The 141,484-nt window shown below is 41.2% G+C and overlaps 8 protein-coding genes and 1 non-coding gene across 13 annotated transcripts in view; 3 read left to right on the top strand and 6 right to left on the bottom strand.

Annotated features, from left to right (window-relative positions):
• The window catches only part of aven (apoptosis and caspase activation inhibitor), a 59,276-nt gene extending 55,489 nt beyond the window's left edge, over positions 1-3,787 (top strand). The window contains exon 6 of the mRNA XM_088325661.1: positions 3,396-3,787. Within this exon, the coding sequence (XP_088181787.1) occupies positions 3,396-3,541 (146 nt within the window). The 3' untranslated portion in view covers positions 3,542-3,787. The remainder of the gene's footprint in view (positions 1-3,395) is intronic.
• Positions 3,788-10,220: 6,433 nt separating this feature from the next.
• scg5 (secretogranin V) lies at positions 10,221-19,552 on the bottom strand. The gene is made up of 6 exons (XM_088325329.1): positions 19,424-19,552; positions 17,108-17,348; positions 15,109-15,258; positions 14,908-15,020; positions 13,671-13,724; positions 10,221-10,568 (listed from the first exon to the last, which is right to left on the bottom strand). Exons 2-6 carry the CDS (start codon positions 17,319-17,321, stop codon positions 10,446-10,448), a joined length of 654 nt encoding a protein of 217 aa, XP_088181455.1. The 5' UTR covers positions 17,322-17,348; positions 19,424-19,552; the 3' UTR covers positions 10,221-10,445.
• Positions 19,553-21,320: 1,768 nt separating this feature from the next.
• Positions 21,321-26,103, bottom strand: actc1a (actin alpha cardiac muscle 1a). Its single transcript, XM_088325738.1, has 8 exons — positions 25,951-26,103; positions 23,269-23,421; positions 23,063-23,191; positions 22,797-22,992; positions 22,551-22,712; positions 21,928-22,119; positions 21,674-21,855; positions 21,321-21,591 (listed from the first exon to the last, which is right to left on the bottom strand). Exons 2-8 carry the CDS (start codon positions 23,395-23,397, stop codon positions 21,448-21,450), a joined length of 1,134 nt encoding a protein of 377 aa, XP_088181864.1. The 5' UTR covers positions 23,398-23,421; positions 25,951-26,103; the 3' UTR covers positions 21,321-21,447.
• Positions 26,104-34,569: 8,466 nt separating this feature from the next.
• mep1a.2 (meprin A, alpha (PABA peptide hydrolase), tandem duplicate 2) lies at positions 34,570-55,332 on the bottom strand. The gene is made up of 15 exons (XM_088324674.1): positions 55,249-55,332; positions 50,240-50,335; positions 50,146-50,170; positions 50,029-50,076; positions 48,880-48,917; positions 48,707-48,782; positions 46,367-46,484; positions 46,115-46,290; positions 45,823-46,044; positions 45,594-45,740; positions 45,305-45,520; positions 42,939-43,385; positions 37,419-37,586; positions 34,742-34,812; positions 34,570-34,664 (listed from the first exon to the last, which is right to left on the bottom strand). The coding sequence occupies exons 2-14, from the start codon at positions 50,300-50,302 to the stop codon at positions 34,745-34,747; spliced, it is 1,812 nt and encodes a 603-aa protein (XP_088180800.1). The 5' UTR covers positions 50,303-50,335; positions 55,249-55,332; the 3' UTR covers positions 34,570-34,664; positions 34,742-34,744.
• Positions 54,655-54,736, top strand: trnas-gcu (transfer RNA serine (anticodon GCU)). The gene has a single exon. It is a non-coding gene; the product is annotated as a tRNA-Ser (tRNA).
• A 1,249-nt stretch (positions 55,333-56,581) lies between the features above and the next one.
• On the bottom strand, positions 56,582-85,883 carry pum2 (pumilio RNA-binding family member 2). 5 transcript variants are annotated; one of them, XM_088324577.1, is made up of 23 exons: positions 85,750-85,883; positions 82,737-83,093; positions 80,231-80,299; positions 79,954-80,059; positions 79,691-79,878; positions 77,646-77,818; positions 77,281-77,584; positions 77,116-77,209; positions 76,346-76,453; positions 76,107-76,252; positions 74,244-74,367; positions 74,035-74,175; positions 72,000-72,305; positions 71,706-71,933; positions 69,161-69,428; positions 68,530-68,659; positions 68,331-68,465; positions 68,098-68,235; positions 66,362-66,487; positions 66,106-66,177; positions 63,449-63,570; positions 62,045-62,237; positions 56,582-58,903 (listed from the first exon to the last, which is right to left on the bottom strand). In XM_088324577.1, exons 2-23 carry the CDS (start codon positions 83,079-83,081, stop codon positions 58,772-58,774), a joined length of 3,648 nt encoding a protein of 1,215 aa, XP_088180703.1. In that variant the 5' UTR covers positions 83,082-83,093; positions 85,750-85,883; the 3' UTR covers positions 56,582-58,771. The 5 variants fall into 5 exon arrangements, with proteins under 5 accessions (XP_088180703.1, XP_088180705.1, XP_088180704.1 ...); XM_088324579.1 differs by having other exon boundaries at positions 68,337-68,465; XM_088324578.1 differs by having other exon boundaries at positions 72,000-72,302.
• Positions 85,884-90,602: 4,719 nt separating this feature from the next.
• On the top strand, positions 90,603-91,510 carry LOC148346403 (rho-related GTP-binding protein RhoB-like). The gene has a single exon (XM_088324582.1). The coding sequence runs from the start codon at positions 90,674-90,676 to the stop codon at positions 91,283-91,285; it is 612 nt and encodes a 203-aa protein (XP_088180708.1). The 5' UTR covers positions 90,603-90,673; the 3' UTR covers positions 91,286-91,510.
• Positions 91,511-99,845: 8,335 nt separating this feature from the next.
• Positions 99,846-116,713, bottom strand: LOC148346402 (apolipoprotein B-100-like). Its single transcript, XM_088324576.1, has 26 exons — positions 116,521-116,713; positions 116,411-116,455; positions 112,944-113,056; positions 112,722-112,867; positions 111,461-111,608; positions 110,411-110,563; positions 110,206-110,330; positions 110,050-110,135; positions 109,525-109,975; positions 109,338-109,455; positions 109,058-109,204; positions 108,754-108,965; positions 108,462-108,681; positions 108,203-108,376; positions 107,924-108,127; positions 107,678-107,845; positions 107,399-107,604; positions 107,143-107,310; positions 106,941-107,056; positions 106,668-106,869; positions 106,413-106,597; positions 106,169-106,344; positions 105,989-106,104; positions 105,587-105,912; positions 101,177-105,504; positions 99,846-101,008 (listed from the first exon to the last, which is right to left on the bottom strand). The coding sequence occupies exons 1-26, from the start codon at positions 116,573-116,575 to the stop codon at positions 99,938-99,940; spliced, it is 9,459 nt and encodes a 3,152-aa protein (XP_088180702.1). The 5' UTR covers positions 116,576-116,713; the 3' UTR covers positions 99,846-99,937.
• An 8,032-nt stretch (positions 116,714-124,745) lies between these two features.
• Positions 124,746-138,881, bottom strand: apobb.1 (apolipoprotein Bb, tandem duplicate 1). Its single transcript, XM_088325637.1, has 28 exons — positions 138,709-138,881; positions 138,340-138,372; positions 138,153-138,265; positions 137,852-137,997; positions 137,628-137,775; positions 137,397-137,549; positions 137,162-137,286; positions 137,007-137,092; positions 136,495-136,939; positions 136,296-136,410; positions 136,080-136,226; positions 135,798-136,009; positions 135,516-135,711; positions 135,268-135,444; positions 134,986-135,189; positions 134,742-134,909; positions 134,454-134,659; positions 134,197-134,379; positions 133,976-134,106; positions 133,689-133,896; positions 133,440-133,612; positions 133,173-133,333; positions 132,982-133,091; positions 132,523-132,896; positions 126,429-132,446; positions 126,235-126,346; positions 125,988-126,174; positions 124,746-125,907 (listed from the first exon to the last, which is right to left on the bottom strand). The coding sequence occupies exons 1-28, from the start codon at positions 138,761-138,763 to the stop codon at positions 124,927-124,929; spliced, it is 11,367 nt and encodes a 3,788-aa protein (XP_088181763.1). The 5' UTR covers positions 138,764-138,881; the 3' UTR covers positions 124,746-124,926.
• Positions 138,882-141,484: the final 2,603 nt, after the last annotated feature.

The raw sequence follows: 141,484 nt of genomic DNA, 5'->3' as shown, positions 1-141,484 counted from the left end.
CCTTCACAGGCACGGTTTGGGATGAAAGTTGGAATATTATTATTAACGCTTTGAAAACTCTCTCGGTGTACCGTCTTTCTTTGTAAATATGTGTAACCATGTATAATATGTATTTGCAACTGTATCTTTTTGTAATGTATTTATTTTAGAAACTTATTCTGATATGTTTTGCACGAGCAAATGAGAAAGAAGGGGCGGGGCAAACGCAAGCTGACGGGAAGTGGAGTAAAGGTGAGACATGTTTGTGGACGCGGCCGACAATAGTGGATATATATATTTTTCCCACCCTTACATTTGGAAATATACACTTTTTTCCTTGGATTACTTTCAACGGGCACCCGGACTCTGCAGGTCTGCATTAAATCTTAAGTACCGGTATCATTTTCTGTTCATTTTGCCGGCTGTGTTTTTTGGGCCGTATCGGGTATGGGTTTATTTCGTGTTTGTATTGCGTTTTTTCAATGTGGGCGCATGCGGCCAAAATACAGGTGCGGATTGTGTATGTACAAAATCGGTTTTCCTCCCAAAATGTGGTGGGTGCGGCTTATAATCAGGTGCACTCTATAGTCCGGAATGTACGGTACATTTAAACGGAAGCTCAACTTTGTTTTTATACAAGCCGCACCATAAAAATACACCTATTTTCTCACATTTAGATAAAAAAGAGGGGAAATGTCTAGTACAGGGGTCCCAAACTCAATCGAGTTGGTGGCAGCTGAATCTAGGGCAGGGATGTCAAACTCATTTTGACTCGGGGGGCCACACGATAGAACAAACATTCTGTCGGGGGCCGGACTAGTCGATTCAAGAGAAAGAAAAAGAGGGAGCGTAAGCAAAAAGCATCTTTATTCTTCCAATTTTTACCCAGCCTTTCTCAAAGAAATATAAATAGATGTTCAAAAGATTTTTTAAAGATGGAATTAGAGCCAAGGAAAAAGAAATAAGAAAAATAAGCACAAAAAAAAATGAAAATGGAGAAAAAGGAAGAAATGTCAAGGTTAAAATTAGAGATGAGGTTAAAGAAAAGAACACGCTCTGAGTCGGAAACTAGGTTTTTGATAGCCCTTCCATCGGAGGTGCGCACTTCCATAGTGAGAAATAGTGTGAGAGGGTGAAAGAAAAGGGAATGAAAGAAATCCAAAGTCAAATAGAAAGAGAGAAGGAGAAAGAGGGAGAAGGGAAGGGAAAAAGGAAGAGAGCGCAAAAGAAGAGACAGGAGTGAAGGAGAGAGGGCTAGACTGTGAGAGAAAGAAGGACTAAGAGAGAGAGCTAGAGAGAGAGAGAGAGAGAGAAAGGGGCAGAGGGAGAGAGATACACAACTACAGTGTCTTTGTGAGCGGCACCTGGCTTTGGTAACAAGGAGAGAGAAAGAACGAAATCCGAAGAGAAATAGAAAGAAAGAGAAGCAGGGAAGAGAAGGAGAGAAAGAGAGAAGGAGAAAACAAAAGAGAGAAAGAAAAATGAGAGAGAAAAGTAAAAAAGGAAGAGGGAGCAAAATAAGGTAAAAAGACACAGAGAGAAAGAGACAAAAAGGAACAAAGAAAGAGAAAAAGAGAGACAGGAGTGAAGAAGAGAGGAAAAGGAGGGAAGAGAGAGAGAAATAAAACTACATCGTCTTTGAGAGAGGCACCTGGCTTTGGCAGCTCGTTTTTCTCTTGCGCTTCCCTCAGCGTTGTCTCGCGGGCCGGATTCAATCCCTTAGCGGGCCTGATCCGGCCTGCGGGCCACCTGTTTGACACCCCTGGTTTAAGACATAACAGGGCATTAAATTCTGGATTACAAACTGCTACTTTTTTGGATACATTTCAAACACTGTGCGGCTGCTACTTCTTCTCTCTGGAAAAAGTAGGGTTTTACAAATACAGGCTAGAAGGATTCAAAATTCTTCTTAGCCATTATAAGCAGGATTCAGTTAAATGGCTTGGAGTGTCATGTGTAAAAACAAACTATTTTCGTCAGTACTATGAAACTCATCATTAGCTGCACCCCCGCTTATCCTCAGTAGGGTCGCGGGGGTGCTGGAGCCCATCCCAGCAATCATCGGGCAGTGGGCAGGGGACACCCTGAACTGTTTGCCAGCCAATCGCAGGGCACACAGGGACAGACAACTTGCTCGCTCATTCACACCTAGGGACAATTTGGACTGGCCAATCCACCTGAAATGCATGTCCTTGGAATGTGGGAGGAAACCGGAGTGCTCAGAGGAAACCCACGCAAGCACGGGGAGAACATGCAAACTCCCCACAGGAAGTCCGGTAGCTGGATTTGAACCCACGAAGGAGGTTCCCAAGACCTTAGAACTGTGCCGCACACGCGCTAACCACTGCGCCGCCGTGCTGCCCTACTATGAAACTAACGTTTGCAAATGATTTCAAGCTTGGTCTCTTGATAATTGTTTGGAATTTTAAGCATACATGATACCTCGGGTCATCAGCTTATTTTTGCTTCTTTAATCCCTACACGACCAAATATTATGTAAAATTGTGCACAAAATGACTTAAAGGAAAGGGGGGGGTAGAACAAAAAAGAAAAAAATACCAAAATGAAAAAGTAGTGAAAAGCTGAGAAAAAAACGAAACAAAAGGAGAGAAAAAAGGAGCTGGAAAAATTCAGAAAAAAAGCCAGAAGAAAAGAAAGAAGCAAATAAAGGGAAAAAAGGTGATGGAGAACAAAAAAGCAAGAAAAAAGTAATAGCTAGGAAAAAATAAACACAATGAGATTTTAAAAAAAAAGGAATTTTAAAAGAAGGAGAAAGGACTAGGAAAGAACATGCAAACTCTGCACAAGGAGGCTGCGGTATCTGGAATTGAACCTTGGACCTCCCCTCTGTGTGGCTGCGCGCTAACCACTGTTAGGAAATAAATCTGACTCCATTAACCAAACACTACCAACACTTTTGTAAAAAAACGGACAAGAGACCGGCATTTCCACACGGGGACGGATTGAATTTCTTAAATAATAAACTAAGTGAATTCCATCGAATTAGCCGAATTATTGTCGCTCGAGCTGTCTCGACTGTCCCTCCCGTTCTCCGATCTTCCTTCCGGCCCACGCCTTTTTCTCAAGCTGGCGTGTCAGCTCCTCCCATGGGCGTGCTAGGAAAAGCACCCACGTGGCCCCACCATCTCGCCTCGATGTCTGGACCCCCGTGCGATCATCAAATCAGTGCCTGGCGTCCTGCGTCCTGACCTTCTCCGTCAGAGTCCTGTTATCAACAGAACTAAACAAAACATTCGCGTGACCTGAAGCTCACTCAGTGAAAATCTTTATTGCACTCGATAAATGTAACTTGGATTCGATCGTACAAAATCTAAAATCCTTCACCACCCTGCATAGAGCAGATTTTTAACCTAACCTCCAGAAATCGAAACCTGAGGTATTTTCTCGTTCTGCAGAATGTGACTCAGCAACCGAAGTCTTTCAAGGAGAGCAGACGAAGGAGGCCAAAGAAACCCAAGCTGCACCTTCTGAACGTCCTCCCGTTAAGCAGGACCTCACCGAGGAGGACCTGGAAGACTGGTTGGACAGCATGATCTCCTGAACCTTCTCGAAGACCTACAACGCGGTAATAGAAGTTCCAAGCCAAAAAATGGTAACTAGGAGAAATACCCCCTGCATGCTTTCGGTTCATTGTTTGCTGAAAGCGCCGAATACACAAATCCAGGCTCAATGACATTTGCACGAGGGAAACCAAATTTGGTGCTGCTCCTCGTTGTCATGGTAACCCGTGGTTATACATTGTGGTAGAAACATGCACACTGTCTGAATAAATAGGCGCGTTTGGGAATGTGTTTGTGTATTTAAAATGGAAGCTCGTATGTCAATTCTGATCAACCACACGATTTCGGGACTAAGCCTAATCCGGGCGTCACTTTTCATCCTGTTGGATTTTAAATATTTACCAAATTGTTCGAATTAGTTATTTGACTCCATAAACCAAACACAACCTGCATTCTCCTAACAATGCACGCTCATTTCTTGATGGACTAATGAACAAGAGACCGGCATTTCCACACGGGGGCAGGTTTAATTTGCTTAAATTATTTCTTAAGTGAATTCCATCGAATTTAGCAAAATTATTGTCGAATTAGTCCAATTAGTCTTGTCGAGCCCCCTATCTTTTCGTCTCTGCTCCTGTCTGTCTGTCTCGTCTCTTCCGTGTTCCGTCCTTTTGACACGTCAGGGCATCGGCCCCTCCCCTTTGGGCGGGCTGACTCCTCCCCTGGGCGTGTCAGGAACTCCTCCCCTGGCCGACTCCTGACGTGGCTCCCACCCGGTCGCCACCTCCTCCTCGCCGGAAGACGCCGCCACGTTTAGAGGGCTCAAAACAAGAAAGCTTATCAGCTCAAAGCAATGCCAAGCGTTTATCAAAACAAGGCCTAATTCCCTCGTCAGCCTTCTGTAAAAATTCCCACTGCATTCGACAAAATTTAATTTGTATTATATTAAATTCCTTATAGTCAATTAAATCAAATAAAAAATCCTTCAGTATGATGAGTTACGTCTCCAAGATGCTCGTCTATTTTTGTTTTAATATATTTATTATATTAATTTGGGGATTTTTTTCCTTTATTCTTTTTTTCTATTTCATTTATTTTAATTGATTTGTTTTAAAAAACCACGAAAATAAATACTAATTTTCTTTATTAAAATATTCGGTTGCTTATTACTTTTTCTTTTTTGTATTTATATTCAATCAAGAAATATATTTGTTTTTTTTAATTTCTTAAACAATTTAGCTAAGTGAACTCCATCGAATATATGGCCGAATTAGTGTCGCTCGGGTCTCTGTCAAGCCTCCTCTCTCGATCTTCTGCCCACGATGTTTCCGCAAGCTGGCGTGCCGGCTCCTCCCGTGGGTGTAAAGTTGACTGTTTTGAGATATGTGCTTTTCTTAGAACTCGATCAACCTGTTTTTATGTTCCTAAATATAAAAACAATCTCTCTCTCACACACACTCACACACATATAGTCACGTTTCAAACAGTCTAATTTCATCTTTTATACGTTTCTCTAATATCCTTTTATTGTGAAGTTGCGCTCGTACGTGTGTTCCTTTTCCTGTTTATGTTTGAATTCAAAATAAAAGATTGAAACCAAAATAGGTGCTTTTACTTGAGTAATACTGCCACCAAAGAGTTTCTATAATATTTAGCTCTTACTGTGGGCTCCGCCCCCTCGTCTAGATGTCTGAAAAACTCCTAACAGCAGAGTGCTTATCAAAACAATGCCTGACGTCCTTCGTCAGAGTCCTGTTATCAAAATTCCCCAGCCAAAACATTCCGCATTTGGAACGGCGTGACCCGAAGCCCACTCAGTGAAAATCTTCATCGCACTCCATAAATGTAACTTGTATTTAATCGTATAAAATCCTTTATAGTAAAATGTATAAAATCCTTCAATCCCCGTTCACTTTGTTTCCAGATGAATAGAGTGAAGTCTATGTCAGATCGAAGAAGTTTCTTAGATAAAGTGGTTTTTAGCCTATCTGGTCCGGTATTGCTTCCGGAAACCATCTCTGTTTGAGAAGAAGTCCTACACCCAGGGTTCCCGCGGATCAGAGGTGGGTACTGTTTCTCTCGACCCACGTCTCTCCGTCAGCTAGTGTGCCAGCTCCTCCCATGGGCGTGCCAGGAAAGCCCCCTCGCCTGGATGTCTGGACCCCGAGCGTCTCTGCGTCACCAGGGCCCCTCTTGCGCCGGGAAGTGCTGATTATCATATCAGCCCTTGTCCCAGTTCCCGTTGTTTCTGTAAACATCATTCTTCACAAGGTTGCATTGACCTCACCCCAAAGCTCAGCCAGTGAATATCTTTTGCATTTAAATGTAATTTGTGTTTGATGGTACAAAATCCTTTATAGTCCAATGTATAAAATCCTTCAGTAGGCATCTGTCTGTCTCCGCTAAGGCACATTTATCATGATGGAGACCATGTTCAACCAACCAATCAAACATAGCTATTTTTCAATCAAATTCTGACCAAATGCCACTAGAGGGCAGTAGAGGCTTTACAGTAATCCCTCGGTTATCGCAGTTAAAATGAATCTAAAACTTGTATGTGCGCCTTATACTCGTGAAAATACGGTAACTTAAATAACTCAATTTGGAAAGACATAGCTTTTTTTTTTTTTTTTTTTCCTCTACCTTTCCTTTTCTCTTTTTTTTCTCTCTTTCTCTCTTTCTTGGTCTCTTGTCTTTATTTTCTCTATTTTTCCCTGTCTTTCTGTCTCTTTGCCTCTCTTTTGTCTTTTATCTTTATCCCTCAATTTACTTTTTCTCTCCTTGTTTCATTTTTTCCCTATGTCTTTATCTCTTTCTCTCTCTGGTCTTTCTGTTTTTCTCTCCTCCCTGCTCGGTCCCTCTTTCTCTCCTTTTCTCTCTCTCTCTCTCTCTCTCGATCTCTTTTGTTGTATCTTTGTTTCTGTCTTCCTTTTCACCCTCTCCCTTATTCTATCTTTCTTTTTCACTAGTTTTCGGTCACACTACAGAATGCAGCGGCATCTACTGGTCAAATATCACGCAGTGTCCCTTTAACACCAGGGCAGTGAAAGCAAACCACGCTGAGAGAAGCGCAAGAGAAAAATGATCTGCAGTTATAAAAATGTCCACTTCATGTCTCCCAGGCCAGGCCTTTTATAAAACAACTCAAGATGTATATCTTTCTCTCTCTCTCTCCATCTCTTTTTCCTCTTTCTCTGCTTTCTTTCGCTTTCTGTTGTTTTATTTCTCTTTTTCTCTACCTCTCATTTTCTCTCTTTTTTTTCTCTCTCTTTCTCTTGATCTCTTGTCTTCTTTTCTCTATTTTTCCCTGTCTTATTGTCTTTCGGTCTCTTTTTTATCTTTTATCTTTATCCCTCGATTTACTTTCTCTCTCCTTGTTTCATTTTCCCCCTCTGTCTTTCTCTCTTTCTCTCTCTCTTTTCTATCTTTCTCTCTTTTTCTCTTGGTCTCTTGTCTTTTTTTCTCTATTTTTTCCATGTCTTTCTGTCTCTTTGTCTCTCTTTTATCTTATATCTTTCCCCCTGAATTTACTTTCTCTCTCCTTGTCTCATTTTCCCTTCTGTCTTTCTCTCTTTTTCTCTTGATCTCTTGTCTTTTTTTCTCTATTTCCTGTCTTACTGTCTCTTTGCCTCTTTTATCTTCATCCCTCGGTTTACTTTCTCTCTCCTCGTCTTATTTCCCCCCCTCTGTCTTTCTCTCTGTCTTTTTCTGTCTTTCTCTCTTCCGTGCTCTGTCCCTCTCTCTCTCTTTTGTTATATCTTTCTTTCTGTCTCTGTTTTGATATCGGAAACAACTTGGAGCAAAGGGGTTGCATTCCTTTTAGCTCGCGGGGGGCGGCCTATGAGATGAAAAGGAAAGAGAGAGTGAACGAGCGAGCGAGAGAAAAAGACAGAGAGAAAAAGAGAGAGAAATACAGTGAGAGACAGGGCTAAATGGAGAGAAATACAGTGTGCAAGAGAAAGGGCAAAACACACTAAGAGAGAAAAAACGTGAAAGGGAGAGAAATACAGAGAGAGAGAGAGGGAAAGAGAGGGATAAAAGGCGAAAGGGAAGAAACGCAGACAGAGAGAAAATTGAAAGAAATACAGAGCGAGAGAGAAAAAAGGAGAGAAGTACAGAGAGAGTGAGGCAAAAGGAAAAAGGAAGTAAAATAGTGAGAGAGAGGAAGGGGCAAAAGAGAGAAATACAGAGAGAAATGGGTAGAGAAATACAGTGGGAGAAAGAAAGACAGACAGAAGAGAGAAAAAAACAAGTGAAGAAAAAGTGAGAGAAAAGAAAGCGAGAGAAAGAGAAGAGATGGAAAAAAGGCAGAGAAAGAGAAAAAGAAAGATAGAATAAGGGAAAGAGAGTGAGAAGGGAGACATAAAGAAAGATGCAACAAAAGAGAGAGAGAAAGACAGAAAGAGAAACGAAGAGAAAAAAATAAAGACATAGGGCAAGAAAGAGACAGGGAGAGAGAAAGTAATTAGAGGGATAAAGATAAAAGAGAGACAACGAGACTGAAAAACAGTAATACAGGGAAAGAAATAGAGACAAAAGACAAGAGACTAAGATAAAGAGAGAGAAAGACAGAAAAGAGTGAGAGAAAAGGAGAGGTAGAGAAAAAGAGAAACAAAACAACAGAAAGAGAAAGAGGAAAAAGAGATGGAGAGAGGGAGAAAGAAATACATCTCGAGTTGTTTTGTAAGGGGCCTGGCCTGGGCGACATCAAGTGGACATTTTTATAACCGCAGATTGTTTTTCTCTTGCGCTTCTCCCAGCGCGGTCGGCGGGCAGGACGGATTCCATCGGTTAACCGGCCCGCGGGCTGCATATTTCACACCCCACATTAGAGAAGCCGACTTCTTATGCAACCTATTTAAGAGGTGGGGAGAGAGACGGAGAGAAAGAACGGAATGGAGAAAGACGGAAAAAAAGAGAAAAGTAGGAGAGGAAGAGACAAAAGAGAGAGTGAAAGAGGGGAATTAAAAAAGTAAGAGAAAGAAAGAGGAAAAAGAGAGAAAGGGAGAGAAAGTGTTAGAGAAAGAGAGAAGAGTGAAAAAGCAAGAGAAAAAAAAGAAAGATGGAAATAGATGTCCATTTGTTTTGTGAGTGTATCTTGAGTTTGGCGACATCAAGTGGCCACTGATGGACACCACTGGCCAATCGTCTCCTGGTCCCCAGCTAAGCTCCTCCCTCCTATTCTGCAGCCACCAAAGAGGCTCACTCACTGGCATCACATTTCATGTCATCTTTACTCTCTCTTTCTATCCTTTTTTCTTTTTTCTCATTAATTCTCTCCTCTCTTTCCCTTTCTTTCTCTATCTTGTTCTCCCTTCATTTTAATTTTCTCTCTATTGTCTTTTTCTTTCTCGTTTTTTCCTTAATTTTCTCGCATTTTTTTCCTCTCTACTCCTCTGTCCTTGTCTCTTTTGCATTTTCTCGTTTTCTCTCACTTTTTGTCACGCACATTTTTTCCGTTTGCGTACATTTCTTTTTTTCTTTTAGTCTCCAGTTCTCTCTCTTTTCCCTTTCTCGTTATTTTTTTCTTTCTCACTATCTGTTTCTACTTTTTCTCTCGCTCTCTGTTATTCTCCCCTTTTTTGCTTTCTCTTTTTATTTTTCTCCTATTCTTTCTCTCATCCATTCCCTCGTTCCCCTTTTTCTCTCTCTTTCCCTCTTTTTCTTTCTCTCCTTTTCGCCTCTTTCTTTTTCTCTTTACTTCTTTCTCTGTTTTGTCTCTCCTTTTTCTTTTGCTCTGTTATTATCCCCTTTTTGCTTTATTTTTAGTTTTCTCTCTATTCCAATCCCTCTTTTTTTCCTTTTCTCTTTCGTTTTCTCTTTTCTTCTCTCTCACTTTTTGTCTCTACTTTTTCTTTTGCTCTCTATTATTCTCCCCTTTTTTGCTTTCTCTTTTTATTTTTCTCCTATTCTTTCCCTTATCCAATCCCTCTTTCCCCTTTCTCTCTCTTTACCTCTTTTTCTTTCTCTCATTTTCCCCTCTTTCTTTTTCTCCTTCTATCTTTCTTCTTCTTTTTCACTTTTTGTCTCTACTTTTTCTTTTGTTCTCTGTTACTCTCCCCTTTTTTGCTTTATTTTTATTTTGTCCCTTTCTTTCTCTCATTAAATCCCTTTTTCTTTCTCTCCTTTTCTCTTTCTTTTTCTCTCCTTTCTCACTTTTTATCTCTGCTTTTTCTTTTGCTCTGTTATTCTCCCCTTTTTTGCTTTCTCTTTTTATTTTTGTACTATTCTTTCCCTCATCTAATCCGTCTTTCCCCTTTTCTCTTTCTTTCCTTCTTTTTCTTTCTCTCCTTTTCTCCTTTCTTTTTCTCTTTCTATCTTTCTCTCTTTTTCTTTCTCACTTTTTGTCTCTACTTTTTCTTTTTTTCTCTGTTATTCTCCCCTTTCAGGCTTTATTCTTATTTTTCTCCTTTTCGTTCTCTCATCCAAACCCTCTTCTTCTTTCTCTCCTTTTCTCCTCTTTCTTCTTTCTCACTTTTTGTCTCTACTTTTTCTTTTGCTCTGTTATTCTCCTCTTTTTTGCTTCCCTTTTTATTTTTCTCCTATTCTGTCCCTCATTCTATTCCTCTTTCTCCTTTTGCTCTCCTCTCCTTTTTTCCTGTTCTTCTCTTTCTATCTTTCTCTTTTGGTCTTTCTTCTTTCCTTTCTGTCCTACTCAAACAATCTGAGATAAAGGTTCACTCTGCCCTGAAAGAATAAAGGCTACAATATCATACATAATACATGTTCAAAGATTGAATAATTTGGCGCATAATGTTCAATAATCATCGCTAATAAACTGAATCAAACAATAACAACCCGAACGGCTCTTTTCAGAGAGCCGAGCCGAAAGAGCCGGTTCTCTAACCGGGGCTGAAAATCCCGTCGGGCGACGATTCCAAGCATTAACAAACGGTCGTTTTTCAACATTTAATACGCAAGGTGTTTTCCTTTATTAGATGTAGGTCAGAAATGCGGACGGGTGGCTTGGGTGGTCGATGCCTCGCCGTCTTCCTCCGAGAAATCGGGAACGGATTTCTTGGCCACGACGTTTCCCAGCCGCTGGCCCATCAGGTACGGGTTCGAACTCTGGCCACGGAAAGAAAAAGAAAGATAAAAGAGAGAGTTAGAAAAAGAGAGGCAAAGAGATAATAAAGAGCGAGTGAGAGAGAAACGGAAAAACAAAGGAAGAGAAAAAGAGAAAATGAAAGAAAATCAAAGGAAGAAAAAGGCAAACAGAAAGAAAATAGAGAAAAAGAAATAAAGGAAGAGTAAAAGAAAGTTATAAAAAGAGAGAAAGAGCCAGATAAAGAAAGAAAATGGAGAGAGAAAAACGAGAAGAGAAAGATAAAAGATGACCAAGAAAAAACAAGAGAGAAAAAGAGAAATGACAATAAAATATCTTGGGGGTTGGACTAGATTAGACGGTTAAAGAGAGGGAGGAGAAAAGGAGAAGGACAGAAAGAAAAAAGAGAGGAAAAGAAAAACAAAAAACTATAGAAAGAAAGAAAAAGACAGAATAAAGGAAAGATTGAGAAAGAGCAAGACACAAGGAAAAGAAATACATCAAGAGAAAGAAAGTTAGAAATAAGACAGAGTAAGAGATGAAGTAAGAGAAAGCAAGAAATAAAAAACAAAGGAAGAGAGAAAGAGAAATGAGGGAGAAAGATAAAAGAGGGAGTTAAAAAAAAGAGAGGCAAAGAGAGCAAGTGAGAGAGAAACGGAAAAACAAAGGAAGAGAGAAAGAGAAAATGAAAGAAAATCAAAGGAAGAAAGACAAAGAGAATAGAGAAAAATAAAGAATAAATGAAGAGTGAAAGAGAAAGATAAACATGATAAAGAGAAAACGAGAGAGAAAAGGAGAACATTTAAAAAGCAATAGAGAGAAAGATAGAGAAAAAGGAAGAAAGAGAAGGACAGAAAAAGATGAAAGCTAAATGAAGAGAGAAAGAAATTTAGAAAGACACAGAGACAGAGAGAAAGAATAAAAAAGAGAGCGTGAGGGAAAGAGACAAACAAAGGAAGAGAAAAGAAGGATAGAAAGAAAAAGGATAGAAAGAAAAAGAAAGAAACAAATGAAGATTGAAAGCGTGTGAGAGAGAAACAGAAAAACAGAGAGAAAGAAAAAATTAAAGAAAATCTAAGGAAGAAAAAGGCAAACAGAAAGAAAATAAAGAAAAGGAAAGATGAATAAATGAAGAGAAAAAGAAAGTAAGAAAAGAGAGATGGATAAGGATAGAGAGAGGAAAAATGAGAATAGAAAAATAAAACAAAGAGAAAACAAGTGAGAAAAAGAGACAAAAATAAAAAGCAATAGAGAGAAAGAGAAGGACAGAAAAAAAGAAAGATAAATGAATGGTAAAGAAAGATGGAAAGAAAAAGAGAGACAAAAAGACAGAGAAAGAATAAAAAAGAGAGAGTGTGAGGGAAGGAGAAAAACAAAGTAAGCAGGAAGGAGAAGGATAGAAAGAAAAAGAAAGAGATACTAGATACAAATGAAGATGGAAAGTTAGAAAATGAGAGACAAAAAAGGGGAGAAAAAGAGAGAATGAGAGTAAAAGAATGAGGGATAAGAAATTCAAGAACTTACTAAGAAAAAACAAGCGAGAGAGAAAAAGAGACAAAGGCAAAAAGAGACGTATAGTGAGAGAGAGGAAAAGAGAAGAATGAAAGAGATGAAAAGGAATAAAGAGATAGCGAGAAAGAAAAGAAATAGAGAGCAATAGAGCGAGAAGGAGAAAGAGAGAGAGCGTGAGAAAAAAGAAGCATAAAATAACGGAAAAAATGGAGAAGGAGAAAAACAGCACGAGAGAGAGAGAGAGAGAGAGACTGTCAAAGGGGAGGAGTGAAAGAACTACAGTCAAACAGGCGGCCCGGGGGCCGGATCAAGCCCGCTAAGGGACCGATCCGGCCCGCGAGACAACACTCAGAGAAGCACAAGAGAAAAACAAGCCGCAGGTTGAAATATGTCAACTTGATGTTGCCAAAGCCAGATTCCCCTCTCAAAGACACTGTACTTGTATTTATTTCTTTCTCTCTCTTTTCCACTCCTTTTCTCCCACTCTGTCTCTTTCACTCTCTCTCTTTTTCTCTTCCTTTGTTGCTCTTTGTCTCTTTCTCTCTCTGTGTTTTTTAACCTCTGGTGCTCTAACTTCCTTTTTTCCTTTTCTCTTTCTCTCTTCATACCCTTCGCGCTTTCTTTTCTCTTTTCTCTCCTTCTGTCTTTCTATTTCTCTTTGGATTTCTTTCTTCCTCTCCCTTTCTTTTCCCCCTCTCTCACAACGTTTTATCTTTTATTTCTCACGCTCTCTCCCTCCCTCTCTTTTTCTTTCTTTGTCCCGCCTTCTCTCCTTTTCCCTCCCTCTTTCTCTTATTTCTTTTTCACTCTTTTTCTTTCTCTTTAATCGACTAGTCCGGCCCCTGACAGAATGTTCTATCGTGTGGCCCCCGAGTTAAAATGAGTTTGACACCCCTGCTCTAATTCTCTCTCTCTCTCTCTCTCTCTCTCTCTCTCTCTCTCTCTCTCTCTCTCTCTCTTCCTCCATTTTCTCTCACTCCCTCTATCTTTCTCTCTTTCACTCTCTCTGTCTCTTTTTCTCTTTCTTTGTTCCTTTTTATCTCTTTCTCTCTGTCTTTTTACCTTCTTTTGCTCTCTCTTCATTTTTTCCTTTACTCTCTTTCTCTCTCTCGCTTGCTTTCCCCTTGTGTCTTCCCCTTCTCTCTTTCTCTCCTTCTCTCCTCTTTTTCTCTCTTTTTTCTCTTTGCATTTCATTCTTTCTTTTTCTTTCCCCTTCTCTCACTATTTCTGTTTTTATCTCTTGTTTCTCACGCTTTCTCCCTCTCTCTCTCTTTCTTTCTTTCTCTTTTTTTGTCCCACCCTCTCTACCTTTCTCTCCCTATCTTTCTCTTATTTCTTTCTCTCTTTTTTTTTCTTTCTCTTTAATCTACTAGTCCGGCCCCCGACAGAATGTTTGTTCTATCGTGTGGCCCCCGAGTTAATATGACTTTGACACCCCTGAGTAAGAGGCACACACTTGGTGTCCATTTTAATTTTCCATTGGACTATTTTGACTACTGGAGAAGTTACGATGACCATGAATCAATCACACAAAACATGATTTTCAACATAAATAAATTCTCTTTGTCCATTGGTTACATTGTTACGATGCACATGAAAAACGGAGGACATACCCTTTTTCTGCGCTTGGGTCCGCCCTTGAGCTTCTGATACAAACGCTCTTTGTTCTGTAAAGACAGGACACAAACATCCAGATTGAATCCCAAGCATTTTGAAGGATTTCAAGCACCCGTACGAACCTTGTACCAGTCAACCACTAGTTGAAGTTCTACTCAGGACTGATAAGAATACAGTGGTACCTCTACTTAAGAATATTTCAGGTTATGAAGTACCAGAACATATAAAGGACCCAGAGTTCTACCTGGCGCTAGTGTGTATCCCAGCATGCTCTTCACGTCACCGTCACTGTCCAGAAACAATGGGGAGGAGGACGCGGTCTTCATTCAACCAGCCCAAATGAAAGACATTTTAGCGAAATTCCCTGAAGTCTCAGAATATGTAGAAAGGAATCACACAGGAGGGCGACACGGTGGATGGGTGGTTAGTGCTCAGCCCCACAGTGCAGAGGTTCAAGGTTCAAGTCCAGCTACCAGGGTAATTTGCCAATCCAAATTGTCCCTAGGTGTGAATGAGCGAGTTGTCTGTGCCTGTGTGCCCTGGAACTGGGTAGCAACCAGTTCAGGGTGTCCCTCAACCCACCGCTGCCTCTCAGTGCTGAGTTTGCATGTTCTCTTTCTGCTTGCGTGAGTGGTTTCCTCCCACATTCCAAAAACACGCATATCAGTTTAATTGGCCTAACTGAATTGTTCCTAGGTTTGAGCGAGTGAGTTGTCTGTCTCTGTCTGCCCTGTGTGCTGGCAACCAGTTCAGGGTGTCCCCTGCCCACTGCCCAAAAATAGCTGGGATGGGCTCCAGCACCCCCGCAACCCTACTGAGGATAAGCGGTGCAGATAATGAATGGATGGACGAATCGCACAGGAAAAGCGTTGCCACGTCAGACCATCACTAGGACTACTGTGCACGAAAGCAGACGTCATTGGATCAGTTTTTCAAAAAGGTAAATTGATATTTTTATTATTTCCTTTATTTATTTATTTTTTGTGCGGTCATCTCATTTTAGCATGTATTTGTTTTGTGTTCTGATGCTCTTTTATGAATTATATAAAAATAAATCATTCTTTTCCAGGGCTCGGAACGGATTAGACCATTTACATTCAAAAAGCGTCTCGGCTTATGAATTTTTCAGGTTACGAAGCCACTCTCGGAAGATCTTCTATTCATAAGTAGAGGTACCACTGTCCAACTTTTCAGGCTTTGAATGTATAAGTGAGCATATGGACTTGTACCGACCCACTTCATCAGGGCAGGGTACTCGTTGCCCGAAAGCAGTTTTTCCCCGCGCTTTTGGAACTCCCGGCTGAAGTCGGCCGTGTCCGGCACGTTTTCCAAGCACCCGTCGCTTTCTGCGAAACGGAACCTGGTCACAAAAAATGGCACCGGCACCTCGGTCCAGGCCCTCCCGGATCATCCCGGATCATCCCGGGACCCTACCGGTCTTTCCCCGAGGACAAGGATTGGGAGGATCCGGGTAACTGTGGTCCTTGCTTATGTCTTTAGGATCGTTGTCTCCCGCTAGCTCGGCCACGATGTTGGGAATGTTTCCGTAGGGACCCAGATGTTGCAACCCTTCGTGAGCGCCACCTAGAGGAGAGGAGTAAGCAATGCAGTACTGTAATCCCTTGTTTTTCGCGAGGGTTACATTCACTCACAGGGGCCAGACTAGTACGTTTAAGAGAAGGAAAGAAAGAAAGAAAGAAAGAGGATGTACAGGAGGAAGAAAGAAAGAAAGAAGGAAAGAAAGGATGTACGGAAGGAAGGATGAAGAGAAGAAAGAAAGAAGGAAAGAAAAAAAAAGAAAGGATGTATAGAAGGAAGAAGGAAAAAAAGAAAAAAGGAAAGAAAGGATGTACAGAAGGAAGGATGAAGAGAAGAAAGAAAGAAGGAAAGAAAAAAAGAAAGAAGGAAAGAAAAAAAGAAAGGATGTACAGAAGATAGAAAGAAGGAAAGAAAAAAAGAAGGGTAAAAAAGAAAGAAGGAAAGAAAAAAGAAAGAAAGGATGTACAGAAGAAAGGAAGAAGGATAGAAAGAAAGAAGGATAGAAGGAAAGAAAAGAGAAAGGAAGAAGGAAAGAAATATAGAAGGAAAGAAACAAAGAAAGAAGGATAGAAAGAAAGAAGGAAGGATAGAAAGAAAGAAGGAAAGAAAAAGAGAAAGGATGTACAGAAGGAAGGATGAACACAAGAAAGAAAGAAAGAAAGGAAGAAGGATAGAAAGAAGGAAAGAAAAGAGAAAGAAGGGAAGAATGAAAGAAATATAGAAGGAAAGAAACAAAGAAAGGATGAAATAAAAAGAAAGAAAGGAAGAAGGAAAAAAAGAAAGTAAAAAATAAAAAGAAAGAAAGGAAGAACAAAGAAAGAAAGAAGGAAAGAAAGAATGAATGAGAGTGGGAGAAAAAGTGACAAAAGAAGAGTGAGAGAGATAAAAAAGAGAGAACAGGAGCGTGTGTGTGTGTGTGTGTGAGAGATAGAGAGACAGAACCTGAGAAATAAGGGAAACAAGGGAAAAAGAATGAGAAAGAAGTGAAGAGAGAAAGGAAGTAAGAGAGGGGGATAGGTTAAACAAATGAACAAACAGGCAAAGACAGAATGAAAGGGAGAGAAAAGAAGTAAGCATGAGAAAGAGAGAAATAAAAGGATTGAGGAAAAGAGAGAAAGAAATAAAAATGATAAAGAGAGAAAGACAAAATAAGAGTGAGAAATTAAAAAAAGGGACAGAAAGAAAATGGGTGAGAAAAAAGCAAAAAAAAGAGAGAGAATGAAAGAATGGCGTGCCGACTCCTCCCATGGGCGTGCCAAGGAAGCCTCCCCTGGGCTTCACCATCTCGTAGAAGAGACCCGATATCTGGGGTACTCAAAACAATACCGAGCGTTTCTACGTCATCAGGGCCTTTCTTTCTTTTTCTGTCTCCCTAATTTTCTCTTTCTCTCTTCCTTTTGTTTTTTATTTCTCTCTTTCTCTTACTTTATCTTTTACTCTATCTTTTTATTTCTAACTTTCTTTCTCTTGATGTATTTCTTGTGTCTTGCTCTCTCTCGATCTTTCCTTTCTTCTGTCTTTTTGTCTTTTTCTTTCTTTCTATAGTTTTTTTCCCTTTTATTTTCTCTTTTCTTTTTCTGTCCTGATACAGAAAAGGGATTACTGATAACTATTCCGCCCAACACTTGTTTTATTTACTCCACACGCCAATTAAATACAATTAAATCTAGGTTATTAAGGCTCAGATGCAGCTGAGCCTCACTCTCCTTTCTGATTGGATAAGTGACCAGGGGCTCAGCCACGGAAACAGGAAGAATAATGTCAGATTAACTTGTCCCGACGTGGTTGGGAATCAAGGTCGCTGATAATATTGAGATAGAAAAGAGAAAGCATGTTCAGGTGAAGACTGATAAATGAGCTCTTATCATAACATGAGTTAAATAATAGAAATGACCTTGGATGCTCTGCGGCCCTACGATGTGGGCGGCCTGGTGAGCGGGATACTCCACCCGAGGGCGAGCGATACCCAGTTGCTCCATGACGCCGTGCAGGAGGCGCTGAATATCGCTCTCGGAAATCGGATCCAGTCCGTTCGGGCTGCGGGGCGAAAAGGCCTCCGTTGGCAGGCACGCTAGGAGCCCGAGCACGGCCCACCTCATGGCGGCCATTCTGCTGCAGTTAGACGGGAGGGGAAACTGAAAGGGAAGGAGGAAGACATCCTTACTTTAGACGAGCGGCTCTTCCGGCTCGTTAAAAGAAGAGTCGGCTCTTTAGACTCCCGAGCGGATTTTCTGTTTTTTCTGTTGCCTGTGTGAAATATGCAGCACGCGGGCCGGATAGGGGCCGCAGCGAGATGAAAAAGGAGCTGCGCTTCTAAAGCAACTGGAGCTCTCCTCTGTCTCATTTTTTCTCTCTCTCCTTTTTTCACCATTCTCTTCTTTCTTTTTTTTCCCTCTTTTCATTGTTCCCTCTCTCTCCTCTTTTTATCTCTCTTACTGTCTTTTTTCCTCACTTCCGTTCTTATGCTTTGTCTGTCTTTCTCTTTCTCTCCTTTTCTAAATCCCTCTCTTTGTTTTCTCTCTGACGATCTCCTTTGTCTCTTTAGCTCTTCCCTTTTTCTCTTTCTCTCTCTCTCTCTTTGTTCTCTCCCTTTTCTCATGTTTTTCTCTCCCTCCTTTTTATCTCCCTACTCATCTTTTTCTCCTTTGTTTCTCGCTCTTATTTTTTCTCTCTGTTTTCTCTCTTTTACTCTCTCTCTGTCTCTTTTTTCTTTCTCTTCTTTCTCCTTGTTTTTCTCCCTTTTTCCTGCTCCTCGCAAAGACAAAAGTGGAGAAAGGAAGTAGAAAAGAGGCAAGAAAAGAAGTGAAAGACTGAGGAAAATGAAATAGAAGAAGAAAAAGAAAAAAGAGAGGGGAAAGAAGATAGGAATAAACAGTAAAAGATTACTGGAAAAAAAGGATAAAAAAAGAAAAAAAGGCAAAGAAGTAAAAAGCAAGGGAAAAAACAAAGGAAAAAGGAAAACAAACAGAGGGCAAACAAAGATGGGGAAAAAAGTATTTGTCTCATTCTTTCTTTTTCCCCTCTTTTTCCCTTTCTCCCCCCATTTCCTCTCTACGTTTCTTTCTCCACTTCTGTCTTTCTCTTTCTTTCTCTCTCTCACCTCAGTCTCTTTCTTTCTTTCTCATTTTCCTCTCTCTGTCTCTCTTTTTCCTTTCTCTTTCGCTCTGTTTCTCTCTCTTTGTATCAGTCTTTTTCCCTCCCTGTTTTCTTTTTATTTCCTCTTTGACCTCTCTTTTCCTCTAATTTATCTTTTTCATTCTCTTTCTGTCTCTTTATCCCCCTCTCTCTTATCTTTCTCCTTTTCTCTTAATGTCTCTTTTCCCTCTTTTTCTGTTTCTCCCTTATCCGTTTCTCCCCACTTTGCTCTTTTTGCCTCTTATTCTCTTTGCTGTTCTTTCTAGCACTCTCTTTATTTTTTTCTTTTTCATTCTTTAACCTCGCTCGTTTTTATCCTCCTCTTTTTCTCTCAATCTTGCTCTCTTTTTCCCTCGTTTCCTGTCCGGTCATCTGTTTCTCCCTCACTTTTTTCTTTTTGTGTCTTTTTCTCTATGCTGTTCTTTCGAGCTCTATTGTTTCTCTTTCTTTCTTTCTTCTCTCTTATTCGCTCTCTCTCTTTGTGTTTTCTCTTTTTTTCTTTGCTAACTCTCTGTCTCTTTCATATTCTTTTTTTCCATTTCCGTCCCTTTTTTCTCCCTTCCTTTTTTTCCCTCCACTTCCTTCTTTCTTTCTCTATCTCTCGCTTTCTCTATTTTTTTCTTTCTCTATCCCGCTCCCCCTCTCTCTCCCTTTTCCTTCTCTCGCTTTCGTCTACAAGTCCGGCCCCAGTGAAACCGTTCGGGAGCCTCAGAAACGGCTCTTTTCAGTGAGCCGAGCCGGAAGAGCCGCTTCTCTAAAAAAGACGCGGAATTTCCATCACTACTAACGGGGGAAATAGAAAGATATTCTTTTTGCCCCATTCATACTTCAATATTTTGGTAGTATTTTATTTAGTTCGTTATTTAGTATAACTAAGGGTAATTAATAGAATTCCGTGGACTAAATATTATGTAAAGAAGCCGTAGGCCCGGAGTATGACATTATTAAGAGAAGCGCTACAATGAGAATCTGCTTTTGTTTACATCCGTATATAAACGATGTTTTTACGATTAAAATAAAATGTTACAGTTATTATATTCAATTTAGTTCAAATATGAAAGAGTGGTTTTCTTACCTTGTGTCGATAAAATAGACCTGCCTGCTTGTGTGCGAGCGTCACGGTAAAACGCTTCGATTTTTTTTGAGACTTTCAAAGTAAAAGTGCAAAATGCAGTTTAGCATATTAAACCCAGATTATTATCAAGATATAGATTGTTACTATATCATATTCTTTCTATTTAATGCATTAGGTTAAGATAAGTCATACTGCTTACGTTTTTTGCCGTAATACAATGGATTAATCGTTTATTTTGAAAATAAGTACGTCACTTCCGTTCAATACTGCGCATCTTTCCATCATGCGGAGGTTAGAAACGAGTTATTCTCTCTTCTGATTGGCTCATCCTATTTATGTTTTTCTCGAATGCGTAGTATTTATTAGGTTAAAAATACATAAATAAACTTATACCTGTCAAGCTCCAGGGCTCCATGCCCTTACAAAATACAAAATAATCTTACACCAAACGTATTTATTTATGTAGTTTAACATGTTATATTATACATGTGTTTTGTTATATCCTATATATTGTTAATTATTATTTTGTTGTGAGATACCGAGTTGCTCGACATGAATGAGGTTAATTATAAAAAAAATTCAAAAATGAAATAGCTTGGACGTTCACTGTAAAAAGAAAAAAAAATCACGCAAATATAATTAAGTAGAATAATACATTTTCTGATTCAAATTATGAATTCATTTTCTGCATTTAATTATTGTTGGTAATATACTGATTCAAGGGATAACCACAAACCTGTCTTTTTTTCATTTTCTCATTTTATACTTCCTTTTTTTCTTAACTTCTTTAGACAACATCATCATTCGAAATATAATGCATCAAAGCTAGTGAGCCGTTTGAGAGCCGGCTATCTTGAATGAGTTGAGCCGAAAAAGCCGGTTCTCTAAAAAGAGACGGACTTCCTTTCACGACACAACTACCACGGAATGATGCATGATGGGAAATCCCCAGGCAGCAGACGCATGCGCACAGTAGCATCAAACCGCTCGCTTCGTTTGCAACAAAAAACGATACCGAGATAGAGGCTACCGCGGCGAACTCGTTTGACTTGATGGATTTGCCGTTTCGTGATAGTCGGTGTATACCGGGTAGTACCCATCATTGACAAATTTGCGTTTTTCCGTACAGATTTCCTTCTACGTCGTACACGTCTTAAAATGCATAATAAACGTACTTTGTACGGCAAAAATGTACAGGTTGACAGGTATGTGTTTAATAGGTTAAAAAATACCTTAATAAACTTGTCTACACATAGTCTGGCTTGCTGTGAGTAAATAGGCGCCACGTTTTGTTCGTAAGGTTTATTACCGCTTCATAAAGGCATTTGCAATTATTAGTAAGGTACGTTAGCGTATTCTTAAAGTAGTTTTAGTAGGATTTTGGAAGTCACTCCATCGATACTACCCTGTATTTACTTGGATTGGATCGATACTGAAATCCCTAGTATCGTCCACCCCTAATTTAAAATGTCCAATCCCACCGTACGTATTAATCAGGGTTGGGTAGGGTTACTTTGACTGGATTACTTTCAATTACTTTTGGATTACTCCAATACCAAATATAATAATAAAAGACAAAAGAAACTCAATATGAATAAAATGACTCCTTTTTGTGCAGGCTGAGGGGTGTAACGGAATAAATGTTTGGATTTATTTTCATTTTGTTTCTGTCGCCTTTGATGTTAGTTTTGCCGGAGATCAAAGAGATCAAAGCCAAGAGGGAAGGCTTACCACGTGTTGTGAGTCATCATTTTATTCATATTTAGGTTTTTTTTGTCTTTTATTAGCATATTTGGTATTGGAGTCATCCAAAAGTAATTGAAAGTAATCCAGTTAAAGTAACCCTACCCAACCCTGATGACAATTCTTAAACTTGGAGGAATCACAGAAAAATGGGTTGTTTAAACACAAAGCAGCATTTTTTTATTAAAATGATTCATGTATATACAGCATCAGGCACAGAAGAAACTGACAAAAGGAAGGAAAAATTGCATTTTGGATTGCTTTGGCGCCCGTCAGAGCTTTTAGAAGCACTTCCTGTGAACGATGGAGGGGCCCGCCTCATCGTACTCCTGCTTGCTGATCCACATCTGCTGGAAGGTGGACAGGGAGGCCAGGATGGAGCCGCCGATCCAGACGGAATATTTCCTCTCAGGGGGCGCAATGATCTAAGAGTAGAACAGATTTTGGTGAAATAACCAAGACCCGAGTTGAAGTTTGATGTTGTCTTCACTGGTGGTTGTATCTCACCTTGATCTTCATGGTGCTGGGAGCCAGAGCTGTGATCTCCTTCTGCATACGGTCAGCGATACCAGGGTACATGGTAGTGCCACCAGATAGGACGTTGTTGGCGTAGAGATCTTTGCGTATATCGATGTCACACTTCATAATGCTGTTGTAGGCGGTTTCATGGATACCGGCAGACTCCATACCTAAGTAGAAGTATGGTGTTAAGGGTTTGGAGGCAGTACCAGGAAGCTGTTAGGAGGTTTCTCCAGCTTTACCAATGAAGGAAGGCTGGAAGAGGGTCTCGGGGCAACGGAATCGCTCGTTTCCGATGGTGATGACCTGACCGTCGGGAAGCTCGTAGCTCTTCTCCAGAGAGGAGGAAGATGCGGCAGTGGCCATTTCGTTCTCAAAGTCCAGAGCGACGTAGCACAACTTCTCCTTGATGTCACGCACGATTTCTCGCTCGGCTGAGGAAGAAATGGTTCGTTGGTTTCATGGTTTTGGATAATGTGGGGTCTAAATCGACCTCTGACACGTTGTGGGAGAGCTATTTACAAGTTGCTGACGCTAGAAAAATATACCAAGCGTTTTGACTTTTTACAACTGGCAGTTGGAGAGAGGGAGGGACCAGAAGAGGAGGAACTTACGTCAGTCTCCCTGGCCGCGCTCCTAACTCCCTCCCCCACTAAACTGTATTTATTTAGGTAGAACAAAGACAGAGAAAGAAAGAAACGCCCCTTTGGGCAGTACCAATATCTGAAACCCAAACGTGATACCATCTGGTTTAGAGATACACACTTTTGGGGAAGTCCCCTTAGCCCACCTTACAGACTACCTCACATCTCCTGGTTATGATTTAGTTTCAGGGTCTCCGCAGTCATTTTGAAGATTTTCCTACCTGTTGTGACAAAGGAGTAGCCACGCTCGGTGAGGATCTTCATCAGGTAGTCAGTCAGGTCACGACCGGCCAGATCCAAACGCATGATGGCATGGGGAAGAGCGTAACCCTCATAGATGGGAACGTTGTGGGTCACACCATCGCCAGAGTCCAGTACAATACCTGTTCACACAAAGCCGACTTCTGTCAGACTACATCTGGCAACCAAGTGAAGAACAGCGAGAGAAGTCTTGAAGGGAAACTGACCGGTGGTACGACCAGAAGCATACAAGGAGAGGACAGCCTGGATGGCCACATACATGGCGGGGACGTTGAAGGTCTCAAACATGATCTGGGTCATCTTTTCCCTGTTGGCTTTAGGGTTGAGGGGAGCCTCCGTCAGAAGTGTGGGGTGCTCTTCTGGGGCCACACGGAGCTCGTTGTAGAAGGTGTGGTGCCAGATCTGAGCAATCAAGAGTGTTTGTCAGACACAACATGGAACTGCGGCGCATGGTCCTACCAAAGATTCTCACCTTCTCCATATCGTCCCAGTTGGTAATGATGCCGTGCTCAATGGGGTACTTCAAGGTCAGGATACCTCTTTTGCTTTGGGCCTCATCCCCCACATAGCTGTCCTTCTGACCCATACCCACCATGACACCCTGAGAACAAAAGGCATTTCAGAACTTCTCGAAAGAATTCAGGATAAATGAAGTCGGATTTCAGGAGGGCGGCTAACCTGGTGACGGGGGCGTCCGACAATAGACGGAAAGACGGCACGAGGGGCGTCATCACCGGCAAACCCAGCCTTGACCAGGCCAGAACCGTTGTCGCACACAAGGGCGGTGGTTTCATCGTCGTCACACATTTTGGTCTGTTCTTAGTTGGCCTTCTGGAACACAAAAGGAAGGATCTTATCGGTGTGTAGTACATCAAAATGGGGTATGGCCGCATCCTCTCCTCAAAACTCTATTTGAGCGACAGAGCAATGTTCCCTCTCATTTTCCTGAGCGTTCACACAAAGTCGGTAAGCAACGCTTGAAACAACAGTGAGCAACAGCAATCCCAAGTGTGGCAACTAAGTCATTATCAAACATGTTCAAAACTTGACATCAAGTTACATTTTGCTGAGTTTCCGGCAATGCCAAATTATTTTTCTCTTTTGAATGAATTGACTCATGTACTATTGCAAAGGTTGTACGGCCTACAAACGTTGTTTGTTCTTACAATTCTTTCACAAGATTTCCATTTCTTTTTTTTCCTGGTATCTTTTGTGGCATCATACTAACATTTTGGGGGGCTTTTTTAGTCCGTTGCACGATACACAACTGTATTTAATTACATTTTTTAGGAGAAGTACAATGCTGGCAACAAGATTGACTTGATATAATTGGAAATTATTTGAGTGCAACACAAACTTTTTCTTCTTTTTCCCTGTTTTTTTCTATTGTTTTTTTAATTCCTTTAAAAAAATTCTCATTGTGTTTATTTTTCCTAGCTGTTACTCTTCTTTTTGTTCTCTATTTACTTTTTCCTTTGTTTCTTTCTTTTCTTTTTGTATGGCTTTTTTCTCTTCCTTATGTTTCTTTTTTTATCAGCTTTTCACTACTTTTTCATTTTGGTATTTCTTTCTTTTTAGTTCTATTCCCCCCTTCCTTTAAGTCATTTTGTGCCTAATTTTACATCATATTTGGTCATATAGGGATGAAAGAAGCAAAAACAACCTGAAGAGCCGTTTAGGACCCGAAAGTGCCGGTTACTTTTAGTGAGCCGAGCCGAAGAAGCCGGTTCTGGAAAAACTCTACTGACTTTACTCAACTTCGTTCTACTTCGACCTTGACTTCAAAATACCGCATTTAGAACACAACGTCGGGGGAACCCGTGTATTTTTACCTTCATGCGCTGTAACTTTGACTTAATTCGCTTCTTAATGAGCAATTTCGAGCCCTGATTTTTGTGAGCTGGCTAGATTTTCTTGTGCGCGGAAAAGCTCTGGGTAGTGCACACACGCAGTTTAGAGGGAACATTGCTACAGACCCTTGTCATCCCCCACATACTCTCTTTTGTATCTCAGTGATAAACCACAGAACAGCCGATCCAAACAAGTGGCCGGCAGTGTCTTGGTCTTTCTTCAGCAGTTGCCGTTCCACTGATAAAAAAAACCTCCCTTGTGCATTTGGGATTGAGAATTACGAGGAATTCATGTATCCATTTATTCCATGTATTCATTTTTCAACCAGAATGATAAAAGCTGTCGCATTTCACATGATCTTTTGGTAATCCTGATCATTTTCTCTCGACAGTTCTTCCATTGTTTTAGTCCACAAGTGTCAAACAGGCGGCCTGGGGGCCAGATCAGGCAAGACAACAGTGAGAGAAGCGCAAGAGGAAAATGAGCTGTTGTTTTAAATATTTCCACCGGATGTCACACAAATGTGGAAGTATTTCTCCATTTCTCTCTGACTCACTTCTTTATTCATTTATTTCTCCCTCTTTTTCTTTCTCCTGTTCACTCTCTTTTTCTCTTTTCTCTATTTCTCTCTCACTCTCTAACTCTTTCTTTTTCTCTGTCTTGCGCTCTTTCTATTTTCTCTATCTAATTTACACTTTAATTCTCTTTCTATTTTTCTCTCTTTCTCACCCTCTTTCCTTCCTTTTTTCGACCTCTTTCTCTCTCTCTCTCTCTCTCTCTCTCTCTCTCTCTCTCTCTCTCTCACCTCACTGTCTCTTTTCTCCTGCTGACTCTTTTTCTTTCTGTCGTTTCACTTCTCTTATTCTTTTTATCTTTCTCTTTTTTCACTTTCTTTTTCTCTGTCTTGCTCTCTTTCTATTTTCTCTCTCTAATTTACACTTTAATTCTCTTTCTATTTTTCTCTTTTTTTCTCACCCTCTTTCCTTCCCTTTTTCGACCTCTTTCTCCCTCTCTCTCTCTCTCTCTCTCACCTCACTTTGTCTCTTTTTCTCCTGCTGACTCTTTTTCTTTCTGTCGTTTCACTTCCCGTATTCTTTTTATCTTTCTTTTTTTTCACTTTCTTCTTCTCTCTATATTCATTTCCCCCCTTCTCCATTCATATCTCTATTCTGCTCTCTCTTTTTCTCTCACCTTTACTCTATCTCCCTTGTTCTCCTTATCTGTTTATCGCTCTTTCTTTCCCTCTCCCTCTTTCTCTCTCTTTTTCACCCTGTCTCTTTCTCTTAAACTTACTAGTCCGGCCCCCCGTGAGATTTTTTCATAGCATTTGTGGCCCTCAGCTAAAACCAGTTTGACACTCCTGTTTTAGTCTGATCTTTCAATAGTACCGCATCCCGTTCGTACTGTCCTGTACTCTTTCCCGAAGATACTCATCTTATAACACATCCTACGACTCTTCTTCAACCGAAGACTAACGAGTCAAAAAACGGAAACAGAAACCGGACTCACCGAGTTCGATGCAAGACTGGGGACTCCGCTGGGACAAAGGACCACGGAGCCAGGTCTTGTTTATATATGTCCCGCCACTCCGGGATTCGGGTGGGCGGACCCCTTGAGTTCACAGAAGTCCAAATATGTGCTGCTCTGGGAGACGAGGGAGTTAAGTGGATCCTGTGTCGAGAACGCCACCAAAACAGGGATGCGTTTCCTCAGAATGATAATATCGGAATACTATGCGGTCCTGGTGTTCGGATGTCTTATCATACTTCAACGTCTGTTTCTCTGCTAGGGTTAAGGTTAAGTGAGCTTCATCGCTTCCCTGCATATATACCGTATTTTCCGCACTATAAGGCGCACCGGGTTATAGGGCGCACCCCCCAAAAATAGTTTTTGGTCCTATATTTTCCATACATAAGGCGCACCGGATTATAAGGCGCTGCAATGGTAACGTGGACAAAACAGTCAGATAGTTCAGTCAAACGTATTACCCCCTTAACATCCTGAAAGCTTGCAAAGAAGCAAATACGTGTCTCAGACATGTACGGAAACAGTGTCTGTACGATGTCACCAAACAAACATTTCTTAGTTTCCATTTTATTTTTTGCTGGCAACTGTGTGGACAGCAAAGTAAGAATTTTATTGTGCATGGAAACGGGGTTCTTTACTGTGCATATGACAATAAACACTTTGAATTGAATTGAGTTTCAAAATAGACTCATCACAGAAACATCAAGATCGTTCTAAAACAAGATACCGGGAAAATATAAAGCCGCATAGCTCACCTAAGTTCTCTTGCAGCCATCACGTTCAATAATGATACGTAACCATGGTCTTCTTACGACCGTAAGTGGAGTAAATCCAGGAGAGTCAAATATTTACAAATACAGAATGGTAAAACATGTTTTCTCTATGCCGGAGTGCAACCCAACGTGTGATTCACATTCATCTTTTTCGACCAATTGCAGGCTTTGTTTTGCCGCTTTAGCCTATGCCAACCTGTAAATGATAAAAAGGATCCGCCCCCTTTACCTCCGAATAACTTGAGCCAATAGTGATCAATTCAAATGATGATTGACACATTGGCTGGGAAATGAAACGCCGGTATATTAATCCCAGCATACACCGCGGACGACTTCGCCTTCGGGGGAAACTCGAGTCGGCAGCTGCTTGCCTTAATTGCAAGACTTTGCGACTTAATATTGATCCATATATAAGGCGCACTGTATTATAAGGCGCATGGTCAGCTTTTGAAAAAAATCAAGGCTTTTAGGTGCGCCTTATAGTGCGGAAAATACGGTAATGTAAATCGTACAAAGTTTATATGCCCTCTTGTACATTCGACAGGGATCTCCCCTGTGCAGAGTCCAAAATATGTGTTTATATGACTAAGCTCTCAAGGAACTCTAGGACGAGGTGACAGAAGTAGGTGATGGTAACTCGAACCCCCGTCTGAGTAACAGTGGAGAAGTTGTCTCAGGGGGTTTGCCAGCAATGTTCCCTCTAAGCTGCGCCGTGCGCAATAGCGCACTGGCAGTGTCCGCACATTCTCAGCGCACAAGAAAATCTAGCCAGCGCAATGTTCCCTCTAAGCTGCGTGTGTGCGCAATTGCGCACTACCCAGAGCTTTTCGGGTAGCCAGCTCACAAAAATCAGGGCTCAAAATTGCTCATTAAGAAGCGAATTAAATCAAAGTTACGGTAAATGCGGTGTTTTGAAGTCAAGGTCGAAGTAGAACGAAGTTGAGTAAAGTCAGTAGAGTTTTTCCAGAACCGGCTTCTTCGGCTCGGCTCACTAAAAGGAACCGGCTCTTTCGGGTTCTAAACGGCTCTTCAGGTTGTTTATGCTTCTTTCATCCCTATATGAGCAAATATTGTGTAAAATTATGCACAAAATGACTTAAGGGAAGGCGGAATAGAACAAAAGAGAAAAAAAGACCAAAATGAAAAAGTAGTAAAAAGCTGAGAAAAAAGAAACAAAAGGAAGAAAAAAAAAAGAAGGAAAAATTCAGAAAAAAGCCAGAAAAAAGAAGAAAGAAACAAAGGAAAAAAAGTAAATAGAGAACACAAAGAAAAAAGTAACAGCTCGGAAAAAATAAACAATGAGATTTTTTTAAAGGAATTAAAGAAAAATGGAACAAACAGGTAAAAAGAAGAAACATTTTGTGTTGCATTCCAATAATTTCCAACTATACCAAGTCAATCTTGTTGCCAACATTGTTTTTCCACTAAAAAATGTGATTAAGTACAGTTGTGTATCGTGCAACCGACTAAATAAGCCCCCCAAAATGTTAGTATTATACGACAAAAGATACCAGGAAAAAAAAGAAATGGAAATTTTGTGAAAGAATTGTTGTAAAAACAAATTTTGGAATAATACATGAGTCAATTCATTCAAAAGAGAAAAATAATTTTGCATTGCCGGAAACTCAGCAAAATGTAACGTGATGTCAAGTGTTGGACATGTTTGATAATGATTTAGTTGCCACACTTGGGATTGCTGTTGCTCACTGTTGTTTCAAGCGTTGCTCACCGACTTTGTGTGAACGCTCAGACCCGTAAGGAAAATGACAGGGAACATTGTTTGGTTCCTGGCATGCGTAAGAGTTGAAAACCAAGGGAAAGGCAACCCCCCCTTTGACAGCTGAGATGCACCATTTGGAGAGAGCAACGGACCGGACCTCGAGCAGACGACAGATTTCCTAAGACGTCCATTGCGTCGGGCCTCCCTTCTCTGTTCTGATTGGCTCCCGTGTAGCCTTATAGGGATATAGAGCGTAACAGGTGCCCTCCACTAGGCTGTCTGGAGTCCGCTGAGCCCCTGGGCTCCATATTTGTAAATTTCTGCTCTGGTGCCGGTGGGGGGTGGCGGGGTGCTGCATAGCGGGAGTAATGAGAATGTAAATACCTCCCGGACCATCCGCTGTTCCATTTGGAGATATGTGTAATGCACCGTACATTTCGGAGTGACGCTGCTAATGTACTTGTTTACCTACATTGCTGAGCTATTTGAGGATCTTTACTACTTATTTCGAAGAACCGAGCAAATATTTCAAACAGGGGACTCAGATTTACAGCCTGGGGGCCAATGTTCCCTCTAATTTTCCTTACGGGTCTGAGCGTTCACACAAAGTCGGTGAGCAACGCTTGAAACAACAGTGAGCAACCGTAATCCCAAGTGTGGCAACTAAGTCATTATCAAACATGTCCAAAATTTGACATCGAGTTACATTTTGCTGAGTTTCCGGCAATGCAAAATTATTTTTTTCTTTTGAATGAATTGACTCACGTACTATTGCAAAGGTTGTACGGACTACAAACGTCGTTTGTTCTTACAATTCTTTCACAAGATATCCATTTCTTTTTTTTTCCTGACATTTTTTGTCGCATAATATTAACATCTTTGGGGGCTTATTGAGTCGGTTGCAAGATAGAGAACTGTACTTAATCACATTTTTTAGTGGAAAAACAATGTTGGCAACAAGATTCACTTGATAGAAATTATTTGAATGCAACACAAACTTTTTCTTCTTTTTTCCGTGTTTTTTTTAACTTTTTTTAATTCCTTTTAAAAAAATCTCATTGTGTTTATTTTTTCCGAGCTGTTACTTTTTTCCTACATTTCTTTCTTTTTTTTCTGGCTTTTTTTCTAAAATTTTCCTTTTTTTTTCTTCCTTTTGTGTCTTTTTTTTCTCAGCGTTTCACTACTTTTTCATTTTGGTATTTTTTTCCTTTTTTGTTCTATTCCCCCCTTCCTTTAAGTCATTTTGTGCATAATTTTACATAACAATTGGGTAATATAGGAATGAAAGAAGCAAAAACAACCCGAAGAGCCGTTTAGGACCCGAAAGAGCCGGTTTCTTTTAGTGAGCCGAGCCGAAGAAGCCGGTTCTCGACAAACTCTACTGACTTTACTCAACTTCGTTCTACTTCGACTCGACTTCAAAATACCGCATTTAGGACACAACGTCAGGGGAACCCGTGTATTTTTACCTTCATGCCTTGTAACTTTGACTTGATTCGCTTTTTAGTTAGCAATTTCGCACCCTGATTTTTGTGAGCCGGCTAGATTTTCTTGTGCGCTGCGAATATGCTTAGAGGGAACACTGCTGCGGGCCTATTGCCACCCTCATGATGATCGTTCGAGTTTAAAAACACAGTGTGCACGATTTGACCACTAGATGTCGCTGAATTCTATCGCGCAACCAAAAACGAGTGTTAAAAATCACAGGAAAAATACAAACCACAGAGACTCCACCTGAGCACGAAAGTACCACTTTTCTTCATTTTTCTCCCCAGATTTTTTTTCCGGGTTTTGGTTTGTCGAGTACCCGTAGCAGCAAGAAGACAAACAATGATCATCTTCTACTAGGTGAGGCTCATGTTATGTCCAATGAATACAAATTTCTTGAAAAAAACTGTTTGGATTTATTTTCATTTTGTTTCCGTCGCATTTTATGTTCGTTTTGCCGGAGATCAAAGAGATCAAAGCCAGGAGAGAAAGCTTACCACGTGTTGTGAGTCATCATTGTATTCATATTGAGTTTCTTTTGTCTTTTATTAGCATATTTGGTATTGGAGTCATCCGAAAGTAATTGAAAGTAATCCAGTTAAAGTAACCCTACCCAACCCTGCCCCTTTATCCGGATACAGACGGATCCGGAACGGCCGGTGGATTTCGAGGCAGGGTTCATCCTTAAAAGGAAATATAGGAAGCCTGACAGCCGAGCCCTACCTCCCATTGCAAAGGAACACACACTTTAACAGCTGTTTCGGAAAAAAAAACGGATCCTAAGATTCAGGTCTATCCACTACTTCAGGGGTGGGTAGTTATCCGGAATCAGGGGCCACATTGGGTGCAAATATTAGGCCGTAGGGCCAATCCTGGAGACATAACCCCATTTTTCTCCTTTTTGAATCAATATACATGTCGGCATCTTCATTTTATATTTTTTAAATGGATTAGTTTCATCAAATTGGTTTTAAAACATTTACACTTATAACAAATAACATATTTAGTCCCTGTTTTTGCTGTATTGTTGCAGTATTTCTTTAGTATTTTTAAAGTACTCCTGTAGTATGTTCTCTTCCTTTGTTGCTCTTTGTCTCTCTGTGTACTTTAACCTCTTTTTCTCTAACTTCCTTTTTTCCTTTTCTCTCTTTTCTCTTTCTCTCTTCAAATACTACGCAAAATCCATTACAGAAATAGCATAATACAAAATACTAATACATTAAAATGACGACAAATGTTACAAAAATACTACTACAGATATTACAACAGAAATACTACAAAAAGACTACTATCGAAATACTGCGAAATATAGTACAAAGATGCTACAATTGAAATACTTCAAACATTTTTCTAGACGAGAGAAATACTATGAAAAATCTATTACAGTACTACCATAATATAAAATACTACTACAGTAATATTACGACAAAAACTACAAAAATACTCAGACAGAAATATTACGACAGAAATACCAAATAAATACTACAATGTGAATATTTTGAAATACTTCTAAATAAATACTACTAAAATATTACTACAGTAATACCACAATAGAAAACTACTACTTTAGAAATATTACAATAAATACTAAGGTACTACTACAAAAAACTACTAAGAAAATACCACAAAAATACTAAAATGGTAATACTTCTAGAGAAATACTGCAAAGGTTCCATCACAGTAATACCATAATACAAATGGCCAATACAGTAAAACTACAACAAATACTACAAAAATACTGCGACTGAAATATTTCAACATAAATAATACAAAAAGACTACTTTGGAAATACTGCAAAAAATAGTACCGAAATACCACAAATACTACAACGGAAATACTTCTAGAGAAATACTACTAAAATTCCATGACACTAATACCATAATACAAAATACCAAAACAGTAAAACTGCAACAAATACTACAAAAATACTACTACAGAAATATTTCATCATAAATACTACAAAAATACTACTATGGAAATACTGCAAAAATAGAACAAAAACACTGTACACCAAAAATAGTACAGAAATACCACAAATACTACAACGGAATTACTTCAAAAATACTTCTAGGGAAATACTATTAAAATTCCATGACACTAATACCATAATACAAAATACCAAAACAGTAAAATTGCAACAAATACTACAAAAATACTACTACAGAAATATTTCAACATAAATACTACAAAAATACTACTATGGAAATACTGCAAAAATAGAACAAAAATACTGTACACCAAAAATAGTACAGAAATACCACCGATACTACAACGGAAATACTTCAAAAAATTCTTCTAGAGAAAAACTAACAAAAATTCCTTGACACTAATACCATAATAAAAAATATCAAAACAGTAAAATTGCAACCAATACTACAAAAATACGACGACAGAAATATTACAACAGAAGGTACTACAAAAAAACGACCATGAAAATACCGCAAACATACTGAAATGGAAATCCTTCTAGAGAAATACTACAAAAATTCTATTACAGTAATACCATATTACAAAATACTAATACAGTAATATGACGACAAGAAAAGAAGCTTGCTTGATTTCATCTATGTCCACAAAGTCACGGTTGCCCGTTGCCCTCACTTGGCCCCGCCCTTTTGGCACCAGCTGATTGGTTCCCCTACTGTTTAAACTCAGTGCTCTCATTCACTCCTTGTCGGTCCGTCAACGAACCTCTGCACTTGCAAGACTTGTATTTTGACTCTGTCCGGTATCCTGCTCGTGTATCCGGTATCTGGTATCGACCCCGCCTCTCTCGTCCTGTCCGGTATCTTGCTCCAATCTCCAGTATCCGGCATCAATCCCGCCTGTCTCGTCCTTTCCAGTATCTTGTTCCAGTTTCCAGTATCTGCTATCGATCCCATCTGTCTCGTCCTGTCCGGTAACTTTCTCCAGTATCCAGTATCGATCCCGTCGGTCCCATCCTGTCCGGTATCTTGCCTGTGTATCCAGTATCGATTGCGTCTGTCCTGCCCTGTCCAGTATCTTGCTCCAGTATCTGCTATCGATCCTGTCTGTCTCATCCTGTCCAGTATGTTTCTCCAGTATCTGGTATCGATCCTGTCCGTCCCATTCTGTCCAGTATCTTGCTCGTGTATCCAGTTTCCGTCTTGATTTCGTCTGTCCTGCCTTGTCCGGTATCTTGCTCCAGTATCCAGTATCCGGTATCAATACCGTCTGTCCAGTATCTTGCTTGTGTATCCGGTATCGATTCCGTCTGTCCTGCCCTGTCTGGTATCTTGCTCCATTTTCCGGTATCAATCCCGTCTGTCCCGTCCTGTATCTTGCTCCAGTATCTGGTATCAATCCTGTCTGTCACCTCCTGTCCGGTATCTTGCGCGTGAATCCAGTATCGGGTATCAATCCTGTCGGTCGCGTCCTGTCCAGTATCTTGCTCCAGTCTCCAGTATCCGGTATCAATCCTGTCTGTCCGGTATCTTACACACGTATCCGGTATCGATTCCGTCTGTCCTGCCTTGTCTGGTATCTTGCTCCAGTATCCCGCATCAATGCCGTCTGTCCCGTCCTGTCCGGTATCTTGCTCCAATATCCGGTATTGATCCTGTCTGTCCCGTCCTGTCCAGTATCTTGCTCGTGTATCCAGTATCGATCCCGTCTGTCCCGTCCTGTCCGGTATCTTGCTCCAGTATCCGGTATCAGGTATCTATATCGTTTGTTCCGTCCTGTCCGGTATCTGGTCTTGAATCCAGTATCTGGTATCGATCCCGTCTGTCCTGTCCGGTTTCGATCTCGTCTGCCTCTGGCTTCCTGTTTTCCCACGCCCGACTTCTCTGTCTCACTTCTTCCGCCCAGCGATTGCCGAATCACTGGTGTTCACCCGCATGACTTCCCCGTTCCCGTAAAATAACGCTTGTGTGAAAACATTACGCGTCTGGGTCCTCCTCCTGTTCGGGTTCTGACAAGTATTTAGGATTTGCTGTATTTATTTATCAATTACAAATGGATTTTCTAATGAATTCTCACTATGTATATATATTTTATTGGAGCTTTTTTGTGGAAAATCAGACACAGCCTCATCTTATCCAGACCCTAACTCTGGCGCCCCCTCTCTAAATTGAGTTTAAGACCCCTGCTTTTAACAATTTGGAAAGAAATGGATTGAACCATTTAATTCTATTTTATTAATTAAGCATTGTAATCACCAAATTTGAAAATACACTTTATTATCAGGAGACAAATGTTTTGTGTTTTATATCCATGGGTATTGAAAGATTTTATACATTTGACTATAACGGATATCAGAAAATTAACTACAAAGTAAGTACATGTACTCAGTTTGATGCAGTAGAGATTCACTGACTGTTTTTCTTTAAGGTACATTAGAAGGTTAGGCTGTCTGGAATGTATCAGACGAATTTTGATAACAGAATTCCTGTGAGAGCTGACGGGAGAAGGCCAGACGCACAAGGACGTCGGCATTGTTTTGAGCTGATAAGCTTTGCTGATATGAGTTTTCCTTTAGACATGGCGGCGCCTTTCGGCGAGGAGGTGGTGAAGCTGGCACCTGACCCGCCCCAGGGGAGGAGTCAGGAGTCAGATAACTAATTCGAATCATTTGGTAAACGATACATTTTGTAATATTTAATTTCTAACAGTATACATTGTTGTGCTTCGGCTATCATCAATTTTAACATTCTTGAGTTGATCATCTCAGAGAGGTCCGAGCGGTAGCTCACCTGTAAAAAAAGCAGATGTTTTAGTTTGTTTTTGTATACATTTGACAAAAATTAGGCAAAGGGTCGGGAATATTTACAGGTCATTTCCACTTCTTTAATTGGCCGGCAGGTTCGACCGGCACCTCAGACTTGATCAAATGCGTCAAATCTGCAAAAAGAAGAGAAAAGAACAAATATATTGCTTGATCGAATATAAATACAAAAAAGGAAAATATATTTTTAAAAAGAAAAAGTAATAACCAACCAAAGATTTTAGTAAAGAAAATTTGTATTTATTTTGTATGTTTTAAACAATTAAAATAAATGAAATAGAAAAAAAGAATAATGAAAAAAAAATCCCCAAATTAATATAATAAATATATTAAACCAAAAATAGACAAGCATCTTGGAGACGTAACCCATCATACTGAAGGATTTTTTTATTTGATTTAATTGACTATAAGGGAGTTAATATAATACAAATTAAATTTTGTTGAATGCAGTGGGGATTTTTTACAGAAGGCTGACGAGGGAATTAGGCCTTGTTTTGATAAACGCTTGGCATTGCTTTGAGCTGATAAGCTTTCTTGTTTTGAGCCCTCTAAACGTGGCGGCGTCTTCCGGCGAGGAGGAGGTGGCGACTGGTTGGGAGCCACGTCAGGAGTCGGCCAGGGGAGGAGTTCCTGGCACGCCCAGGGGAGAGGGCGATTCCCGGACGTTTCAAAAAGACGGAACACGGAAGAGACAAGACAGACAGACAGGAGCAGAGACAAAAAGTTGGGGGGCTCGACAAGACTAATTCGACAATAATTTGGTTAAATTCGATGGAATTCACTAAAGAAAACATTTAAGAAAATAAATCTGTCTCCAGGGCAGCACGGCGGCGCAGTGGTTAGCGCGTGTGCGGCACAGTTCTAAGGTCTTGGGAACCTCCTGTGTGGGTTCAAATCCAGCTACCGGCCTTCCTGTGCGGAGTTTGTATGTTCTCCCCGTGCTTGCGTGGGTTTCCTCCGGGCACTCCGGTTTCCTCCCACATTCCAAAGACATGCATTTCAAATTGTCCCTAGGTGTGAATGAGCGAGCGAGTTGTCTGTCCCTGTGTGCCCTGCGATTGGCTGGCAACCAGTTCGGGGTCTCCCCTGCCCACTGCCTGATGATGGCTGGGATGGGCTCCGGCACCCCCGCTACCCTACTGCGGATAAGCGGTGCAGCTAATGAGAGATGAGAGATGAAATCTGCCCCCGTGTGGAAAAGCCTGTCTCTTGTCAATATGTTTCCCTAAATTTAAGAAAACGAGCACGTATTGTTAGGAGAATAAAGTTTGTGTTTGGTTAATGGAGTCAGATAACTAATTTGAACAGTTTGGTAAACGCTAAATTTACAATATAGTTTTTTTCCCTAACAATGTATTTGATAATGTGCGTCATTTACTCAGGAGGTAAACCGCTCGTCTTGGGATCAAGAGGTCGCAGGTTCGATTCCCGGCTTCTCTGTGCTATATGTCGAAGTGTCCTTGGGCAAGACACTGAATCCCTCATGCCCCCAATAAGCAGTTACAGTAATCCCTCAGTTATCGCGGTTAATGGGGACCGACGCCACCCGCGAAAAGTGAAAATCCGCTTAGTAGCTGCGCCCCTTCAAAAAACGTATACAGTATAATATAATATTTCGCTTGTTAACACTACCGGTTGCATATTGGAAATAAAAACCGTGAAAATGTGATATTTGAAGAGTGTTTGTGAAGCGTTTTGGGAAACCACAGTTAAAAAAATGGTCTGCGTTCATTTTAATGAAAGTGAAAGAGCTACCTTCTGACAATAACAACATACTTTAGCTAGCGGCATCGAACGGCTTTTACAACAAATACACGAAACCGTACACAATTAGCCGTGTTGAGGTAGTGCAAACAACCGCTCGCTTTTGGTATAATCAAGTCAAACTTGAGATAAAATGTGACAGAAGAGAATATACTTACGTCGCGTCGTCAAATTCCTACATGATAAATTGAGCGCCACATAAGAAGGGGGTGAGGTGGGAGGAGTTGAAGGAGGGGGGTGAGCGAAGCGGTAACTCACCATGACTAAGCATGGTGTGTCAGAGATAGTCATTATTAAGACTCTTTGGTGGCTGTATTTACACAGATAAAATACATATATTGTTAAAAACGACATCATGATAGCAGCTAAAAGTACTCACACGAGGCTCCTTGTTGGTTGAAAGAGAAAGAGAGAGAGCCCAAAGGGCGGGCGTGGTTTATTATGCGTCAGTGAAAACAGTACACACATGAGCACGACTTCACAATAAAAGAATATAAGATTGATAAACGTACAAGAGATATAATTAGACTGATTATTGAAACATTGTTTTATGTGTGTGTGTGTGAGAAAGATTGTTTTTGTATTTAGGAATATAAAAACAAGTTATTTTCACTAGACTGAATTTACATCCAAAACGGCCACCTTGACAGGTGTCAGGGCCTCCCCCTCCCCTTCACAATAAGAGTGTCCAAACCGTGTCCTCAGTTGACATAAGCTCGCGTTCAATGGCGTCAAGTCAATAAATGCTTTTATTGAAAAGGTATATTTTTTTTGACCCGCGAAGCTCTGAACCCGCAAAAGTGGAACCGCGAACTAGCGAGGTTCCACTGTCGTTGCCTTGGATGGCTGACGCTAATATCGGTGTGTGAGTGTGTGTGTGAATGGGTTAGTGTGAAGCACATTGTAAAGCGCTTCGGGAGGTCAGTTTAGAAATGTGAATGGATGGGATCGACATCACCGTTGAAGTCGGCGAAAACGATGAGGTCGTCGTTTTTCAGGAAACTCCTCTTGCGGAGTTGCTTGTGAGAAATCAATGTGCTCCAGCCTTTTTCTTCACCCCGGTAGCAATTGCAGTCAGGATCCCAGACCGCACCGGATCCAGATGTGGGTTTGCTCCAGAGTCCATCTACGAAGAAGAAGTCGGAATAAAATGAAATGATCTGCATTTATATAGCGCTTTTCAAGTCAATGACTTCCCAATGCGCTTTACAATGTGCTCCACATTTCCCAATAGCGGCCCTGCAGCCATGTAAGGCACTAACCTGGGGGGTATTAGGGGTTCAGTGTCTTACCCAAGGACACTTCGACATGTAACACAGACGAGCCGGGATTCAAACTGGGATGCCTTGATCCCAAGACGAGCGCTCTACCTCCTGAGCTACTGCCGCCCCCAATTTGACCTATTATAGCGGGGGTGTCAAACTCAATTATACAGAGGGACAGAACTCAAACCACAACTTTAGTCGCGGGCCGAACAGGATAAATGTTTTAAAACAAAAAAAACAAATAAATAAATCTGAATTCAAAAAAGTCAGGACTAATATTCCAGAATAAACAAACATAAACATTAAATGCATTAAAAATCGTTGCACTCCCAGTGTTCTCGTTTGCCTGCGTCCCTGCATCCTAGACGCGTCATTTTTGCTGGGGACGCAACTTTTTCAACACCAAATTGTCATTTTTACCCGATTACTTTTTTTTTGTTAAACAAAGATTTACAGCACTCCAAACCTTTCGTCAGGCAGATCTTCCATTGTTGTTCTGGTCTCGCGCCGATCTCGGCAAACGAGATCTCGTTGCTTCGAGATGACGTCATTGTTTTGGTGATTGTCGAGCGAAAGAGAATTATGCTCCGAAAAAACAGTTGGTATTAGGTGCAAATCAACAAAAAATTGGTCATTTCTTCAGTCTCGGTGATAAGTCGAAACATAATACAGAAAGTGGTAACAACGGTAATAATTCCGGCACGAAAAAACGGCGGAGAAATTCTTCAGAAGACCGCGAAGGCAAGGAAAACACGTGTGTTGAAGCGAACGATTCGACGAAAGAAAATACACAAAAGAATACTAGCAAGAAAAGGACTTTTCTGCCAAAATGGACTCAATTATATTCCTGGTTACGCTATGAGGAGGATGATAATGGAGGCTACATGTTCTGTGATGCGTGTACCCAGCGTGACAAAAAAACTGGATTGCATAAATCATTTCGCAATACGAACTTTCAGAAAAGCACATTGGATCGGCACAACGACAATGAAAACCACAAATTAGCTATGGAAATTCCGTTGCTGCAATTGGACCTTGAGAAGGCATTACAACTGTGGCGGGACAGCAAACCACGAAGAATATATGAATGGCAAAATCTGAAGTGATTAAAACTGCATGAATATATAGACTAATATTTCCACAATATTATTTTGTATATACCGTAAATTCCGGACTATAGGCCGCTACTTTTTTCCCCAAACGTTCAACCCTGCGGCTTATTCAGTGATGCCGTCAATTTATGTCATTTTTCTAACGGCCGCCAGCAGGGCTCGAGTACAAGAGGTAAGATTTAGACCGGTGGAATATATGCGCCGAGGAAGACTGCAACTTCTTAGCTTGTGCACAAATTAAATTGGCGTAGACATATCCTCATCATGCAAATTGCAAAAAGAAAGGCACATGACGCAGCTTTCAAGCTAAACGCAATCGGGCAGTCCGATAAAGAAGGAAACAGAGCTACTGCACGTAAACTTTACTTAGCGAGCGTGTGGCTAGCGTGTTTTTGGGTAAGGGAGCGTGGGACGACGACGACACGACAAAGTTTCTCTCCCATATTGAAGGAAGACGACTTTGATGATGTCAGTCATAAGGAGGAAGATGAGGAAGGTTAACCGTGGGTTCTACATGTACGGAATGTTTTTCTTAACAGACCCGTTTACTGTGTTGCGAGCGTGTTGCTAGTAGCGTTTTGCTACCCTTCACAGCACGGTTTGGGATGAAAGTTATAATATTATTATTAAAGCTTTGAAAACTCTTTCGGTGTCTTTCTTTGTAAATATGTGTAACCGTGTATAATATGTATTTGCAACTGTATATTTTTGTCATGTATTTATTTTAGAGACTTATTCTGATATGTTTTCCACGGGGGAATCAAAAAGAAGGGGCCAATACAACAGAGGCTGACGGGAAGTGGAGTAAAGGTGAGACGTGTTTGTGGACGCAGCGAACAATAGTGGATATATATCTTTCCCACCCTTACCTTTGGAAATATACTTTTTTTTTTTCTTGGATTATTTTCAACGGGACCCGGACTCTGCAGGTCTGCATCAAACCTTAAGTACCGGTTTCATTTTGCCAGCTGTGGTTTTTGGACTGTGTACTTTATATTCAGTTATAATCGCGGGACTCAAAGTCGGGTTTGGGTTAATTTTGTGATTGTGTTACATGATTTAATGTGGGCGCATGCGGCTTATATACAGGTGCGGCTTGTGTAAGTTCAAAATCAGTTATCCTCTTAAAATGTGGTGGGTGCAGCTTAGAATCAGGTGCGCTCTATCGTCCGGAATTTACGGTATACAATATTGTTGTGAACTGAAAAATCTTGAAGTGATAACTGCGTTGTATTACCAATAAACTGTGATGATTAAAACTGAATGAATATATAGATTTATATTATATATTTGTCACCGATTTACAATTTCAACCTCGATAAGACTAAATTTTGGGGAGCCATAGATCTCTGTTAGGACCCATAGATTTTTGAGCATGCGAGTCCCCGGGACCCATCACTTTTCACAGGTCAAATGAACACTGCTCTCCATAAAACTATTTCCTGTCCAAACTATAAAAATGAAAATATGAAAAAACGGAAAATATAAATAAGAATTGTACTTTTCACTTTGGGAATTGACATTAGTGAAAAACATCTTCATATTCTTCTTTAACTCTTTCTGTATCTTTTCTCCGGATTCAAGGTTTTTCAGCTTACTCTAAAGCAATGGTCCCCAAACTACGGCCCGCGGGCCGCATACGACCCGCCTCCACATTTGGTCCGGCCCCCTGAACAATACCAGAAAGATTGATTTTTTTTCTTCATATATGTGTATTTGTATTTGATAATAAAGTTGGACTTTTGCAATAAAATGTTCCTTAGTTATGTACTATTTTCATTACTAACTATTAGTAACTATTTTATACGGCGCAACAAGGGTTGTTGACAAGTTAAAATGTTATATTTTGGGATTTTGGTGTTGTTTTGTAAAGCAGAAAAAGAGAAGTACCAGCATATCACCACTAGGTGACATAGTCTCACAGGTCAGAGAAGGGTGTTTGGGGCAAGTCTCACGGGACCTCACGTGATTTAGTGACTTGATTAATAAATCACTTTTAATGTCAACAAGTAAATGGTGTCGTGTGAGACTGACATTTACCATCTTTTTTGCAGGTGAGATGTTTATACTGGTAACACACTTACTGTGAGGAGGATAATATGTAAAAATATGTTTGTAAAGGTTGTTTGTGATGTCTGTAAAGTTTACAAAAAGTGAAATAGTACGAGTGAGTCGTCCGTTAGCATAAGCGACAGAGTGAGCTATGCTACGTTATGCGGGACTGGGTTAAGAGTACTGTGATGTTAATATGTATATTTGGTTACCATATAACACAAAGTGAGTTGTTTTGGAAGGTACAGTTATGGTGTTTTTCTTAAATGATTCTTGAAAAGTACCAATTGATGGCGATGCTATTTTGTATTTATATGTTAAAGGGGACCTCACGTGATTTAATGACTTGTTCAATAAATCACTCTTAATGTCAACAAGTAAATGGTGTCGTGTGAGACTGACATTTACCAACTATTTTGCAGGGAAAACAACAAGAACAAAAAAAACAAAAATATATAAAACAAATGAACCCAGAGTGGGTTATTTGGTAATTATTTATTTCATTAATAGTGTTATTTATTTTCTGACTTTTGTTATGTGAAGAATCCAGAAAGGGTTATTTGATTGTGGCTTTCTGGAAAACAATTCATTTTTACATTTAGGCACTCCTGCAATCATCACACTTTTTCTGCTACAAACTGACCCCGGCCCCTCATCAGAGAAGGGAAAGGTTATGTGGCCCTCTCAGGAAAACGTTTGGGGACTCCTGCTCTAAAGTTTTGTCTTGTAGTGCCGTTTTACATCAAATTCCTTAATTACAGCCACAAATAAGACACACGGGTTTACCGGCAATGCCGGTTAACATAATTTTCTCGGCCATTGTGGTATTTAGTATCCGAGTAGAATTCGAAAGTTATCAGGGTTTCATAGACCCGGGCCATTATAGTAGATGTATATAAAAGGATTTCGCGGGCCAGATATAATTGTACGGATGTGGCCCGCGGGCCGTGAGTTGGACACCTGTGTATTTTAGCCTCGCCTGATCCAAAACCCTAAGATGGACCTAAACCACAGTGCCAAACAGGCGGCCCGCGGGCCAAATCAGGCCCGCTAAGGGATTGAATCCGGCCCGCGAGACAACACTCAGAGAAGCGCAAGAGAAAAACAAGCTGCAGGTTGTAAATATGTCAACATGATGTTGTCGAAGCCAGGTGCCTCGAACAAAGACACTGTACTTGTATTTATTTATTTATTTATTTCTCTCTCTTTCTCTCTCTCACTTTTCTCTCTTCTCATGCTCTCTCTCTCTCTCTTCTCTCTTTTCTCTCTCTCTCTCTCTCTTTTTCTTTTCTCTCTCTCTCTCTCTCTCGTTTCTCTCACCTTTCTCTCTTTTCTCTCACTCTTCTCTCTGCTCTCTCTCTCTCTCTCTCTCTCTCTCTCTGTGTCTTTTTTACATCTCTCTCTCTCTTTTTTCTCTCTCTCTCTCTCTCTTTTCTCTCACTCTTCTCTCTCTTCTTTCACTCTTCTCTCTGCTCTCTCTCTCTCTCTCTGTATTTTTTCATCTCTCTCTCTCTTTTCTCTCTCTCTCTCTCTCTCTCTCACACTTTTCTCTCCTCTCTTTCTCACTTCTCTCTCTCTCACACTTTTCTCTCCTCTCTCTCTCTCTCTGTTCTCTCTCTCTCTCTCTTTCTTTTCTCTTTTCCCTCTCTCTTTTCTCTTTCTCCTACTCTTTCTCTCTCTCTTTTCTCTATCTCTCTCTCACTTTTCTCTCTTCTCTCTCTCTTTTTTTTATCTCTCTCTCACTTTTCTCTCTTCTCTCTCTCTCTCTCTCTCTCTCTCACTCTCTCTCTCTGTTCTCTCTCTCTCGCTCTCTTTTCTCTTTTCCCTCTCTCTTTTCTCTTTCTCTTACTCTTTCTCTCTCTCTTTTCTCATATTTCTCTATCTCTCTCTCTCTTTTTTCTCATATTTCTCTATCTCTTTTTCTTTCTCCTTAATCTACTAGTCCGGCCCCCGACAGAATGTTTGTTCTATCGTGTGGCCCCCGAGTTAAAACGAGTCTGACCCCCCTGACCTAAAAGGATCCAAACCCCTATAGTCCAGTGAGACCACCTGTGGTGAAACTTCTCGTAGAAGACATCCTCAGTTTAGCGTCAGGATCCTGGTCCATGGCAACCAACGTGACTTGCCGGTACTGCGCCGGCCACTGCACCACCGCGTCGTTCTCGCCGCTGCACAGGTGGAAGAACAGACCCACGTAGTCCCGGTAGGCTGGATCTTTCCCATTAGGGTAAACGCTGATCCCGAAGGCGTAGCCCTCCGCATTGTGAAAGCACAGACTTTTTATGGAACTGCCGGCCGGTGTTTTGGCCAGAAGTCCTGAAAACTGATGGAGTTGCCAGACGCCACCGGGGCAAACCGTTTCGCTGAGGGTGATGTCATCGATATAGATGGCACCGGAGGAGCTGGACGATCCTCTGATTCCTTGGAACATGTAGCGGAATTTTTGAGACATCTTCAGGGTGACGTGGCTTATTTTCCAGGCGTCGCTTCCGTCACCTGGCGGGCAAATAGAAAGAGGACGGGTTTCGAGATGGAACGGGACGTTTTGCATTACAGTAATCGAGACGGGAGGTAACAAACGCATCCGACTGAGACACCACAGGGCGAATTTTAGCAATGTTGCGAAGATGGAAGAAAGCTGTTCTAGTCATATTCTTCACGTGTGTTTGAAGGGACAGATCAGGGTCAGTATGACACAACACACTCTTCTGTTCAACAGCAGGGCCCGACAGCTTTCACTGGTTTACCCCTGCCGCATCATACGGGTGCCCAGCCCATCCTAAAGAACGGGTCCACAATCCCACTATCCTTTCACAACACCTCTCCACTCCTTTCTATCACCAACAAGAGCTCTAGCTTCCATTATATTGAGACCTCTTTCCTCCAGTCTACTCATAACACCATCCATCCACGTCAATCGCGGCCTTCCTCTTGGTCTCCTTCCATTGACTTCTGCTCTGTAGATCCTCTTCAACATTGGCTCCTCATCCATCCTCTCCATGGGTCCAAACCAACCAAGTACTCTCTTATCCACACGCTTGCTCAGTTCCACGACTACTCCAGTTCTGTCTCTCACAATTTCATTTCTCAATCTATCCAATCTTGTCACTCCTAACACTCCTCAAACACTTCATCTCAAAAACATTTAATTTCCTTCTTAAATCTGCGTTCAGGCTCCAAGTCTCTGCACCATACAACACAGTCGTCACAATCACACTCTCATACAGTCCCCTCTTAACATCCATACTCTTGTTGCTCATCACTCTCCTCAGAGCACCCAAAACTTTGCTTCCTTGATTCACTCACACTCCATTCCACCAACTGCAGCCACATCACAACCCAAGTACCTAAAGCTTTCAACTTCTTCCAGCACCTGTCCATGCAACCTGATTTCTAACGTCATGCCCACTCCATCACGTGAACACTTCATCAGCTTACTCTTCCCAACATTCACACATAACTTACGGCTATCACATACTCTTCCAAACTTCATGACCAACCTTCTCAATGTTTCCTCAGAATCAGCCACAAGCGCTGTGTCATCTGCAAACAACAACTGACTTACCTGCCACACCGTTCCACTGTTATCCATCATCTCTGCCAAATACTCTTGCATTCACCTCTCTCACCACACCATCCATGTACACATTAAACAGCCATGGTTCACATCACATAGCCCTGTCTCACAGCAGGCAACACAGGGAACCACTCACTTGTCTCACTCCCTACTCTTAGACATGCTCTGCTGTTCATATAAAAACTCTTCGATGCTTCCAACAACTTTCCACCAACTCCATACATTACCATCACTTGCCACAACATCTCTCTATCAACTCTGTCATATGCCTTTTCCAAACTGATATTATACTTGCAAATAATATCACCTAATGGAAGCGTGTAAATGCTGAAAAGAAGGGGGTCAAGTACTGAACCCTGCGGAACACCACAGGTAACACTACAGGGCTCAGATGTCATTTCACCATATTTAACACAGTGCGTCCTATCTGAAAGGTAGGATCTGAACCATAAGAGGACGGTTCCTGAGAGACCAATCCCTTTTTCCAATCGTTCTAGTAGGATATTTTGGTCCACAAGTGTCAAAGGCAGCTCTAAGGTCCAGCAGCAGCAAGAGTGATGAAGCGCCGGAGTCCATTGCCAGTAGAAGATCATTGGTTACCTTAACCAGGGCTGTCTCAGTAGAGTGGTTTAGGATTTAAGTGTAGAAGTTAGGTTGGGGATTAGTGTTGTTTCCAAATGACCGGATTCAGCCCAAAATTCTAACGTCCCAAACACGTCTAATGCTAAAATAGAAGAAGCAAAAGTACTGGAAAGAAAGAAGCACCGCCGTGTGGCACGGTGCAGTACTGCAGACTGTTACGATGCTATTGTTGCGATACGTTTTTAAAATGCAATACCTGTGATGGTGTGAATCTTCCTAACGCTGCGAACAGTCCCCGTGCCATCGTCCGTCCGGACCCAAATCACCAGTTTGTCCCCTGCTGCTTCCGTCATCTTGTAGAAGAACTGCAAACACTGTTCCCGTCTCTTGGGGTAGAGTATCCGAGACTCTAGCAGGGCACTGTTTGTCACATTTCCAGAAGAAGTGTCGAACCTCATGAAGTAACCCGAATCTTAAAACCAGGCAAAATAATTGTGAGGACGCTGAAAATTCCAACGGAGGTGAGAAAAGTTTTCGGTTTGTACCCCTGCACCGTCCCGCCAGTGTCTGATCGGTCTCCTCCGGAGTACTCAGGGTCTGGACCCAGTCTTCGTCGTCTTCCTTGTTCTGAATCATCCCACATATGTTGTTCAGTTCAAAAGAACACTGGTCCAATAGAGTGAGCGTGTTTGCTGTTCGAATCCCAAGCGTTAAAATCAGGCAACACTGTCTCGTGTCTCTTACCTGTCCCGGCGGTTCTGAACGGAAACTCACCACAGCTGTACATGTGGTTGAGCCTCGTGATGTCCACCGCGCTGAAGTCCAGACGCTGTCCGATGACGTCGTTAAAAAACGGAATGGAGGTGGTGATGGTGGGGATGGACTCATTCTTGTTAAAGGACAGGGGCCGGTAGTGCATGACGGACTCGTAATCGTACGGAGTGTTCAGGTCGGTGATGAAGTCGTCTTCGTACTTATTGAAATTGTGCTCCATTCCTGCGGCGGCACGATTTTGCGATTCAATTCGAGGTTTCAGAAACGCCACGCATCGGGCCAAACCCTGCACCTTCTTCGATCTGGTCCCACCAGATCTTGACGTAATCGTCTCTGTCGGAACGGGACTGCTCATGATAAAAGCCCAGAGCATGGAGGAGCTCGTGCTCTACGATGGCCTTGGTGTCACATCTGGCCCCGATGGACACGTTCTGTCCGGTTTTATCATCTCCGACATAGGACCAGCATCTGGATAGGGAACAGAGGAAGATCTACGATAAGAGTTTTACAGCCATGGCCAACATTGATAGAGTGTCAAGTTTACCCGGAGAGTTTGGTGAAGGAGATGTAGCTTTGCTCCCCTTCGTAGGGCTTAAAGTCCACACAGGATCGTAAACGGTATTCCTCAAAAGCCTGCAGTATGACCCCTTTTGCATTCAACTCTGCAATAGAAACCATTACTATTACAGTAGACATCCTGGATATGAACAGAAACCTATGGTAACTAGCCAAATGCCTTCCGAAATCCCGGTACCCCGAATAAAATAGAACATAGTGAAGGATTTTATACATTCGACTATGAAGGATTTTATACGATTAAATACAAGTTACATTTATTGAGTGCCATGAAGATTTTCACCGAGTAGGCTTAAGTTCAATGACAGGTCACGGTGTTCCAAATGCAGAATGTTTTGTCTAGTTGTGTTGATAACAGGACTATGACGGAGGACGGCAGGCATTGTTTTGATAAACGCTCTGCTGTTTTGAGTTTTTCCAGACATCGAGGCGAGGTGGTGGAGCCCACGTGGGGGCTTTCCTGGCACGCCCATGGGAGGAGCCGGCACACCAGCTTGCAGAAAAAACGCGGGCCGAGAAAAGAAGCAGGAGAACGAGAGAGGAGGCTTGACGGAGACTCGAGCGACACTCATTCGGCTAATTCGATGGAGTTCACTTAGTTAAATTGTTTAAGAAATCAAATCTGCCCCCGTGTGGAAATGCCGGTCTCTTGTTCAAGTGCGCATTGTTAGGAGAATGTAGGTTGTGTTTGGTTAACAGAGTCAGATAACTAATTCGAACAATTTTAATATTTAATTCCTAACAATTTAAAGGGAAAACGGCATTTTATTTACCTTCGGTGTAGAGTTAGCGGGTGGATGCAGAAAGAGTAGGAGACAATGAATTAGAATTAAAACCGATTTTAAAACGAAGATTATCATGCCCTTAGTCAAGTCATGTTTATTTGTCTAGCTCTTAATCACAAGGAGTCTCAAAGGGCTGCACAGACCACAGACTTTTGCAAACTACAGACTATTATGACACCATCCCCTGATCTAAAACCTACTTGAGGGCAAACGATACACAAATATTATCAACATAAAATATAGGTTATTCATATGCTATAGAGTAGAAGTGTGTTTTAAGCTTAGATTTAAAAATACCCCTTGTAAAAGATTGTTTACCACGTAGAAGGCGCATCAAACTATAAGGTGCATGAGATTAAAAAAGAAAATAAGAAACAAATTTCATAGAACATAGATATTAGGGAATCTGGTTTTGCAACTAAAATGAATCGATTCGTTCATAAGAGGTTTCCATATGTAGAAGTATTTTGTTGTACTTATGTATTTCAGAATGCATTTACTGTATTTCCGGCTCGCTAAGATTATAATGCGCACTTTTGAATCCCTAACAAATTTGGGGATTGTGGATGTGCCTTAAATATGGTTGTTAAATATGTTCTTTTTTACTTGTCTTGTTGACATTGTTCCACAGTATTTTCATTTTTGTTACATTGCTGCTTTTTTGTTCCTTTAGCAATAATCCCTATCACTGATTGGTTACAACCATGCAACTTAGCGAGGGTGGCGATTCCTGTTCCTTTTTTGTAATTCTTAATAATCGCAAGCTTCGTTTTCATGGTTATCATGTTTTTGCTTCTCCCTTTAGCATTCCTGAGAGCCTAAACACCCATCGCTAATAAATACAGTCTAAAGCAAGGAAAAAGGAAGTTAGAGCAAAATAAGTTAAAAAGACACAGAGAGAGAAAGAGACTAAGAGCAACAAAGGAAGAGAAAAAGAGAGACACGGAGAGTGAAAGAGACAGAGAGTGGGAGAAAAGGTGTGGAAAACAGAGAGAGAGAAAGAGAGAGAAAGAGAGAAAAAGAAAGAGAGACAGAGAGAGACAGAGAAAAAGAGAGAGAGACAGAGAGAGGGGGAGAGAGAGAGAGAAAGAAATAAAACTACAGTGTCTTTGTTCGAGGCACCTTTCTTTGGCAACATCAAGTTGACCTATTTCAACCTGCAGCTTGTTTTTCTCTTGCGCTTCTCTGAGTGTTGTCTCGCGGGCCGGATTCAATCCCTTAGCGGGCCTGAATTGGCCCGCGGGCTGCCTGTTTGACACCTGTGGTCTAAAGAATCGAGTACTTTATTGCCGTTCTGCTAAGTCGTGGTACACGAAACTTGAAATTGAATGAAGAGAAAGACAATTTGATGGGTAATTCAGCCAATAGCATATCGATTTTCAACGTCGGCCATTAGTAAACAGGCATCATAGAGAAATAGGTCGGTATACGCACAAACACCGTTCATTAAAAATATCGAACGGGGACGCCATCTCCTGGTGGTCTGGTGAACTGCTGTTTTTTTATCCATAAATCTGACCTACCTAATGAATCTGTCAAGATGTAAGCGATAGGGAAGGTCCATCTCCGTGTTTCATCGAGAATTGCGTTCCTGGTGCGCTGCAAGACACATGAAAGATTTTACGATTGTTTTTCCATCCCGTCTGTCCCGTCCTGTATCTTGCTCCAGTATCCGGTATCGGTACAAAGTACATACTTCTCCGGCGATGTCTCCCTCGAAAAGATCCTTCAAGTCTAAACGAATCACAGGTGGAAATCAAAGACGAAGATAGCCATCACAGACATGAATTTCAGACCAATGTTCCCTCTAAACTGCGTGTGTGCGCAAAAGCAGAGCTTTTCTGCGCACAAGAAAATCGAGCCAGCTCACAAAAATCAGGGCTCGAAATTACTCATTAAGAAGCGAATTAAGTCAAAGTTACAGTGCATGAAGGTAAAAATACACGGGTTCCCCTGACGCTGTGTTCTAAATGCGGTATTTTGAAGTCAAGGTCGAAGTAGAGCAAAGTTGAGTAAAGTCAGTAGAGTTTTTAGAGAACCGGCTTCTTCGGCTCGGCACACTAAAAGGAGCCGGCTCTTTCGGGTCCTAAAAGGCTCTTCAGGTTGTTTATGCTTCTTAAATCCCAACACGACCAAATATTATGTAAAATTATGCCCAAAATGACTTAAAGGAAGGGGGGAATAGAAAGAAAAAGAAAAAAATACCAAAATGAAAAAGTAGTGAAAAGCTGAGAGAAAAAAATGAAGCAAAAGGAGACAAAAAGAGGAGGAAAATTTCTGAAAAAAAGCCAGAAGAAAAGAAAGAAGCAAATAAAGGGAAAAAGGTAATAGAGAACAAAAAAGCAAGAAAAAAGTAACAGCTCGGAAAAAATAAACACAATGAGATTTTTTTTAAAAGGAATTTTTTAAAAAAGGAGAAAAAAGACAGGGAAAAAGAAGAAAAAAATTGTGTTTGCATTCAAATAATTTCCAATTATATCAAGTCAATCTTGTTGCCAACATTGTACTTCCACTCAAAAATGTGATTAAATACAGTTGTGTATCGTGCAACCGACTAAATAAGCCCCCAAAAATTTTAATATTATGCGACAAAAGATACCAGGAAAAAAATCTAAATCTTGTAAAAGAATTAGTTAATTCATTCAAAAGTGAAAAATAATTTTGCATTGCCGGAAACTCAGCAAAATGTAACTTAATGTCAAATTTTGGACATGTTTGATAATGACTTAGTTGCCACACTTGGGATTGCCGTTGCTCACTGTTTTTTCAAGCGTTGCTCACCGACTTTGTGTGAACGCTCAGACCCGTAAGGAAAATGACAGGGAACATTGCTCCAGACTGTTACCTTGATTGATCTCTGGGATGTCGTCCCTTCGCTCCCCGCCATCTACATCTAGAGGACAGACACAAACCTCTTTGAAAATCTCCAAGACTCACACTACTCATGCGAACCAGAACCGACCTGTCACCCACGGAGCTGCTCGCACCTAGCGACCCAATGAAAGTGTTAAAGTTTAACGCTGATGGTGTTCCTGACGGCTTTGCGACGGTTCTACCTCGAAAAGTGCCAAAATGAGGAGCAGCGAGATGGTCTTGGTCCAGCGTTCTCCTGCAGCCATCTTCTTATCTGCCCGATGTTGGTTTGAGTGACGCTAGCGTGACAGTGTCCATAAAGAAAGTCGTTAACGAGGAACTTTGTTCTTCAGATAACCGACACCGTACGTCTGTTAAATTCAGCTCAAAATGGCCGACTTGTTATCGAGGTGAATGTTTACTGGCACAGTTTGGAGTCGTCTTATCTGACGGCATCGCAAAAACGACCTTCGAAGCTTCCGACTGTTATCGACGATTATATCTTACTGAAGACTTTGATTGTATCATTAATGTTATGATTATTGGCAGCGGAAGAAAGGGCCCAAAACCTATCCCTAACCCCTTGATTTTAAACCCTAGCCCCTAAACTTGACCCTTTAACCACAACAGTAAACCCTGAACCGAACCTTAGCCATAACTCGTATCTCTAACTGGAAACCCTGAATTCTTAACCTTAACCCTAGCCTTAGCCCTATCTCTGTACCCAACCCTAGACCACAACTCTAAACACTGAACCCTAAACCTTCATCCCCAACCCTGGCCCTTAACCTACCTGTGAATTTTCAACCCTCGCCTGAGCCCTATCCCTATACCCAACCCTAGACCACAACTCTAAACACTGAACCCTAAACCTTAATCCCCAACCCTGGCCCTTAACCTACCTCTGAATTTTCAACCCTCGCCTGAGCCCTATCCCTATACCCAACCCTGGACCACAACTCTAAACACTGAACCCTAAACCATCATCCCCAACCCTGGCCCTTAACCCTACCCCCAAACTTTCAACCCTCGCCTGAGCCATAACCCCATCCCTACACCCAACCTTAGAGCACAACTGTAAACACTGAACCCTAAACCTTAATCCCCAACTCTGGCCCTTAACTTACCTATTTATCCCTACTCCCAATCTTTCAAACCTCGCCTGAGCCGTAACCCTATCCCTACACCCAACTCTAGACCAGGACTCTAAACACTGAACCCTAAACCTTCATCCCTAACCCTGGCCCTTAACCTACCCATTTAACCCTACCCCTAATCTTTCAACCCTCGCCTGATCCATAAGCTTATCCATAACCCTTAGGCCTAAACCACAACCCTAAACACTGAACCCTAAACCTTCCTCCCCAAGCCTGACCATTAACCTACCCCTCTAACCACACCCCTAAACTTTCAACCCTTGCCTGATCCATAACCTTATCCATAACCCCTAGTCCTAAACTACAACCCTAAACACTGAACCCTAAACCTTCATCCCCAACCCTGACCATTAACCTACCCCTCTAACCCCACCCCTAAACTTTCAACCCTCGCCTGATCCATAACCTTATCCATAACCCCTAGTCCTAAACTACAACTCTAAACACTGAACGGTAAACCTTCATCCCCAACCCTGACCCTTAATCTACCCCTTTAACCCCGCCTCTAAACTTTCAACCCTCGCCTGATCCATAACCTCATCCATAACTCCTAGTCCTAAACCACAACTCTAAAAACTGAACCTTAAACCTTCATCCCAACCCTGGCCCTTAACCCTACCCCTAACCTTTCAACCCTCGCCTGAGCCATAACCTTATCCCTATACCCAACCCTAGACCACAAACTCTAAACACTGAACGCTAAACCTTAATCCCCAACCAAGCCCTGAACCTACCCATTTAGCCCAACCCCTAAACTTTCAATCCTCGCCTGATCCATAACCTTATCCATTACCCTTAGGCCTAAACCACAACCCTAAACACTGAACCCTAAACCTTCATCCCCAACCCTGACCCTTAACCTACCCCTTTAACCCCACCCCTAAACTATCAATCCTCGCCTGATTCATAACCTTATCCATAAGTCCTAGTCCTAAACCACAACTGAACCCTAAACCTTCATCCCTAACCCTTAAGATATCCCTTTAACCCTACCCCTAAACTTTCAACCCTCGCCTGAGCCGTAACCCTATCCCTATACCCAACCCTAGACCACAACTCTAAATACTGAACCCTAAACCTTCTTCCCCAATCCTACCCCTAAACTTTCAACCCTTGCCTGATCCATAACCCCTAGTCCTAAACCACAACCCTAAACCCCTAAAATAAGGGTCAGACAAATATTATATTTCACAGGTCCGCAAACTTGGAGGTAGTTGTTCATTTAACAATTAAAAATATTACAAAAAATGGATTGCACCTTTTTGGCAGAATGAGACCCATGATGGACGGCAGAAGCACCCCAGCAGATAGCAGTTGAGTGAGCAGTTGAATTGAAACCAACATCGGTTTCTTTTTACGACGGTGATTTATTATTGCACGTTGGGCTGTGCCAACCGGCAAGGTTCTAGACCCAATTTAGATTTGTGGCAATCAGTTTTGACAAAGACAGAAGAAGTCAATGTTTATCTGCAAATCAAAGGGAGGGACCCGCAGCTCTCAAATCAACCCAGGATTTGCAGCGAGCGTGTTACCAAGGTTACATTAGATGTATTTTATGTTAAATAGGTACGAGTCACGTCAAATACACTCAATATTGCTAGTGCTAACGAGCTACGTTAGCGCCTTACCGTTGCCATTTCTTACTACGTAAACGAGCTGCTTTTAATGCGATTAGCCAGCGATTCAAAACAGTAATTTTCCGAATAGCACATGTATTTCTTATGTGCTCTACCCTATAGCTTATTACGCTGGAATGAACTCCCAAATTACAAAAGGATGAAATGAGAGACGAGCGTTTAGAGGAAAAAAAAACTCATTTCGCCAAAATTTTCAACACGCTCAAAAGTGATTTTAATACAAGGCGCAAACGCCACGTGCTTTACTTTTCTATAACATTCCCCAAATATTTAGAAACAATGTTGTTTTAGTAAGGGGAACATTTCACACCGTACATTTTCTACAAAACGAAGAACAGTACCAGCTACGAAGAACTGGTAAGCATCCAGACCTTTATGAGCTTTTAGATCATCACTGGTGTATGGGGATACTCCATTTACAATATAGTGGTACGGGCAGTGTGGACTGAAGTCAAGCAGACTTGAGGATGACGTGTGATTATGCCAGGAGGAAGACTGTATTGCTTGCTAGCTAGCATTGCTAATGCAATCCTCAGTTTTTCTTAATAGCACTGTTTGTGCTTTTTGACAAAGTGAGCTACCTCATCTAACAGCTGCACGATATTCGTTTGACTAGCATACATGTTAAGTTTCAGAAATGGGAAATCGGGAGATTTTTTTTTCTCGACGCGATTACTATTATTATTGTTATTATTATTTGAAAAGACAACAATAAAATTCGTTTTTCAATCTACTTCATTGTTATTTTATGTTTACATGTGATTATTACAATGTTTAATGATTCCAAATTTTCTGGTGTTCTTAAACATAGTCATGTGTAGCACTCTTATTCGTCCGTTGCTCTCGAAGCAATGAGATCACGTGGAGTTCCAGATTATGATTGCCGAGTCTCGATCAAAGCTTTTTCCGGTGCGGAACGGCGAAAAAGACGATGATAAAGACTATGGATAATGCGGCTAGATTTTAATCGGCAGAACTTTGTTCACATAAAAATTTCGGCGACCCCAAAAAAAAAAATTACATTTTTTGAACTCGGTAGATGTTGCTCTCAGATCGGTAGGCGGGAGAATCGTGGCCAAAGCGGGAGACTTAACAAGTGTGGACTAGTCATTGAATAGTATAACTTTTTGTTGTTGTCTGCTGTTTACTGATTTCGTCCACGGTTTACTGCCGTCCGTCATGGTGTCGTCACGTGGTTAGGTCTCGTGTGTGCGTGTGCGTGCGCGTGCAAAGGGTCAATAATTAACAAACGTGGTGAAATTTCTATGTCAAGGTACTGTGGCCACTGGATGGCGTTCACGTTCACTCGGAAATTAGCATTTATTCTATGTTTTTGTAATTGCTTTTTGTTAAGAATTGCATTAGTCCAAACCCAGTCGGTATGAATTAGCCAAACACTAATAGAAAACCATCAAGTTCAAGGGAACAGAAAGTGCTGAAGAAATACAAAGAAAAAGAAGTTTGACTAAGATTACGGACGCGTACCGGAAATGACGTCACGAAACAAAATTTCGGCGGAAATCAGTATATGAATTGTTAGTTAAGTTATGATAGTTTTATTTAATTAGTCCACTAAAGGAACGTTTTTTTGCCGATAGCAGTGTGATTTCATGTGTAAAGTAAAATATCGAACTATTGCAGTGAGAATAAAACTGTAAACAATCAAGTAAACGTGTAGGATGATATTTTCATCTCAAATATCTTATTTTGAAAATACTCCACAGAATGAACAATGCTAATGTAACCATATATGTCAATAAAATAAACCGTCTGCACGTGTTCTGCCTTTCTTTATAGTGTTTAAAACCCGCACTTATCTCAACGGACGAGGTGGCCGAGTGGTTAAGGCGATGGACTGCTAATCCATTGTGCTCTGCACGCGTGGGTTCGAATCCCATCCTCGTCGGATTCAATTTTGAATCTTACGTTATCTTGAGGTACTTGACCAAAACTATCTAGTTGATTTTCTTCCATGAACGCACTATCGCATTCTTTGGGACATATTGCAGTTTTTGTTTTGTATTTAGTTTATACCGTGTTTTACCGCATTTTTTGGCTGTGTTTCTGCATCCTATTGTCCTTACCTAGACCAGTGATTTACCTCTTTTCCCTATGCTAGATTTAGCTAATTTAGCAACTCTTTTTTCCCCTCATAAGTTTCTCAAGCTGAGACGTTCGTTAGCCATTTCTGCAGACAAGAGTAGGAACCTATTCCAGTAAGCCCACAGGATACACTCGAAGTAAAATAGCTGAATAGTGGGGGGGACAGAAACCTATAATAATCACCAAATGCGTTCCAAACCCCAGATACCCAAGACATAAACATTAAAATAAAAAATAGTAGGATACATTTATGTGTATTATTCATGTATAGATTTAAATAACATTAGAATTAGGAAAAAATGACATGACATTTACCTTCGTCGTGATGTGACTTGAGCTGGTTGAGTGGGGTAGCAGGTGGCTGCAGAGGGGATGGGTCCTAAAAACTTACCCTTGAAAAGATTGCTTTAATCGCCTCATTATTTCCGACTCATTTTCTTAATAATCTCCTTATTTTGGCAGGTAAAACATTTCTTTTTAAATGCCATAACATATTTTACTAGTAAAAACTCAAATTCAGGATTGTATTATTTAACTCATTAATTCCCGCTGACAGATCATTTTGCTTTTTCCTGTTTTTTTTTTTTTTTTGGGGGGGGGGGGAGTATGTAAAATTCTTGAACATTTTTAAAACTGCAAAAATTAAAATCCAAATTGCACAACTCAAATCGTGCAGATCACATTTAAATTTGATTCTTCAAATGAGTGAAACAACTAAAATCTTTGTGTTTAGAAATCTTTAATTTTATGAGTAGTTAAAAAATAATAATAATAATGATAGCTAAAATGAGTAAAATTATCTGCTATTGAGACAAGATCTGTTTCTGCAGGAATTAATGAGTTTAGAATGGGCCAGAGAGATTTCTCCCACCATAGTCCGCTGTGTGTCGTAAGAGGCGACTAAAATAGAGGGAGCGAGGGGACGGGGATCCTCTCCTCTATCTCTTCTCCCGAAGAGACAGCAAGGCAAAGAAAGGGGGCGGGAGCCCGAAAAGGTCCCGCAAACCTTATAGGGTCACTAAACGTGAGAGGATGTGGAAGTAAAGCGACTGAATGGAAGAAAGAGATCGGAAGAATGATGACTAAAAGGAAGGTTGATGTGTTAACCTTGAGTGAAACAAAGATGAAAGGAAAGGGTGAATTCCCTTTTTTCTTTTCTTTTTATTTTATTTGTTATTGTATGTGTTGGTCTCGCTGTCGGTAACCCCTCTTGAGGGATATGACCAAGGTAGAGACAGAGAGAGATAGAGATATATAGATAGATGGAGATAGAGATCTATATAGATATATATATATAGAGAGAAACATAGAGAGATATAGAGCGATAGATAGAGAGATACAGATGGAGATAGATAACTAGAGAAAGAGAGAGCAAGCTAGAGAGAGAGATAGCTGGAGAGACAGAGAGCGAGAGAGATATAGATAGAGAGAGATAGATGGAAATATAGAATATGCCTGAAATGTCGATAGGTTGTTGTGTGTCCTCTTCGTTTCCGTTGATATCTAGTTACTTCTCCCTTTAGCATCACCTCAAGCTTGGTATGACATCTTATTCCACAACCTAAAGGGAAATGGTCATAAGGGTGGGAGATTGCTGCATCCCGGGGGGGTCTAATGCATAACAGATCCAAATAGACGACAAAAGGCATTTCAAGTGTTAGAAGAACAATTTAATCATACAATAGTCACAATTCTGCCTCCCCCCCAAAAAATGAGTTTGTTTTCTTCATCTAAACAGCTGGAAAATGTACATAAGGCCACCAGAAAAATGTACACGACTTTTTGACAGTGTGAGAAAAAAAACTCATATGTTCATATTTATATAATTGACAATATTTTACAATGCATGTTTTTTTTTATTACAAGGTAGTCGCCGTTCCAAAATACAGCCTTTTTCTGTACAAAAATATCCGAGGGACGTAAAGGCAGCCTCTGATTTAGAAAGTTTCTTTTTTTAACGTTTTCTATCAACAGGTGTTACAGCAGCTCCATTCCAAAAGGAGGCTAGCCTTTTTTTCCCCCCGTGAAAACAAATTCCAGATTCCGAAGCCGTAAAAATCGTTTTTTTTTTTCCTCGTGTGATAACGCTCAAATAAAACTGTGTACATAATATTCAAAAAAGGGGGGGAGGAGTGATGAATTTACACACGAAGAAAATGCACACTCGGCCGCCCCCCTCCCCCCGGCTAAAAATGTCAAAGACGTCCCATTTACAGCATAAACACAAATGTACAACTGTACAAGAGGGAATAAAAGCGTCACTACCGGGTCGCGAGGCTCATCGGAACACCACTAGACTGTTTTGTTTGCTCGCGCTAATAATCGTAATAAATCTTACAATGACCGACTGCACATATACTACATGTATTCTACAAATCACTACAAAGAATTACAAGGACACGGTGTAAATAGTGTGACCCCCCCCAAACCCCCCTCCCACGCCCGAGTCGAAAAATACAAACGCGTTAAAATCCCCGTTTGCGGAAAATTACGAGCCCCGCCCTATGGACTATACCACCGGCGGGGGTGAGTTTGTCGCCCGTACTGGAAAGCAACGATCAACCATACGATAAGATGCGCTAAACTACTACTTTAGTTGTTGCGTGTTTTTAAAGAAAAAGACGATTAGTACAGAAAGTTAGCTCAGAGCAGTGTTCGGTGTAAAAGATGTAAAAAGAAGGAATAATAACAAATCAGTGCCTCAACCACGCCATCAAATCGAAACTCCGCGTTAGTACCGGTATCGGGAAATTCCGGAGCCCCTCCCCCTTCCACGAGAACCCAAAATATAATACATATTTGATATACCGGTCAGTTTAAAACGGGAATAGAGTCTCGTTTATTTCCAAAATTTCAGTTTTTCGGCATACGTAAGAAAAAAAATCAAATCCCCCTTATCAAAAAAAAAAAAGCAGTTTAAAGCGTGCCATCAGTGCCGTCACGGAATCCAAACTCAAGGTTGGAATCGGTCGAATTATCAGAAAATTCCGGAGCTTCTCCGAGCCGCCGAAAGACCCCGAAATATATTAGAATACATACTTGATTTTCTAGTCGTTTTAAAAAAATCAAAACGGGAATTGTGTCTCATTTTTTGACATTTGGGGAAAGAAAACAAAAGAGATGGGCATTGTGGGAGGTAATTCAGAAAAATCCTTAAAAGAATTAAAAATACCCTCCTTGAAAGATACTAGAAATCGCTGTTTAAAGCGTGCCATCAGTGCCACGACCACAAATCGAAACTTAAGTTTCGGTTTCCCTCTTGAGAAATTTCAGGGCCCTTTTACAAAAGTAAGTAAAGTAATGGAAAACCTTGAATAACATAATCATCAAAATAATATATATATATAAGATTTCCTGCTCTGTCGTAGGAAACTCTCGGAAATTCTTGGGAAAAGTGTCCGTTTCAGTTTTTAAGGATCATGAAAATAATTAAAATCCCGATCCTTGGAGAAAAAAATAAGATTTAAAAAAAAAAAAAAAAAAAAAAAAAAAAAGACATTTAAAGCGTAACATCAGTGCCTCAACCATTTTGTGAAATCGAAAATTCTCATATGGAGGAAATTATGGGGGAGCCTCTCAGAAAGAACTCCAAGACCCTGAATCATATTAATGAAAGATATATTCCATTTCCCGGTGGGTTTAAAAAGCAAATGGCGATTTCGTTTTTTTTTAAATAGGTTAGCAAATGTGTTGTTTTTTTTCTACAGGGAATTTACAAGGTAAAACAAAAATGTACAAATAGAAATTACCGGGCTTGTGCTTTTGGTAGTTTACCCCTCCAGGACACAAAGGTGCGAGAGAGAGAGGCTGCAAAGAACCTGGAGATCCGTGCCGTCGGCTACATGAGGCCGTTGGTGGGGCCCCCGATGGGCCCCAACTCGGAACCGCTCTTCATGTAGTACTTCTCCAGCTTGGCCAGGATGTGTTTGCCGTACGTGTACTTGCGCAAGGTGGCGATGTGGGGTCGAATCTGGGTTGGAGGAACACGTAATTATTATTTTTTTTCCCCCCCAAAAAAACGGGCCCGGTCGGTTTTTGCGCATACACTTCCTTGCAAAAGTATCGCCCCTCTAAGAACCTTCTGACATATTGCCATATTTCAGGTGCCAAACTAAAAATCTAATTTCAAAGACTCAACATGTAAGACACAATGTGATCATGGACCTCTTGGTTGCTTCTCTGATTAGTTTTCTCCTTCTTTTGGCCAAAAAATAAGGGGGATGGGACAGGTCTTGGTAGGTTTGCAGTGTTTTTATGTTTTTTTCCATGTTAATATTATTGCTCGGGCAGTGCTCCAGTCGATTTCTTGTATCCCATTCCTGCTTTAAGGTTGTCCACAACTTTATTCCATACCCGTTTGGTGTGTTCTTTGGTCTTCCTCATGCTGTCTTTTCTCCAGTGCTTTATTTCACACACCTCTGAGCCAATCACTTAGCAAGTAAATTTAAACTGAGACTGAATGACACACAACTACACTCTTGTCATCGTTAGTCATTTAGGTAGACATTGGATCATCTAGGTAATTTCTGGAGTCAGTTGGCAGAGCTGGGAGAAAATGGGATCAATATTGTTGCAAAACTTACCTTTCTTTTTTTTTCTAACATAAAATGTGGATATTATTTGGTTCCACTTCATGATTGTGTCCAAAATGTTGTTATTTTCTGTTTTTAAGCTTTAAGTCGAAAGCCTGAAACGCAGCAAAATAACAAGAAGTATTTGGGGGCCAATACTTTCGGTCAACGCTGTATTCCTGCAACGCGCCTCGACAACTGGCCTAGCTTTAGCGTTTAGCTAAAAATTTGCACACTTGCAAACATTAGCGGACAGCATTGCAAAAGCAAATCAAAAATTGTATAGTACTTTTCAGACAACGAAACGCAACTCTCGGGATCAAAACAGTCAATGTATGATAAAATGACATTCGACTAAGCACTAACATTTCTCCTGCGACGTTGCCCCTTTTATTTCCTGCACTTTATAAAAGTATACCTGCTCGGTAGCCTAGATGGTAGGGCGCCCGCTCAGGGACTGGGAGGTCGCTGGTTCAAGCCTCGGCCGAGTCATACCTAAGACTTAAACATTGGTACCTGTTGCCTCCCTGCTTGGCGTTCAGCATTAGGGGTTGGAATTGGGGGGTTTGGTCACCTAATGACTCCCAACACCTCAGTTGGGTTGAGCGAGGGGGCTGGGAATGCCCTCCTCTGAATCAATCTCCCAAAAAGAGTCAGAAATGACTCTAGCCACCTCCCACTAGGAATATATATATACTGGACTGTCTCAGAAAATTAGAATATTGTGATAAAGTTCTTTATTTTCTGTAATGCAATTAAAAAAACAAAAATGTCATACATTCTGGATTCATTACACATCAACTGAACTATTTCAAGCCTTTTATTATTTTAATATTGCTGAATTTGGCTTACAGCTTAAGAAAACTCAAAAATCATATCTCAAAATATTAGAATATCATGAAAAAGTATACAAGTAGGCTATTCAACTAATCACCTGAATCATCTAATTAACTCGAAACACCTTGCGAGGGTTTCCTGAGCCTTAAAAACACTCAGCTTGGTTCAGTAAACTAAATCACAATCTGATCTGACTGCTGTCCAGAGGACCATCATTGATACCCTCCATCAGGAGGGTAAGACACAAAAAGAAATTTCTCAAAGAGCAGGCTGTTCACAGAGTGCAGTTTCAAAGCATGCACAATGGAAGAAGCGTCTGACTTGGGCTATGGAGAAGAAGCATTGGACAGATGCAGAGTGGTCCAAAGTCCTCTTTTCAGACGAAAGCAAGTTTTGCATTTCATTTGGAAGTCAAGGCGCCAGAGTCTGGAGAAAGGCTGGAGAGGAGCAAAATCCAAGTTGCTTGAAATCCAGTGTGAAGTTCCCACAGTCAGCAATGGTTTGGGGAGCCATGTCAGCTGCTGCTGTTGGTCCACTGTGTTTCATCAAGTCCAGAGTAAATGCAACTGTGTACCAAGAGATTTTAGAGCACTACATGCTTCCATCTGCTGAAAAGCTCTATGGAGATGAGGATTTCATTTTCCAGCATGATCTGGCACCTGCCCACAGTGCCAAAACCACCAGTAACTGGTGCACTGACCATGGCATCATTGGCCTGCTAATTCCCCTGACCTGAACCCCATCGAGAATTTGTGGGGTATAGTTAAGAAGAAGATGAAAGACACCAGACCTACAAATGCAAATGAGCTGAAGGCCGCTATCGAAGCATCCTGGGCATCAATAACACCTCAGCAATGCCACAGGCTGATTGCCTCCATGCCACGCCGGATTGACGCAGTAATCCGTGCAAAAGGATTCCCAACCAAGTACTGAGTGCATCAATGGACATTTTCAAATGTTTGATTTAGTTTTGCTGTTATAAAATTATTTTTTTACTTGGTCTGAGGAAGTATTCTAATATTTTGAGATAGGATTTTTGAGTTTTTTTCAGCTGTAAGCCAAAATCAGCAATATTCAAATAATAAAAGGCTTGAAATAGTTCAGTTGATGTGTAATGAATCCAGAATGTATGACATTTTTGTTTTTTTAATTGCATTACAGAAAATAAAGAACTTTATCACAATATTCTAATTTTCTGAGACAGTCCAGTATATATATATATATATATATATATATATATATAAAGTATCCTACACATTTGCAGGTGTACAGCATTGTTACTCGACAAACACTTGTTTTAATGTCTTATATTCTAGAATATTCTGTTGTTTTGTGCACTATTTTTCCATTTTTTTCAAAACTTCAATATTTGAATAGAGGAGGATATTAAAAATGGCTTTAAAAAAATTGGATTCATATATTAATCCAAACAAATTATTGACCAATTCATGGATTAATAAAATAACAGTTCCTTGCCGCCCTACTTCAAAACCTGTACAAAACCTGGTACTAGGGGTGGTGGGCTGCAAAAATATCATCACACATTAAACCGGTCCATGGTTCAAAAAAAGTTGCCAACCACGGAGATAAATACTCGACTAAATTGATGATTTTCACAAGACAAATTAATCGAATGAATTCGATTAATTACAAAGCCCTCAATGCGGACTCAAAGGAACTACGAAAGATGTGGCCCCGCCCACCTTGAGCATGATGATCTTGCGCTGGGCAGGCTCGGCCATGTCGATCATCCGTTGCACGACGTAATTTGCGTACTGGTCCTTCATCATGGTGTAGAGGGCGCTGTGGGGGCCGTCCTTCTGACAGCACACCTCGTCGATCAGCAGGGCTCGCTCGGCGCGTGACGAGTGAATCACGCACTTCTCCACTACGTTGCTGAAGAAAAAAAAAAACATGCTTACTTGAGTTTTAAAGGAACCGTGAGTGAAAATTCCCCACATGGGGGAGCAGAAGCATACCGTCATAATTTCAAAATTTCGGCAACAGGACATAAAAGCTGGTGCTAATCCCCGCCGGCGACAACAAAAGACTGAACGCTAGCTGGATACATCCGCAGCGGTTGAAATAGCTGCAGTTTGTCCGAGCTCATTTTAGCAGCAGCAAATACTAAAAGGCTGATAAACGATTGAATTTGATGAGCTTTAGGACGCTGAATCAATGGACTCAGGGACACGAGTGGCTAGAGAAGGAAACGGGGGAGAAAAAAGATGCCAGAATCACAGGACGATGTCGGCTTTCATGGCCGGCTGTGCTCAATTCAAGATGAAGTAGCAGCTAACGATGACCACAGCAATGAGCTGCAAGCTATAGCCTGCAGCCAAATAGCTAACATGAGTGGCAAGAGAGGGAAACAGAGTGTGGGGGGAAAGGGGCAGATAACTGAATCACGGAACTCGACAATTCTAACTTACATGACCAGCGTGTGACACCGATAGATGTAGCGGCAGCTAACAAGAGCGGCTAGTGGCAAGCCGCAACCAGCAAGCAAGTGGCTAACATGAGTGGCTAAAGAAGGAAACAGAGGGGAAAACCACCATATGCCTGAATCATAAAACTCAGCAATGTTGTCATGCGTGACCAACCGTGCAAGTGACTGAAGTACGATGCAAGAGAAGCTAACAAAGGCTAACTTGGCAAGCTACAGCCTGCAGCCAAGTGGCTAACACAAGTTGCCACAGAAGTCAATAATAATAATAATAATTTCCTTTGTATTGTCATTCTTTGTAACAATGTACACAGAACGAAATGTCGATACACCTGACCCGTTGTAGCGAGTCGATGCAGCCGCAGCCAACAGAGGGCGCCGCCATTATAACAGAGGGGGAATAAAGGTGCCAGATTCCTGGATAACAGGATTCAATTACTCTCACATGTATTGCTCAGCCAAAAAAATCTTTATTTACACAGCTTACAATAACAAAAGCGGCTAGCTACGAGACATCGCCTACGACCAAGTGGCTAAGAGGAATGGCTAGAGAAGGAAACCGTGGTCTTTTTCACGAGGACTGAGAATATTCTGAATCTGATTTTGACACCACTGCTAGTGCTATATCACACACGCTGTGGCTTTAAGAGTAGGGTCTTACCTTGCAAATTTATGCTGACTCAACAAAAGGACTTTGCCGCGCACTTCCGCCACGATCTTGCTCTTGTCTTCGGGCCGACCGTGCTCCAAAACGTGCTGGATCACGTAGTTGCCGTACTGGTCCTGCGGGAGGGGGGCAAATCCAGGGGCCGATGAGAGATAGCCCCGGCACATTCACGACAGAGAAAATGGCGCGACACCGGTAAGATCATGCGTGGGGGGGAGACAAATGAGACACGCCCCCAAAAAGTTGACTATGATGTCATCACTGCGGAAGGTCGGATTAAATTGATGCCCCTAGCTTGCAAAAATCACTAGGGGTGTCGAACTTGAGACCCGTGGGCTGGATCAGGCCCGCGAGACGACGTAAGAGAAAAATGGGCTGCGGTTTTAAATATGTCCACTTGATGTCGCCAAAGCCAGGTACCAATCACTGATGCTGTGTTTCTTTCTTTTTCTTGTCTCTCTCTGTCTCCTACCACCTCTTTCTCTCCCTCTTATTTTTTCTCTTTCTCTCATCTTTTTCCTTTCTCTCTCTTTCCCTTATCTCTTACTTTCCCTCGATCTCTGTCTCTTTTTCTTATTCACTCTCTTTGTCAGTCTGTCCTTTTTCTCTCCATCCCTGTCTCTTGCTTTCTCTTCCTGTCTTTTATCTCTTTTTCAGTTCTCCCTTTTTCTTCACATCTTTCTCTCTTTCTCTGTTTCTATTGTGCCCTCTTCATCACTTTCTTTCCATCTTTTTTCGCACACAATCTCTCTCACTTGAATCTACCAGTCCAGACCTTGACAGAGTGTTTTTTCTACCATGTGGCTACCATGATTTTGACAACCCTGGGTTGGACGCTGCAATTGGCTCGTTGGAATTTGCTCTTAGATTTCCTGGGAGATTTTGCGATTACAGTAGACCCCCAGGATACACACTATGTTTTCACTTTGCGGTGGGAAACAAGATTTTTCTCCCAACACTCCTTTTCGTCACTGTACAAGGCTAAACTCCCTCCCACAATCCCCTTCTCTCTTCATTCCTTTCCAAATCTCATGTCCTTCATGAACCTGGTCAGCGATACAACACTTTTTTGTTTGCACCGTATTTAATAACTATGGGTCTCAAGACATAAATTGATGCTACTGGGACCACCATGGTATGAAGGAGGCACACGCATTGCTACCCTTGCTAAGTTGTAAGACCCTAACCCAAGCATGTCAAGCCGTCTCAATATAAATTTCCGAGTATGTCAAAAAAAGAAAGAAGTGAGTCTACTTCATTTCTATGAAAAGTTGGGATTTTTTTAAATACATTCAAAACAAATGCTCCCTTTGGCCGCTAGAGGGCAGTAAAGGATCTAGACTCAGCTTTAGTAGGCCTAGCCTAATTTTTCTGATGTATTTTAATCTTATTGCCTATACAAAGCTAAAGCTTTTTTTGTATTTCTTTTTTAGTAGTTTCAACCCAGTATGACAATTTAGGCAAAAATGCCATTTTTCCTTATCTCCCACTTGAGATTGGGTGGCGTAATGATGTTTTAGGTGTAAAACTCGTTTTAATCAATTGTTAAAATTAAGCAATTGAGGCATTCAATGCCAAACATGCATTTTTCTAACCCACTGTTTGTGATCAAATTTTAAAGGTCCCTGCCTGAAGCAATCAACAATTGGGTATATTGTTTACCATTTATAATCTTTTGTCTTCTCTCCCTCTGCATCCACCCACTACTCCACTGTACCAGCTCAAGTCATGTCACACAAAAAATAGAATTTTTATATATTCTTAACATGTTATATACACTCGTTTCATGTAAGAAGTACTTACTATACGGTATTACTAGGGTTATAGCGATCGAAGGGGAGTAGAAACCTTTATTTACTACTAAAGAACCAACCCAACTTACAGGTTTAAGTATTTGTTTAAAATATATAAATGTGCTTTACTTTAGACATTTTTATACAAATAATGTCTGTACTGTCAAAAAGTAATTTTAAAAACAATGTGTTTTATTACAAAACTTTATGAATAAAGGCACTGATCTACTTCACTTTACATAATACGTTGCTGCCATCAGGTAGCCATTATGGAAGACTGCATTTACCTTCCGCTTTCATCCTACACAAACCATATATTGATTCATTTCATGATCAAACATTATGAAAAAGCGCCAGGGAGCCACTAGGGAGCGCCAGAAACCCACATGAGGCTCCTGAACAGGTTTAGCAGGTGGAGAGTTCCAGCTTTCTAGCAATAGAAGGAATATTCCTCTGCAGAACACAATGTGCTATGAAACTACCCAAATCAGTGAACCAAGTTTGACCAAAGCACAAAATGTCACTGGATACTATTTTGTTATTGTTTTCATCCGGGATACCGGAGGCTCAAAGTCTAATTTTCTACCCCCGGTATACATATTTCACTGTAGAACAGCTTCATGTCGTATTTCGGGGGTCTACTGTCATTAAATTTGATCAAATGAAACATGTTAGGAAAAGGATATTTAAAAAGAGAAGAAGAAAAAGCCTTTGGAAATCCCTGTTGCCGATAGCAAGAAAGGAAAAGAAGGAGAAACACTGCAAATGATGGACTCCTAACAACTGGAAAGGAAAGAAAAAGGGATAGAAATCCTTGAGAGAGAGAGAGAGAGAGAGAGAGAGGCAAATTGTTCTGACCTTGAACAGTGCATCACGGGACACTGTATAATATGTTTTGGGGGTCATCTCCAATGATACGCCTTGATATTTCTGGATGGGATAGGTGAAGGAGAGGGAAGGGAGTGGGGATGTTTGAATATTTCACACGTCAAGATGTAATGAAGGCTAACAAAGCACACACACAATTTTTTTTTCTAGATTTTAAATGAAATGTTGGAGGCATGCTCAACAAATGATGAGACATGGGTTGTTTTTTTTCTGGACTTTCCCTTACCTGCCCCAGCTGCTCCGAGTGCTGATGCAGCTCTTCCAAAATTGGGAGAGTTTGCTCTTGGGTGCAGTGCTCCAGAATCCTTTGGATGACTCGACAGCCGTAAGGGTGCGTGGAGAGGACAAACACCTGCAAAACCAATAGATAAACTAAAAAAAAAAAAAAAAAAAAATACATACAGGAATCCTTTTTTTAAAAGAAAAAAAAACTTCAGTTTAAACCAAACCCCCACTAGGATTATTACTATAACAAAAATTGTTACAGATAATTATGCAAATATCTATTATCTAATTATATATATTATACAAAACACCTTGTGAATTATATTGTTTTTTGTTCAACTGCTACTGCTAAATGTTTTTGCACTTATTTTCATAGCAATATTGTAACAATGCCCTATTCTTCTTGATTGCATTATTATAACCAAGGCCTGTTTTTCCAAGCACTATGTTGTAATATATATATAATTTTTTCCCTATTTTTCATGATAGTCTTATCGTTTTTCTCCTGAAAGTCGTTCTATTGCATGCTTTACCCTGGAGTGCCATATCAGATCTTGTTGCATGCAATGTTTCACAACGTAGTTATCAATGAAAATAAAGACAATTCTATTCTATTCTATAATCAGTGTCTGAAATAACGCCTGCCCGGACGCCCGGGGCGTGCATCTTTTACATCAGGCGTACAAATTACTAAACGTCTACGCCCGGGTGGCCGACAACTTTTTCAAGGAAAAAAAAAGAAAAGATTATTTTTCAGATCAAACGTTTGCTTTATTCCGATTTTGAAATCTTCGTTTGGTTTGGACATTTCAGAATTTCTGTTCTTATGGCAATTTGCATAATCGGAAGCCAATCAGAAGCCTGCATCAAATAACTTTGTGCTTCCGGACTTTCCAAAGCGTTATAAGGTCTTGCATTTGCATATCATTTTCCAAAGTAGACGCAACAGAGAACACAAGAATATTGAATAAGGGGTAAGGAATCAAGCCAAAACCTCAGCCCCAGAAGAAAGATTCTAAAGAAGCTAACAAAATTTATGACACTACGAAACGTAAATTAAAATTTCAATTTCAGACACTGCTATAATTGAGCTTATTTCCTTATTAAACAAATAATCAACAAAACTTAATAAATTATGACATTTAATCAGAACCACTTTATTTTTTATGTTAGGAAAAGCTTGATCTTTAAAAATATACAAATTGAATGAAAACTGACAATAAAGAACCATTTTTTTTACCCCAATGCACCTAATAATGTATATTTTTATCAAATCAAAAATACAAATACTATTTTTAAAATGACAATTGAAATTTTCTTACATTTCATTTGACAAATAGTAAAAAATCTAGTATGTAAAAGAAAACCAATGAAAAATAAAATGCAAGAAATTTGTCATCAGTGTTTTCCATGATCTCCAAAAAATGTGAGAAAAAAAAAATAATCTAGGATAACAAAAGACTTTACATTTTTTACAATTTAAAAAACAAGGAAAAGTTAAAAAAAATCTGAAAAGGTAATGCCAACAAACTAAAAAAATATATATTAATATCGTCGAAAAATTGAAACAAATGTACATCTAGCAAAACAACAACAACAAAGTAAAATCCAAATTAGATTTAAAAAGAAAATACAATAACCATTTTTGGGGAATTGTTTACCTTTTTATAAAATGGTTCAAAACATTGCGAAAAATTTGCATTTTAACTAAAATCCAATAATATCTAGTCAACGTACCTGGCCTTGGAAGGCATCTATAATAAACTGCAAGGCTTGAGGCTGGACACACTCGATGCACTTCTGCACCACGTGGTTCCCGTTCTGATCCTTAACACACTTCAAAACGTGGCCGTCCAGCTCACGAACGATGTCGCTCTGAAATCCCCCCCCAAATAAAAAAACGTTTTGGCATCGACATCCTCCAAGAATTATGAAAGCATGCAGACTTTTTAAGAATAAATTTCACTTACAATTACCTGCTGGTCAGAAGAAATGGACTCCAAGGCTTTTTGAATAACCCGGCAACCGTACATCTGGAGAGCCAGAGGGAGGACGTGGCCACGGATGCGGGTTGCAAGAGCCAGCTTCTGGTCTGCGCTTCCAAACTGGAACATGGAAGCCACAATGTTAAAATGGGATCAGCGAGGAAAGTCAGGGGTCGCAACCCACCTCAAAAAACTTCTGGATGACGTAGTTCCCGAACACGTCCGTCATCAGCTGGTAGGCTGCCTGGAGGATCTCTCCGAAAACCATCTGTCTCTCGGCAGGGCTGGCCCTCTCCAGCTTCTGTTGGATGAATCTGGGAGGAGAGCATAATGACACTAAATAGAATAATTGTAATCGTACATACATATTCCTTGTGTGAGATAGAACGAGGATAAAAATAATTGACAGGGAATTGTATTTGCTCAAGAAAAAGTAACATATATACTTTTATCATCTCTTAATTTGGATTCCAAGGAGTTAGGGCACAAAATTTACAGAATAGTTTCATCTTTGTACAAACTAGGGGTTGGCGGGCAAAATTGTTGAATGAGCCATATTGAACCTAATAAAAAACATTTTATTTTATCCGCAACAAATTAAAAGCTTTACACAAACCTTATAAAGGAAGGCAACATGTACCGTATATAGTGTTTAAATTTATATTCAGTGAAAAATGTTTTTCTAAATCATAATTTATTCAATTCAATTTAGTCAATTTTATATTGTCTAATTTATGTCAAATATCCCACTGCTTTTCTACATCGAACAATCCCCGAAAACATCCCGAAATAACAACAAAAGTTCCTCCCCTAACCTGGATCCATGCTGGTCTTGAGAGAACTCCACCATGTGTCCGGGCAGATCTCGGAGTTGCAGGTTGGGGAAGCGGTTGTTCCGGAAGTCTTCTAGGAGACGGCTGCGGCCGGACGGCATCACGTCCGAGCGGCTGTAGCGGGGTCGGGACGGGGGGAAGAGCTGGCTGCTGGAATTGAACAGGCTGGACGTCCCGCCGGCGCTCCGGTACTTGGCCTCGGCGCCGGGCGCTGCAGAGATGAAGCGCCCGCTGCCATTTGTCAGGCCGCCTAGGATGACAAAAACAGGGTGTGTTGATCACAATTTTTACAACCAATGAGTGGAACAATACTGCCTCTTGATCCAAACCTGACCCCTCTCCAGGTCGAGTCAATAAACCTCTTGTTCAGTTCAGGCTCTTTATTAGCAGCTACATCAGTTCTCCAATTAATTCTCAGGCTAGCCTTGCTTATGCATCTTCTTAACTCTTCCAAATAACAATAATGTATAAGTAGAACAATAGTAACTATTGGTATGAACTCCCCACCTTTCCATGTCCTGTCAATATTTTTTTTTGCCTAGTTTAGCCACTTTATTAACAACTCTGTCCTCTGCAAATTGTCACTCTAGCATTGTGTGTATGGCTTAAGGACAACAAAAACGTTTAGGGGAACATTATTTCCTTTCGGTTCAAACACTCTCTGTGCTCGCAGTGGGCCGATCAAAAGCTGAAATTTGTCTGAAAGCTAAGGCAATTTACTTCTCAAATTCAGTCAGTTATTCTTAAAACAAATAAATACGGCACATTCTATCCAGGTAAGAGTTAGCATTACCATCCAGCCTCACTTTAGCAGTTAGCATCGCTGAGCCTAACACGAGAGGCTATTGCCGACTAACATTTGTAGGTTTGGTCGTTAGCATTAGCTAATTTTCCCTTCGACTCCTTTCGCAAATACAATAACATCCACAACATCCCGAGGGATATACAGAGACCACCGGATCTCCCTGGGTGATCTGCCTGCCGACAACGACGTAGCAAAAGTAATAGGCTGCCAGTCGGGTCTGGGCTAAGAAGGCGACCACACAGACCAGCGCTCCCAAGCATGTTCCTAACCAACGCCAGATCCATTGTCCACAAAATGAGTGAATTTGAGCTGCGGATCGCCACCAACAGCGTCCGGAATTGGAGTATTTTTGTCATCACGGAGTATTGTCTTTCCCGACGCCGCATTACAACTAGCAGGACGTACGCTTCACCGGCACGAATGAGACGGAGACTCCGGTAAAAACAGGGGTTTGGGACTATGCGCTACAATAACGGCCGAATCATTGACACACACTGCTCACTCAATAGAGTTTCTAGCGGTATCGCGTAGACGCTTCTATCTACCGAGAGAGCCAACTGTGGTCATTGTGCTTGCTGTTTAGGTTCCACCAGATGCTAACGTTCCACCGGATGCTAACGTTAGTACAGCGCTAAATGCCCTGCCCGCTGCTATCAATAAACAGCAGCTTTCACACCCCAACGGAGCTTTTATCGTCGCCCGCTACTTTAATCGGGCATGTTTATGGACTGTACTTCCCAAATCCATTCAATACGTGGACTGAGCAATTAGGGGGAAAAAAAACACTGGACCGTGTATACGGTAAGATCAAACATCCACTTGGATCCGCCCATCTCTGTCTGTCCCTCACCCCCTCATACCCCCCCCCCTCCGGAGGAAACAAAGCCTATACAACAAAGACAGTTAAAACATCTTCTTTGTTCCTTTATCTCTTTGTTTTCCTTATCCTCACTGTAAAATGTGGAACTGGAGTTGTCCAATTTCGTTGTCACACTATATCCCATGTTGTAACAATGACAAAAAAGGTATATTCTATTCTATACAAATAAACATGACTTGACTATTACAGAAGACAAAAAATATATAATTTGTGCAATGGAAATGTGAGCACAGAATTGAGTAAACGCTGAATTTCGGTCTTATTTAGAACATTATTTTCGCAATGCACCGGGAGGAAAAATAATTACTTGGCAGGACCTAGATATGGAGAAGTAAATCTTTGAGTGGTCTGGAGCCAAAATGGATATGGAGCGCCTCTGCTCAATGTTCCAATTGGAGGCTCTCAAGATTGCACAATCCAGTTCAAGAAATCTAAAGGCTTTACTGCTTCAACAGGTTAGTGTACACGTTTCTCTTCTTTTTCTTTTACTATGTGGCTATTTTAAAGCTGTTTCAAAGGGTCTGCTTCGTTGAGAGTAAGTGTGCTATTTTTTTGGACTACATAGTTCTTTTCAATGTAATGCGCTACATTATGGTGTCAGTAATCTGAAGGGTACAGTAATTACTTTTTAAATGAGGTAACTAGTAACTGCAACTAACTGCTCCAAGAGCTAGTTTAGCCTGGCCTTTTGGTTTGAATGCTCTCTTGGCTCGACGGGGGCCGTTCAAAACTGAAATTTGGTCGAAAATGAAGGCACCCCCCCCCCCAAAGTTTTAGTCGAAGGTGGCGTCTTTCCAAAACTGAGGCACCATTATGACGGGAGAAAAACGTGCTCCTCTCACCTAGATGAAGGCTAGAGGAGGACCCGTGGGAAGAAGGAAGAGAAGGTGGAGGGGTAAGAGGCGAGTGCCCTGGGGTCAGTCCGATGGGGCTTGGGGAGGACGAATAACCCAGGCTGTTATAGAAGGGCTGCCCGATGGGAGTTAAACTGCTGCTGCCGCGCTTGTAGAGGTCGGAACTTGTCAGTAAGGAGTCCCGGCGTGACACACTGCTACTCGTGGAGCTCGCCACTGAAAGAAGAAGGAAATGATTTTAAATTCTGAAATCAAACCCCACAGGTCGTCTTGTCTCCCGACCTGAAGATCCGAATCCCCCGAGAGCGGACGCCAATCCCACGCCGAGTGAGTTGCCGGTACCGCTGAAGCCCAGCGAGGAGCTATGCGGAGGGGGTGGAGCTGATGTGTGGGAAAAGAGCGAGCTGCTCTGGGAGGTGTTGGCGACTGAGCCTGAGCCGTAGAAGGAGCTGGAGGGCAGGCCGCTGTTCTGTGGAGGAGCCTGCTGCTGTTGTGGCTGCGGCTGCGGCTGAGGCATGGAGCGGTACATGCCGTTGGCCGGCGGACCTGACATGTTGTTGCCGGAACCCGATGCAGACACTGCAGCTGCTGGCCACAAGGGCAAGAAATGGTTAATTCAAAGGCTAGATTCCTCAGTAAGTTGAAAAAAACGACGTTATATGTTATTTATATCATGTCTTTTGTGATAATTATTTCATATACAAGGTACACTGGACTATAAGGCACATGGAAATATGATTAGAAGCCATTTGAGACTCTTTGTGATCAGATCTACAAATAAACATGACTTGACAAAATGTAAGTGAGTAAAGTATTTGTACAATAAATGACCAATCAGAACATATCACAATTTTGCAACATTGGATGCAACAGGAATCAATTCCATATCACAACAGGAAGCACGCCAGAGCCTTTCCACTTTTTCACTGAGGATGTAGCCTTCATTTGGTTTTATCTGATCATCATACCATTTTTAGTAGCGGTACAAAATACTTAGTCTTATATTTGGGCCAGGCCGCAGGAATATTGTCAGACATTAAACCGGTCCGTGGTACCACAGAAAAACAATCCTGGATCGCTGAAGTTTTAACAACACGCACAAGAATCGGGACTGAATGAAGAGAAAGGCATTGTGGAAAGTATTTTGGCCGTAGTAAAATATGAACGAATGCATGATCACACACATTTAAACCCTTTGTCACTTCCAATGCATCGTCTGAGCATAAAACAAAGCTAAACAAAAATGTATACCAATTTTTATTCAATGTGTGAATGAGATAAACCAAAATGCCATTTGTCAGATACGGCGCTCTGCCCGTTGCAATCAGGGTATTATTTCTGTTGCATCCACCATTTTATGCAATTGTGGACAACTACATTTTGTTCTGGTCAACTATAAATGTATCAAACAATTTATAATTGCACAAATATAGTAACCGCATTTCCAAATTTGTCCACATTTAAGGCACATTTGATTATAAGGCGCGTGTTCAAATTTCTGCCCAATTTGGGTTATTTGGTGAGCCCAACTTCTATTTTTGTCAGATGTGTTTTTCTTTTTTTAACCCACCAAGAATGAACGCCAGGGAATGGCTTTGGTCTTGCTCACAAAATGCTGTTCATAAAAATTAAACTATACTGTCAACACCCAAATATCATCACTTGGAAAAATATATATATCAGGGTTATTGTTACACAATTTTAAAAAAAGTCTGAACATGTTATGTAATTTTGATTTTTTTTTTTTAATTGTTATTTCTTATTGTATGCATTATTTTAAATTATTTTTATTGGCTTTATTTTTTCAATCATTTTTCTATTCATACATTTATAATTTTCAGTTTGATTTCTTTCATATGAGCTCTTTCTTTTATTTTACTTTTTTACACATGCGTTTCTTTAATTTTCATTCAATTCGTATTTTCTATTTATTTTAAAATTACTTTTGTAAAAATCCCAAGAACCCATCACTTGTGAGATATTTTGAGAACAGGTCCACGAGCACCTCAGCTGTCCTTAGGTGGCACACTGGCCATCTCCCGTCCTAAATAGTTTTAATTCAAATTCAAAGTGTTTATTGTCATGTGCACAGTAAAGAACCACCTTTCCCTGCACAATGAAATTCTTAATTTGATGTCCACACAGTTGCCAGCGTAAAAAACAGAAACTATAAACTACTGTATACACAAGTATACATAAAAGAATATTAAGGGGGCAAATTACAAGCCTGGACATGGCATACATGTGATCAGTTGTGAAACCTCTTCCAAGTAATGGATAGCACGCTGAATTGTCCATATACTGACACTGTACTTACCCGCCTGCGCTGCTGCAGGATTGATCAGGAGCGGAGTCTGGACTAAACGAACGGGTCCCCCGAGGCCAGTTCGGGCGCTGGGGCCCATTACCAGAGCGCCGGTCTGGTCGTAGTACGCGGCAGGGGCCAGCACTTGATAACCTGAGAAATGAAACGGGTTAGTCTAATAGCTGAAAAACGGTGCCGGGGTGGGTTGGACTAGCACCGACCGGGCATTCCCGCATATGCCAGTGCGGTATTGGCAGCGGCAGCAGCAGCCGCCAAAGATTCCTGCTGACTTTGTTGACCTTGGCCGGGCGTGAGAGGACGCTGGTTGTTTCCTGTGCGCATTACCTGGAGAAAGAAAGCTTAATCACTTTAAAAATACATGGAACAATATCATATTATACACATATACATAATATATTATATTCCCTTTTTAATAATAATTTTATTTTGCCCTCTGGTAGACGCTAGAGGTGCATCAAAGTTAAAACCAAAAGTATGAGAAACAGTTTCTTCCCAAGAGCCATTACAGGGTTCGTACACCTTTTACAAAATTCGAGCACTTTTAAAGACTTTCAAAGCCAAAATTCTAACTTTTCAAAGACCATTAAAAGGAAACAACCCAGTGTGAATGATGTATTTTGCAGAGCCACAAAATATATCTGCAATTTTTAATTTTGCGCGTGCAATTATCAAGACGGATTTTTAAATCTTGACTAAATCGCGAATATAGTTGTTTTGAGACTAATCCTTCCTCAGGAGATGTCTGGGTAAAAGGTCTGAGGTCATGAGATCAAACCTCATGTGGAGTTTGCATGTTCTCCCCGTGCTTGCGTGGGTTTCCTCCGGGCACTCCGGTTTCCTCCCACATTCCAATTGTCCCTAAGTGTGAATGAGCGAGCGAGTTGTCTGTCATTGTGTGCCCTACGACTGGCTGGCATCCAGTTCAGGGTGTCCCATTCCCACTGCCCGAGGATAGCTGGGATGGGCTCCAGCACCCCTGCGACCCTACTGAGGAAAAGCAGTGCAGATAATGAATGGATGGAGGAGCCACATTTTCATTTGCAGAAAGCGTTTCCTATGACAACTCACCACTGGGAAATCATTCCCTTAATTTTTTGCATGGCCCATAGTAAATTAATAAACATTTTATAGTGCCCTGCTCAGGTGTAGCATGCACCGGCTCTCTTGAAGCGACCCACAGGGTGTGAAGAAGCTTCATAGGACAATGCACTACAATCTAATGCCAGCTGCAGTAAATTACAAAGGAAGAAGAACTGAGATTAAAAAGTGAAGCCACCGAAGAGCACAGTTGGGCAACAATTTCAAACATTTACAAGCACTTCAACCAAAATTCAAGCACTTTTCAATCCTTGAAAACACAACAGAAAAATGTAAGCAATTTCCAGGCTTTCAAGCACCTGTGCGAACCCTGCATTACCACCTTGAACATCTAAGAAATCATAAGAACAATGTACTGTACAACTGCTGGCGAGAATATGCACAGATTCAGTATACATCATTAATAAATTATTTTTGTCAATCTCTTCTTACATTTTTTTATTTATGTTACTTTGCACTGAGAGGAGAAGCCCTCGGATTTTGTTGTATTATTGTATCATGAAAATTAAGGCAATACATTTGATGTGTATTTTATATTAGCATTTATTCTATTACTATAAACTTTATTTATTGAAAATTATCTTTTATTTTTAATTGAAACTTTTGAGGTAGGGCCGAGCAAAAAACAGGCATGAAAATGGGTCAGTACTTAAAAAGGTGAGAACGGTGAATCTGTGGATAACTCACAACTGTCCCAATTTCTCATTAAAAAGCGATATAAATTTTGGGTAAACTTTTTCTCAGTTTAAACTAAGCATTTAGGGTGAAAAACATTGTTTAATACATGTGGGAATAATTAAAATCATTTATTGACAACTACGAGCACAATACTAACAAAATTTTCTTCAATATTGTTTTCGCCATTCTCTATCATCCGTCTCTGCTACGAGAATAAAAAAAGTGTGATCATGAGGTAAAATGTTCACAAATACATTTGTTGGGGCAGCCTATTCTGGCGACATTACCTGAGGTTGGCCAGGTCCTGGTCCCTGATTGGATGCTTGTTGATTGGCAGAATGATTGGCAGTAGATGTGGCCTGTTGCTGGAAAAGGTTGGCTGGGTACACACCCCAAGGGACACCGTAGTACTGTGGTGGAACCACTGTGGGCCCTGTTGGGGGGCGGGATATTATATTCTCGTTTTTTTGGGGACAGAAAATAAAAAGGCGTGATCGATTTAAAGAGAAAGGGTGTGGGATATTACCTGCAAGAGTAGCTGCCGCTGCCAACCCTGCTGCGGTGTAGGGATCCGCTCCATGAGGTGCGGCATTAATGATGTAAGGGTTTGGCACAAATGCAGGGGCGAGGCCAGCTAAATTATGAGAAAATAAAATCAATAGTGAGATTCAAATTATTAGCAGAATACAGCACAGTAATCTAGTTTGTAGTTTCCACCACTGGATTAATCAATTACACAAGAACCTTGGTTGATGGCCTCCCCACCTTGAGTTTACTTTACGTGTGTAAAAAGATGTTTTTTGGTCCCTCTGTACCAGATTTTCCTCACCACACAACATCAACATTATTTTGCAGCCTCGCACGTCTCAAAGATGCCTGTCTGCTCCTTGTCGATGTCACACAAGATCCTGGTCTGCTATTGGTTTGTGTCAAGGCATCATGAAAATGCAGATATGCTATTGGCTCAACAACTCCCCCCAAAATGTTCCCTTCCTCTCGCTTCGTTTGGTTCAGGATCTTGTTGAACAAAGTTGAATTTCTTTAGCTATGAGTCTCAAAACTTGCAGTAATGTTAAAAGAAGAAGCAAAAACATGACAACCGCGGAAACAAAACTCGATTTAAAGAATACGAAAAAAAGCACGCAAATCACTACCCTCGCCAAGTTGCGTAGCTGTATCCCCTTCCATACGACAGTTTTAAAGTACGATCACCACCTCAGAACAGAATAATGTATACCGGGGTGTCTACTGTACTTGATTAAAACAACCCCCTCGGTAAAATCAGGTCAAACTTACCAAGGTGCTGCTGTTGAGCTGCTGCCAGGGCATACTGTTGCTGCTGGGCTGCAGTGAGCTGCTGAACGGTGAGTTGATTTGACCGCTGAAATAACTGGAGAGAAGACCAAAAGGGTTAAGAATCTGCTGCGGATGAACCTACGTTTTTTATTCTGTAACACGGACCTGCTGCTGTGAGTTATAGTCAAATAATCCCATCGGTGTACCGGAGGAGTCCACCTGAATCTGGTTGCCGGCATATTCAAACTGGAGGGATTCCACGCCGGCTTGTTGCTCCATGCCGCCCATGCCATGGGCTTCCTGGTTTTGAAAGTCCTCCACTGGGCCCTTGTTGTGGTTCTGCTGTTGAAGTGCGTGGGCGTGATGAGCGTGGATGTGGTGCTGGGCCATCATCTCCAACCCTGACTGATTGGGGCCCATCCTCTCCACAGCCTCTGTTGGAGAAGCCTGGCGGCTACCCGGAGTTGGACTGAAGCGCAAGCGAGTTCCGTTAGCATGTTATAAACCCATCAAAGATGTTGCAAACGTACTTGAAGTCTTTGCAATCTCTGTCCATGCCGTTTAATAAACCCCTTCCGTTGGCCATTGCGGGATCGCCGTCGTCCCCCACCTTCATCTCAGGACTTTTGTCTTCTTCAAAAGGAGAGACTTTCTCGGGGCCATCGTTTTTCTCTCGGCCGTCCTGGTCCGCATCACCTCCACCCTGTATTAGAAATACCACAAGTATCAGTATGAAAGATGGTCTGGGCTAAGGGTGAACCAAAAAAAAAAAAAATCACCCAGAGAAAACTTGGGGATTGGTTCTGAAAATAGCCAACCGGCGATACATTTCTAAGAAATTGTATAATGTGAAATGTTTACAGAAAGCGGTTTATATAATGTTATTATCCAGCTCCAGGATACAGCGGTCTACCTCCTTAAGACGTTCTTACCTTACTATTTGGAATTAGTTGTTTATTTGTCCCCTCTTAATGGCATTTTCCCCACTATACAACATCAACAACATTTTTGCATACCCAAAAAAATATTAAATCAAATGTTGCGGTGTTGGTGCATTTCTAGGGTTATACCTCTAAGATATAAATGCAGACCATTTACCATATAAGATACCTGTCTTCTATAAGTTGACATCATATAAAATGCTGGTATGATATAGATATAGATAGATAGATACTTTATTCATCCCCGCAGGGAAATTCACACTTCCAGCAGTATCCCTGCACTGGAGAACAAAAGAATACAATACAAATACCCAATGTGACGTGTTAATACCCAATGTAACGTGTTATATAGAGTATCTAGATCAGGGATCAGGAACCTTTTTGACCCAAAGAGCCATAAAAGCAAAAAATGTTTTAAAAAGAAATTAAGAGAGCCACATCATATACTTTCAGACAAAATTGGAAAAAAAATCTGCCAAACACGCTCTCTGGACAAAAGCTAATTACCGGTATTCTGCACATTTTATTTCACTGTGTGTCATTTGATGATTTAATCAAATGTATGCAATGATAATAATGCCAAATCCTGTGTCAATGTAAATATGCCATTTACAATTTGTATTCCACCTTCAGTTAAGAGTGTTGAGGCAATTTTTTCCATGAAATTTGTCCTTAATAACGGTTTCAAAACAATGTGCATGCAAAGTTCTTTTGTAAAAATGTCACAAATTACTGCAAAGGATAAGCATATGGTCATATTCACTTTCGGTGTAGTGTGCACTGAGCGAAAGAGAGAGAAGGAAGTGCCTTGCGCTGTGTGCAGGGATCCGCCCACCTGTACTGCTCACCCAATCAAAGTCGTTTGCCAGTGTTTTTATTTACCAGTTTAAATGGTTTCTTATTGAACTTCTGCATTAAGTTGCTTCGGCTTGATATGGACCAAAATCGGGATGAAATCACTTGACTTTGGAACGCCACAGAGAGATGTGCGATAGTTACATTTTATTTCGGAGCTATATGTACTCATGAAAAGAGCCATATATGGCTCCCGAGCCATAGGTTCCCTACCCCTGATCTAGATAGTGCTACACAGAATACACACTGCAATGAAAATACGGTAATATGCAATGTGGGGGGTGTGGTTTAATGTGGGCCTTTACTCCGTCGGATGGAGTTAAAGAGCCTCATGCCATGAGGAAAAAAAGATCTCCTCAGCCTGTGTCGCTGAAGCTGTGTATATTATTGGTTTGTGTCACTGCATCATGAAAATGCAGATAGACATTGAGGGAGGTAGTTCAGCCAATAGCATTTCTCTTCGCCTCGGCTGCATTATTTTTACTGCTTTTATTTGCTAAGGCTTGTGCTAAGGGATAAGTAAAAACATGACCAGGGAAACGAAGCTTTTGCAGCTTTCGTTCTCTCTGAGGTCGTATAAGATACCATATGAGTATGATACATCAGAATTCCCTATTTTTGGAATGCAGCGTGTGATTGTTTAGCTCCACTTCTAGAAACTTAAAAGTACTAACATAATAACAAAACATATATACTAGGTATACTATTTTTGCAGCTCATTTCATTTCTGGACACAGATTAATAAACATACAAGTAAAATTTGAAACACCCCAACTCACATAGCCGCCGTTCCTGTACCGAGAGTCCATTTTGTCGCCAGGAGACGAACTCAGGACGTACTCCACCATGCTGACGCCCAGGCCTCCGCCTTCCGAGCGAGGCGAGAGCACAGAATTAGCATCGCCGTTCCCGTGGAAACCCTGACCCGGGCGCTGCTGGACCATGATGGGCTGGGAGACTGAATGGTCTAAAAGAAATACGCTGACGTCAGAAATCTACTAAGCGAGTTATTAAAAACGGATCATGAATAGGAATGACTCACGTGAAGTAGCCCATGCATTGTCCCTCCACTCCTCTCCGAGGAGCATTCCTTTCCTTCCGTCCTTCGCAAGCTCGTCGGAATCCCAGAGCTTTTTTGCTGGCAAAAGCTTGAAATCAAAAGAAAAAATGGTAGATTAGAGAAGGTATTTGCACGGGGTGTAGAAATGAATACAAAATAAAATTCTATGTATTTTAGAGATCTTTGATAGTCTTAAGATGAATCATTTAGAGTATATCTTAATAATTAGAAAACATTATTCTATAATAAAAAAGCCTACCTCTCCCATTCCTCTGGACTCCAAAGCAAGAGCTTGAAAGTCATAGTTCATTTCATCCACGGCACGGACCTGAAGAAGAAATAAACATATGTGGTCAAGGGTGCAGGATTTTACTAGTTTTTAATACAGAGCAGCTCACCAACAATAGTTTAACAATCAATCGGTTAATTGATTAAAGATCGAAAAGTCTGACTTTTTTCTTTCTATCTATCTATCTATCTACAGGACTGTCTCAGAAAATTAGAATATTGTGATAAAGTTCTTTATTTTCTGTAATGCAATTAAAAAAACAAAAATGTCATACATTCTGGATTCATTACACATCAACTGAACTATTTCAAGCCTTTTATTATTTTAATATTGCTGAATTTGGCTTACAGCTTAAGAAAACTCAAAAATCCTATCTCAAAATATTAGAATATCATGAAAAAGTATACAAGTAGGCTATTCAACTAATCACCTGAATCATCTAATTAACTCGAAACACCTTGCGAGGGTTTCCTGAGCCTTAAAAACACTCAGCTTGGTTCAGTAAACTAAATCACAAGTATGGGGAAGACTGCTGATCTGACTGCTGTCCAGAGGACCATCATTGATACCCTCCATCAGGAGGGTAAGACACAAAAAGAAATTTCTCAAAGAGCAGGCTGTTCACAGAGTGCAGTTTCAAAGCATATCCACAAAAAGTCTGTTGGAAGGGAAAAATGTGGCCGGAAACGCTGCACAACCAAGAGAGATGACCGCAGCCTTAACAAAATTGTGAAGAAGAGCCGCTTCCAGAATTTGGGGGAGCTTCAAAGACAGTGGGCTGAAGCTGGAGTCCAGGTATCAAAAGCCACAGTTCACAGACGTGTCAGGGAAATGGGCTACAATAGCCGTATTCCCATGGTCAAGCCACTTCTGAACTCAAGACAACGGAAGAAGCGTCTGACTTGGGCTATGGAGAAGAAGCACTGGACAGTTGCAGAGTGGTCCAAAGTCCTCTTTTCAGACGAAAGCAAATTTTGCATTTAATTTGGAAGTCAAGGCGCCAGAGTCTGGAGAAAGGCTGGAGAGGAGCAAAATCCAGTTTGCTTGAAATCCAGTGTGAAGTTCCCACAGTCAGCAATGGTTTGGGGAGCCATGTCAGCTGCTGGTGTTGGTCCACTGTGTTTCATCAAGTCCAGAGTAAATGCAACTGTGTACCAAGAGATTTTAGAGCACTACATGCTTCCATCTGCTGAAAAGCTCTATGGAGATGAGAATTTCATTTTCCAGCATGATCTGGCACCTGCCCACAGTGCCAAAACCACCAGTAACTGGTGCACTGACCATGGCATCACTGTCCTTGATTGGCCTGCTAATTCCCCTGACCTGAACCCCATCGAGAATTTGTGGGATGTAGTTAAGAAGAAGATGAAAGACACCAGACCTACAAATGCAAATGAGCTGAAGGCCGCTATCAAAGCATCCTGGGCATCAATAACACCTCAGCAATGCCACAGGCTGATTGCCTCCATGCCACGCCGGATTGATGCAGTAATCCGTGCAAAAGGATTCCCAACCAAGTACTGAGTGCATCAATGGACATTTTCAAATGTATGATTTAGTTTTGCTGTTATAAAATTATTTTTTTACTTGGTCTGAGGAAGTATTCTAATATTTTGAGATAGGATTTTTGAGTTTTTTTTCAGCTGTAAGCCAAAATCAGCAATATTCAAATAATAAAAGGCTTGAAATAGTTCAGTTGATGTGTAATGAATCCAGAATGTATGACATTTTTGTTTTTTTAATTGCATTACAGAAAATAAAGAACTTTATCACAATATTCTAATTTTCTGAGACAGTCCTGTATTTATCTATCTATCCAGGTCATATCCCTCGAGATGGGTGACCGACAGCAAGACAAACACATACCCCCCCAAAAAAACACAACAACAACAACAACAACAAATAAAATAAAAAAAACAAAGAAAATTACAAAGGTTTTTTTTTTACATACGGAAATTATGTCCAAAAACTATTTTAACACAAAACTAGGATTTTTTTCTTTGTTATGTTTGCTGATCCTTTTTTTGATGATAAAAAAATGGAAATGGACATGTTTTCACATAATGTCCCAGCACTGTAATATAATGTACGTTTTAAAATGTACTAATGGGAAGTTATAACAAAAACAAAGTCATACAAATTAATAAAACTGACCAACAATAAACAAAAGCTGTTGGTATCTTTTTGCAGAGCCAAAGTGGAGAGCATACGGGAAGATGGCATCACGGTAGGGTATGCTGGGTTAACAAGTCATCAACACAGCCCCAAAAAATCATCGGCTACTCTCTGCCCTATCTGGAGGACCTTTCCGACCGCAGCAAAGCTGACAATATAATTCCGCTCACCCTGACCGCTGCCTCTTTTAAACCTTGTATTACTTGTTTATCCTGGAGTGCCACGTCTAATCCCGTTGTAAACGAAATGGCAATAGACAATTAATATTCAAGTAAAAAAAAAATCTGACATTTGACTGCACCTGATCAACATGATTTGGGTCCCCGGTGGGCCAGCGATGCTTGCCGGGTGCGCAACCCCCGAGCTGCTCCCCGGGCTGTCTCTGGAAGAAGTAACCGACTGTAGCGTCGTCTTGCGAGCGGCCGCTCAGCGGTGGCTGCGGAGTTCCCGGCGCTGGGTTTCCCGCCCTGTCCATGCCCTGTAAGTGGGGGGGCCCGGGAGCCTGGCCAGCCACTGCGGCCAGGGGCCCTCCGCTGTGGACCCGGACCACTCCAGCCTCAGGAGCACCGTTGGCATGCAGCATCCCAGCTCTCGTCTCCTGCCAGGCCACGTCATTCATACCTAGGATGCTGCATGGAATGCTCATTCCACGGGAAAGCTTACAGAGAACAGGGAGATAATATTCCTATTGTTTAATTATGCAGTACCATCTTAGAGGTTTTAGTCAAGTACAGTAGACCTCCGGGATAAATATTCCTACTGTTTAATTATCTAGATCCACTTAAATGTTTTAGTCAAGAAGTACAGTAGGCCACCGGGATACCTCGACCCTGCCTTACGACATCTGGCTTAATCTTGTGTGCTTCGTAAAAACGTTGCGGATCGGCAACACTGTACTGTATGGACTGTATTAATTAACCTTGGTCCCAAAACTTGGGATGTTAAAGGGGGAAGCAAAAACATGATAAACATGAACAAAAAAGGTTTGTGACTATCAGGAAGACAAAAAAGGCACAGAAATCACCACCCTCTTTAAGTTGAATTCCGTAACCAATTGACAGCCAGGACTATTATTCAAAATGAGGAGACGATTAAAGCAAGGCAATTTTCCGAGGGCATGTCAATCCTGACAAGTTTAAGTTGTAAGTAAGTTGTAAGTTGTTTTAGTTTTGATCTGCTATCTCCTTCCGACCATCTTCACCCACCCAGTTAACTCCCCCTGTACCGGCTCGAGTCGCATCACACTAAAGGTAAATAAAATGTCATCTTTGCCTTTACATATATATATATATATATATATATACATATATATATATATGTATGTATGTACAATGTTATTAATTCATGTACATACACAAATTATTTCGTATAAGTAGTACTTCCTATATACAATGTTGTTATTTGTTTTTATCAGGGATACTGGAGTTTGGAACACACTACGTAAGTTTCTGTCCATCGCCAACAGCACCTTACGACCCTTGCATCAAAATGGATTCACTCCCCTACCCGTTGTCATATTGCTTTATGTAGTCAATTAAAAACTGCAAAATTAAATCCTGTGATCTAATTATACAGCAAATACTTGTCATGCTGCGAATTTGTGGACAATTTTTTTGCAAAAAATGTTTATGAAATTTCTTCAAGCAGATACCGATTACCAGATCTTGAGCAGTTATCTGTACACAAACCACATAGTTAGGGATTCCATTTGCAAATCAAATTTTCTTGAGAATTAGCTTTTGATTCTAGAATTCTTTCCTGTAACATAACATAGTGTAACTGTCACTTTCCTGATTGTTTTCTGGGTCCTGGTTAGTAAATATAGCTTAAGCAAGGTATCAGTACAGATACCTGGAATTGCTACTCAAATTTTACTAGTAATAAATGCAATTTCTTTATATTAGAAAAAAGATTTTCCTTTTGAGTTTTTTTGTGTTCTTTGCACTGTTTTGAGAGACGTTTGATTTAATCAGACATACACCTTTACAGTTTTGTATCCACTTGCAGCTGACTGTGTCAACTGTTGTTTACAATTCGACATGCATTTACCTAATCGTTTTGATCAAACCTTCACACGGTCCTTTTGTAGAAAAATACAGCTTCTGATATCCAATTTCAAACGATAAATGTTTAATTTTGACTGACACTTTCGTGAGATCTACTACACGTAGCTTGCACTGTGTATTCTTTTGTTTTGCAATGGATGTTCTAGCATTCTGGGTACTTCGCCGTATCACACGGGAGGAAAATAATCATTTACCAGTTCAACCCTAACCGTTAAAACTAGTTAATTTGCAATCTCCCGACATTTTTCTTTGTTAAACAAAAACGATCATTCTTTGCAACAACACTTTGATCAGACCTAACATAAATGCTTCCATAACTCGCGCATACAATCGATCGGCTGGCAAAATATCAACAACTCTTATGATCTGAGTTGGTAAATATATAACAGAGAGGTTGGTTAGTAAAACCGATTGAGAAAAACATGTTAACGAACACAAAAGAACCAAACAAGCAGCGCTTGGTAGCATTCGTTGCTAGATTAGCATGTGAGCATACTAACCAACCGGGAGTGTACATATGTCCAAATTATTCCGATAACACATATAAAATAAAAAGCCTTCTTGGTGTTGTATTTGTTAAACAAAACAAACAGAAATGAATATAATGTTTGTTGCGTAAAAATGACGCCGGGGTAGTGCAAAAGGGAAGCTAACTAGCATGCTAACAGCGGCTTAGCTAAAAGGTTAACAACACCAAAAATTATTAATTTGAATCACCCTATAAGAAATTATGATAATTTCTATCCAAAAATAACACTTTACTCATCGTGTTTTATTTAATTCCGTGTTAAAATAGTTAGCTAATAGTGGAGCATGCTAACGTAAGCTAGCTAACGTTAGCATGGTCCCGGCCTGTTTATGATGCTTGTGTTTGCTTGACATCAACAGTTTGAAGAATCAACACTGTTTTTTTTTTACTCTTTGTGCGATTATTGTTACACAGAAGGTTTGGTGTTCAATATGCATAGTGGCGTGTTTTTGATATTTTGACATCAGGGGGGGAAATGGCGCATCGTATGCTATGCTAGCGCTAATGATTAACACGGTGCTGTGCGCTAGCAAAAAGCGAGCAAACATTCATCGGCTAAACAACATGGCATCCCTTCAACTTGCAAACACGGGGGGCCCTCCGCCGCTAAACAAAAGGGGGAAATGCTCGCACAACGACGGCAGCGGCGGCGTGGGAAATCCACACGCGGGAGCAGCTTTTTCTCCTGCCGCTTGAACAAAGGAGCTGAAAATACTTACGCGTTGTCGTGTGGAGAGAGGCTCCGGGATTGAGGCTCGCCGTAAACCAGATTTGATATTGTTTTGTTTCCTTGGAGAGAGCGATGATTTTTTTACAAGGCTTTGGTGGCCTGGAGTAGTAGGTGGCTGGTGTGGCTGCCCCCTACAGGTGAAAAATTGGAACTGCATCGTCTCGCACAGCGTAAAACAAAGGCTCCTCCCACAATGTGAATATAGGATTATTTTGTGATTTGCTGGTCAAATTGTAAATGGTCTGCGTTTATATAGTGCTTTTCAAGGCAATGAAGACCTCCCAAAGCGCTTTACTATGTGCTTCACACTTACCCATTCACACACACACTCACACACCAATAGGGAGTCAGCCATCCCCTGCTTATTGGGGGCATCCTGTGGTTTTCTGCTCAACTCTCTAAAATAATCACTTTTTTGATTCTGATTCACTTCTGCTTATTTGCTAAAAACCCCAAAAACCAAACAAAAGTATTTAATTGCTGTTAAAAGTGTCGATAAAAACTCATATTGTTGGGATATGATATAATGAAATTGTATGTTTAATTGCTGTTAAAAAAATTGTTAAAACGTCTCATCTCATCTCATTAGCTGCACCGCTTATCCTCAGTAGGGTCGTGGGGGTGCTGGAGCCCATCCCAGCAATCATCGGGCAGTGGGCAGGGGACACCCTGAACTGGTTGCCAGCCAATCGCAGGGCACACGGGGACAGACAACTCACTCGCTCATTCGCTCATTCGCACCTAGGGACAATTTGGACCAGCCAATTCGCCTGAAATGCACGCAAGCACTGGGAGAACATACAAACTCCGTACAGGAAGTCTGGAGCTGGATTTGAACCCACGCAGGATATTTTGATCCTGTTTAATTTCGTGTTCCAGTTTTGTTTCCGTCTGTTTTTGTCCTGTTTGTTATTTTCTCCAGTTTTTGTTCCCGTCAAGTTTCTCCTGTTTATTTTCGATAACCTGATTCGTTATCAATCCTGTCTGTCCGTCCTGTCCGGTATCATCTCATATGTCCGATATCAACTCGGGCAATTGGTATCGATCTCGTCGGTCTCTGTCTTTGTCTTTCTTCGCCAGACCGGCTGCCTAACGTGCATGACTCCCCATTTCCAGTCAAATAAAGGCTTGTGTGAGAACGTCACGCGATTGGGTCCTGATCCTGTTCTGGTTCTTGACACTGTTTTTTTTTTACAAAACGTCTGACACGCTTCCTTCGGTGGTTTTTTTCTTCTTTTTTTTTTCTCTAATACATTTAAAATACCAGTTTTTTCAGTGTTTCACGGAATTCCTTGCTAAACAGTTTAAATAAACGTGATATTTCAGTTTTTTTCCATTATTTTTCCAAAGGTTTCTATCGGCTCGTTCACGAAAGACCTAGCATACTTCACTCTGTTTTTGTAGAGTATTTAGTACTCGAATGCTTATTACCAGCTCAGTAGCCTAGATGGTAGTGTGCCCGCTTTGAGACTGGGAGGTCGCTGGTTCGCGCCTCGGCCGAGACATACCTTATTGGTATAATGGCGGCGCCCTCTGTTGGCTGCGGCTGCATCGACTCGCTACAACGGGTCAGGTTTATCGACTTTTCGTTCTGTGTACATTGTTACAAAGAATGACAATACGAAGGAAATTATTATTATTATTATTATTATATCGATAGTTTTTAATTGTTTATGTGATTTTTCAGGTGAAAATGCTCATTGTACCGTCTTGCCTAAAACAAAGCCCTAGTGAATCATTCTATTTTTGGGCGAGTCGTTTACAACCGACCCGACTTCCTTCCTCCAATTTAATCACATACCTGTCAACCTGTACGTTTTTGCTGTACATAGTACGTTTATTATGCATTTTAAGACGTGTACGACGTACAAGAAAATCCGTACGGAAAAAGGCAAATTTGTCAATGATGGGTACCATCCTGTATAGACCGACTATCACGAAACGGCAAATCCATCAAGTCAAACGAGTTCGCCGCGGTAGCCTCTATCTCGGTATTGTTTTTTTTCGTTGCAAACGAAGCGAGCGGTTTGATGCTACTGTGCGCATGTGTCTGCCGCCTGGGGGATTTCCCATCATGCATCATTCTGTGGTAGTTGTGTCGTGAAAGGAAGTCCGTCTCTTTTTAGAGAACCGGCTTTTTCGGCTCAACTCATTAAAGAGAGCCGTCTCTCAAACGGCTCTCTTGCTTTGATGCATTATATTACGAATTATTATGTTGTATAAAGAAGTTGAGAAAAAAAGGAAGCATAAAAGGAGAAAATGAAAAAAGACAGGGTTGTGGTTATCCCTTTAATCAGTATATTACCAACAATAATTTAATGCAGAAAATGAATTCATAATTTGAATAAGAAAATCTATTATTCTACTTAATTATATTTGCATGTATTTTTTTATTCTACAGCAGGGGTGTCAAACTCATTTTAACTCGGGGGGCCACACGATAGAACAAACATTCTGTCGGGGGCCGGAGATTAAAGAGAAAGTAAAAGAGAGATAAAGAAATAAGAGAAAGAGGGAGGGAAAAGGAGAGAAGGTAGGACAAAGAAAGAAAAAAGGGAGAGAGCGTGAGAAACAAAAGAGATAAAAAGTCGTGAGAGAGGGGTAAAAGAAAAGAAAGAAATCCAAAGAGAAATAGAAAGACAGAAGGAGAAAAAAGGGAAAAGAAAGTGCGAAGGGTAGGAAGAGAGAAAGAGAAAAGAGAGAAAAGGAAAAAACTAAGTTGGAGCAAAATAAGTTAAAAAGACACAGAGAGAGAAAGAGACAAAGAGCAACAAAGGAAGTGAAAAAGAGAGACACAGAGAGTGAAAGAGACGGACACAGAGAGCGGGAGAAAGGGGTGGAAAAGAGAGAGAGAGAGAAAGAAATACAAATACCGTGTCTTTGTTCGAGGCACCTGGCTTTGGCAACATCAAGTTGACATATTTCAACCTGCAGCTCGTTATTCTCCTGCGCTTCTCTGAGTGTTGTCTCGCGGGCTGGATTCAATCCCTTAGCGGGCCTGATCTGGCCCGCGGGCCGCCAGTTTGACACCTGTGTTCTACAGTGAACGTCCAAACAACTTAATTTTTAAACTTTTTTTAATAATAAACTTCATTCATGTCGAGCAACTCAGGATCTCGCACCAAAATGTTAATTAACAATATATATGATATAACGAAACACCAGGGTTGGGTAGGGTTACTTTAACTTGATTACTTTCAATGACTTTTGGATGACTCCAATACCAAATATGCTAATAGAAGACAAAAGAAACTAAATATGAATCAAATGATGACTCACAACACGTGGTAAGCTTTCTCTCCTGGCTTTGATCTCTTTGATCTCCGGCAAAACGAACATAAAATGCGACAGAAACAAAATGAAAATAAATCCAAACAGCTTGCCAACATCATTTTTGCCGTTCCGGGAAAGTCCATGTATGATTTTGTATAATAATACGAGAACCTTGAAATCACATCTTAGGCTAATGCAGGTTAGCCAAAATTGGGGTGATGTGATCGGACTTTTTTTGTCCTAGTTAAAAGTCTCGCTGCGGCATTTTGTACCAGCTGACGACTCTTGAGTCTGGTCATCGGAAGACCGGAGAGTAGTGCATTACAGTAATCGAGACGGTAGGTAACAAACGCGTGAATTATAATCTCTTTTTTGTTGTGAACTAATTACTTGAAGTACAGTAGGCTAGTTCTACTTGACCAGTTGTGTCAAGAGAGTTAGATTTAATTCATTAAACTTACTTTATATTGTTTTCTGCTGATTGTAATTTTAGTCATTTTATTCATATTTTGTTTCTTTTGTCTTTTATTAGCATATTTGGTATTGGAGTAATCAAAAGTAATTGAAAGTAATCCAGTTAAAGTAACTCTACCCAACCCTGCGAAACACATATGCAATGTATCATGTTCTCATCTCATCTCATCAGCTACACCGCTTATCCTCATTAGGGTCGCGGGGGGGCTGGAGCCCATCCCAGCCATCTCCGGGCAGTGGGCAGGGGACACCCTGAACTGGTTGCCAGCCAATCGCAGGGCACACAGGGACAGACAACTCATTCGCTCATTCACACCTAGGGACAATTTGGACCGGCCAATTCACCTGAAATGCATGTTTTTGGAACGTGGGAGGGAACCGGAGTGCCCGGAGGAAACCCACGCAAGCACGGGGAGAACATACAAACTCCGCACAGGAAGTCTGGAGCTGGATTTGAACCCACGACAGGTTCCCATGACATGAACTGTGCCGCATATGCGCTAAACACTTCGACGCCGTGCTGCCCATGGTAGGTAAAAAACGCGTGAATTATAATCTCTTTTTTGTTGTGAACTAATTACTTGAAGTACAGTAGGCTACTTCTACTTGACCAGTTGTGTCAGGTAGTGAGAGTTAGATTTAATTCATTAAACTTACTTTATATTGTTTTCTGCTGATTGTAATTTTTACTCATATTTAGTTTCTTTTGTCTTTTATTAGCATATTTGGAATTGGAGTAATCCAAAAGTAATTGAAAGTAATCCAGTTAAAGTAACTCTACCCAACCCTGTGAAACACATGTACAATGTATCATGTTAAATTACATGAATAAACAGGTTTGGTGTAAGATGATTTTGTATTTTGTAAGGGCATGGAGCCGTGGAGGTTGACAGTTATGCAATCAGAAGTTTATTTTCTTGATTTTCATATTTTAGGACACTGATTTTCTTTTCATATCGACACAATGTGCTCGAAAGGAGATTTCAGACAGCCCTCCCCGATTTTCAAGGGGAAACCCAACTCGGTCCAATCACCGGTTGCTTCACAAGCGGAAAGTTCCCCCTCCCTGTTTCCGATTGGGTTGCTATATTTAGGAAACCCTGCTCCGCTTTATAAAGCGATCTCGCTTAGTCGCCTAAAAAACGCAACGATCCGGTTCTTGGACCATGGGGAAGGAGACGCAAACGGCGGTGGACATCCGCAAAAAACTGGTGGTGGTGGGCGATGGCGCCTGCGGGAAAACGTGTCTCCTGATCGTCTTCAGCAAAGACGAATTCCCGGAGGTTTACGTCCCCACCGTGTTCGAAACCTACGTGGCGGACATCGAAGTGGATTCTAAACAGGTCCAACTGGCTTTATGGGACACCGCAGGACAGGAGGACTACGATCGCTTGCGTCCCTTGTCCTACCCGGACACTGACGTCATCCTCATGTGCTTTTCCGTGGACAGTCCGGACTCTTTGGAGAACATCCCGGAGAAGTGGGTCCCGGAAGTCAAGCATTTTTGTCCTAACGTCCCCGTCATCCTCGTGGCCAACAAGAAAGACCTGCGCAACGACGAGCACGTCCGGACCGAGCTCTCCAGACTCAAGCTGGACCCGGTGCGTCCGGAAGACGGACGCGCCATGGCGGCGCGCATCGGCGCGCACGATTATTTGGAGTGTTCGGCAAAAACCAAAGAGGGGATCTGGGAGGTTTTCGAGACGGCGGCGAGGGCGGCCCTGCAGAAACAAAAGTCCAAACGACCTGGTTTTCTAAAACGTTGCGTTTTGATGTGACTCCAGAGACTCGTCGAGGGTTTTTGGGTGTTTGGGCCGCGCCCAAATTCGACAAAGGAACTAACAACACAAAAAACAATCCTGGCACCCAAGGTTTCGGACTGAGACTGCTTCAGATCCTGGAACTGAATTTTATGGACGGAGGATCGAAAACCTCTTGATTTTAAGACTCACCACTACTCTTTGTTTCATTTATTTTTCAATGAAAACTGAGCTGGGGGAAAATACTCTGTTTTTTTTCATATTTAAAGGGGAAAAGGTGTATCTTGTACAAGTTCTCTAACATATAGCATTGTATGCTAACTGTTAGCTAAACATGTTGCCATTTTTCGTTCGGTTAGCATTAGAAAAGAGGTGCTAACCCGGCTTGAACTCATCTCATTAGCTGCACCGCTTATCCTCAGTAGGGTCACGGGGGTGCTGGAGCCCATCCCCCAGCAATCATCGGGCAGTGGGCAGGGGCCACCCTGAACTGGTTGCCAGCCAATCACAGGGCACACAGGGACAGACAACTCGCCCGCTCATTCACACCTAGGGACAATTTGGACCGGCCAATCCACCTGAAATGCATGTCTTTGGAATGTGGGAGGAAACCGGAGTGCCCGGAGGAAACCCACGCAAGCACGGGGAGAACATACAAACTCCGCCAAGGAAGTCTGGAGCTGGATTTGAACCCACGCAGGAGGTTCCCAAGACATGAGCTGTGCCGCACATGCGCTAACCACTGCCCCGCCGTGCTGCCCCCCGGCTTAAACTAATAGTGCCAAATCTTAAAGGTGCAATGCGGAGGTTTCTCACCGCAACAACTAGTGAGAGAATTTTCTCACTGCTGCCAACATAACTTTAGCCTCTGTGTCAAACTTTAAATGCACTGAAGAAAAGAATGTTATGCTAGCTGTTAAGTGAGCGTTTTTCTATTTTTGTGACCTCAAAGACGCCCAAGAAATACCGTCATTTTTAGGAATCACCCTGACCATGAAATCCGTTATTTCTGCAAATCTTAAAGGTACAACGCGTAGGTTTCTCACCGCTGCCACCTCTGGCCTGATCCGGAACTACAACCTCTGTCTGCAAATCTTAAAGTTGCATCATAGAGATTTCTCACCGCTGCCACCTCTGGCCTAATTCCCAACTGCGGCCCCCGAGTCGAGCATGCTTACGAATCTCCGAAAATCCGTGACTTGTGCTCTGAAAGGAAACATTATTTAATTTTTCTCACGAGTCTAAAATTGAATGAAAATAAATGCTTTTTATTTTGCCAATTAAAAAAAAAACACCATGATAATAAAGTGATATTCAACCTGGAACGAACATCTTTCCAGGTCCTTTAACAGTTAGCAATTTATGCTAACTATTAGCTAAACGTGTTATCTAGTTTAGCGCTGTAAAAGATGCCCAAGAAGTTTGGTTAGCGTTAGTAAAAATTCACTTACTTGGTATTACTGTGACAATACATATTTTATAAATCTTAAAGGTGCAGTGCGGAGGTTTCTTACTGCTGCCACCACAGTCAAAAGTCAAAGATCTCATCTTTTTTTTATTTTTATCCAACATTTATTTGGATAAAACTACAACTTAAAGAAGCTAATTATTTATCAAACTAGGTAACCTAAACGTGTTTTTTACAAAAGTCAAGCTTGAGTTTACATTTTGTGTTAAATCCGGGAAAGACTATCATTTTTGTGCTAGCTAGCTAGCTTGATACACGTTTTTAGCTAGCTAGCTAGCTTGATACACGTTTTTAGCTAGCTAGCTTGATACACGTTATTAGCTAGCTAGCTTGATACACGTTTTTAGCTAGCTAATTGTGCAATGTCCACTTTAATATTATTTTTTAGCAGCAATGCTAACTTCGATATTCTAATAATATGCTAAATTCACGTTGCACTACGTAGTGTTCGTTACACAGAAATCCCTTGTTTTTTCGGCGAATTTACACGCTCCTTTGTTTTATTTTGAAAACGGGATTTTATTTTGTCGGCAACAAAGCATGCTAAAACGATAAAACGTTTGGAGCAATTTTCTTTCCCTCAGGTACGTTTTTTGATTTTATTTCGAGACACGTTTCCAGCCGCGGAGTGACTTTGAATGTAACTTTGTAAACGAAAATAAAATTGTGTTTTGTTTTAAGAGCAACTTTTGCAAACGGCAATTACGTAAAAGTCGCATTCCTGCCCAGTTGCCGTTGCCCGGCTTTGTTTTCTGCTGACTTCCAGTCCAGGAATGCATTGTGCCGCACCTCCTGATTCTTCCCACACTACCACTTTTTTTTCGTGTCTGTAATTGTAAATGGATTCAAATTGAATCGTTTGTCTCGTTGGCATTTGTCCCTTTCCCTTTGTGTCGATTATGTGCCAAAATAAAGCCTTTTTATTTAAATATTTTTGTGATGAATGGGAAAGGGTTTAGGGCCTGTGTGTAGAACCTATTCTGACAAAATTATAAAACATACTCTCAAGGAGGCTGGACCTGTAGATTGAAAAAGAAAGCGAGAGGAAGAATGAGAGAGAGAAAGAGAAAAAGGAAGAGAAAGACTAAGAGAAAATGAGACACAAAGAGACAGAGAGAGAGAGAAATACATAGAGAGAATGAGAGGGAAAAAGAGAAGGAAACGAGAAAGAGATAGAAAAAGAGAGACATAGCAAAATAGTGAGCGAAAGAGCAAGAGGAAAAGACAGATGAGAAAGAAAGAGAGCCAAAAAATGGATGGAAAAAAAGACTGAGAAAAAGGGGGAGAAATAGCATGAGTAAGGAATAGAGAAAAAATGGAGGCACAGAGAAAGACAGAGAGATATAGAGACAGAGCAAAAAAGAAGAATCAAAAGATTGAGATAGAGAGAAAGAGCACGAGAGAAAGACAGAATGGGAAAGAAAGAAAGAAATAGAGAAAAGGATAAAATAAGAGAGACAAAGGGAGAGAAATAGCATGAGTAAGGAATAGAGAGAGAAAATTAGAGGGACAGAGAAAGACAGAGATATAGAGACAGAGCAAAAAAAGGAAGAAGCAAAAGATTGAGAAAGAGAGAAAGAGCAAGAGAGAAAGACAGAATGGGAAAAAGAGAAAGAAAGAGAAAAATAAAGAAAGTGAGAGAAATAGAATGAGTAAGGAATAGAGAAAAATTGGAGGCACAGAGAAAGACAGAGAGGTATAGAGACAGAGCAAAAAAAGAAGCAAAATATTGAGATGGAGAGAAAGAGCAAGAGAGAAAGACAGAATAGGAAAGAGAGAAAGAAAGAGAGAAAAGGATAAAAAAATAAAGACAAAGGGAGAGAAATGGCATGAGTAAGGAATAGAGAGGAAAAAAATAGAGGGACAGAGAAAGAAAGAGAGATATAGAGATATAAGGATATAGAGCAAAGAAAGAGAATGAGCAAAAGAGTGAGATAGAGAGAAAGAGCAAGAGAGACAGACAGAATGGGAAAGAAAGAAAAAAAGAAAGAGACAAAGGGAGAGAAATAGAAAGAGTAAGGAATAGAGGGAAAAAAATAGAGGGACAGAGAAAGACAGAGAGATATAGAGACAGAGCAAAAAAAGAGAGGAAGCAAAAGAGTGAGATAGAGAGAAAAACAAAGAGAGAAAGATAGAATGGGAAAGAGAGAAAACGATGGGAATAAGTAAGAAAAAGACCGAAGGAGACAAAGATAGAGAGACAAAGAGAGTGAGCAAGGAAGAGAGAGAAGAAAAAGAGAAGGACAAAGAAAGAGAGAGAAAACAACAGATAGAAATAGATACAGAGCGGAAAAAAAGACACAGTGAAAGAGTGAGAGAAAAAGAGTGAGAGAGAAAGACAGTGAGAAAGAGAAGTAAAGAGAGAAAGAGAGAAAAGAATGGACAAAAGTAAGAAAGCCCGTAAGAGACAAAGATATAGAGCACAGGTGTTAAACAGGCGGCCCACAGGCCAGATCAGACCCGCCAAGGGATTCAGTCCGGCCTGCGAGACAACCCTCAGAGAAGCGCAAGAGAAAAACAAGCTGCAGGTTGAAATATTTCCACTTGATGTTACCAAAGCCAGATTCCTCTCACAAAGACACTGTACTTGAATTTCTCTCTCTCTCTCTCTCTCTCTCTCTCTCTCTCTCTCTCTCTCTCTCTCTCTCTCTCTCTCTCTCTCTCTCTCTCTCTCTCTCTCTCTCTCTCTCTCTCTCTCTCTCTCTCTCTCTCTCTCTCTCTCTCTCTCTCTATCTCTTTATCTCTCGGTTGCTTTGTCTCTCTCTCTCTCTCTCTTTCTCTCTCTCTCGGTCGCTCTGTCTCTCTCTCTCTCTCTCTCTCTCTCTCTCTCTCGGTCGCTCTGTCTCTCTCTCTGTCTCTCTCTCTCTCTCTCTCTCTCGCTCTCTTTTCCACCCCGTTTTCTCCTGTTTTCTGTCTCTTTCACTCTCTGTCTCTCCTTTTCTCTTCCTTTGTTGCTCTTTGTCTATTTCTCTCTCCGTGTCTTTTAACCTCTTTTGCTTTAACTTTCTTTTTTCCTTTTCTCTCTTTTCTCTTTCTCTCTTCCTACCCTTCGCGCTTTCTTTTCTCTTTTCTCTCCTTCTGTCTTTCTATTTCTCTGTGGATTTCTTTCTCTCCCTCCCTTTCTTTTCCCCCTCTCTCACGACTTCTCTTTTTATCTCTTTCGTTTCTCACACTCTCTCCGTCTCTCTCTTTCTTTGTCCCGCCCTCTCTCCTTTTCACTCCCTCTTTCTCTTATTTCTTTATCTCTCTTTTTCTTTCTCTTTAATCTACTAGTCCGGCCCCTGATAGAATGTTTGTTCTATCGTGTGGCCCCCGAGTTCAAATGAGTTTGACACCCCTGATATAGAGCTAAAGAGAGCAAGTGAGAAAGAGAGAGAAAGAAATACAACTACAGTGTCTTTGCAAGTGGTACCTGGCTTTGGAGGCATCACGTGGATATATTTTGAACTGAATCTAATTTTTCTCTTGCGCTTCTCTCAGCGTTATTCTGGTTTGTCTTGCGCACATTTGTCCATTTTCACTTGGTTTGTGCTTAAATAAATCCCTATTTTTCACATATTTGTGTAATAACTTGGAAAGGTTTTAGGGTCTTTCTTACAAAACTTTTACTGACAAAATACATTATAGGTCTCGTTCGTCTCGTTTGCATTTGTCCGTTTCAACCGTTTTGTTCATTATGTGTTGACGTAAACCCTTTTTATTCACATGTTTGTGTAAAAAAATGGAAATGATTTAGGGCCTTTTTTTTAATAACATTTTTGACAACATTTTAAGAATACCTTGTTGGTATAATTGGTCTTGTTTGTCTCGTTGGATATGTCCGTTTCGACCATTATGATGATTATGTGCCCCAAAAAATATTTTTATTCCCATATTTGTGTAATAAATTGGTAAGGATTTAGGGCCTTTTTTACAGAACTTTTTCGGACAAAATACTTTATAGGTCTTGTTCGTCTCGTTTACATTTGTCCGTTTCAACCGCTGCGTTCATTATGTGCTAGTATAAAGCCTTTCATTTACATATTTTTGCAATAAATCGGAAAGGATTTAGGACCTTATTTTGCATAACTTTTTCAGACACAAAATGTAAAATACCTTGTTGGTCTTGTTTGTCTCGTTTGCATATGTCCATTTCAGACATTGTGTTGATCATGTGCCCCCAAAAACATTTTTATTCCCATATTTGTGTAACAAATTGGTAAGGATTTAGGGCCTTTTTTGCAGAACTTTTTCTGACTAAATGTTTAAAATACCTTGTTGGTCTTGTTTGTCTCGTTCGCATATATCCGATTCAACCATTGTGTTGATTATGTGACCCCCAAAATATTTTTATTCCCATATTTGTGTAATAAATTGGTAAGGCCTTTCTTGCAGAACTTTTTGCTGACAAAACACATTATAGGTCTTGTTCGTCTCTTTTGCATTGGTCCATTCCAACCATTGTGTTCATTATGTGCGAGTATGAAGCCTTTTCATTTACATATTTCTGCAATAAATTGGAAAGGATTTAGGGCCTTTTTTGCATTACCTTTTCCGACAAAAAAATTTAAAATACCTTGTTGGTTTTGTTTGTCTCGTTCGCATATATCCGTTTCGACCAATTTGTTGATTATGTGCCCCAAGAAATCTTTTTATTCCCGTATTTGTGTAATAAATTGGTAAGGATTTAGAGCCTTTTTTTGCAGAACTTTTTCGGACAAAATACTTCATAGGTCTTGTTCGTCTTGTTTGCATTTGTCCGTTTCAACCATTGCACTCATTATGTGCTAGTATAAAGCCTTTTCATTTGCATATATGGGAAATAAATTGGAAAGGATTTGGGGCCTTATTTTGCATAACTTTTTCAGACAAAAATATGTAAATACATTGTTGGTCTTGTTTGTCTCGTTCGCACATGTCGGTTCGACCATTGTGTTGATTATGTGCCCCCCAAAATATTTTTATTCCAATATTTGTGTAACAAATTGGTAAGGATTTAGGGCCTTTTTTGCAGAACTTTTTCAGACAAAAATTTTTAAAACACCTTGTTGGTCTTGTTTGTCTCGTTCGCACATGTCGGTTTCGACCATTGTGTTGATTATGTGCCCAAAAAAATATTTTTATCCCTATATTTGTGTAACAAATTGGTAAGGATCTAGGGCCTTTCTTGCAGAACTTTTTGCTGACAAAATACATTATAGGTCTCGTTCGTCTCGTTTGCATTGGTCCGTTTCAACCATTGTGTTCATTATGTGCTAGTATAAACCCTTTTTATTTGCATAATTGGAAAGTATTTAGGGCCTCTTTTGCTCAACACTTTCTGACAAAACAAAACATTATTGGTCTTGTTCTTTTTTTCACATTTTTCCTTTTTTGACAGTTGTGCCACATATGTTCCAGAATAAACCCATTTTTAAATTGAAATATTTGTGTAATAAATTGGAAAGGATTTGGTGGATTTTTAGTTTAGGTTTTTGCTGAACCTTTTCTGACAAAATGCAAAAAAAAATCTTAGTTGGTCTGATTAACTTTAAATTCATACATTTGTCTCGTTTTGTGAGCCAATTGAGTCAACACAAAATTAAGTGTATGTATTATATAAATCCAAACAAATTCTGGCTGAGGAATTAAAAAAATATCTAATATGCAATTTATTTAAATTGAGTTACTTTTATTAAAATGATCACATGAATTAGTGATCTATTACTTCGTAGTAAAATCATATGATACAAAAACATTGGCTAATGTTATCGAATATGGCCGACGTTGAAGGGTAAATAAATCATATCTTTTAACCTAAAAATAGACTTTCCATATGAAATTAAACCAAAGTGGCATTTTAGCATTGAAATCTTATGTCTCATTTCATCTCATCTCATTAGCTTCACCGCTTATCCTCAGTAGGGTCGCGGGGGTGCTGGAGCCCATCCCAGCAATCATCGGGCAGTGGGCAGGGGACACCCTGAACTGGTTGCCAGCCAATCGCAGGGCACACTGGGACAGACAACTCACTCGCTCATTCACACCTAGGGACAATTTGGACCGGCCAATCCACCTGAAATGCATGTCTTTGGAATGTGGGAGGAAACCGGAGTGACCGGAGGAAACCCACGCAAGCACGGGGAGAAAATACAAACTCTGCACAGGAAGTCCGGTAACTGGATTTGAACCAACACAGGAGGTTCCCAAGACCTTAGAACTGTGCCGCACACGCGCTAACCACTGCGCCGCCGTGCTGCCCCGAAATCTTATGTGTGATATTTAATTTTAGCAATGAGCTAATATGTGTTAACTGTGTTGAACATTGATTACGTTTTAAAACACTGCCCCTTAGTGGACGGAGGTATGTTTTCCTATACTTTTTTAATGACCTTTTCTTTTTTGGGGTTATTTTTACTACAATTGACTTCCTTTTTTGGGGTTTGTTTATTTATTGTGTTTTTTTTTTTTTACTAAAGCTAAAAAAATCTTTTGCAGGCCCATTCTATATTTTAAAAAAGAAATAGAATTGTGCATGGGAACTAAAAAAATGCTAGTTTAGCATATTGGTATACGGTAAAAGTCAAATGTCTAATATTTGATTTTAGGAATGAGCTAAATTGTGTTAGGTTAGGTTTTAAAACACTGCCCCTCGGAGGTATAATAGTGAAAACTCAATCACGGGCTCTCTGTATTTACAGTTATATCTATTAATTTTAAAATTTTGCTTACTGTTTATTTATTTCCACCTACAGATATGTTTTGAGTTTTTATTACAATTACTTTAGCTATATTCCTAGTTTTATTTAATTGTAATTACTATTTAGAAAACGTCTCACTCTGTTTTAACAAATATCAAAAAAAGTATTATTTTTAAAAAAAAAATGTTGTATTTGAACTTAAATAGGTTGGTTAGCATACTTTTATCTTATTTGTTGTTACAGTTGTCCTTAAATGTAAATGTGGACATGAATGCTAAAATAGTGGCTATTTTTTTTCAATATTAAAAAAAACACAAATTGTATGCAGTAAAAACTGTCTTTAATAAGGGAAACAGATTTTAAATAATATAATACAACATACAAACGACTGAGGCACTGGAGGGAGCAATGTGAAACGTGTAATAAGTGTGTAATAACACAAACAGCAGCGTGGATAGATGACATTTAATATACAGTTTGGTCTTTTATTTTTAGCTCAAAGATGACAGATGTAAAAATTTCACTCGGACTGGGCAATGGGAGTTAGTTGAACTGTGAAACAAAGGGAAAAGGAACATCCAGCTCCATTTGTCCGTCAGCAACTCTTACGAATTTGTCAAAATTTTGGCTTTTCCCTCCCAGGACACTTAGGACTTTGTTTTGAAAAGCGTTGACACGTTTCAACATCAGGTCAGTCGAGGACAAGATGTCCGCTTGAAGTTGTTCGAAGGGAATTTCAGCCACGATGTTCTGAAGCTTAGTTGCCGCGGTTTTAACGTATCCGCTAATGACACGGTGGACTTCCTCGATCTGTTTGGCGATGTTAGCAAGGGTGCGGGACTCTACGGCTTCCTGGTACAAGGCGGCCACCAGGGCGGGAATCTTTGTCACGTCTGGAGAGTTGTACAACTGGAAAGACTTCTTATTCAAAGCTGAAAGATCCTGGGCGGCATCTTCGAAAGCGTCACCTCCGAGTTTTCTTGCTGTTTCTATCACATGGTCGAAAATAGTCCATAGAACATCGAAGAAGTCATTCAGGAAGTCTTCGGCGCCAGGAATAACCTGAAAGGAATCGAAAGCTACGCTCGAAACGTAAAACCCAAGCATAAAGGCTTTCTCGCTTGCCTCCTCGCAGGTATCAGCAAGAAAAGTACTAAGTTCTTGATAGACTTCCTGGCCTGACAATCTTTGAGCATAGCCTGGGACTCGGAACTTGGTCTCTCTCAAGAATGTTCCGGCAGCTTCGAGAAAAGCCTCAACCTTTTGTCTGTATTTCTTAACCATACTGATGGATTGATCTTTAACAGATATCAAAACTTCGGAGGGAGAAACTGCTGCGTAGTTGTCAACAGCCGTGTTCAGCAACACTGTACCTTGTTCCCTCACCTGTTTCAGGGAGGTTTCAAGGTGTCTGGAATATCTTCTGATTTGATCAAACAACTCATCAGATTGACTAGCGATCATTTTGTCCATTGCAGGTATGACGTTCCTTTCCAGTCCCAGCATCATCTCACGTGGCATCTCAGTGTTCCAGGATGTCAGAATATTCAGCTTCTCAGAGTTAACTACAGACAACTTCATGGCCAAGATATCAACGTCTGTCTGAGGTTCCGTCTGCAGAAGAACAAATGATGAAAAAAGTTCAAAATGTGTCAGGTTTTCCTACGTTTCTTTCTACAGAGCCACAGTGGCGAGCCCGTTGTTAGCAATGTATACTATGTTGTTATCAAAGACAATAAAGACAATTCAATTCTATTGTAATAAATTGGGACTTGTACTTACAGGGTAGCGTCCATAGAGTCTTGCTCCTGCTTGTTCCAGGTCCTTGGCCTCCATCTGAACTCCAATACGACCAGCAGATGGCAAGGACACGTAGAAAACAAATTTTTTTCCCGTATTCTCCTGCTGAAGTTGCAAGATTTCAGAGGGAAGATTTATTTTCAGAGAATTGGTGGCTGAGGTGTCCACATTCTCGAAACTCAGGATGACGGTACTGTCATGGCTGCCTTCCAAAACTGCATGTTTTACCACAAGATCTGAGACCATCTTGAAACCACTGGCAATGTCCACAACGGAGTTTGCTTGTATTTTTCCTGTCAGAAACTCAAATGCTGATGACGAGGATGCATCGAATCTGACAATGTAACCGTCTTTGTTAAGGACACTGGTGTCGCTTTTGAGAGTGATTATTGGCACTTTCATTGAAAACTCGTGGGTCAGATCTCCCACCATCCTCGTGTTCTTCACGTATTTCATCTTGGAGCTCACATCAAAGTTCTGCTGAGATGTTGTGAGGAGATAACCCAGGCCAGCGTCTTCCCAGAGTGAGATGTCTACTTTTGGTGTCCTCGTTCCATAATATGGCACGGTCATTTCAGGAATTGTTATCGGTAGCTTTAAAATATCAAGGTTGGCCTCGCCATTAGTTTGAAGGATGACGTTCATTTCAGTTTCACTATTTTCCACTTTAAAGAAATGGGAATATTTGTTTGGGTTCATTCTGGCCAACCCAGTCCAGCTGGCCTGCTGGACTTCAGTGTTGAGCGTAAGAGACATGTCATTCTGAAACTCAATTTTTTCAGGCAACTGGAATGGAAGAAAGATCTTGGTGTTTCCTTTATTCTTGGTGTCAAAGGTGAGTTCTGTAGGTTTGATCAAGGCAAGGATGGAGCTTGAAAGAGTTCCCTCAATCAGCTGCGCGTTATGGGATGCGGTGAGATCGATCTGCATGTCCTCAACCCGGGCCTGGAACTTCAGGTCCAAAACGCTGTCCTTCATCACAGGCGTTTCAGTTTCAACTTTGGCGTCGATAATCGCGTGACGGAAAATGCAGATATCCGCAACCACGTTCTGTTTGGTTTTGAAACCTTTGCAGCCCGTCGCGCCAATGAAAGTTGCTTTAGCTGTGTGGAGATCCATCACCAAGTCAATGTCGCTGTTGTGAGTTGCCTCATCTGAGAAATCCTGGATGGCGTATTTAACGTTAGCCTCGGTGTTCATTTTCAACTTGGCGGAACCTGCTTCCAGTGCCAGGTTAGTCTTTTGAGCTGATGACAAGTGGGTGAAAATATTGAGCGGCGGCATGTTCAAGTCATGTTTATAGTTTGTATTTACAGTTGCGGAAAGTCCGTCTTCCATGGCAAAGAACATATTGTTGACGAGATCGGCAGTGTACAATTCTGTGGCGATTTTCGCAGTGGTGTCACAAGAACCCTGACCGGACTGGCCATAGAATGTCACTGTTCCCTTGTGGTCGACTTTAAAACTTGACTGATCGATCTTGACATACTCGGAGAGGGTGAGTCGGCTCATCTTGGGTATAGCCAAATGTGCGTTAGCATCCACGGTAAACTGGAGAACCTTCAAAGTAGACGTGGCCTGAGAATTCAAGTTCATTTTGAACTCTGGTGTGACTGACGTCGTTGTGGTGTTCTCCAAATCGGCAGTTGTCCTGAGTTTATAATGTGGCGAGTTTATCTTAAACTCTCCGTACAGCTTTCCGAAACAAGGGATCTTGCTCATGTCTGCCACTTTTTCTTTCAGTTCCAGCATCAATGTTTCATAATCGAAGGATTGTATTTTCTGAACCATTCTCACGACATAATTCTTCATATCGTCAATCATTTGCTTGAAGTCTAAAGAGTAAAGCTCGTTCAGAAGCTCCTGAACAGGGACTGAAACCTTTTTGATCAAAGGCTGTATGTCAATTGCCCGAAGTTGGTCAAATGTAGATCGTATTTTTTCTCTCACTTGATACTGCTTCATGATTTTGACCACTTCATCCATCAGTCCTCCAATAAGCTTGTCAACCTCGTATTTGGCCAGAATTTCTTCAATTCTTATGAAAATCAAAGTGAACCTCTCAGCAATTTCATGTTGTTTCATCCAACCCATGATGGCCCCCTTGACCGATTTTAGCCAGTTGATAATTTCTTCCATAGGCAGCTTGCTTGTCAGCTTAGTCAGGACTTTCTCAACAGAGTTGAGATGTTTTCTGACATCTTGGGCAAAGACGTTGAAGTCAAAGTTTTTGATGATCTCCTTCATTTCTGATACTTTCTTCTGAATTGTCCCACTGATCTCATACTTGGTGTCGATATTGTTGAGGAATTCAATGCCGTCGTTGGTCAACATCATCGCTGTGTTTTTAAAAGCTTCAAATATTGCAGGCAGGTGTTCAACAAAGGGGATCTGGATAAAATGGCTGTCGAGGTTCTTGTCGTACTTCACAAATCCAGACACGCTGCAGTCTGGGCTGGCTTCGTTAAAGAGGTTTGTGTTGATGGCACCTTTCACAAGGATAGCCATTCTTTCTGCTTTGTTGTAGGCTTCAAATTCCTGATCAAGAGCGTGGTCGTTTACCTTGGATTTCAACTTCAGGTGAACACTTTGCTCTTGAAGACTCATGGTGCCGCTGAGCTTGTTGTCGACGTTGGTATTGATAGTGGGCAAGCCTTCGATTTCGTGAGAGGTTGAACCTCTGTACTCAAATGAATGAGTGAGAAGCAAAGGCTCAGCTCTTAAAAGGAATTTGCTATACAGCTCACCACTCTGCTTTCCGTAAAAATACACTCCACCGTTTGAGTTGACCAAGGCGTCAACGGTGAGGGAAAAGGGCTCGGCAGCAGCGTTGATCTTGCTGTCGAAACGAAGGGACTGAGATTTGTAATCGGCGAGATTGTTGATTTTTACAGTCAGGCCTGCAACCTCAATATCTGTGGCATGTGTTATTTGAGATCCCAGTAGTTTGCCGTTGGTGTTGCACTTGGTAGACAGGATCATGTCCATGAACTTAACCTCATAAGTGTGCTTGAGTTCATCCTCTGACAAGACTCCTTTCAGTGTTCCGGTCAGCTCTACGTTATAAGGCTGCGCCTTGAACCGGGCATCGTTGTTGAAGTTTATTTCCATGATCTTCAGATTATTTTTCACCATAACGGAGGCTGTGAACTTCTCCATGGTAACTGTGATGTCATGCGTGTATGAGTTTCTTGTGTCAAGGAAATTGTCCGTCTTGGTGTGAACGGTTAAAGATTTCGACGTGAGGGAAAGGGAATTTGTATTGTCCGTCCTCATTTCGTTCAATGACCCGACAATTTTACTGGATAAGATCAGGCCATCTTCACTTACTCTGAAGTTCATGGTGTTTCTTGTGTTGAGTGCCAAGATGTCGCCGTTAAAGACGCCGTTCAGGTAGACCTCAGAACTGGCAAGTTTTCCTTCAACATTGAAGTCAACTTTGTTCCCTTGAACACCTCCCTTTGTGGTGAGGGACATGGTAGCACCGTTGGTATCGAGTCCACTATGGAATATGTTCTCAAAGGTCAGTTTGTTATGCTGAGCAGTTGTGGTACAGCTGGTGGTCAGACCATTGCTGTTCAGGGCCAAAGTAGCCTTGTGGGAGGCAAGACTCGAAAGCATGTTGACAGAGGCATCGGCGTTGAGCTCCAAGCCGGAGGGATTAAGAGAGCCAGTGAGCAGAGAGTATGCTCGGTTCACTGTATCTTCAGCTGTGTTTCCTATACGCAGGCTAGCTTGAGCTTCAGAGGCTGTGAACTCAACTTGATTTTGAAGTGTTTTCTGACCAGCTTTGGTCACAGCATTGGAGACAAGGCTCAGCTTCATGTCCCTGTAGTTAAATGTTGTTTTTGTCGAGTGCTTGATGATGTCACTGTTGAAGTTAGTGTTGGACTCAATGTTAAGGTTGTTGTTAGCATATGAGGCCTTTATCTTGTTTGTTGCTTTCAGAAGTTTCGAGTTTGCCCTCAGTATGCTCTCCATTCGGAGTTCCTTCTTCGCAAGGTCAGATGAGAAGGTGTTAAGGTAAGTGGTGCTAGCTGTTACAGCTCCAACCGCCACACTTCCATCAGCGTTGATGTCTCCTAATAGCTTAACTGAATCAAGTGTGAGTTGTTTGGTGATATCCAGAGATGTCCGCACGCCCAGTGGGGTAGCGGCATGGAGGTTGTATTTTCCCGATGACGTCAAATTGTTTGAGATACCTATGGTTTCCTCCACATTAAAGCCTGACTTCAAAAACTCGTGCTCAAATGAGCCATCCATCGTGAATTTCATTTTTTTGTCATTTGTGTCTGTCAGTTCGGTAGCCCCTAAAAAAATATGAAATGTCATTATTACAATGCAATTGTTTAATTGATGAATTTTGCTTGAATATTAAATTGATTAAATTACCTTCAGTGGTGAAAGACAGAAGATTGATGGGACTGGTAGCCCAGACCTTGAACTTGGCCAAATAGTTCGGAGAGTCTACGGTATTGTTACCCGCTGACATGGTTGTCTCCCAATTGTAGTAGTTGCTGTTCACCTTAGCAGAAGCTTCCACCATACCAATAAGCGGCAGAGTGATTTCCTGCTCAGTGGGCATGGTAAATTTGGGCATTTCCATCTCCAATGGCTTGGCAGAGAAAAAAAAGTTCTCGGATGATTTGCCTCCAAGTGGCAAAGGGATTCGAATGGTGATAGAATTCTTGTTAAACCGATATCGGAATTTGCTTTCCCTGTTGAGTGGATTAAAACAAACATTCATGAGAAGACGTCTTGCTTATGAAGGAATTACATTAGTGTTTTACTTACATGTTCATGAACAGGTTATCGGGCATGGAGGGTGTTTTGACTTCTGCCATATTGTTCATCAGAGTCTTCACATAGGGGACATCGGCTGAGATTTTGTTCAACCAGATGCTGCTGGCCTAAAGAAAATTTGTTGAACATTTAAGTGAGGATCAGGCAAAGGTCTAAAATAACCAAACTCACCTCTATTCCTTTTTTTACAACGTGACTGACTTTCATGTCTGTGTTGACGATGCGGTGGTCCATTGCATCCTCAAGGAACTGTCCCACCCAGGTTGTGAGGGCTTCAGTGTAGGGAACAAGGACTTTGGTTTCAGCATTCATGTCAGACATAAACTTGACCTCAGCCACATCCTTGCCTAGATTAAGTACAGAAAACACCCTCATAAACAAGTTCATCTCTGCATGTGTGTTTTTTCGGGCATACCATATTTGAGCGTGACGGCCTGAACCGAAGAAGTCTTTGGGAGATTCAGATCACTTTTGATCTCAAAAGTGAATTCTTGGCCTTTGGTGCCACTGTCAGTCACTGTAGCAGAAAAGGTGCCATCTGTTTTCAGGGCAGGGGCTGCCAGCTGAATTTGCAGCATACCTTCAGTCATGGCTTGAAGCCTTGAAAACACGTTTTAAAATGTAAGCTTGGTGCAATTAAGGTTCTCAGAGTGCATTTTGCGTTACTCACTGGGCGCGACCAGTTAGAGTGACCTGGGGCACATTCTTGTTAGAAATCTCAAGCGAGAGGGTTTTGCCTTTGGTGCTGCTATCAGTCAGGCCAATCTTCATTCCAACTTCGACATCAAGGTCGGGTATCTGTATTTGGCTGGTGAGGAGGTTCCTGTTCCGGTTGTAGTTTACGGTGGCGGTAGCTTCAGCATCCAGATCCCCTGCGGAGAGGAGACTGGTCAGAATAAATGAGGTTTACGGTTCTTATCTTTTTTAAAACTGTTGCTTTTACCTTCAGCCTTCAGAGTCATTTTGAGGGAATCGACCTCCTGATCCTTGTCGTCCTTGAGGAGTGTGTATGCAATAGTGGCTGTGTATGCTACCTTGGATTCAATGTCGACTCCAAACCTGAGGACAAAGATTGAATTTATTTGATGGACCCAACAGTAAATAAATACCTTTAAAAAAACAATATTATTCCATTTTCATCTCACAATGTTTCTCCAGCCAGAGGGAAGTAAGGCGTGTGGGTTCTACCACGGACATCAGCGCTAAGTCTTTCTGTGCAGTACTTAAATCCATAGAGGGAGCCGCAGTTCACGCTTCCCAGATTGTGTGGGATTAAGTACATCTTGCCATTGCCCACAATCATCACTTGATTGCTGTATGAAAAAAACAAGAGAGGTTTGAAGGACAAACAATTGAAAGACCAAACATACCTGTGATGAGTTTGTGGTGATCGGGTTTTACCTGACTCTCAAAAGTTTCATGTTGCCTTGTGCAGCCGGGATGGAGAGTTTGACCTGGTTTGACTCCATTGATAGCTTGGCATTGAGCACACTTTCGTGGTACAAGCTAGTGTGCATCTCGACAGAAGAGACACCAAACTCCGGGACGTGAACGCCCATCTGGGTCACAAACTCAACGCCGACGGATGGCTTGAATAACAGCTCGTTCTATGTTCAAATGGAGAAAATAGAATCACGATACAGACCATCACATGGTTGGAATACAAGTGAGAGAATATACCAATTTGGGGGAAATGTTGAGTCCTCCCTTAGCTCCAGGTGTGAAGATGCCAGATAGTGAAAAGGTCAGGGGCAAGCCAGTAGCAGTTGGAAGGACAAATTTGTTATCCATGAACATGTAATGGATAAATAGCTCATTGTCTGTGCCAGACAGCAGATTGGACACAACCTGATAAAAAAGAAAAGAAAATTACATTGAAATATTTTTACGTGCGTTAAATGTGATGAGATGATGATGATGAACAACCTTGCTTGGGATAATCTTGAAGAAGATCTCAGCATACATTTTAGCGTTATCCACAATGAACTTCAAATCGTTAGTCTTGATGTAGCCAAGCTCTGTTCCCAGAATCCTCAGGTAGGCCAGGGCCTCTGGAGATTCCTGATTCTGCAAATCTCTGACCAGCTTGTTGAAATTGCGAGCAATTTCCTGCATGAGATCTTCAGGAGCCTCGGGGGCAAATATTAGGGATCGTTAAATAGTGATGTTAAGACATGGAAAGGAAGCAATTTGAATTTCAAATACCTTATGTCCTTTTGGTGTTAAGGTAACAACCCACTTATCAAAAGCTTCTATCAGCTTGATTGGCATCTTATTGTCAGCCCAGTACAGAGTCTTGGACAATGTGTCAGGAAAGAACCCGTTCTTTCCAAATAAAGCTTCGATAGAGGGCTCTGATCCTTTACCTTCGAGTCCAAGCTATCAGCATCAAAAAGTTTCATAATACATTATTATTTTTAATTTGAATGACTTTGCCAAATTGTGACCTTCAATTTGTACACACCTCCCACATGTCAAGGTTGTAGCCAAAGATTTTCAGGGTCGATTCCAGCATGACTTCTCTGGGCATCTGGTTGCTCGGGTCAAAGATAACATTTCCCTGAATATTAGCTTGCATATTTTTAAGCTTCAAGCCGAGGTCGTAGTTGCGAGACTTTGTTGCGTAGTCGTTGTGTGTGTCCACTTCATCGACCTGAAGGGCGTCTGTAATCTTCATGCCAAGTCTGAGGCAAAAAAAATGATCTTAATTCGCAAAACTTATCCGGATGTTTATTTTTCTCCAGAATATATCTTACTTCTGGGTCACAGGGTCATCAGATGAGATGATGTTGTAGATGTGGGAGGACACAAAAGATTTCACCTGCTCGTTCTGCTCCTGTTTGAGGAGCTTCTTCACCATCTCAATGTCACTATTTTGGGGATTTCTCATTAAAATCAGGTAAGCTGCAAGGCGTTTTTGCACAGCACCCTTTGGATACTGGCAGACTCTCTGGAGATTAGAGCGAACCTGTATAGAGAATTCAGGTTAACCAGCACATTCGGTGCAATGGGCCGAGGAGGACGGCCGGTGCGGGCGTCGTGGTGAGAGGTGCCGTTTACCTCATCCGTCAAAGACATGCGTCTGAGAGCCTGGATGGCGGCGAGCTGGACAGCAAGGGTGGTTGCAGGCTGCCTCATGCATTTCGTCAGGGTGTTCTTAATGTTGGGGTCAGCACGTTCCATCACATCGCCAATGTTACCTACAACCTGGATTGGTGTGCAAAAGCTTTACATTAAAACACATCTGGTATATGATTCCTTAAATACTTCTAAAGGGTAAAGAGATTTCAAAACTCATAACCCTAAATGTAATCAGGATTTGAGGAATTTGATTACTCACCCTCAAAGTCAGGAAGGTCTGGTCTTTCTCCCCAGGGCAATCTGGGCCCAGAAGAGAAGCCAAAAAGTCGGAAACAGCAGTGATCTCTGGAGTGATTTTCCCCTCAGCCTGGTAGAGCCTAGTGACAAACTTTGGTGTTAGATGCAGGAATCAACCACTACTGATATTGCTGCTTATGTATGTATACCTCCTGGTTGCATGACTTAAGGCATACATAATGGGCTTGCTCTTTTTGCTCTCAGCAATGGCCAGGATTTCTCTGATCATAAGGGATGAGGGATTTGGCAAAAGGGCCAGGGCGTAGACTGCTGCGTCGACTTCTAAAGAAGATTTCTCGAAGGTGCTCAGAACTTTTACGATTGCACTGGTGCATTCTTGAGTACCGCACTGAACCAGAGCTTGCATTGTCAGGGAGTTGGACATATCCATCATCTCAAGTACCGCAGAGTGCAGGACATTAGCTTTCAGGCCTCGTAGCTCAGACACTAGTTTGTGGAAGAGCGAAGCGCGTTGGTTGCCTTTAGTGGTCTGCGACAGCATTTTCAGCTGCTGCAATGTGGTTGTCGCGGCATCTTTTGTTTGCACAGGTGACTTGTCTTCAACAAAGTCCATCGACAAGTGTCGGAGGAGGGTCGTATCTGTTTAGAAAACGTCTCGACGATCAGTCAACTGAAACTCACTGTAAAGATTCAATTCCAATCCAAACACGAACCGTAATCAAAGACTCTATCGTTGATCTTGTTGGTCTCCTTCAGAGTCACAGTTTGCTTCACCACAGAAGAAATTCCGTATTCGTTCCTTTAGAGGACACACAGTGATATTAATTCCGTAAAACAGCAGTAAGCCGATTTTGTGGGGTTCCACCTACTTGTGGGAGAGAGGCAGGAACAGGTGCTTCTCGGTACAAGTTCCGCTGGTCATATGCTTCTTTTGGTTGTCAAATTTGTAGTTGCAAGTCTGTTGGCTGCTGATCAACTTGGACAAAGGAGAGTGCTGAAAGCGGAGAGACTCGGTAGAGTAAGACACCACCAGGCGCTAGTTGGCGATAAGAAAGTAGCGTCAAGATTTTTTACAATTCCTGAGAGGAGAGCCAGGGGACTGGTGGTCTGTTTGTTGGCACTGAAGCCGTCACATTTGGAAAGATCCCGGCTGACGGTCACGTCCGTGGCAATGTCTCCTCTGGCGTTGACTGTGAAGTCGGTGTCGCAGACACCATACACAGTGGGCTGGAAAAAATATCAAAGTCATTCAATTCTTACCTAAGACATTCATTTATTTTTTTTCCACTCTTATCCTCCCAAGGGTCAGTGGTTCTGGATCCCATCCCTGCTGACAAACAGGCAGTGGACAGGGGACATGGGGGTACACGGAGTCAGACAACCTTTCACACACTCACTCAAACCCAGAGATAACTTGGATGTGCCAGTCAAACTCCCGTGCATGTGTTTTGGAAATGGGTTTGAAGTGCCCAAAGAAAAGCCCACACAGCGAGGCCAGTAGCTAGAATTAAACCTGGGACTTCTGAACTATGAGGCGGACGTGCTAACCAGTCATCCAACGAGCCACCATATAGCAATCTGCCCAGTCTAGAGGACATTGCAGGCTTGTGCTACCGCAGCAGAGCCTTCCTACTGCCTATCTATTCTATAAGTCTTTTTAATCGTACCTTTTGTAGTTAAAGTATTTTATTTGGAATAACACGTTTAATCTTCTTGTTAATAATGTACACAAAACAGTGTACAATATTTTGTTTTTTGATTTAGAAAGTCTGTTGAGTAGTTCTGTCCTTGTGACTCATAGCGTCCGAATGAGGTGAAATTAAAAAGTCTAAAAACTAATCCGGTCTTAGGAAGGGCAAGGGTGAACATGTTTTTTGGTTTCACAGCAATCTCCTCGAAACAGATTGCCAAATCAATACACCAGATTAAGGCCTGTTATATGAGCGAGTGATGCCCTGATCGAGATAGAGCTATCTAGGACTTTGTCCCGCTCTGTGACGTGGGAACACCGAGTGACCCTAGGACTGTTCCAGATGATATACTCATTGCGTAATGCGTCCTATGGTACGATGACTCTTCAGAACCGTGATCTGTTTTTGAAAGGCGAGCAGTTTGTTTTTTTACCATTCTGTTGTTTTTCTCTTGCTCCGCGACAGGAACGAGGAGCGAGGAGACAATTCCTCGCTTGATGTTCAAGATGTTGACCGGTTCGTCGTTTTCGGGGAAGAGTTTCACAATGGTGTGTTGTTCGACCATCACCTTCAGTGGGTTCCTGATGACATAATAATAATAATAGTTTTTAATTATATTATTGTATTTTCGGTCTGCAGAAATCAGTTTTAAGTGATAAAAAACTTTTAGCTTTATGTCTCGACTTCAGAAAAGACCTTTGGTTGTGAAGTAGTTCATAACAAATGACATATTTTGTTATGTAGCTCAGACACAGACCCATGCATTGAAAAAAAAAAAAATCAAACATTTTTTGTTAACAGATAATTTTGATATTTTTGTGATTATTTTTCTTCTTTAAAATTGTATCATTTCACGATTTTTTACATATTTATTATTATATGTTTATCTGATTTTATAAATAAAAGTACAGCGGCACGCATTAAGAAAAAAGTTGCAGGAAAAACATTTGTAAAATTAAAAAATATATATATATCAAATGGAATTATTTTTGCTTGAATTATTATCCTGTTTTTTTATTTTTAGAGATTTTTCTTGACATTTATTTTTCGTTTCAGGCATGTTGCAACAAGCATCATAAAAATAAAATCAAGCCCTATATTTCTCCCATTTTATTATTATTTTTTTAAGACGTTGAAAATAATAATAATAATAATAATAATAAAATGGGAAAAATGTGCATTACTATTTATGAAAAATGAATAATAAATCCCCAATTATTTTATCATTTTATTGTTTTTTGTTGGTGTTTGTTTTATATATATATATATATATATATATATATATATATATATATATATATATATATATATATACTTAAGTTTGGAGGGAAAAAAATCCTAAAATAAAAAAATACCAAGAAAGGAATGAGCCAAATTACCTTTCATTGGAAAAAGACATACATCACATAAAGAAATCAATTAATGGTAATTTATTTTCCTATTATATTAACATTATTCTTCTTTCTATTATATGTTTTAAAATGCGGAGCTCCAATCTATCAAAATTGACTAAAAATACAAAAAAAATAGCAAATTCATATTTGAAAAGTGAGCATTTTTTCATTCAATTGTATTGCCAATCAATATACTAATTACGGTAGTTGTTTTTCTGTTGATATATTTATTAAAAACCCAAAATTTAAATGAGCTTGTTTTTTTTTTTTAGTTTTTAAGCTGGGCAGGCATGGACTGACTTTTCCATGGCAGCTTTGAAGGCCTGATCTCCAGCAGCAGGACGGTACAGCACGTTCTTGTCCTCATCAACATCAAAGATCTCGCTCAGAGAACATTTTGGGGTACGGATGATGAAGCTGCAGGTCTGGGGCACTTCAAGCTCAACCTGTAGAGTCCACAAAACCCTTATTAGGTCACTTTTCTCATTTTTTTCAGGACTCTTTAAGGACCACCAGACGTACTTGACAGGAGACTTTGTGGCCACTCTTGTTGTCGGTGGCTCCAGGAACCCCGTTGAAGACCTCGGCTTCATAGTCATACGTGAAGCGTCGAAAGTGCCTAAACCTCTTGGCCACTGAGAGAGATCCAAAACAAGACCTGCATTTAATTTTGACTCTAAAACATTGACGTGAATCGAATAGAGATCGTTATAGGAGACGCCATACAAGAAAACCTTACAGACAACCCGAAAAATCATGGGCTGTTCTCTGCCCAGTCTAGATGTCATTGTTTAAGATTGTGACTAAAGTATGTTATAATGAACTAGGAATTTCTGTTTTTAGAAAGCTTTTAAATAACACGAATAAATTATAGTCCCGATTTTCCAGACCCTCTAAGCCAGGGGTGTCAAACTCATTTTAACTCTGGGGCCACACGATAGAACAGACATTCTGTTGGGGGGCGAGCTAGTAGATTAAAGAGAAAGAAAAAGAGACATAAAGAAATAAGAGAAAGAGGGAGGGAAAAGGAGAAAGGGCAGGACAAAGAAAGAAAAAGAGAGAGAAGGAGAAGGAGAGAGAGAGAGAGAGAGAGAGAGAGAGAGAGAGAGAGAGAGAGAGAGAGAGATACAAGTACAGTGTCTTTGTGAGAGGCACCTGGCTTTGGCCACATCAAGTTGACATATTACAAGCTGCAGCTTGTTTTTCTCTTGCGCTTCTCCGAGTGTTGTCTCGCGGGCCTGAATTGGCCCGCGGGCCACCTGTTTGACACCTGTGCTCCAAGCCTTTTTTAAACATAAGAGATCCCCACAGAGAGTCATCAACACAACTCGAAAAATCATCGGCTGCTCCCTGCCTAATCCAGAGGACAATACTGGTTAACGCTACTGCTGACCGAGACTGTTAAGTATGAAATAAACCCATGTTTTAAAAAAAACTTTTTTAACAACCCTTGCGTGAAAAAAATAAATAAAATTGTGTCTGGGTCTTTTTGTTGAATAAAACTCAAAATTTGGGTCATTCTGTGTTTTAAGAGTGTGCAGAGTCATCAATACTGCCCGAATACTGTAAATCATTGGCTTCTTTCTGCCCAATTCTACATAAATTATCTTGTAAATATTGCCTATTTATCCTGCTGTTCCTTTTTATTTTATTTTACCCAGACTGTTTAGTATCAAATTACGCATTTTTGTTGGGGAAGGGTGTATTACAAATAAAAATGCTCTTTTTAGCCAAAGTCTTTTGCACAAAAAAGATTACAAAATTATTTTGGGGGTAATTTCTGCAACATAACTCCGTCAAATCGACACAAATACAGGGGTGGTCCATTTTTGACCCAAACTGAGGATATCTTTTCTCTGAGTATGTAGAGTCATCAACACATCCCAGAAAATCACCGGCTGCTCACTACCCAGTCCAGAGGGTCATTTCTATGAATCAATTGATACTATTGTCCCGGGATCGATACTGCCGTGCCCTTTGAACTGGCACTATCCTAATTTTAGTGTGTTGGAAGATTGTACATACATTATAACCTACTATACAATTCTGGAGGTATTTCAGTTGTCTTGTGGACATTTTTATACAGTATTTACATTTTCACTACATTGCTGATTTGGGGGATTTTGACTCAACTGACCTGTTCTCAAACAGTTGTTGAAGAATGTTTTTATTTTTTTACACTGTGAAAGTTTTTTACAGTACATGATATTGTTTAAACAATTTGCACTTTCTGGCTTTTTTTCTTCTGCAAAGAATTGTCAAGTTGTCAGTGTTATATTTGTATTTTCGTTATATTGCCGCTTTTCTTGGTTTGACTCTCTTTTTTTCCCAAACAGTTATAATAGAAATACTATTTTTTTATACTGTTAAACTTGGCATCTTTGTTAAATTAATAAACGATAAAACATTTTCAGGGCCTAAAATAATTGTGCTGTGTTTATAGTCGTTTAAAAATAGCACAAGTATCGATCGACTTTTACCCTGTATTTACTCTGATCGGATCGATACCAAAATTTTAAGTATCGCACACCCCTAACAACTACTATCTATCTAATTTATCTATCTATCTATCTATCTATCTATCTATCTATCTATCTATCTATCTATCTATCTATCTATCTATCTATCTATCTATCTATCTATCTATCTATCTATCTATCTATCTATCTATCTATCTATCTATCTATCTATCTATCTATCTATCTATCTATCTATCTATCTATCTATCTATCTATCCATCTATCTGTCTATCTGTCTATCTATCCATCTATCTATCCTTCTATGTTCCCTGGTCATATCCCTCGAGAGGCGTGACCAACAGCAAGACAAACACATACAAAAAAAGAAAATACAAAAGGGACTCTTCTGTTCAACAGCCGAACCCGACAGCTCTTACTGGTTTACCCCTGCTGCATCATACGGGTGCCATGCCCATCCCTTAGAACGCATCCAAACATCCCACTACTTTTACATTTTACTATTCTTTTTTTTTCTTAATTTTTACGTATTTTATTGCACGTTTTATTTCGGATTACAAGCTCTTATTTGATTGTGAACAATGTACACAGCAATATAGAATAGAATAAAATGTATTGTGAAAAATATTTAGAAGTGTAATTAAAACTCCTTAAGGTGTCAAAAAAAAACAAGCAATATTAAACAATAATATGCATATAAAAAGAATCCCTTGTCATTATTGAGCATTTCCATCTAAGTATTTTTTAGAATTGAGAGTGATTATTGATATATTGATGTATAGCACAAGTATCAAACAGGTGGCCCGGGGCCAAATCAGGCCCGCTAAGGGATTGAATCCGGCCCGCAAGACAACACTCAGAGAAGTGCAAGAGAAAAATAAGCTGCAGGTTGTAAAATGTCAACTTGATGTTGCCAAAGCCAGGTGCCTCGAACAAAGACACTGTACTTGTATTTCTCTCTCTTTCTCTCTCTCTCTCTCTCTTTTCCACCCCTTTTCTCCCACTCCTTCTCTATCTCTTTCACTCTCGGTGTCTCTCTTTTTTCTTTGTTGCTCTTTGTCCCTCTGTGTCTTTTAACCTCTTTTGCTCTCACTTCCTATTTTCCTTTTCTCTCTTTTCTCTTTCTCTCTTCCTACCCTTCGCGCTTTCTTTTCTCTTTTCTCTCCTTCTGTCTTTCTATTTCTCTTTGGATTTCTTTCTTCCTCTCCCTTTCTTTTCCCCCTCTCTCACAACTCTTTTTCTTTTGTGTCTCACGCTCTCTCCTTCTTTCTCTTTATCTTTCTTTGTCCCGCCCTCTCTCCTTTCCCCCCCCTCTTGCTCTTATTTCTTTATCTCTCTTTTTCTTTCTCTTTAATCCACTAGTCCGGCCCCCGGCAGAATGTTTGTTCTATCTTGTGCCCCCCCCTGAGTTAAAATGAGTTTGACACCCCTGATAAATAGGGTAGAAACTGTTTTACCCAATCAATGACAACAAAAATAATTCAAATTAAAAAAAAAGAAGAAGAAACTTACAAAAGCAAGTCGGAGATTGTTCATCCACGCTTCCTACATCTTGCTCTAAAAAGAAAAACAGATTTACGCATTGAAAAATAAACAAGAAATATGGGAAGGAATGTACTCACGGGCTAGGGCGCACGTGCCCAGCAGCAAGAGCAGGCAAATCCCGGTACGTCCCATTTTGGGCTTGGCACCTCGGCAGCCTGGACAAAAATAGGGAGTCTTCTTCTTCGGGTGAAGACTAAACCCCGGCGCTTTATTACGAAGCTTTTATACGGCCGCCGTGGCTCGGGATGTGATTATAGGGACTGGCGAATGTGTTGCCCCGGTTCCAAAGTCTGAGCAGAACTTGTGGCAGGCCAAAGGTAAAATGATTCACGAACTAAGACATGATGTCAGCACTGGGTGGGGGCCCATCACTGGGATCCCGGTGAACATTTGAGGCAGGGGACCTCGACTGGTGGAACTTCAGGACCCGCCATCTCACCCTAAGAGCAGGCTGAAGACCCAAAATTTAAAAAGACTTATATTTTGAAAACAAAACTACCGGCAAAAAGCAGGACGACTTTGTGTCATAATGTTTTGTTCGATGTGCAATGAGCGCAAAAAGCTCTGAAACCGGCAGGGTTGGGTAGGGTTACTTTAACTTGATTACTTTCCATTACCTTTGGATGACTCCAATACCAAATATGCTAATAAAAGACAAAAGAAACTAAATATGAATCAAATGAGTAAATTTTGTGCAGGCTTGGGGAGTAACGGAATACACGGAACAGCAAAAATGATGTTGGCAAGCTGTTTGGATTTATTTTCATTTTGTTTCCGTCGCATTTAATGTTCGTTTTGCCGGAGATCAAAGAGATCAAAGCCAGGAGAGAAAGCTTACCACGTGTTGGGAGTCATCATTTGATTCATATTTAGTTTCTTTTGTCTTTTATTAGCATATTTGGTATTGGAGTCATCCAAAAGTAATTGAAAGTAATCTAGTTAAAGTAACCCTACCCAACCCTGGAAACCGGGGTGTCAAACATGCGTCCCGCAGGACAAATCGGGCCCGGCAACTGATTGAATCCGGTCCACGAGACATCGCTGAGAGAAGCAAACAAGAAAAACGAGCTGTAGTTTGAAATATCTCCACTTGATGTTACCAAAGCCAGGCGTCACTCACAAAGTGCCTGTAGCTTTATATTTTCTCCTTTTTTGTTTCTTTCTTTTGTCATTTATTTCCCTCTCTCTTTTTCTTTCTTTCTCTCACTGTTTTTCTTCTCTTTATCCCTCTTTTTCCTTCTGTCTTTTCCTCTCTTTCTCCCTTTCTCATTTCTAACTCTGTCTCTCTCTTTCCCCTCTTTCTCTGTCTCTCTCTCTCTCTCTCTCTCTCTCACTCTTTTCTTTCTATGTTTTCTCTGGGGTTTTTTCTCTCTCTCCTTTTTTCTTATTTTCTATTCCCTTTGTCCGTCTTTGTCCCTTTCTTGTTTTCATTCGCTCTCTCATTTTTTCTTTTCCCTTTTTCTTTCTCCCTTTCTTGTTTTCATTCTCTTTCTCTTGCTCTGTCACTCTCTCACGTTCACTCTCTTTCTTTTCTTTATTCTTTCTTTCCTTTTCTCTCTCTTTTTCTCCTTCACTATCCCTCTTTATGTTCCCCTTCCTTTGTTTCCCTCTCTTTGCCTATCCCTCCCTCCTCTTTTTTCTCTCTCTCTCTCTCTCTCTCTCTCTCTTTCTATATTTCTCTCTGTCTCTATTCCTTTCTATCTTTCTTTCTCTCTGTTTTTCTATCCTGCTCCTTTTCTTTCTTTCTTCCCCTCTTTCTTTCTTTCTCTTTAATTGACTAATCTGGCCCTGTGAGTGTTTTGTTATATCATGTTAACCCCAAGCTAAAATGAGTTTGACACCTTTGCTTTAAGTGTACTGAAATAATAAGTGCAAAATTGAACTGCACTTCCGTGGCCGTGATCCATTATCCCCAATTGCAAATTGCTGAGAGCCGGTGCTGAGAAATTTAAAGTTTGTCACGAAAGGCAGTTCTTCTTTTTTCCTCCTCTCTTTTCCTCTCTTTCCCCCCCTCTCTCTGTCTCTCTCTCTCTTGGTCTCTTTTTCTTTCTCTTTCTCTCACTCTTTTCTTTCGATGTTTTCTCTTTCTCTGTTTTTTTTCTCTCTCTCCTTTTTTCTTATTTCCTATTCCCTTTGTCTTTCTTTCTCCCTTTCTCGTTTTCATTCGCTCTCTCTTTTTCTTTTTTCTTTTCCCTTTGTCTTTCTTTCTCCCTTTCTTGTTTTCAAGTTCTCTCTCTTTTTTGCTGTCTCACTTTCACTCTCTTCCTTTTCTTTATTTTTCTTTAGAAAAAATAGTAAATTAAACACATAAAATCAGCCACTTTGGTCCTCACCTATAACACAGTGTGCCAGAGGACATCAGGTCTGCGTGGACCTTTGATATATTTAAAAAGAGGCTCGAGACCCACTTTTTTTAAACGGCTATTAATTATTCATTTATATTTACCGTACCTTTGATTTGATAAATTCTAATCTTTTACTGTATTATACTTTACTACAATTTGGTTCTGCAGTTGTCTTTTTTTTGTATTTTTATGTTTCCTCATCTGGGGGGCTCACACTGGTAAAGTGTGGTTCAATGGAGGAAAATCCTGAGGCCATCTGCTGCCATCCCTATCAGGGTGGATAAGCGTTCCCTCAGGTCCCTTTCCTCACATGGTTGGTATGTGCCTTGCCATAACTGTACTGTATTTCTATTACTATTTGTTTTCATTGTATTTAAACTCTTGAGTACGTCTGGGTATTGTGTGTTCTAGTAGGGATAGTGGAGAGGATTTTATTGTCTTTTTGTACACTGAAAATTTTCATACAGCACTTTGTTTTCTGCCTAAAAACTGGTTTACAAATAAATTTGATTTAATTTGATTAATGAATCAAGTGAAATTCAACACACAAAAACTGACTCAACATGTTAAACACAAAAATATACAAATGACATAGTTCAATTAAAATAAACACAAATAAATACACATGATAAAAATTGCTTCACATAATACACATTAATGTGCAAAAATAATACAAAAAAAGGGTTCCATTTTTTAAAAATCCACATAAAATTCAATTATTCGAGCGGCACCATTACATAATTTAGTTTGGAGCATTGCAATGTCACCATTTTTGTTTTTTTCCCCAACAAATAATGGTGAAAGCCTACAATTGACAAAATAACCCAATATCAGTTAGTTCAATAATAAATAATGAATGAATTAAAAAAATATATAAATATATAATATGTATTAAATTCTCCAAAATTAGCATCAGTGCTAGCAGAAAAACTCCGTTAAGTGAAGCAATGCTTTTGAGCATGTCAAGAGCAGAACGGAGACAGGACCCACTTGCGTTACGTCTCTCATTTTTATTGGAAGAAAGGAAAGAGTTGCACCCACAATCCGGTGATCGCTGGACGAGGGAAGCAGGTTGCTCTAAACGCGGAAGTGGTACTTCCGTGGCGAGCGATGGCGGTGTCGGGAACGGAAAAAACGGGTCAGTAGCCGGGACAGGAGGGCAAAAAACGTGGTCGGGATCGGAAACAAGTCGAAAGCCAGGAGAGTAGAGTAGACGTGGTCAGGATCAAAAAAACGGGTCGAAGCCGGGAAACAGGTAGGAGTCAGGGTCGAAAAAGCTTGCCTAGAGTACACTGAGGTTCGCAGACGGACTGACAACAGGTGACAGATTGACGTGAGTTTAAATAGTGACAGGTAGCCAATCAGAGTCTGAGGCAGTTGGCGCCAAAGGAGCGGGCATAGGTGCACCACATCGATAATCATGACCGAGCAAAATTATCTGAACAGGTTTTAATCATATAAAATAACAACAATAACTTTCTTTGTCATGGTTTCCATTGTTCTGACGTCTTTTGCTTTTGAGCAGTTTGAGATCCCACACCAGTTAATTCATCGAAATGAAATCCTGGCAGGCTTCCGCCGCAATCCCCCTGTTTGTTTGGGAATGTGCATTGTGCTACATTCCGAACGATCAATTAACGTTAACGATAGCCCTGATTGAGTTTTGTTTGTCTCCCAGGCGGTGAAAATAATGACCTGTCAAACCATCACCTCTCCCCTACTGAGAAAAGCCAGAAAAAGCTGTTTGTGCAGGCTTGACTGTCGTACTCAAGATAATCTAATCAGACTGGAGACAAGTCTCCGGTTGCGTAAGCGTACAATCGTTACTGTACATGATACGTCGTGTTGTTTATTGCAAACTGGGACGCAAGTTTAAAAACAAGTCGGCATCAGTGCCGTTGAATCTGCATTTTCGATTTACAGTGAAAGTATCGCCCCAACCCTTAAGAACTTTTTGTCATATTGAGATATTTCAGGTTTCAAACTTAAGGTGAGTATTTTCTTAGAATCGACAACATGTGAGACACAATCGTGATCTCATCTCATTAGCCGTACCGCTTATCCTCATTAGGGTCGCGGGGGGGCTGGGGCCCATCCCAGCCATCTCCGGGCAGTGGGCAGGGGACACCCTGAACTGGTTGCCAGCCAATCGCAGGGCACACAGGGACAGACAACTCATTCGCTCATTCACACCTAGGGACAATTTGGACCATCCAATTCACCTGAAATGCATGTTTTTGGAATGTGGGAGGAAACCGGAGTGCCCGGAGGAAACCCACGCAAGCACGGGGAGAACATACAAACTCCGCACAGGAAGTCTGGAGCTGGATTTGAACCCACGACAGGTTCCCATGACATGAACTGTGCCGCACAAGCGCTAACCACCGCGCCGCCGTGATGTTGAACTAAATCATTTAGAAATTTTACATTATAATTACAATGAGAAAACCAGAAAACCTCTTGTTCTCTAAGCTCAACCAACTGACACCAGAGGTTCCCTGATGACTTTTAAATGATCGACCGAAATGATTAATAATGACAAACAAGAATGCTCCTGTAAATTCAGTTTAAATCGCACTTGCTCTGTGATGGGCTCAGAGGTCTGTGGAATGAGACGCTGGAGAACACACAGCATTATAAAGACCAAAGAACACACCGGGCAGGTCCGAAACCAATGTTCTCTGTAATTTTCCACCGGGTCTGAGCGTTCACGCAAAGTCGGTGAGCAACGCTTGAAACAACAGTGAGCAACAGCAATCCCAAGCGTGGCAACTAAATCATTATCAAACATGTCCAACACTTGACATCACGTTACATTTTGCTGAATTTCCGGCAATGCAAAATTATTTTTGTCTTTTGAATGAATTGACCCATGTACGATTGCAAAGGTTGTACGGCCTACAAACGTCTTTCACAAGATATCCATTTCTTTTTTTTCCTGATATATTTTGTCGCATAATACTAACATTTTGGGGGGCTTATTTAGTCGGTTGCAAGATACAGAACTGTATTTAATCACATTTTTTAGTGAAAGTACAATGTTGGCAACAAGATTCACTTGATATAATTGGAAATTATTTAAATGCACACAAACTGTTTCTTCTTTTTTCCGTGTTTTTTTTCTACTTTTTTTTTAAATTCCTTTCAAAAAATCTCATTGTGCTTATTTTTCCTACCTGTTACTTTTTCTTTTTTCTCTTCCTTTTGTTTCTTTTTTTTCAGCTTTTCACTACTTTTTCATTTTGGTATTTTTTCTTTTTTGTTCTATTCCCCCCTTCCTTTAAGTCATTTTGTGCCTAATTTTACATCATATTTGGTCATATAGGGATGAAAGAAGCAAAAACAACCTGAAGAGCCGTTTAGGACCCGAAAGTGCCGGTTACTTTTAGTGAGCCGAGCCGAAAGAGCCGGGTCTCGAAAAACTGACTTTACTCAACTACGTTCTACTTGGACCTTGACTTCAAAATACCGCATTTAGAACACAACGTCAGGGGAACCTATGTATTTTTACCTTCATGCACTGTAACTTTGACTCAATTAGCTTCTTAATTAGCAATTTTGAGCCCTCATTTTTGTGCGCTGGCTAGATTTTCTTGTGCGCTAAAAATGTGCGGGCAGTGCGCGATTGCGCACGCACGCAGCTTAGGGCCCGGTCACACAGCCGTTTGCGGCTGAATCACGGCCAGAAATTTCTGCCTGTGAGGCGGACGCTATTGGACGCTTTGAGATCGCCATACAGACGAGATACAGCAGTGCTTAACACGCGGTCGGAAATTCACACGCGGTTGGTAGCGCGAAACAGTTTTGCGCCGCTCAATACTTTAGAGCACGGGTACACAGCCTTTCACGGGCGTATCGAGGCCGTATCGAGGCCGTGAAGCAGACGCTGTCGGGCGCTGTCTGACGCTTTGAGACCGCCATATAGACGAGATACAGCAGTGCTTTACTCGCGGTCGGAAATTCACACGCGGTTGGCCGCGCGAAAAAGTTTTGAGCTGCTCAAAAACTTTGAGCACGTGTTAACCGCCCTTTGAGACTCTTTGTGATTAAGGGCTGACTTGACTTGACTACTCTCGTTTCAAGATGCTCAAAACTTAGACATATCCAAGAACTTGTGGGAGCGAAAAGAAGATTTTTAAAAGCTTAACTAAAAGTGGGCCAATACTTTTGCAGGACCCAATTTTAATATATTTTATTATTAAGCACAATATAAAATGTTGAATAGGGCAGCACGGCGGCGCAGTGGTTAGCGCGTGTGCGGCACAGTTCTAAAGTCTTGGGAACCTCCTGTGTGGGTTCAAATCCAGCTACCGGACTTCCTGTGCGGAGTTTGTATGTTCTCCCCGTGCTTGCGTGGGTTTCCTCCGGGCACTCCGGTGTCCTCCCACATTCCAAAGACATGCATTTCAGGTTTGTCCCTAGGTGTGAATAAGCGAGCGAGTTGTCTGTCCCTGTGTGCCCTGCGATTGGCTAGCAACCAGTTCAGGGTGTCACCTGCCCACTGCCCGATGATTGCTGGGATGGGGTCCAGCACCCCCGCGACCCTACTGGGGATAAGCGGTGCAGCTAATGAGATGAGATGAGAAAATGTTGAATACATGTGGTTTCTTTCTGTTATTGTGTCTCACATGGTGTTGTTTGTTGTGAAGTTCTTGGATTGGCATTACTTTAGCAAGGCAGTGAAGGTACAGTGGCTTGCGAAACTATTTGCCCCCCTTGAACTTTGTGGCCTTTTGCCACATTTCAGACTTCAAACATAAAGATATAAAAATGTAATTTCTTGTGAAGAATCAAAAATAAGTGGGACACAATCATGAAGTGGAACACACTTTATTGGATATTTGAAACTTATTTAACAAATGAAAAATGAAAAAGTGGATTGGGGTCTGGACTTTGACTTGGCCATTCTAACACCTTGATATGTCTTTTGGTGAACCATTCCATTGTAGCTTTTGCTTTATGTTTTGGATCATTGTCTTGTTGGAAGACAAATCTCCATCCCAGTCTCAGGTCTTTTGCGGACTCCATCAGGTTGTCTTCCAGAATGGTCCTGTATTTGGCTCCATCCATCTTACCATACAATTTAACCATCTTCCCTGTCCCTGCTGAAGAAAAGCAGGCCCAAACCATGATGCTGCCACCACCACTGTGGGGATGGTGTGTTGAGGGTGATGAGCTGTGCTGCTTTTACGCCAAACATAACGTCTTGCATTGTAAAAGTTTGATTTTGGTCTCATCTGACCAGAGTACCTTCTTCCACGTGTTTGGTGTGTCTCCCAGGTGGCTTGTGGCAAACAAGCTACCTGGGAGGTCCGCAGGTTCGAGAGCGTTCTCTCTTCGGCCCCCTGTGCTGTAGAATGCTCTTACCGCTGAGATTCAATCTGCAAGTTTAGTGGAAGTGTTTACATCTAGGCTCAAGAAAAACTTATATTTAATAGCTTTTAAGTGATGTTGACCTCATACTCTCATCTTCTTGTCCCTGGGAGAGAAGGATGAGCCTTGTTGTACGGTTTGAGCATTTCGCTCTCAGTTCCAAAAAAGTTGGAGACAGCATTGCCTGTGCTCCCCCTCCTAAATTCGAGTATGACTATGTTGGGCTTGGTGACATATCACTTTCAAGAGTTTGCAACTTCTCAGCTAGCTTTTCTGTTGATGGTTTTGGGACGTATTAAGGTTGTAACTTTTAGATAGAGATAAAGTCTTGTCTTGTCATTAACCCATTTAATATCTGTTATGTTGTGAAACATTGTTTTAAAGTTCAAGCATTCAGTCCCATAGGATGGAAATTTGGTACTACATATGCTTTATTTGTGTGATTTGAATTCTTTCTCAAGGATATTATGAGAGTGGTTTTCTAAAATTGTACTAGGAGAAGGTGGAGGAGATTCATGAGTTCTCAATTATACCACAATACCGAGTCATAGACAAAGTGGACCAAAAAAAATCAGAGATTCATGGTTCGTTAAATGTACTTTATTCACAATTAGCATTTATTGCAAGAGTATGTAAAGTTAGATATTTATTACAGAGCTCATTCAAGACTGTAACACACATGATGTCATAAATATAGCTGGCAAGCTAATACTCCTTCCAAACAGGTGGGAGTGTTTTGCGTTGATTTAGACCTCGGTTGGTTCTTCAATGTTGGAAAGTGAAAGGGAGGTCAAGCTCGAACATTCCGTTTGTGACTTTGACCAGATCGTCTTGCGGCAGGTGCTCAGAAAGGGCGGCGTTGACTCTATCCACCGCCTGGATGAGCACATCAAAGACGGAATCGAATGCTTTGTTAAACTGCTCTATGTCGAGGTTAGAGATCTTGTCAGCGACAAACTTTATAGCTTTGATAATACTGTGATATATGTCATTGATGCGGAGGAACGCATCGTCTAAATAGTCGGACTTGATCGAATCGACAAACTGTTGAGATTTGTCAACAATAGCCGTCAAGGTCTCGCTGATTTTCACCAGAACCGTGTCGAAGCTCTCCATATTCTTTACAAAGGCCACCAGCCCATTGAGGTTTTCCTTGGCATATGTTTTCACCTTCTTAGAGAGCTCACCTACGGTAACAACATCACCAACTGGCATAGAGATCTTTACTGTGCCGAATTTCTCCAAAAATGTGTTATATAAGATCTCCAGGTTCTGATAAATAATCTGGATGGTGTTTTCCAGGGTAGTGGCAATGCTCGTGGTCATCTTCTTCAGGACCTCAGGGAGGGTGGTTAGTTCGTCAGATCCGGGCAGCTTGAAGTTGGTCTCCCTCAGGAACTTGACGATAGCGTCCAGGACTTGCTGGATGCTCTTCTGGTACTGGACAACAGTGTTTCTAAAGAAAACTGACAGCTGGCTCAACTGAATGTCGTAGTTGATGACGGCATTGTAGACTTCGCCGATGCGGTTGATGACAACATTCTTCAATGTCTCCACGTTGCTCAAGATTTGATACTTGCGGAGAAACTCTGTTAATGCAGAGACGATGGAGGGGAGTCGCAGCTTGAGTTCAGAGAGCAGAATTTTGGGTGTCTCTGTGTTGTAGATAATCTGGAGGTTCATCTGATCCTCATCCTTAGTTGAGGATTTAATGACCAAGATATCAACATCGTCTTCTGGAGCAGACTTTCAGGAAGAACACAAAAAAAATCCATCACAAATCAGTAGTCATCAAATCTGCAAAAGGGTCTGGTTGCTTCACTTACAGGATAACGACCGTAGACCCTGGCGCTCATTTGAGATGGGACCCGGCCGTTCATCTGCAAACCCAGAAAGCCGATAGATGGAGCAGATAGTGAAGCACTAAGAACATCTTTGCGGGCAGCGTAGCGAAGGTTGACATCTGTGAAAGTTTGGCTGGTGATGTCCATGTTAAGGGTCTGGCGAGACACACTGAAAAAGAGGAAAAACTTTAAACATTAATCCTGTGACTGTGAGAGAGAAACATCTTACCTTGTGGCTTGGTCAATGACATGGTTTGCATCAATGTTGAGGTCGGCATGTTTTAGAGCGAGCTTGTTGTTTACGTTCAAAGCTGCATTCTCCAAGTTTACTGTTGAATAAGCTATAGGACAAATTTATTTTAGTACTCTAAAACGATGCAGTAGAATACAGACAATGATGCTAAAGGGATATCGTCAACTCACCATCTAAGTCATAATCCAAGATGACAAAGGTGGAGGTGGCAGAGGATTTAACCGTGCCCTTGAAAACGGGAGCGGTTGCATCCAGGACAATGTCAAAATCGGATGCATACACCGGGCTGATAAATTTGCCGTTTGAGGAGATCTTCTGCTTCGCGAGCGTCACATCGGCCACAGTTTTTTCTAGGATGGTGAGATCACCCACGTCACTCGGCTGGGTCAGATTAATCTCCATATCGGCGATCAGGGAAGGAGTCGATGAGATATCGATGCTAGCCTGTGCAAAATGTTTGCCGTTGGTGTTAAAATCGAACAGGTTGAGCTCGTTGTTACTTGTGTGCTTCAGCATAGTGTACACTTGACTCAGGGATGCTTGCAAAGACAAACTGTCGCTCAAATCAAAGTTGATGACTTTATCTGTGCCGTGGTTGAACTTGACATCGGCAATGACCTTGGAAGTGGAGCGCAGGCCATTATTCAAAAAGAGGTTAGCTTCAGTGTCCAGGAGTCCCAGTACGATGTAGTCATCCAGCACTGTGCCGTCCAGGTTAGCCTTGGCTGACGCCTCGACAGAAATGTCTTCACTGGTTCCCTCCAGCTTCAGAGTGTATTCATTGCTAGCTTTTCCAGCAGCCTTGACGACAGGAATGTTGAAATCGGCCTTGATGTTCACAGTTGAGTGAGCCTTGGCTTTGGATTTGGTGTCCGCCTTCAGATTCTGGTTTAGTTCCAAGCTCAATACGGGCAGAGTCATTCGTCCAACGGTGGACACGGAGGTGACTGCTTCCAGAGTCTCGGTGCTCACACTGAACGAGCTGTCGTGAGTGCCTTCAAGGTGGCGGTTTTCCAAGGATAAGGAGTTGGCCAACTTGATTCCTCTTTTGGTGGTCAGACTGGTAGTGCCGTCGAGTTTGGCTTTCAAGCTCTCAAACACAGAGGCAGATGTGGCACCCAGACGGAAAACCAGATCATCTGATGTGTACAGCCCAGTGTTGGCGTTCACGTTGATGATAGGGGACTTAAAAGACAGTTCTGTAATCAGATCGCCCAAGCGTGGGATCTCAATCTTGCTCATGATGACAGCGATGGGGGCACCTAAGTTTTTCTTGTAAACAATCTTGACATCAAGATCAATGTTTTGTTCGGTAGAAACAATGATGCGCTCCAATCCCGTCAGCTCGTACAGGTTCACGTCACGGATTTCCGGCGTACGGATGTCAATGAACGGAATTTTAAAACCTGGGATGTTGATGGGGTTTTTTAGAAAGTCAACGTTGACATTACTATCCATTCCAACCATCACGCCAGCCTCATTCATGTTGTTGTCAACAGTGAAATTGAAGGCCATAACAGCCTGATTGAGACGAGCGTTATACATTGCGTTCATCTTCTGGCTACTGGGTGTCAGACCGGCAGAGTAATCATTCTGCAAATCCAACTTATAGCTTGGAGCCCCAGGAATTGTGACCCTGCCATTTAATTTGTTTTGGATATCAGCAAACAACTCAAAAGGATGGGCATCAATTGTAATTCTGTTGGAAATGAGTCCTGCAACCGACCCTGTCAATTCAGTGTCATGGTTTACTTTAAGATCAGCCTTCATCTCCTTAAAGTTGATTTCTCCAGAGGCAGTGGCCACACTGTTCTTAAAAATAGGGGCCTTTATCTCATTGACAATGTTGAACTTGGACAGCATAGGGCTAGTTTCGGCTGTAACCTGCTGTGTCAATTTCACTGGTTTGGATTCCGTGTTGCCAGAGAAAGTAAGCGTGACTTGGCTCGGACTGAATGACAAATACAGGTTGCTGATGTGGTTGCCCTCGTGAGCAACAGACTTCCCGTTGTTGTCGACAGTCAAGGTAAGGGTTAAGCCGTCTTGGCGGATGATTGCTTTCTGGTTCATCAAGGCATCACTTTTGAAATTAATGGCTGGATGGTCGACTGTGTGTTTGTAGTTTGTCTCGAAAGAAGAAGCCATTCCCTCTTCAATTGCAATAAAAGCAAGGTTGGTGACATCAGCGTTGTAAATTGGAGTAGTAACCTTCACTCCGGTCTTTGCTTGGGCCTGGCCAGAGAAACCATAGAGAGAGAGAGAGGCATGGTGGTCAACCACAAGAGCGAGATGATTAATCTTGAGGGTTTCTGCCAGCACAACTCGGCTCATTTTAGGAAGAGCAACCTGGGCGGTTGAGTCAACTTTGTAGTTCAGGATTTCAAAGCTGGGTGATTTGCCCTGAGAAGTAATGATGGCTTTGAACTGGGGTGTGTTTATTTTCTCAGTGGAGTTTTGGAGCTCAGCAGATGTCTTGACGGTGTAGATGGGGCTGATGAATCGGATTTCACCGGAGAGTTTTCCAAAGCAAGGGACCACAATATCACTGGGGATAATCGGAAGTGAGAGTTCAGGAACTGATAGTGACTTGACGAGTTTATCCATAGGGAAGTGTGGAATGGCCGGGAAGGAGATTTCAGGAAGAGTTATTTCTGAAAAGTCTATTTCGGGCATGGAAGGTAAGAAGTTTAGCGTGAGGTCACCAAAGAAAGCATCAATGTTGATAATTTTGAGATTGAAATTCAAAATGAAATCAATGACTTCGGTGATTTTCTGCTTGATGTCATCATAGGAAATTGTGGTAGCTTTGATAGTGTGGAATCCCAGAATTGTAAACTCCGGGATATCCAGCTGTGAGGGGATGTCACCCATCCTGATGTTTTTCATGTTGAAACTCATGGATGGAACCACAAGGTCTGTGAGGGGAACTGTGAAAGATGGAGTATTCACCTCAAAATTCATCAGTTCTTTTGTCAGTGCATTAAAGATTTGACGAATTTCACTGAAGATCTTTTGTTCAGGGAAAATTGCCTTCATATAATTAATCACCCTTCTGCCAATATGAGTGGCATAATCCATAACTTCCCTGTAGAAATTGCCGACAAATTTCAAGCATGAGGCAATCTCTTCCTGGATGTCCATCTTTGCTATTTCCTCTTTAACGTAATCAAAGAATGCCTTAATATTTTCAAATATAGCTTGGTCCATCAGCTCTTTCACAGATGTAATCATTTCTGCGACTCTGACTTCTCTCAGACGATCCATATAGTCTTTAACAGAAGTGTAGACAAATTTGGAGAATTCTTTGGCTGCTTCAAGTCTCTCAGGAATTTCCAAACCATCAATGAGATAGTTAATGGAAGCAGTGCAGTCAGTAATGAGTCCATTAAGATAATCCACAAAGGCGTTATAATCCATCGAGGTCATCTTCTGCAAAACCGACTCAATAAAGGACTTCAGTTGTTGAATCATATCCTTGAATTGAGTGGATTTCATGTAGTCGAAAACTGCATCTAAGGACTGATAGAATCTGGTAAGAATTTCTGAATTCCTGACAATCCTTTCGATGTTCTTGAGAGTATCATCAATGCTTAATTTTTTAATGACTTCCTCTAGTTTCTCCACAATCACTTGGACCTTTTTGTCAGCTTCATACTTGACAATAAAGTTCCATAGCGCGGCAGATATTTTGTTGATTTTCTCCACAATATTGAGATCTCGAATAGTTTCCTGGATGTACTCGGTTACCGCAATGAATGTATCAATTGTGATATCTGCAAACAACCAGTTGATGAAACTGTTGATGTCAAAATCTTTGATGATCTTCTTCAGTTCAGCAGAAAGGTTGCCAATGTTGAAATTTTCAACCCAGATTTTCGTGTCTTCCAGGAGTTCGTTCAGGTTTTCAATGATACTGTAACGTTTTTCCATGTCAAGCAGAATTTCCAAACTTGTGTCTCTCAATTGTTCCAGGTCAACCTGCTTGATCAAAGTGGTACCGGTATCAATGAGATAATAGATCCATTCCTTGATGTTATATTTATCGTTGATGACATTAATCATGTCTGCTATATTTGTCATGATTGTTTCAGTGAGTTTGCCATCAACAATAGTCTTCTCCATCAAAGCTACAAACTCTTGAGGGTAATAAAGGACATCATAGACTATTTCTTCAAAATTAAGCTTCAGGTATTTAAATGCCGCGTCTACCTCCTCCATGGAAATGATATTATCAGGGGTGAGTTCACTTAAAAACTCCTTCATCTTCATTACTCTTCCTTCAACTTCCATGGCAGAAATAAACTCTCTGACACTCCGAGGAAGCGACTCAAGTTTTTCTAAGATCTCGGCATTTTTGATGAAGTCCCTAACAATTTCTGAAACATCGACAATAAATTCCTTGATGCTTTCCACGAAGAACGGTACATTTTCCAGAAGAGGGAACTGAATGATGTGACAGTTTGTGTTCTTGTCATACTTTAAGAAACCAGAGAATCCAAACTCCTGATTTTCTGAGGTTTCGGTGTTGATGAGGTTTGTTAGGATATTAGCAGAAACGCCCATGCCAGTTCCTTCGGCAGTGTTGTAAACACTCAAGTCTTGGTTGAAGGCCTGGTTGTTGATTTTTGACTTCAGACTCACAGCGGCATTTTGTTCATTGGTGTTAAGAACAACATCCATCTTGTTGTCCATAGTGGTTTCCAGGGAATGTCCACTGTCCAGCTTCTGGGTCACTGAGGCTCTGCATTCATGTGAGCTAGCAAAAGCTAAGGGCTGGGCTCTGGCGAGGAACTTGCCATAGAGCTGTGCGCTGTGCTTTCCGTACAGGGTTAAGTCTCCATCAGCGTTGAAGATGGCATCTACGTTAAAGTCAAAAGGAACGAAGCTGGAACGCAATGTATGGTCAAAGCGCACAAGCTGTGAGTTAAAGCGAGCATCGTTGGTGTACTTGGCAGCGAGACCGATGACCTCAAGCTCAGAGTTGTGGCTCATGTAAGTTCCGAAAATATTTCCGGTGGTGCTGCACTTGGCGTTGGCAGTCATGTCAGCATAGTTAATCTGATATAAGTGCTTGATCTCTTCCTTATCGTAGGTAGTTTTCAGGCTCCCAGTCAGGTCGATTTTGTAAGACCCAGCGTTCAATTGAGCATCATTGATGATGTTGGTAGAGAGAAGCTTCAGGTTGTTGTAGACTTTGGCAGAGGCCGTGTAGGGGGTCAGGTCAATGGCTATGTCATGTTTGTAAGAACCATACTCACTGGCCTGGGCTTTAGTCTTGGAGTTCAAGGTGAGACCAGAAAGTGTTACGGTCAGATCATTGCCGTTGTCAAAGTTAAAGTCCAACACTGTGGCCTTGTTATTAATGGAGAGAGTTGCTTTGGTTTTGTCTAGCCCAGCATTAAATGTGTTTTCCAGATACAAGGGACTCTGAAGAGTGTTGGTTCCACTCGTTGTCAAACCATCCTTGTTTAGTTTTAAAGTGGCTTTGTGCACGGCGTTGTTCTTCATAAGGTTAACAAATGCATCGCTGCTCACAGTGAGCCCGGTAACATCAAGAGAGGACGTTAGCAGAGAGTAGATTTGATCAGCAGAGCGAACTCCGTTCGTTTCCAATCTCAGAGCAATTTTTCCTGCCCCGGCGGTGGCTTCGGCCTTGTTATGGATTCTCATACCAAGAGCAAGAGCACCTGAATCGCACTTCAGTGACAGGTTGTTGTCTTTGAATGAAAGCTCAGCAATATGGGTCAAGGTGTCGTCAAGGGCGTTGGTGTTGGAAACAACCATCAAGTCACCATCAGCGAGAGTCGCCGTGATTCTGTTTTTGGCCTGGACAAAATTGGAATCAAAATCAACCAAAGAATCAATCTTTGCGTTTGGTTCGAATGGGATGAAAAAGAAATTCTGAGTTGAAACGGTCTTGGCATAGAGGGGCCCAGCAACGAACGTTCCCTTAACATTGCTGTCAACAGATATTTTCTCAGCATTGATTCCAGCCAGAGAGTTGTAATTGATGTCCATGTTGAGGCTAAATGGTGTTGTAGCTTCCATCTTGCCTTGCGATTGCATGTTAATTTTGTCAGTGATTGTTAAATCTTCAGAAAAATTGATGCTGGCATCAATGAACTTGTGGGCCAAAGAACCTTTCAGTTGAGCCTTCAGTGAATCAGTGGTGGCCAACATTCCAGAGCCTAAAAAAACAAAAGCAAACACATTATTGCAGCGTTACATTATTCTTAATCCTTAAAAAGTGCACTTTAGAAATACCTTCAATTTTGCCGGATAGGATTTCAAATGGTGAAGTTCCTTTGATATCAAACTTGGCAGAGTAACTCGGAGCTTCTACAACATCTTTGCCGGCTGCTATTGAGGCCTCAATGTCGTAGAGGTTGCTTTTCATCTCTGTTGAGATTTCAGCTTTGCCGAAAAGCGGAATATTTAACGTGAGGCTCTTCGGGAAGAAAAGTTCCGGGAGGGGAATCTCCATGGATGTGATCTCCACCCCGATCTCTGGCAGAGACACGTGAGGTGTTGTTAAAGCTGGTGGGAAGTTGAGTTCCTTGGTGGATTTTCCCCCAAGAGGGAGTGGGACAGAGATTGTAAAGTGGTCTTTGTTGAAGTAGTACGCTGCTTTTGTTTCACTGTTAAAATGATCAAAACGTTTACCGTTAATGTTTTTAAAAAGACCCCAGTAAAAACAAAATAATTTTCCATTTTCAAACGTACGTCTTAAGGAACACGTTTTCAGGCAGAGAAATCTCAGGCATATCTGGAACTCTGACGTTCTGAAGGTAAGGTATCTCAGCACCATACTTCTCCATGTAGTTGTTTGCAGCCTGATAACAAGAGGTGGTTTACTTATGACACCAGTATGAGCATATTAATATATTCTCATGTATCATTAGAATCTTATTTACCTCTCCGAGTTTCTTGAAGATCTGCGCAACCTTCATGTCAGTCTGTCCCACCTCGGTGTCAAGAAGTTGCTGCGTGTAGGTCTCAAAAATGTCAGCATATGGTCCAAAGTTGACATCACTGTTCATGTTGGATTTGACCTCAACTGCAACCTTGTCTTCATCTGGAAAATGGAGCATGGATGAAACTTTTGAATTCACGCAGGTATGTTTCTGTAGCAGTATTACTAACGGTTGTTATATGATGGTAGGAAAAAAGATATATAATACCGTATTTGAAAGCAATCTCCTGCTTGGACAAAGCATCCATGACCTTCACGTCACTTTTCAGCTTCAATTCCAATTCGTCTTCTCGCTCAATTTCTGCTGTGACTGAGGCATCTAAATTCAGTGTAGGGGCCAGAAGCTGAATTTGAAGCATGCCCTTCTTCATCAGTTCAAGACTGAAAGACATGAAATTCAAGAATCTAAAACACGACTTAAGATATCTGTTACTCCACAAGAAGCTTGATTCCTTACTTGGCCCGACCGACAAGTGAAAGCTGGGGGATGTTTTTATTCAGGAGATCCAAATAGATGGAATGTATTCCTTTGCCTTTGGTGTTTCTGTCAACACCGAGCCTTAATCCTGCTTCCACATCGTAGTCAGGAATCTGGGCATCAGCTGTGACCATGTTTTGCTCTCTGTGGTAATTCAGGAGAGCTCTGGCCTCCACGGGCTCTGAACCTGTCATTGTCCGACCAATTACCATAATGCTTTTCCAAAAGTACTTCAGTAACATATAATTATATTTATTATGATGTACCTTCAGCTCTCAGAACCAAATTCACAGAGTCCACCTTATTCTGGAGATCATCACCCTCCAATAGCACCTCGTAGGAAAGAGTGGCAGTGTACTCAAAGATTTCGCCAGTGGGATGAACCTCCAATGCAAATCTAATCAAATTCATGTAATCATTTATTGAGATATCTTTTTGTGTAAAGCAGTATTTGAAAAAAATATATAAACAATCAGTGTTTTCTTACATGCTGTCACCGGTGAAGGGGAAGTAGGGGGCTGTCTCCTGAGAGAAAGCGTCAATGTACTGAAGAGTAGCGCAGGTTTTCAGGCCGGCAAAGAACGGGGTGCATTCATCATAATTAACTTTGTTTGTCACAACAGGGCTGATTGGCACCACTTTAAGGTCATACACTGCCACTAGGGTGTTTCTAGAATTTAAAAAAAGAAAGCATTCGATCAAATCTTCCTACCTTGGTTGGTAGAATTTGTTTATTAGGCTTACGCAATTTTGATGAGCTTGGTCGGGCTCGTTGGAGCAGGGATGGTCAGCTTGATGTTGTCCCGTGTCATTGAGATCTTGGCCTGAAGGCTGCTTTCGTGGAAAATGTTGGTTCGCACCTCTAATCCAGAGTTGAGATATTCAGGGATGTATGTGCCAACTTTGGTCGCAAACTCAAAGCCAGCAGAGGGCATGAAAGCAACTTGGCTCTATTGGAGAATGGTGGGGAGCAGAGTTAGAATACAGGCCTTACAAAACATTGGCGTGGTCAACATACACAAAAGAAATCACCTTGTCACGGGCAATCTCTAGTCCGCCTTTGACCCCAGGGGTAAAGGTGCCAGACAGTGTTACTCTGAGTGGCAAACCAGTGACAGTCGGCAGGGAGAAGTCATTGTCCATGAAGATGTAGTGGGCAAAAATGCTGTTGTCAGTCCGTGTCATCAATGACTTCAAGATCTGTGAAAAGACAAGTCAGATATAAATCATGTTATTTTTGGTGGTAAACTTCTCAAGTCACATTTTCGTTGCTTACATCAGTGGGAAACATCTTGAACATGCTCTCCATCATCAAGGCAGCAGAGTATGCCATGTCTCCCAAATCACTGGTCTTCAGATATCCCAACTCATTTCCAAACAACCTCAGATACATCATCGCCTCTGGGGATTTTGTGCCCTCCAGTTTTTTCATGAGCAAGTTGAAATTCTGCCCGACTTCTTTTATGAGGTTCTCAGACACCTAAACATAGATTTGTAAGTTATGTATTACGTTGTTTGGTCCAACCAAACCAAAGTCCTTTTCAGTGCAGTGCAATACCGTTCTCTTGAAATTGGCATTCTTCAAACTAGGGAGGAAGCGTTCGACAATCTCCCTGACTGCAACCATGTTATCCGCAACAAAGTAAATGGTCTTCAAGGTGGTGTCTGGGAAGAATCCATTGTCACCAAACAGGGCTTCGACTGTGGGCTCAAATCCTTTACCCTCAATACCAATCTGTAATTAAGCCACCAGTAAATTCCGTGCATGATCTGACTGTTTCTTCTCTGATTATTCAGAAAACGTACCTCCATCATGTCAATGTCAAAGCCAAATGCCTGGAGAGTCATTTCCAACATGGCTTCTTTGGGCAGGTAGCTGGTTCCCTCAAAGATCATGTTTCCCTCCACAGATCCCATCCGGTAGTTCCGGGAGAACTTGGTGGGGCTCATGATGGGTCCAATCTCATTGTCCTGGATTGCATTACGAATCTTCTCTCTGAGTCTTGGTCAGAAAACAAATAATTGTATTTGGTGGTCCTCTGACAAAGACAAAACAAGTCAACGAATAAACAACATCCTTTAACTTACTCTTCAGTTTTGGGCTCACTTGAAGACAAAACATTGGTCATGTGGGACACCACAAAGCTCTTAAATTGGGTGTTTGTCTCAGTGGGCAACGCGTTGACCAAACGCACCAATTCACTTGGCAGCGGGTTTTTCATCAGCACAAGGTATGAAGCAATTCTTTTTTGAAGGGGACTAGCACCGTCTAGAAGCACCTCAATGAGAAGATCTTTTCCCTGTGAAAAAACAATTGATTTAATTAGCAGACACTATGAATTAATGAATCCATACGTGAACATCACTTGCCTCATTAGAGATGGGAGTCAGCCGGTAAACCTGGATGGCAGCTTGCTGCACGGCCAGGGATGCTTCTGGTTGGTTCATACACTGGAGGACTGAAGCTCTGAGTGCAGGACTAGCCGGAACAATGGCAGGAGCCATGTTTCCAATAACCTAAACAAACAAGATATAAATGACCTTTGTTGTTTGCAGTAAAGGAAAACAAGTACAACAGATACTCACCCTCAAAGTCAAAAAAGCGTTTTCCTGGTCACCGGAGCAGTCACCCAAGTGTCCTGCCAAGAACTCAGCTACAGAGCGAATCTCAGGGATTATTTTCCCCTCTGTTTTGTAAAACCTGCATTGAAGCAATGTAAGTTGAAACTATTGAAATGACTTTGGATGTTAGAGTCCTATTTAGAATCAGGGTAGCGTAATTCACCTCTTGACGACATTGCTCAGACCATACATGATGGGCTTGCTGGGCTTGTACTTGACCATTTCAAGCATGTCATTGATTAGCAGGGCAGAAGGATTGGAGACAAGCCCAAACGCAAAAACGGCGGCATCAACTTCAATTGCAGTGGTCTGGAAGCCCCTAAGAATCTGCATGATGGCACTGCTGCACTCTGGAGTTCCGCACTGGGCCAGAACTTGGTAGGTCAGGACACGGGACACAACGAGAGCTTCTGGGATGGCACCGTTCAGGTTATCTCTATTAAGTCCGCGGGCCATGGATACGATCTGACGAAAGAGCAGTGCCCTCTTCTCGCCCTCATCCTCGGAGACAGTGGCTAATTGATACAGCAGATCCAGAAATATGTCTCTATCCTGGATGTATAACTTGTGCTCAACAGTGTCCATATGAAGACCGATGGCCTTATCACCTGTGGCACAGAAGTGATAATCAGTGGTTTTGCAGAGGGGGTGGGAATTTAAAAAATATCAATTTACCATGATCAAACACTCTGTCGTTGGAAGTAGAAACCTCTACCAGGGTCAGTTCTGTCTTTCCGATAGTTGTGACTCCATATTCGCCCCTAAAATTCGATGGAGGAGCATTAGGAACTGGACCAAAGCAGAAATTATGATGTCAAATTCTGATTTACTTGTGGGAGAATGGGATCAAGAGGTGCTTCTCCATGCAGGAGCCATAGGTCATGTGTTTCTTCTCATTGTCAAACTTGTAGTTGCAGTTCTGTGAACTTCTGATCAGCTTAGAAAGTGGGTATTGCTAAAAACCAAAATTAGAATAATTTGCCTTGTGCTGACATTCAGAATAAGATCTTATGGTTCCTTCAATTTTCAATAGAAGTTTCTTTATCTGTTCTGTGGTCGTCTTACCATGCCAGAGATGAGTGCCAAGGGGCTGGTATGATCCCTTACTGGGACAAATTTGTCACAGGTGGAAAGATCCCTTTCCAGGTTGATGTCGGTTGCAATGTCCTCTCTAGCGTTGACGGTGTAGTAAGTCTTGCACATGCCATGGATCGTGGGCTAAAGTGCAAGAGGACTCGGTTTAGAATAGACGGCCTTACTCATACAGTTAAGAAAAATGTGACTTTGTTTTTGTACCATAAATTTGGTCTTGTCCTGTTCCATCAGAGGCACAGCCAGGGCTGAGATGATACCTTTCTTGATGTTCAGGGTGGTTGTTGTCTCACCTTCCTCAGGGTACAGTTTCACATCATAGGCGCCTTCAACGACTACTTTCAGGGGATATCTAAAACAAAAAAAGAATGCGGTCACCGACTGTTTTCCACGCAGAGCTGTAAATTCAATTCCAGAGTATTTACTACCTTTCCATTTCGGCGGCAAAGGCGTCCGAGCTATCTGCAGCGCCAAAAGTGGGGTTGCCATCGGAGTCAGTGTCAACCACTTCGTCCAGTAGGCATGCACTGGTGCGTACGATGAAACTACAAGTCTGTGGCACTTCGATTTCGACCTAGGATAGAAAACCTACGTCAATTTCCAATCCAAACTGACTCCCGACTTGTTTTATAGGCAAATCAAATCCTAGCTATACTTGCTAACCAGTCCGTTTTGTTTTTGTCCTCGCAACCTACTCATCTATGAAACCAAAGACAGCAATAGTCATACCTTGCATGTTGCCCTGGGTCCCTGCAGGACCGATGAAGCTCCTTTGATGGAATTTATCGACTCGGCAACGTATTGGTACTCGTACTTGTGCAGGGTCTTGTACCGTTTAGCCACTAGAGGAAAACAACAGAGACATTTATTGCTGTTGAATAGTTTTTAACACCTTCCAGCAATCGGTGTGACTTACGCAGGCATGTTGGCTGATCTCCTTCTTGTGCAACTTTTAGGAAGAAAAAAATAGAATACAACTGTCTTTACTGTCATTGATAACAATGAAGTGTTCATTGTTTACAATTGAGGCGGCACTCCAAGATAAACATGAAATAAGGGCATGAAGGAGAAAATATCTAACAATGAATATTAGGATCAGGCATAAAACCAAATGTTGAGCCTTGTGGAAGACCTCTGTTTAACGTCAGTCAAGCTGATTGAGTTACTACAAAATGAGTTCAAAAGACTGAGCTCATGGCCATTCAATTAGCAATCGCTTTGAAATGTTACATTACTCTGAATATTTCAAATGACAACCAAAGACAAAGTCACTGTAAATACTCACCAGCCAAGGCTGAAGTGCTGAGAATCAGCAGAAGGCAGAGCTTTGAGTCCCTCATGGCGGGCTCGTCAAGCTCAATACCTTTGGGGTTTGGCGAGTACTCAAACGAGACTGAGTCGTCCCGATCCTCTCGGGTCTTTTATAGGGCAGATACTGGAAGGAACGCTCAAAGTCCACTGTGAGCGTCAGTGTGGAGGGACAAAGGGAAAAGGTTTGAAAGCATACGAGTTGAGGCTTACAACATCGTTTTTTTCTGAAAATCGTTAAACCGGAGGAAGGGGGGTGGGGGTCTTTGCTCCATGTTTTTTTCATGTTTATCATGTAAAGTCAATGAGGTCGAGTTACTAGCTGGGATTTTATGATCTGTACTTTTCTTGGTCAATTTTTGAGTAAATTCAAGTCCTATATTTTTCTGACTATAAGGCGCACTTAAAACAAAACTTTGCCAGAAATTCGAAAAGAGCGTTCAATTTTTTTATTAGAAAAATAGAATCATGAAATTGAAAATGCACAATCACTCCACATCATTGGTTCTTAACAAGTGTGACTTCAGCACCCACCATTTCACCCTGACCAACTGCAACCTGAATCAAGAAAAATAATATATTTCTCAAATGCATCCAATGGAAGATTCGTGCAGTTTAAAGCAAAAATAGTACAATACATTCACCCCGTTTTCAAAAAAACTAAATTACCACCAAAACAGGCTACCGCATATACTCGCATATAAGCCTACATTGCGTTTGAGCGACCCCCTAAAACTGCTTTACAATAGTCACACTAAAATAAATTTAAAATGTTGTTAAGAGTGTACCTGAACAATGATAGTTATTTGATTACGTACTGTTGGCCTGGAGAGGGATGGGCGCCACCAGGCTGTACTTGCCCAAGGCACTCTACAGGAAATGGTGACCCTACGACCCGTGTAGATAGATAGATAGATGTCTAGATGTCTAGATAGATAGATAGATAGATGTCTAGATGTCTAGATAGATAGATAGATAGATAGATAGATAGATAGATAGATAGATAGATGTCTAGATAGATGTCTAGATGTCTAGATAGATAGATAGATAGATAGATAGATAGATAGATAGATAGCAGTATCCTTTTGTTCTTTATTCACAGAAATATACTGGTATAAAGCTTAAAATAAATCATTTTAAATTTGTTGTACCTTCCAGCAGAGCTTCAATAGCATCCAATGGTACACCATTTTCATATTGCGCAATTGTTTCCTTCTTTAACTGGATCATTCTTGTCACTGTTTACCACTTTTCCTAACCCCTATCACAAATTTTCTTGGGACACATTTCTATATGCAGAAAAAAGGAAATTAAACCAACAAAATTACAATAAAATGAGATGGGGTCCATCAAAATGCGTTGATTGATCGAATAGGAAAGAGAGATACAGCACGGCATTATCGCCATCTACTGTTAAGGAGTGTAGATGACCTCTGCTGAAAACTGGTCCGTGACCCCACTTTTGAAAATCTGTTGCTCTATTTGAATTATATCATTAGAAGATATTTACCCTAATTTTTGAAATATAAAGGTGTACTCAAAGAAAGCCAGAAATTTAAGATTGCCTTTTATATTCCAAGGCGCATTATAATCTGGAAAATACAGTAATCCTTTGCTATGACGCGGTTCATCGTTTACCGTCCCGCGGTTTCACGGCTTTACATAATGGATTTTCTTCTGCATTTTGATTGGCTAAACCTGGCATGTCCAACTCAATTTGGCTCTGGGGGCTGGATCCAAATTTTATGTTCACAGGCTATATAAGAATGTTAACTCCAATTTTTTAGCTTTGAATTTTTAGTATTATGCTTTATCATTCAGCCTACATTAAAGACGAACCCTATATATTCTTAACACGGATAACAATAAATCTTTTCTAAACACAGCACATTTATTCACAAAAAATGGGTGGAAAAGATTTTCATGTTTGGTATTATATGTGCAAACTGGTTTATTTTAACAGTTGAGTGAATGCAATTTTTACACCTGAACCCACTTCACCACGCTATACAACCCCAACACTGCCCTCTAGCGGCCGGTGAGAGCAGTTGGTTTGCATTTATTTTAAAAAATCAAAACTTTTGATAGAAATTACCTAAATACTTGCTCGTTTTTGACATACTCAGAAATTCATGGTGGGCCTGACATAAATATTTATTGGTACCATGCACAGTAATTTAATTTGTTAAATGGATAGTTAGGTCTGTAAAAAAGTTTTGTTCTTTGATGTCAATGTATTGTTGAGTATCTAATTTTATCTCATCTCATCTCATCTCATTTGCCGTACCGCTTATCCTCATTAGGGTCGCGGGTGGCTGGAGCCCATCCCAGCCATCTCCGGGCAGTGGGCAGGGGACACCCTGAACTGGTTGCCAGCCAATCGCAGGGCACACGGGGACAGACAACTCACTTGCTCATTCAAACCTAGGGACAATTTGGACCGGCCAATTCACCTGAAATGCATGTTTTTGGAATGTGGGAGGAAACCGGAGTGCCCGGAGGAAACCCACGCAAGCACGGGGAGAACATACAAACTCCGCCAAGGAAGTCTGGAGCTGGATTTGAACCCACGCAGGAGGTTCCCAAGACATGAACTGTGCCGCACATGCGCTAACCACTGCGCCGCCGTGCTGCCCATCTAATTTTATAATAATTGTAAAAAAAGATAAAGGTTACAACTTTACAAATGTTATGTTTCACAGGGAGGGTTGGGATTTCTACTTTCGAAATGTAATCAGATTTAGTTACTAGTA

The sequence above is a fragment of the Urocampus carinirostris genome, chromosome 20 (genome assembly GCF_059441175.1).
Source record: "Urocampus carinirostris isolate Australia breed hairy pipefish chromosome 20, RoL_Ucar_1.0, whole genome shotgun sequence".
Lineage (NCBI taxonomy): Eukaryota > Metazoa > Chordata > Actinopteri > Syngnathiformes > Syngnathidae > Urocampus > Urocampus carinirostris.
The sequence above is the reverse complement of the archived record's forward strand: the minus strand, read 5'-3'. Positions and strand labels throughout refer to the sequence as shown.

Coding starts and splice junctions, on each gene's coding strand:
- scg5 (XM_088325329.1), bottom strand. CDS start 17,321: ATGGCCGCCATGAGGTGGGCCGTGCTCGGGCTCCTAGCGTGCCTGCCA. Junction 15,021..15,108: donor TTGTCCTCGGGGAAAGACCG/GTAGGGTCCCGG, acceptor TCCGTTTCGCAG/AAAGCGACGGGTGCTTGGAA. Junction 10,569..13,670: donor GACCCAAGCGCAGAAAAAGG/GTATGTCCTCCG, acceptor TTCCGTGGCCAG/AGTTCGAACCCGTACCTGAT.
- actc1a (XM_088325738.1), bottom strand. CDS start 23,397: ATGTGTGACGACGATGAAACCACCGCCCTTGTGTGCGACAACGGTTCT. Junction 22,120..22,550: donor CTACTCCTTTGTCACAACAG/GTAGGAAAATCT, acceptor TTTCTTCCTCAG/CCGAGCGAGAAATCGTGCGT. Junction 21,592..21,673: donor CCAGCACCATGAAGATCAAG/GTGAGATACAAC, acceptor TTCTACTCTTAG/ATCATTGCGCCCCCTGAGAG.
- mep1a.2 (XM_088324674.1), bottom strand. CDS start 50,302: ATGGCTGCAGGAGAACGCTGGACCAAGACCATCTCGCTGCTCCTCATT. Junction 46,291..46,366: donor TCCTTCACCAAACTCTCCGG/GTAAACTTGACA, acceptor TTCCCTATCCAG/ATGCTGGTCCTATGTCGGAG. Junction 34,813..37,418: donor CGTTTTCGCCGACTTCAACG/GTGATGTCGATC, acceptor TTCTTTTTGCAG/ATTTGACGCATTTGATCAAG.
- pum2 (XM_088324577.1), bottom strand. CDS start 83,081: ATGAGCATTCCATGCAGCATCCTAGGTATGAATGACGTGGCCTGGCAG. Junction 77,819..79,690: donor GGTACAGGAACGGCGGCTAT/GTGAGTTGGGGT, acceptor TTTCTAATACAG/GGTGGAGGTGATGCGGACCA. Junction 68,236..68,330: donor CTTCTGACCAGCAGGTAATT/GTAAGTGAAATT, acceptor GGGGGATTTCAG/AGCGACATCGTTCGTGAGCT.
- LOC148346403 (XM_088324582.1), top strand. CDS start 90,674: ATGGGGAAGGAGACGCAAACGGCGGTGGACATCCGCAAAAAACTGGTG.
- LOC148346402 (XM_088324576.1), bottom strand. CDS start 116,575: ATGGGACGTACCGGGATTTGCCTGCTCTTGCTGCTGGGCACGTGCGCC. Junction 108,966..109,057: donor GCATGTCTTTGACGGATGAG/GTAAACGGCACC, acceptor TTCTCTATACAG/GTTCGCTCTAATCTCCAGAG. Junction 108,377..108,461: donor ACAACCTTGACATGTGGGAG/GTGTGTACAAAT, acceptor TGATGCTGATAG/CTTGGACTCGAAGGTAAAGG.
- apobb.1 (XM_088325637.1), bottom strand. CDS start 138,763: ATGAGGGACTCAAAGCTCTGCCTTCTGCTGATTCTCAGCACTTCAGCC. Junction 137,998..138,152: donor GACCCAGGGCAACATGCAAG/GTATGACTATTG, acceptor TTTCTATCCTAG/GTCGAAATCGAAGTGCCACA. Junction 135,190..135,267: donor ATGCCAATTTCAAGAGAACG/GTATTGCACTGC, acceptor ATCTATGTTTAG/GTGTCTGAGAACCTCATAAA.